At 38.7% G+C, this 144,179-nt stretch overlaps 1 pseudogene; it reads right to left on the reverse strand.

The window, feature by feature from the left end:
• Positions 1-60,120: 60,120 nt before the first annotated feature.
• LOC143554305 (senescence-specific cysteine protease SAG39-like) lies at positions 60,121-61,354 on the reverse strand (annotated as a pseudogene).
• Positions 61,355-144,179: the final 82,825 nt, after the last annotated feature.

Consider the following 144,179-nt stretch of genomic DNA (forward strand, 5'->3'; position numbering starts at 1 on the left):
TATTGATATTTTAATTAAAGTGGTGAAATTAGAGCTCGGTTTAGACACCCCGTTTGGCCGCGGGGCCCGTTTCCGTTTTTAAAATACCGGAAACGACTAAATCGGGTAAAATTACACAAATCATCCGAATTATTTTCGGATGATTTATTTTTACTTGACTAACTTAGTTTCATGAAAATAGTCCATTTTTACGGTTTTATACACCAGTCAGCTAGCTTAGGCGAACTTTGCCGGTTTACACGTTTTAAGCTTTAAAAGTTTGTTTTTAAGTTCCAATTAGCACAAATAAATATCCGTTTAGTCTCGGATCTTGAAATTTTGCACAACTCAGTTTTTGACAGTAAGAAATTTTATAAAAATATTTCCAGAATTAATTTTTATATTTAACATTTATTTATCTATTTTTAAACGTTATTTAAACACCAAATATGCCGAAAATACCAAATGACTTTAGAAAAATCCTAAATTTTTCTGAGATGACTCCTGCCATCCATACGGTTCTCAGTAATTTTTACAGAACAAAAAACTCATTTTTCATGCCATTTTCACCAAAACCGAGCTAGAAAACTCTAGAACTCGTTTTACCGAAAAGCCTACTTAGACTTCTCAAATGGACCTGAAATTTTGTGTGTGACTTTTATATGTTATAAAAAGCTTATCTAAACTTTTCCAGAATTTTTCATGATGTTTAGCTATTTTTCACCATTTTTAGCCAAAACCGAGCATTAAATTCACCAAATATTCATCCTTTATCCAAAAATTACAAAAATTTCACAGATCTCATATTTTCATGTGTAGATCATCTCTGTGAAATTTCATGACTCAACTCTAAGTTTACCACAATCTGTCCAAATCTTACAAATCATACGAAAAACCGAACTACCTTGTGTTTCTAGCTTTAGATCGCAAAGATCTTGATTTCTAGCCTTTGCTAGCAACTAGATACAACACCTACAAGCACAACAACACCACACCAAGCAAGTTATACCCACAATCAAGCCATTTCTTTCATGGTTTCGGTTAAGACATCAAAACAAAGATTTTAACCGTAAAAATTCGTTTTTGACTCTTTTAACTCCTTTCTTGGACCAAGATCCCTTGTATAACTTGTATACATCACTTGATCATGCAAGAATCGGTTTCATCTCGGGTTTTCACCCATTTTTCACTTGAAACCTCATTTTCTTGTAAATGACTCGAGAAAAGACCATGAACGCGACTATAATCCGATCTTTACCTCGGTTTCTCGGTATAAATCAAAGGGGGTTGGATGAATGTGTAAAGGGTTGAGAGGATTTGGAGAGTTGGGATGTAGAAAAAAGAAAAATGAAATGTGTGTGTGTGTGCATTGGACCGATCGGTCCATAGTAAGGTGGGGGGGGGCACATCTCAAACCATGGCCACACATTTGGATTGTGTAATCCGGATAATGTTGTGAATAATCCGGTTCAGTTCGTTTTTCGGTTAAACACTTAATTCGGCTTAAAACGAGGCTAAAACGGTCGTTTTTCGGCTTAAAAATAAAATTTATATAAAACCGATTTAAAATCTTTAAAAACTTAAACTATGACATTTATTGACTCAACACATCATATTGTCGGTCATTGTGCATCTTTTTCGGCTTGATTGATCGTCTCTTGCTTGGTTTGATGTTAAAGGTTTCGTTTAATGTACCGACGTACTAATAAACCGAAATCCTTTTTCTGTGCTATAATTCACTTATCCCGAAGCCTTAATACTTCGTACACATCACTAAACATTATGTATTTCGTCTATAATGTAATCCCCGATTCGTTCGGGTTTCAATAATCATTCATCGATTAATCGTAATTTCAATACGACTAGCTGTATATTCGAGTATAATTCGTACTGTGAATCTTATATACTCGTATAAACACATTATAATTCATATATTCAGTATTAAATAACACGTAAATAGTATATTCCGGCTAGGGTATACCTGAATTTGCCGGAATCGTTACATTCTCCCCCCGTTATAAAAATTTCGTCCTCGAAATTTTACGCGTCAACTACTTCCTATTGAGGAAATAGGTGGGGGTATTTCTTCCGAAATTCGTCCTTTCGTTCCCATGTATATTCTGGGCCTCGTTGCGAGTTCCATCTAACTTTGACCAACGAGATCTTATTGTGTCTAAGTTGTTTGATTTTCCCGTCTACTATTTCTATGGGCTCCTCTACAATGTTGAGCTTATCATTTATTTGGACACCCTCTAGAGGTAACACCGATGTCTCATCCGACAGACACCTTTTCAAGTTCGACACGTGAAACACATTGTGAACTGCACTCAGTTCATCAGGCAGTTCTAATCGGTATGCTACAGGACCGATTTTTGCAGTAATGTCGAATGGTCCAATGTATCTAGGGGCTAACTTCCCCGCCTTTCCAAATCTGACTACTCCTTTCCAAGGTGATACTTTCAAATACACTTTATAACCTTTCTCAAATGATAACGGTTTTCTACGGGTATCGGCATAACTCTTCTGCCGATCCCGTGCGGCCTTCAGATTGTTCTTAATTTCAAGAATTTTGCTAGTCGTTTCCTGGACCAGATCTGATCTAATAACCTGTGTGTCGCCCACCTCAGTCCAGCAGAGTGGTGATCGGCACTTCCGTCCATACAATGCTTCGTAAGGTGCTGCCTTTATACTGCTATGGTAACTGTTATTATAGGAAAATTCAACGAGTGGGAGATGTTGATCCCAATTTCCCTTAAAATCTAGTACGCATGCACGAAGCAAATCCTCCAGGGTTTGGATGGTCCTCTCAGACTGACCATCGGTCTGAGGGTGGTAAGCTGTGCTTAGATTAATACGCGTTCCCAGCGCTTCTTGCACAGCTTGCCAAAGCTTGGAGGTGAAATGGCTATCTCGGTCGGAGATGATTGAGATGGGTATCCCATGACGAGACACAATTTCATTTATATAAATCTGCGCAAGTCTCTCTGTGTTATAATTATTTCTAATCGGAATAAAATGTGCCGATTTGGTTAATCGATCCACGACTACCCAAATTGCATCATGTCCTCGGGACGTCTTGGGGAGATGTGTCACAAAATCCATCGTGATCTGCTCCCACTTCCATTCAGGAATTTCTGGTTGTTGTAACATTCCCGAAGGTTTCTGGTGCTCCGCCTTAACCCTCGCACACGTCGTACACTTGCCGACGTATGTGGCTATATCCTTTTTCATACCCGGCCACCAGTAGAACTCCTTCACATCCTTGTACGTCTTATCCGATCCCGGATGTATGGAATATTTTGATTTATGCGCTTCGTCCATGATTAGTTCACGAAGGTCATGGAGGGTCGGGATCCAAATCCGATTTTTGAATTAGAGAATTTTGTCCACGCGCTGTTCGAAATTCTTCTCGTTACCGTAAAGTCCTTCTTTTTCCATTTGTTCCTCTTTCAACGTCTCGCGTTGAGCGACTCGAATCAAATCCGAAAGGTTCGACTGGACTATCATCCCCAACGCTCGCACTCACAATGGCTTAACCCGATTCTTCCTACTCAAGGCATCGGCTACGACGTTAGCTTTGCCGGGGTGATAACGGATGTCACAGTCATAGTCGCTTAATAATTCGACCCATCTTCGTTGCCTCATATTCAGTTCTTTCTGATCGAATATGTGTTGCAAACTTTTATGATCGGTGAAGATGGTGCACTTTGTACCGTAGAGGTAATGTCTTCAGATTTTAAGTGCAAAGATAACTGCTCCCAGTTCTAAGTCATGAGTAGTGTAATTTTTCTCGTGTATTTTTAACTGTCGAGAAGCATAGGCTATGACCTTATTATTTTGCATCAACACGCATCCTAACCCTCTCCGGGATGCGTCACAATACACGACAAAACCATCGTCTCCGTCGGGGAGACTTAAGATCGGTGCTTGGCACAATCTTTGTTTTAGCGTTTAAAACGCCGTTTCCTGCTCTTCACCCCATTCATACTTTCGATCTTTTTGGGTCAGAAGGGTTAAAGGTTGGGCGATGCTGGAAAAGTTCTCTATAAATCGACGATAATATCTAGCTAAGCCTAAGAATTGGCGGATTTCCTTTGGCGATTTCGGCGCTTGCCAATTCTTAACTGCTTCAACCTTACTTGGATCAACGTGTATTCCTTGATGGTTTATAACGTGACCAAGGAATTGCACTTCTTGTAACCAAAAGTTACAATTGGAGAATTTTGCATACAACTTCTCCTGATTTAGAAGCTCTAAAATTAATCTTAAGTGTTGTTCGTGCTCTTCTTTATTCTTCGAGTATATCAAAATATCGTCAATAAACGCGCTGACGAATTTATCGAGGTAGGGTTTACAGACTCGATTCATGAGATCCGTGAACACTGCTGGCGCATTTTTTAGCCCGAAAGGCATAACTAAGAACTCGTAATGGCCGTAGCGAGTCCGGAATGCGGTTTTTGGGATATCCTCCTCCTGAATTCTAACCTGATGGTATCCCGATCTAAGATCTATTTTTGAGAAATAGCTCGCACCTTGTAGTTGGTCGAACAGATCATCGATTCGGGGGAGAGGATACCTATTTTTGATTGTCAACTTGTTCAATTCCCTGTAATCAATGCACATTCTAAGGCTTCCGTCCTTCTTTTTCACGAATAGTACCGGTGCACCCCACGGGGAATAACTAGGACGTATAAATCCTTTATCCAACAATTCTTGCAATTGGTTGGATAATTCTTGCATCTCTGATGGTGCAAGTCGGTAGGGTGCCTTAGCAACAGGGCCAGCTTGAGGTAATAGATCGATTCTGAATTCGACCTGTCGGGTTGGCGGTAATCCAGGAAGTTCTTCTGGGAAGACTTGTGGAAATTCGCGTACCACTGGAATATCATCCACCCGTTTCTCCTCAGAATTTGTGGCCGTCAAGCTTGCTAGATACGCCACGCATCCTTGGCGTATGTATTTTAACACTTTGAGGTGGGATATAAACGGTATCATATTGCCCGACTTCTCACCCTGCACCAATATCTCTTCGTCATCCGACACCCGGATCTTGACGATTTTCTTTTCACAGTTTATTACTACCTTGTTACGTGCTAACCAATCCATTCCCACTATCACGTCGAAACTACCCAATTCTACTGGTAACAAGTCAATCAGAAAGGGTTGATCGTTCAGAATAAAAGGGCAATTCCGAAATATCTGATTAACTATCATGGTTTTACCGTTAGCTACTTCTACAGTATAAGGTTCTATGGTTTCACTAATCGGAATGTTTGCTATTGATAGAAACTTGACAGAGACAAAACTTCTATCGGCGCCTGTATCAAATAATACAGAAGCGTAATGATCAGAGACGAGGAATGTACCTGTCACTACGCTGGGGTCCTGGCGTGCTTCGTTCGCCCCCAACACAAAAGCTCGGCCTCTCGCCGGATTGGACGACGATGCCTGACCCACTGCTTGTCTCCCATTTCCTCCCTGGTTCAGCCTCGGACAGTTTCTCTTGAAGTGATCTGTGCTGCCACATTCAAAGCAAGCACGGCTAGTGGTCATCATTTGGTTTCCTTGTGGGTTTTGCTGTCGGGTTAGTTGGGTCCTAAATGGCTAAGCACGGATAGGTTGCGGTTGTCGGTTCAGATTGTTCAGGGTTGTCCTAAAACTCGGTGCGTAGTGCCCATTCCTGCCACACCGGTGGCACACTACCTCCTTGCACACGCCACCATGCTGGCAACCGCATTTCCCACATTTAGGGAACGCCCCTTTCTGCGATTCCTGCCTTCCGCCTGAACTAGTCATGGTGTAGTTCTGGGCAGCGGGCCTAGCACGTTTACTTTGCTGCTTCTCCCGGATCCTATTGTCATACGAACCTCGCTTTCCCCCAGCAGACTCTCCTGCCACCTTCAGTAACCCACTCCTCACGAAATCGTATGTGACGATACCAGCTTGCGTCACCACACTCTCAAACGTCTGGTGTTCCCCAGAGTTGACTATACTCCTTACTAGTGGAGTTAGTCCCCATATATAACGCTCAACCCTCTTTGACTCTGGGGTGACCAACCATGGCACTAATCGCGACAATTCATTAAATCGGTTTGTATAACCTAAGTGGTCTGCCCCCTGCATCTCCAGGTTCCACAATTCGTTTTCTAACTTTTGCAGTTCGTTTTTTGGGCAGAAATGTTCCAGTACGAGAGCCTTGAGCTCTGTCCAGGTCATGCGGTTTGTCGCCGCCTGACCGCGAGTCTGCACTATGGTGTTCCACCATGTCAAGGCATGGTCTGTGAACGTGCAGGTAGCATACTTAACAACGTAATCCTCAGGGCAGTTGCTAATGTTCACAACAGCCTCTATTTTCTCAATCCACTTAACCAACCCATTGGGTCCCTCAGATCCGCTAAATTCTAGGGGTTTGCACAACATAAAGTCTTTGATCGAACATCCCCTGGATGCAGGAATCGGTTCAGTACGGTTCGTCTCTACAGTAGGTATAGGGCCATTACTGTCTGTAACGACCACCCTAGGCGGTACGTCATTACTCGGAATTGTGTTATCATTCTGTGGAGGATTAACATTTTGTTCCCCGTCATTATTGGTGGTCGTTTGATTGCTCGGAGGGGTTGGATTGGCCGAATTGTTAATACTGTCGGTGATGCGCGATACTATATCCGGTATCGCCGCCTCTAACTGTTGAGCAATCAAACGACTCACGTCCACTTCCGACAATTGGGCTGAACATTTTGGTGCCATTCTACACGACATCAAAAAAAAGTATATATAATTAATACAAGTTCCAATCATAAAACACAACAAACATTCCATTCATTAACAACATTAGTACATATTTCATCCATGTCAGTTCACATACTTTTCCTGTCATCATTACATAAGTTAAGTTTTTCTACATAGGGCCTATGTCGGCATCATCTCGACATAACCCGCAATGGGTCAGTGTTTGAATGATACCCAAAAGTATCTATAATGATATACCCCAAAAGAGACCCCCTAAGGGCCAGTGGTTGTATTATAACTACCCAAGATTCACTCTATGTTAGCATCACCACTAACTGCTTACACAGAGTACCAAAAAGCGGCCCCTGACTACCACCACCCTAACATGATCTAATCACGGTGGTATACCAACCACACCAACACCGCCGCCATCCCCACAATCACTGCCATTAAACCCCGGATCCGTGTTTCCATCCGGTCAATCAACCCCAGGGAGTAGGCGTCCTCCCTCCTCAGCTGCGCGATCGCATGCTGGCTGTCCAGTATGCAATCCACAAAGTGATTCCTCCTCTGAATACCCACCGTCAAGGCGGTGGTGTGCTCATTCATCCGCTCGGTGAGCACCCGGAGCCACGCCGCCTCGGTGGAGGGACGCTCATCCCTCACTGGCCTGGGGGTACCCCACACAGGTGGCGGCACAGGCCCGGGCTGGGGGCGGGAGGACTCGCCTCTGTGGTAAGTGGATCTGGGTGGGGTAAAGGTAGGTGGAACATACGGGACACTGATCCGCGCCGTGAGGCGGGGACCGGGTCTGGGAGGGGTGAGGGTGACCTGAGGTGCGGGTGGGGTGGGAGACCTGGTAACCCTAGCAGGGGAGGACAAGCTAGCACTCCTAAGGCTAGTCTCAGAAGGCTCGGTGCTGGAAGCTAAGCGTACACTCCTAGAGTCCCCGGAACTGGCCTCCTCCGGGTCCTCCTCTACAGATAAACTTCGTGATCTTGACATGCTTACCTGTACACAAGTTAGCAAACATATAGTCTTTTTCATAATGTAAATCCTAATTAAATTAATATACACACATTTATACCACCTTGTCACATAAAAATATTATTATATACTTACACATATGTTGCCGATTTTACCTATTAAAGTCCCCCGTGACTTCCCCTGAATTCCCTCGTGCGGACAAGTCTGTTATTATGTTCCGGACCATAATAACTCACTTGTCCATCCAAGTTCATCCAGACCTCGTCACCGTAATTTATTAGTTGATATTCAGATCCTATAACACTTGAGCTACTGGTTATATTTTAGGTATCTTTTAAAGACATCCTAATTCTTTATAACCAACGGCTCTGATACCAAGTTCTGTAACACCCCGTAACCGCAGCGGAAACGTACACGGGATGCAACAGACGCATCTGATATCAACAGCATTGTTTATAAAGAAATCCCCACTACATTAATTTAAATGAATTACATTGTTCCGAGTTTCGTTACCATCTAGGTGTCATCACATAAGTTTTACCGATAGTACATTAACATATTTAATGCAAAATATAGATCCTTAATCTTCCACAAAATAGCACACATCATCAAGCACGTATCACTCATTCCAATTTGGGTGTACCTAGAAAGCATGTAAAGAAAACGGGTCAACTACGAATAGTTGGTGAGTTTCACTGATTTAAATAAACATTGACAATTTATTATAATAAATCATATATTAGCGATGTAATTATGCTGAGCCCACAAGTGAAACCTCTGACTATCACACACAATCCCCGTGGCATATCCCCCGCCCACGGACCCGTGACATATCCCCCGTCCACGGAACTGCCCCAAACCGCTATGTCTAACATTACATAGCAAAATATATATAACACCCAAAATAGACATGTGCAACTGGCTGGGAAACATCAGCAAATCCATGCCGGACCAGTTGGGTTTGTCAGACCAATAGTACTATTCACACTCTACCGGCTTTTAGCTAATCACTCGTGTTGCGGGGCCTTACAATGTTAGCAACTCAGACAATTACCAGCTTAGTACATTTCCGTACGATTCCCGTACAATAAACATTATATAAATACATTCATTTCCATGCGATCGGCATATACTCAAACACTTTGATAAAAAAATGCTTTCCGCCCCGGGAAAATATTTAAAACAGTTCAGTAAAAAGGGGCTCGTGAAAACTCACCTTTTTGGTGAGCAGAGATGTAATACTGGCACGGCTACCTGCCCGGATCTGTAATACGATCCCTAAGTCGTTACTACACAATTTTTATTAATATAATTTAAATTCGTGTTAACCGGTACGTCCGGGGACACTGTTAACCCAGTACCGTACACGATCCGGGGACAATGTTAACCCCGATACACTTCTCAGGACTTAGATTGTGATATCACTTAGAGTTCTTTAGTCAAAACTACCATTAGTTCGTTTTCTCGTTGTGCATGCCTATCACGGTTATTCGTCTTTATGTTTTCAAAAATGAGTTTGGCCACATACGGCCCGAAAATAGTTGTTATTGATATTTTAATTAAAGTGGTGAAATTAGAGCTCGGTTTAGACACCCCGTTTGGCCGCGGGGCCCGTTTCCGTCTTTAATATACCGGAAACGACTAAATCGGGTAAAATTACCCAAATCATCCGAATTATTTTCGGATGATTTATTTTTACTTGACTAACTTAGTTTCATGAAAATAGTCCATTTTTACGGTTTTATACACCAGTCAGCTCGCTTAGGCGAACTTTGCCGGTTTACACGTTTTAAGCTTTAAAAGTTTGTTTTTAAGTTCCAATTAGTACAAATAAATATCCGTTTAGTCTCGGATCTTGAAATTTTGCACAACTCAGTTTTTGACAGTAAGGAATTTTATAAAAATATTTCCAGAATTAATTTTTATATTTAACATTTATTTATCTATTTTTAAACTTCATTTAAACACCAAATATGCCGAAAATACCAAATGACTTTAGAAAAATCCCAATTTTTTCTGAGATGACCCCTGCCATCCATATGGTTCCCAGTAATTTTTACAGAACCAAAAACTTATTTTTCATGCCATTTTCCCCAAAACCGAGCTAGAAAACTCAAGAACTCGTTTTACCAAAAAGCCTACTTAGAATTCTCCAATGGACCTGAAATTTTGTGTGTGACTTTTATATGTTATAAAAAGCTTATCTAAATTTTTCCAGAATTTTTCATGATGATTAGCTATTTTTCACCATTTTTATCCAAAACCGAGCATTAAATTCACCAAATATTCATCCTTTATCCAAAAATTACCAAAATTTCACAGATCTCATATTTTCATGTGTAGATCATCTCTGTGAAATTTCATGACTCAACTCTAAGTCTACCATAATCTGTCCAAATCTTACAAATCATACGAAAAACCGAACTACCTTGTGTTTCTAGCTTTAGATCGCAAAGATCTTGATTTCTAGCCTTTGCTAGCAACTAGATACAACACCTACAAGAACAAAAACACCACACCAAGCAAGTTATACCCACAATCAAGCCATTTCTTTCATGGTTTCGTTTAAGACATCAAAACAAAGATTTTAACCGTAAAAATTCGTTTTTAACTCTTTTAACTCCTTTCTTGGACCAAGATCCCTTGTATAACTTGTATACATCACTTGATCATGCAAGAATCGGTTTCATCTCGGGTTTTCACCCATTTTTCACTTGAAACCTCATTTTCTTGTAAATGACTCGAGAAAAGACGATGAACGCGTCTATAATCCGATCTTTACCTCGGTTTCTCGGTATAAATCAAAGGGGGTTGGATGAATGTGTAAAGGGTTGAGAGGATTTGGAGAGTTGGGATGTAGAAAAAAGAAAAATGAAATGTGTGTGTGTGTGCATTAGACCGATCGGTCCATAGTAAGGTGGGGGGGCCCACATCTCAAACCATGGCCACACATTTGGATTGCGTAATCCGGATAATGTTGTGGATAATCTGGTTCAGTTCGTTTTTCGGTTAAACACTTAATTCGGCTTAAAACGAGGCTAAAACGGTCGTTTTTCGGCTTAAAAATAAAATTTATATAAAACCGATTTAAAATCTTTAAAAACTTAAACCATGACATTTATTGACTCAACACATCATATTGTCGGTCATTGTGCATCTTTTTCGGCTTGATCGATCGTCTCTTGCTTGGTTTGATGTTAAAGGTTTCGTTTAACGTACCGACGTACTAATAATCGAAATCCTTTTTCTGTGCTATAATTCACTTATCCCGAAGCCTTAATACTTCGTACACATCACTAAACATTATATATTTCGTCTATAATGTAATCCCCGATTCGTTCGGGTTTCAATAATCATTCATCGATTAATCGTAATTTCAATACGACTAGCTGTATATTCGAGTATAATTCGTACTGTGAATCTTATATACTCGTATAAACACATTATAATTCATATATTCGGTATTAAATAACACGTAAATAGTATATTCCGGCTAGGGTATACCTGAATTTGCCGGAATCGTTACAACAACCGAACAACTGATACTGTCGACGGATCACACGGGAAGAGGTGCAGACTGCACTTAGGAGGATGGGAAGGGCTAAGGCGGTTGGCCTAGACAACATACCCATCGAGGTGTGGAAGTGTCTGTGAGAGGAATGAGTCATGTGGTTAACTATTTTGCTTAATATTATCCTCAAACCTGGTGAGATGCCAGACGAGTGGAGCTGCAGCGTTGTAGTTCCTATATGATAAGAACAAAGGAGACACCCAATGTTGTGGTAACTACTAAGGAATAAAACTACTAAGACATACAATGAAGCCATGGGAAAGAGTGATTGAAGTTAGACTTAGACGGGAAACTCGGGTTACGGTGAACCAATTCGGCTTCATGTCGGGACGTTCCACCATAGAGGCAATACACCTTATAAGAAGATTGATGGAAAAACATAGGGAGAAGAAACGTGACTTGCATATGGTATTTGTTGACCTAGAAAAGGCCTACGACATGTGCCACGACAACTGCTTTGGTAGTGCCGAGGAAATATATAGAGATAACTATGGATATGTATGACATGGGTGCAACAAGTGTCCGTGCGCCAGTGGGGGATACTGATTTTTCCCCTGTGGAGGTAGGCCTTCACCAGGGGTCAGCGTTGAGTCCGTTTATTTTTTCAGTAGTCTTGGATGAGTTGTCAAAGTCGATTCAGGGACGCTACCATGGTGCATGATGTTGCAGACGATATTGTGTTAGTTGTTGAGAGAAAACAAGATCTAAACATGAGGCTAGAGGAGTGGCGAACAACCCTAGAGATAAAAAGGTTTGATTAGTCGCTATAAGACGGAGTACCTACACTGTGATTTCGGTGGGGTAAATGACAATGAAGATGCCTGGATCACCATTGAAGGGAAATTGGCTCTGCAGGTAATGAAGTTCAAGTATTTAGGATCATTTGTTCAGAGCGATGGGGAATTAGACAATGATGTGATCCATCGAGTTCAGGTAGGCTGGTGTAGATGGAAAGCAACCACATGTATATTGTGCGACAAGAGATTCCCAACTAAACTAAAGGGAAACTTTTATAAGGTTGCAATTAGACCTGCAATGCTATATGGAACAGATTGTTGGGCCATCAAGAAGACACAAGTGCGGAAGATGGAGGTGGCAGAGATGAGAATGTTACGCTGGATGTGTGGGCACACACGGTTAGACTGAATAAGAAACGTTGTGTTTCGGGTGAGACAATGGGTAGCTAACATATTAGACAAGATAAGAGAGTGGAGATTGAGATGGTCTGGACATGTGAAGAGAAGAAAGACGACGAATCATGTTAGATACGTAAAAAAACATTACTATAGAGGGGAGGAGGGGTAGAGGACGACCTAAATTGACTTGGGATGAGAGGATTAGGCATGATTTGATTAACCTAAACCTCTCCGAGGACATGGTTGAGGATATGAATTCTTGGAGACGTAGAATTAAAGTTAAGGAATTTTACGGAGAATTGATTACCTTAGGGGCTTCTATATACCTATTTTGGTCACACAACATTATGGTATTTTCTTTTCTTTTCAAATATATATATGTGTGTGTGTGTGTGTGTGTGTTTAAGTTCAAGAGAGAAATGATATTACTGTGATAAATGCGAGACATGAATATAAGCCACTAGTTTTATTTTAGATTTTAAAAGATTAAATATAAATGAAAAATATGTAAATACAACAATAAATGTATTCTCTCTCTTTTTAATTAATACAACTAATATGACAATAATAAATCTCTCTAGTTAATATATCTACCTAATTTAACTATAATAATATTTTTTTTGAACGACCAACTAAGTAACGCAGGGTACTCCGTACGTGGCCCCCCATTGGCTAAAGGTAGCCCGAGCCGGCCACTAGTCCGGACAGACAGAGCCACTGGAGGTCCACCTATTGAGGGATTCACCGGATAAAACCCGACCCTCACGCCCGTCAAAGGCACGACAACGAGGTGCCGGTAAAATCGGGTGAGATCAGGACTCGAACCCTGGCAAGCCATGGTCATCCATCATATCTCTCATATAAATTGGAGATAGTGAGGTTTGAACCCCCTTACCTCTCTCTAATAAAGTGAGTGTAATTTACTTTTATAATTTATTTGCATCCTCTTCATTTTATCCAACAAAAATACAATTTATTCATATAATACTAGTTCTTTATATTAAAAAAAATAATTTCTTTCCACTCAATTTATTAACATATATCAACGCGTAATTTTTAACAATAAATATCAAAACATAATACATTTTTTTAATTGATATATCTAGAAAAAACTATTTTCATAAATAATAAAACAAAATGTCATACAAATGTGTCCATTAAATATAAACTATAAATAACAACCTACACAAAATTATATAACCTACACTTGTTTTGAGCAATAAAAACGTACAACATACCAAAAAGCATACAACTTACATACTTAATTCGACATCGACAATTATATAAACTACACTAAGATACACATATCCTACACATATGTGGGTCATATTTTTTCGTTTGTAGGTTATATGTTTTCTTATTCTTAGAACAAGTGCATGTGGGTTATATATTTTTGTGTATGTTGTATATTATACATTAAATACAAACATGTGTAAGATAGTTTTTTGTATTATTCATCACAATGTAACCACGTGTTGATTGATATTGATAAGTTGGGTTGGAAGAAATTGGTTTTAAATAAAAAGAAATTTTAGTGTATGAATAAATTGTATTTGTGTAAGATAAAATTTTCGTGTGTAGGTTATATATTTTTCGTGTGTAGGTTATATGTTTTCGTGTGCGTGTGCGTGTGAAGTTTATTGATGATAAATTTTGTGTGTAGGTATATGTTTTCTTATTCTTAGAACAAGTGTAGGCTATATGTTTTTGTGTAGGTTGTATCTTTTTTGTTGATATTTAATGCAAACACGTGTAAAATAGTGTTTTGTTATTATTTATCACAATGTAACTACGTGTTGATGGATATTAATATATTGAGTTGGAATAAATTGGTTTTGGGTAGAAAGAAATTTTAACGTATGAATAAATTGCACTTGTGTAGGATAAAATCAAGAGACAAAAAATAAGTTATAAAAATAAATGAATTCTTAATATTTTTCAATTATAGTGATTTGATTAGTTATACTATTTGAATAGAAAACCCAACTAAAGCTATTGTGATTTATTAGTTATATTAATCGAAAAGAGATAATGCATTTATAGTTTCTTAATTTATCTTTAAGCATTTAAAACCTAAAATTAAAATAGTGACTCATATTCATTTCTCGCATTTCTCGCTGTAATGTCATTTTTCTCTTGAACCATCCCATATATATATAGGGTAAGAATCCTAAGGGAACCAATTGGAACTTGAGAACTTTGAGAACAATTTTGAGCCACAAAATAACCTCTAAAAATATTTAAAATAATTATAAAACCAAAAAAAATTTAAAAATTAAAATACCAAAATTCTTATATTTCATTCCGGTTTCATAAAAAAAATTCAAATTATACACATGTTTATAATTTCATTTAATCTTTAGTTACGCAATGTACACATATGTGCATTATCATTTAACTTAAATTGTACATATGTGTATGAAAAAAAACATATATGTACATATTATACATATGTGTATAATTTAGCTAAACCAAGACGTTTTTTATGAAACCGGGATGATAAATAAGAAGTTTGTTTTTTTTTTTTTACTTTTTTTTATTTTGCGTCTTTTTTTGTTTTATGATTTTTTAAAATTTTTAGGTTTTTTGTGGTCTAAAATGGTTCTCAAAGTTCTTAATTTCAAACTAGTCCTCACATGATCTTGATCCTATATAGGGTAATATATATGTATTTACGTGCTATTATTGATTATATTACTTTTGAACTTTGATTTCCTCTTATATTTTCTCATACATATGTTCTTTTAGAGCTGAGGGTCTCTCTGGAAGCCACCTCTATATCCTTTGGGATAGAGGTATGGTGCTTACATCCCACCCTCCTCAGACCCTACTTATAGTTATGCTATTTGTGGACTTCACTAGGTATGATTGATTGATTAATTGATAATTCTTATAAATATGACATTTAAAATTCATCAAAATATATAACATTAACAGGGGCAGATCTATGGTAAGGAGAGGGTGGGCCGGTGCCCACCGTCCGTCTGCCGGAGTACTGTGTTTATAGTTATGCATTAGTGTAATATATGAATCAAAAATAGGTTAGTGCCAACCGTCGATTACCATAAAAGAGAAGAAAAGAGTGTAAAACAAAATCTAAGTGAATATAGAAGATAACGAACCAAGTCTTTTTTTCTTCCGATGGACTGCAAATATTGTTGGTTGAGGAAGGCGACAATTTATTATATTATTTACTAAAGAATGCATGGACATCTTGTACTAGGGGTGTTCACGGTTCGGTTTCAAACCGTGAAACTGCCCGAACCGTTTATTGGTTTGGTTTCACGGTCGGTTTTTTACCGTTACTTTTGGTCGGTCGGTTTCAAAAGTTTTAAACTGTAGCGAATGGTTTGGTTTACGGTTTATACCAAAAACCAGTCGTAAAAACCGGACCGAATCGTGAGATTTAATTACCATTTAAATTTTTAAACATATTATATTATATATGTATATATATATAATATAAATATTTAAATTAGCTTACTTTAAAATTTTAGGTGAACACTAGGCTAATTTATGGAAATTTTAAGTGGAATTGTTTTATTTTGCAAATTGTTTAAAGTGATCTGACCCTTAACTATTATGTTATTCCTGTTCAAACTTTTTTGTTAAAAAATCACATCATGCAATAAATTTTCAGTATTTATTGGAAACCAATAAGTTGGCTTTCACCTTAAAAAAACAAATTATAATTTTCAAATCGTGAAACTAAACCGGAACCAAACCGTTTATAATAGTTCGGTTCGGTTTGGTTCGGTTTTAAATTACAACTGTTTGGTTTCGGTTTTTGATAATCAAAAACCGTTGACAGCGGTTTGGTTACGGTTTGACCCAAAAACCGTCAAAACCGGACTGTGAACACCCTTACTTTGTGCAACATGGAGTCAAAGTCAAAGGCTAAAGTTATACTCCCTCCGTTCCAATTTAAATGTCCTAGTTTGACTTTCCAAGTCTTTCTTTTACAACTTTGACCGTAAATATTTTTGTTCGTGTCATATAATTCTTGATGAAAATTATATGAATGGATTGAGTTTTAAATGTATTTTACATTGATATAATTTTCATCAAGTATTATATGACACGAACAAAAATATTTACGGTCAAAGTTGCAAAAGAAACACTTAAAAAAGTCAAAATAGGACATTTAAATTGGGACGGAGGGAGTATTATTTTTTATTATTATTATTATTATTATTATTATTTATGCTCTTTTACTTTTACTAAGTGTCTTTTACGGTTTATTTGGTTTTGTTTGTTAATTTATATTTAAAATTTGTAGCAAACCTATCTTTATTTGTAAGGTTCTTTTATTGGTTATATTATTATAGAACTAGATGGGTGCCCCCCCCCCCCCACCACACACGATACAACGGGTGTTTGAACACAGACATTGTTAATCACGTAACAAATATGAGTGTTTATGGTTTGGTTAAAACCTTGAAATTGTTTAAACCGGTCATTGGTTTGACTTCTTTTTCTCATTTTACTTTCGGTTAGTCGGTCAGTTTCAAAATTTTCAAATGTAGTGAACGATTGGTTCGCGGTTTATACTGGAAACCGGCCATATGAAACCAGACCAGATTGTAAATGTTGAATGCATTTTAATCCTTTTTATTATTAATTATTAGATATGTTTTATTATATATATTAGATATAGTTAAAATGTAATTGAACATAATATTTTTAATATAAATAACCTGGCTATTACAACTTTAATTAACCTAACCGCAGTATAATTCTTTTGGTAATTCTTGGTGTTATTATTTCGCGTCGTAGGTCTTCCATTAATGTTTACCATTTATGTAGCTAAAACTATCATTCTTTATTATATTCCTCTCAAGTATTATATTATGTTGGTGTTTAGTTAAAATTGATGGTACAGTTAAATTATTAATTATTTTAAAGTAAATTTATTATTAAAGTTTAAACTGTTAAACTAAACTGGAATCAGGCCGTTGGTAACGATTCGGTTTCAACTTTCAATGGTTTTGGACAACAACCATACTTGACATATTAATATAATCAAATTGAAAAAAACTATAACAATACCATATTCAAATTAAAAGAATAAAATGCTCGTTTTATGGTATAACCTTTTTATAAAAATATTAACGTGTGAAAATGTTATAGTCGTTTAAAAATCATTGATGGGAAGTTAGTTACTTAGTTTAAAAGTTAAATTAAAAACATAATATGGTTAAAAATAAGTGACCAAACTTGTAAGTTGAATGGATTGTACGTTTAAAAGACAAGTTTACCCCTACTAACACATGTACATTATGCATTAGCATTTGTAAAACTCTTAAAATCAAGTATCTTAATTTATCCTTGTCTCATGTATTATATATAGTATAGATATAATACGTTATTTATTAGATTTAACTTTCATTAAAGCAGTAAATACTAAATACTAGTAAAACTAATACTCAATAATAATTTTAATAAAAGTTGAATTATCATGTGCGGTAAAATGCAGTTGGTCTTCTAGTCCAATAATATGAGGGTAGTGGGTTGGGATTTTATTATTTCAAATTTGAAACATGACTCAAGAGAGTTTTCTTATAGTGGTGGGTTTTATCTTTGATGGTGTTCTTAGGTGAGTCAGGTATGGAGCGTCAAAATCAGTATGGCCGGTTAATATCCCGTCTAAAACAGACTCGCTCAGGTATTGGGGTAGTTTCAAACGATGCTCAAAACCAAACCAATGTGCATTAAATACCCGAAAGTTCATTTCATTCCGGGCCTTCTGAACGGTTGACCGGCCCTACTCTTTTTGACCCAACCTACTTTTTACCAGAATTATTTTGTGCCCCTCGTAGTGAAAATTCCTGGATCCGTCTTACGTTTTCTTTATTTTTCACTCGTTTGTAACAATGGTAACTAACCTAGTAAATCAATAAATAAACGCATTTTATTTATTTGTTAAGACATCATATTTAACAAAACCTTTCCATCACACCTTTACAATGCCAAGACCGTTCCTTCCTTCGACAAAACATATATTTTAAATGTTAATCAACTTTTATACAAAGTCGTCTTTGTGCAAAGACGTCTTGGTATACTTTCATATAGATGCATTCCAGCTCAAAACATTTAATAAGGGCAAAAGTCTTAGAAACTCGCCTTAACCTTTCCTTAGTACCGACACTCCTAATCAAGTTACTTTCGTTTTGAAACCAAAACATTACATTCATTCACAATTTTTTTTATAAGAATTCAAATTTTCAATAACTTTCGTTTGTCATCATCGGTTTTCAACCATTACCCGCTATAAAGCCCACATGACTAAAATAATATGCTTACTCGAGAATCGAAACGTACCGTCTCGCGTTATATTACTATCTCAATAACATTAAGTATTAACCAAATCCTAAAGTTAAGGTTTAAACCTCTTGTTTTACATAAACCTGGTATCTGGACCCAGTTGATTACTATTACATATCAAGTTCGATCCAAAACGTGCGACGCTCTTTTTTCTCTCGTGCCCTCTCTTTTTCTCTTCTTTATATAAGCACAAATATATTTGGTGTTATTCGGGCTAAATGAATTTCATTTTTTTTTAATTAGTGTCACAAAACAAAATGAATATTTACATTCATACTCTGCATACTAAGTATATTTTTCTAAAAAAATGACAAACAGAATATTCCGGCATTTTGAACGGTTTTATAAGAAGAATCCCATTAGGAAAACAGAAGTTTGAAACTTAACAGCACCTCCGTTACTTTCAATACAGCACACAGGGACTAAACTTAAAACAAGTTATATCTTGGAGGGTTTAAGTGTAAACTATCGTTGGTTAGGTAGTTATAATAACAGATTGATTTCCCCCCATTTTCTGAATACGAACACTTAACACCTAACTCACAATTCACCATTTCCAAATCAATTTCTCTATGAAGAGGATGGATCCTAACCCACCGTTTGACAAATACGCGAAAGCTAAAATCGAAGGACCGAAGAATCTGCGATTGCCTAAAGAAATACTCAAGTTTAATATTGATCGCTCGGCTGGTGAACTATACTACTACAAGATCTTCGGTATGAATTTCACATAAATCATCCGCCATTTTTGGTGTTTGAAGCTTTACTGAAAGTGTAGAGGTAGGGTACCAAAAAGACCCGAATACCCTTAAATACCACCCGCGGGTCATAGAGAGTCCTCTCATAAGCCACCCACGGGACACATGGATCACCCGCATATCACGAGTAAGGAAGAACATCTTTATATCACAAGCGGAAGCATCTTGGCATCCTCAAAAGTCGTCCGCAAGGCAGGACATCTGTCCGCCTAAACATCCGGAAGATATTGCCAGCGGGACAGCTGTCACCACTTAAATACTCTTTAGAAGAAGGTTCATGACTTTTACTTGAAGAAGTACGTGACATATTAACCAATGAACAAAGGACACCTGGCCAGGTTGTTATAACCGTGCACATGGACAGGGTATGATTCGTCCTATCATTGGGAGACACGTGTCCAGGTTGTTATACCCATGCATATGGAACGTATAGCTCAACCTATCACAAGAGGACACGTGTCCAGGCGGTTATCAAAGATCTTCTAGAAGAGGACACCTGCCCCAATCATCTTCCTTCATCCTTTGGCTATAAATACCTTGTCAATCGGTATGAGGTATTCATTCACTCACCTACATTCTGACTACACTTAGTCTATTTACTTCAGTACTTTCTCCACTACAAAGGTTACTGATTCTCACGCCGGAGGGTGGTTACAGGAAGACCCCCCCTTTTGTCCTTCCTGTAATGAGACTCACGGTGTCTGTTTTGCAGGTTCCGGTCACTGGACTTCGGAAGGTCTTACTCACATCGTGGTAATAATTATCGTATTGTACCCTGTAGACTCAATGGATCCAGGACCCATACCCGGGGATCAGATCCGTGTTTCTTCATTGGCGCCATCCTTGTTTTGGTGTTAGAACAGCAGTAATTTTCGTTGGTTTTTTGGTTCTATTGATATGAGTAACCTTCCTGAAGGGCCGACGGGAACCCCTGCACCCGATTCACGTGTAACTAACACAGAAGCACCTCCGGGTCTTAGCGTTTTTTCACGTATCACGACTCCAAGTGGCCGTGCTCTTGAACGTGTCACTGCTCCGGGGTCACGAATCACTGAGTTAACACCTAGGGGTTTTACCCTAGAAAATGTTACAGCACCAACTGGTCTGGCTCCCACAGATCTGGGACGTAATTCGGCACCAGAAGGTTCCAATCTGGATAATCTTAGACGAGTTGTAGAGGAGACTCGCCGAAACCGATCGATATTTGATACGGAAAACGACTCGGGTGATTCCGACAGGGCGAGATCTCAACAACGTAACTCTAGATCCAGAGGAACGTTAACTCCTGAAGAGTGGCTTCATGCACAACAACAAAGTTTGGTGGCTGAATATGAACGCAGAAAACGTAACGAAAGGTTTCACATTCGTACTTTGGATTATGAAGAATATCCTAGGATATCCCCTTCCCCTCCACCAACAGTGGGTAGATATAATGGTATGACTGATCCAAGTGATCATCTCCAGAATTTTATAGCGGTGGGAGGTGTTAGTGGTTGGACGCTCCCCTATTGGTGCCACATGTTCGCATTGACACTAACAGGGGCAGCAAGAGAATGGTTTGAAAAGTTACCTGACGGAGAGGTTTCCAGTTTGGACGATCTAGTGAAAAAATTTTCTCAACAGTTCAGCCAGCAGAAGAAACATACACGAGACCAGTCAGAAATTTTGGATGTTGTTCGCCGTGATAACGAATCCATAGAAGATTTTATTACCAGATTCAATGATGAAAGTCTGAACATTAGTGGGATAAGCAAAGATATGCTTCGCGGTGCCTTCCGCAAGAATGTCAAATGCGATGATCTGGTCCGAACATTCACCGGTAGGGATGGAATGCCCAAGGAATGGGATGATCTTATGACCGCATCGAAGGTGTATGCCAACACCGAGAAAACATTAAGAAATGGTCATCCGAAGCAAAAATTTAAAGTTGAGTTTCAAACTCCAAGACCTAATAGACAGGCGAAAGGCCCTATCTAGTCAAGGCTTCAGCCAAGCGCAGAAGTATCAAAACCATTCGATGCAAGATCTCTCATAGGCAACAAAAACAAAGCGGGGCCTTCAAGCCGGGGTCCCAATAGTTGGACTCCTCTTTCAAAAACTCCCGCTGAAATTCTCACTACAGAAAATATAAGTTTCAAAGCCACAACCACTAACAAGAAGATCATTCTTAGATGCCACGAAACATTGTTCGTATCACGATGACATCGGTCATAATACGAATGAATGTAGAACATTAAAAAGTGAAATTGAGGCAGCTGTGAAATCTGGAAAACTCAAGCATTTAGTGAAAGGTGGGAAGCTTGATAATGGTAAAGCTCCCATCCGGGATAACCAAGGTCCAAGTAAAAAACAAGTCAAAGATTTGAATGTCCATATGATACAAGGCGGATACAACACAGAGAAAAAGAGGAAAGAGTCCGATGATGAGGAGTGGAAAAACGAGCCAGTAATCTTTCCACGAATCAAAGGGGGTCCGAACAACAAAAACCCCCTGATCATCACTGCTCTCTTCGGACATTATCGTTCTCAATATGTCTTCTTCGACACCGGTAGTACATCAGATATTATGTACGAACAATGCTTTGAACAACTTGACGAAGAAGACAAGGAAAGATTGAAACCCATCCACGCTCCAGTATCTGGGTTTGGAGGGGAAATAATGCATCCGCTGGGTGTAATCTCATTCCCAGTCACCTTGAGCGATGGAATTCATTTTAGGACCGAGGAGGTCGAGTTTCTGGTTTTACCAGCAATATCAAAACATGACATCATTTTGGGACGGGAAGCAATTGGTGATTTCAATGTTCATCCGTCCACGGCACACGGTGCAGTAGGAGTTCCAACTTGTACTGGCATCGCAATAATTCATGTTAACCGGCATTGCTTTGAAACCGAGAGCTCAAAACCTATCAAGGTCCCGAAACAGTCCCTGAGGACTGAACCGAAAAATTGGTTTGAACAAAAAGTTTCCTGATCAAACTGTAACAATAGGGCCTGCTATTTCTGAGATAGTAAAGACTTTCTTGAAATAGTTATTGTCAAAAAATGTTGATGTTTTCGCTTGGCAACCCGCGGACATGATTGGTGTCCCGTGGAACATTGCAGAACGCAAATTAAGGGTCAACCCATTGTTTACACCTATTGTTCAAAAACAACGTAAGATGGGTCCGGAACAAACAAAATCAATGAACGAACAAGTCCAGGACCTCTTACAAGCTGGGATCATCCGTCCAATCCGTTATCAAACTTGGGTCGCCAACCCAGTTATCATTCCAAAAAGTAATGGGACGTGGCGTATGTGTATAGATTTCAAGGATATAAACAAAGCATGTCCAAAGGATTTTTATCCCTTGCCGGAAATAGACCTCAAGGTTGATGCCGTGGCACCATTCAAATTCAAATGCTTCCTGGATGCCTACAAGGGTTACCATCAGGTCCGCATGGCAGCAGGAGATGAAGATAAGACAGCATTCCTCACTGACCAAGGCACATTTTGTTACAAAATGATGCCTTTCGGACTGAAAAATGCGGGAGCCATGTATCAACGATTGATGGACATAGCATTTAAAGGTCAAATTGGTCGAAATTTAGAGGTATATATGGATGATCTCGTAATCAAAAGTGTTGAGGAAGACCATATGTTTAGAGATATCGAAGAGACTTTCGAAACTTTGAAGAGCATCAACATGAAGTTGAATCCAGCCAAGTGTTCATTTGGAGTGGAAGAAGGAAAGTTTATGGGGGTGATTGTCACGGACGCAGGCTTTAAAGCTAATCCAGATAAAGTTCAAGCTATAGCCCGCATGCCTTCCCCATCTTCCCTCAAGGAAGTTCAGACACTCAATGGGCGATTGGTTGTGTAGGTTCCCAGCCGGATCTACACGGAATATCTCGTTCTACGTAGGTGCGGAATCCCTACGTAAGACGATACGAGCGTAGAAGATGATACACGTTAAACACAATCAAACGCACGTTACAATAAACAAAGAACACGTTGTATTGCAACTGATAACACGTGATATATCAATCACCGATTACACAAAACTGAACAACTTCATCTAAAACCTAGCTGCAGCTAAACATTTATAACATACGACAACTTCGCTTGTTTCACAAGTTCGCCCATATCAGGCGAACTTGAGACACAACTTCGCTTAATTTCAAATACAAAACATACTAACTCGATTACAGACACTAGATACTGAACTACTGACATCATGTACCAACAGACTCCCCCTTGGCAGTAGCTTCATATCACTATCTTCAAACACGTGTCTCGTAATCCCAAAAATCTTGTATCTTCCATCTTCAAGCATGAACGCCTTCTCGTACACAAACTAAAACTACTCTTTGATATTTCTTTGCTTCTTCTTTCCAAGCAGGAATGTAAAATATCTTTTTCTCGTTCAGCACCTGCAGATCAGCTTGAGACAGATTCACTAAATGCATAGGATCATATACACTCATCAGCTCTTGTTCATCTTCATCCTCCATTACTGCTTCAGCTGTTTCACAATCAACGTACCACCATTTTAGATCTTTGAGCACATCCTTGGGCATTTTTTTCATCGGCACTTCTTTTAGACACCGGATCGGCTTATACTTCATTATCATCCAAGGCTTGCCATCTGCTCTCATTCCTCTGTCTTTGTCTTCAACGAGCTTTCCTTTCTGTGGTTTCAATAGCTCGAACTTTTTCTCCTTTATGCTTTCCTTCCAGACTATCTTCTCAATGATCCTAGCCATGTTATCATCACTTCTGTTTATCAACCCCAACCTGGCTAAGTCCTTCACTTCACATTCAGGCAACGTATTCAACGATCTCAACAGCCTCTTGAAATACTGAACCCCATCATACCGTTTAATCACAAAAAGCCTCAACTGCTCATCATATAACCAGCATATAATCCCCTTTTTCGATTCAGCATAACCCCTGATGTTGTAACTTTTCTTGAACATAGTAGGGACCGCCGGTTTCTTAGTCTTTACGAACCACTGAGCGTAGCCTTCTTTCCATCTTGGCTGCTCCTCCCATTCTGTCTCATCACATCCCGTATCTTGACCCAAATCTGACTTTTCAACCTCTGGAATTTCATGCTCAACATTCTCCTCCACAATCTCTCCCTCTTCGACTTCACTATCAATCACTATCTCAGCCCCTATCTTCTCTATCTCTTCCAACGGTAACACATCCTCATCACCTATAACATCATCTAACACCTCCTCAGCATCCACAACCACCACATCATCACCCCCTGAACCGCCAGCTACACTCGTTGACTCCCCCTGAGATGTGGAAGTCCCAAGAGCTTGTTCAGTTCTTGGCAACTCTCCACCTGCACCTTTCGATGCATTGGGATCATCGTCTCGATCGTTGCTTTTTTTTGTCCTCAGCACGTCACCCTTACAGCTCATCTCCCCCTGAGATGCCAAGAACTGTTTCAAGGCATCAATTATTTTACCATGCTCGATCAGGAGGGACGACTGAATTTGATTCTCCGCAACGAGGCGCTGAATAGCATGAGTCTGGATAAGATTTACTCTTGATTGTTCTACCACGACCCTTTCAAGCGCTGCTATTCTTTCCGAATCGGATAAGGTTGCATCGAAATCAAACCTCATATATGATATGTCTTGATCGTATGGAGGAGGGATTCCCAATGTAACCGGCACCTCAGAAACAGGTGGAAACGTAACCGCAGGTGGTATCGTAACCGACAACTCTGCAGTAGCAACAACTGTCGACTCAACAAACCTTGCTACGACCTCCGTTGGAGTAAGAGTTGGAGGTGGCAAGGACACAATCTCCGGAGCCGAGAGCTGGAATGTAGTGGGTGGGATGCCGAAGGAAGATGAGGTAGTCACCACGGGAACATCCGTGGCGATTGGCCCTGTAACTGGCAATGGTGTAGAGACTATAGTTATACCAGACAGTTCGGGTGGAGTGAAACGAACCACCCTTGAGCTCTCACCAGCTCCCGAACCTGCACCTGCCCTTTCCCTTCTCGATCTACGGACCAACTGATGTAAATCTTCCTCAAAGTCCGAATCACTGTCATCGTTGTCTCTTTTCCTCTTCCCATGAATCCTTTCTTGTGTAACTAATATCCGTCTAGCTTCAGCCACATCATCATCTGAGAATTAGAATCAGCCTCCGTCGTAGCTGCCATAGCAACATCCACACTAGTAACCCGTGCAACCGAGACTTGCACCTCTTCCTCAGGATCAACACATTCCATATCGAAGAAACCTTGACCGCCAAAAGCAGCTTCAAGGTCTACATCTTCCTCCGGTGCCACAACAGGAGCAGCAGGTAAAGCTTGTTGTACCTCAGGTGGTGGTTGAGGTGCTCCAGCCTGTTATGGTGCCGGATCCCGAAACTCGTCCCCACGAGCTGGGACATACTCTGGGTTGATCAAGTACCCAAATAATGGAGTATGTCGAGGACGAAGCTCAGGTTTACTTCTTGCACTTGATGATCTACACTGAGCGAAGATCCTCTTGCTTACACTCTCCACATATCTAATCGGGCGGCGCTGAGGTAACGTGGGAGCAACATGATTCAAGATCATTTGAAGGAATCTTGGATACATCAGAAATCTCTCACGCGCCACCGCTCGTCTTTGACGGTCTATCTCGTAGAACACCATCTGACTAAAGCTATAACGCTTATTGCTTATTGTAAGTCAGTGATGTCATTGCTGACTGCATGGTCGCACCCATTCCATCTGTACCAGCCTTTCTCCCTGACATACACACGATCATTACGTGCATAAGAAATCGCCATTGGTCTAACAAGAATCCCTTTCGTCTTTGAGTATCTCCCAATGGACCAGAATATCCCATTCTCAGAAAAGCACCATCTCTGAATGGAGCCACGAAATCTGTAGGATCGTCTCTCGTTTCATCCCCAAACTGCAAAGCCACCCTGATCTGTTCAGACGAGAACTGCACTATTTGATTGTTAACCTTTGCACGCATAACCGGGGGCTCGACTCGACAATCATACTCCACTGTCTGCCAGAAATCTTCTATGTTTGGCAAAGATATAGGCAGTGTTGTGGTAATAGCGTGGAAGATACGCGAGAGGATAAGAAACGTGATGATTTCGCGGAAATCATCAACACCGCTCGCATCCGGGTCCAAAGTTATGTACATGTTATGCCCCGGGAAAAACTGCCGATTGTTATCACCTCCTTCGTCACCACCTGCACCAGCTACAGCGGCCATTTCTGCAACAAAAACAGTCTAAGTTAGAGAATCGTCGAGTCAAATCACAACTTCGCCTGTTACCCTGAGCGAAGTTATGATTTATTCTGTATAGGCGAAGTTAGGGGTGGGGCGAAGTTGGTAATAACTTCGCCTTAACTTGAACTTCGCCTGATAAATGTTAAATAAAAAGGGCCAGGCGAAGTTAATGATAACTTCGCCTAACCACAACTTCGCCTCATATACTGTTAAATAATTAAATATCAGGCGAAGTTCAACCTTAGGCGAAGTTAAGGATAACTTCGCCTAAACTGTAACTTCGCCTGAATATGAATCGGCAACAGTTTAGACGATCAAACGAAGTGATTTTGGTCAATTTGGAGATTGCGGACTCAACCAAACATGTTTTGACGGAGATCAACACGATCAAGTTGAATATGACTACGTTAAAACAAGTTTGAAAAGCAGGTGTTAGATGTTTGAAAGAACGGGGTCGTGAATCGGGTCGAAACGATCTCTGATTAACGTCATTGTCAGTGATTATACGATATGATGACACTACACACCTTTAAATCGGATTAGAAACTGAGAAAAACAACAAGATGTGATCGAGATATAACTTCGCTTAGGGTTAACTGAGAATAAGTTCGCCGGGTTTTGAAAAATAATACTGAGCTTTGACCAAAAATTTCTTTATATAGGGTCAAGGTTATACAGGCGAAGTTAGGGTTAACTTCGCCTGTCTCATAACTTCGCCCAATATGAAACTTTACCAAACATTACCCTTATAAATTGAACATTATGCCATTAACTTTTAAAACTTCCTTCAAAGAGTTAACTGATCCGATCAAGAAGCAAGTAACCAGGTATAAAATCATAAAACGACATAAGTAGAATAAATTTTTAGAAATAGAGTACACGGGATCAAATTTCAGTCTAGTCGGGGACCAACATGTTTTAGAAAAGATCCGAACAGGAATCATACTAATTAAGTGACTGTCACATAGATCCATGTTCAGCTGTATTATGACATAAAGAAACAGGTTGTAAGCAGGTAAATAACTTAAAATGGTTTTCATCGTTTCTGTGATACGGGTTAGGTTCAATTAAGCTCAAAACTTAAATGGGCAACACATCAGAGATTATGATGTCTCCTATCTATTCTCAAAGCGTATTTGGCTTTCCCCAAGTCACCCCGAGTTGACCTCGACCCGTAGTGTCTGATTAAATTGTAAGTACACGCCGATCTGTAGAGTCTTCTTCCCGTTCTCTTTCTTGCATCTTGATTGAGAAGTATTAACATTATAAGCACTAGAATGTCTTAGTAACACATAATAATAATTTTTAATTAATTTTTTTTTAAATAATAAGATTTACACAGCTTCAAGTAAACTACTGCAAGTCCCGAATCTGGATCACTGCAGTTTCTTGACACACCATCTTCTCGGGAATCAGAACACTCACGAGCTCGTGTATGACTGGATAATCGCTTTTCTGCCTATCATTCGGAAAGATATATATGGAGACATGCACAACTCTTAAGGAGTTTCCACGTAATATCGAGGAGATTTAGTTAGTATCACTTCTACTTTTACGCACCATAAAAAGCTACCATGACATACAATGACTGTTCTAAAGTCTTTTAGGCTTAATAACTTCACTAGTTAAGCACACAGAATCAGTTTGTCCATCACTTTCCAAGGTTGGATCAATTTTCTTTTAAACGTTGTATAGATACTTCTTACGAAGCAGTAGACTTGAAAAATTATTTCATCTCCCTTAAAAAATTTTAACTTCTAACGCCCCGATCAAGTCTAAGTCTTCAGGTAAACGGCTATCCTGAAGATCCAATGGATCAGCTGGACCGACCACATACGAGTATTTGTCCTTCTAACTAAGTATGAACGACTAATTTTCAGCGAAAGAATAAAAACACATCATAAACCGCCCCGGTCACTTTCAGTCATCTGGTTAATGGCTATCCTCATACTCTACAGGTAGAAATGAGGACCTAACATATTCGAAGATATGTCCTTCAAACTGAAGCAAACGACATAATTCTAAGCGATAGTGACGTTTTTTTTTTTTTTTTTTTTTTTTTTTTTTTTTTTTTTTGAAAGTATAAACGAAAAACATGGTTACTCGGGATTGATCATCCCATTTAGCTCAACAAGGTTTTGAAAACGAGTTTTGTCAAACGCTTTAGTAAACAAATCAGCGAAATTATTTAACGAATCAACCTTTTCGAGCACAATCAATTTCTTCTCAGCACAATCCCGTATAAAATGATGACGGATGTCAATGTGTTTAGTTTTGCTATGCTTTACGGGATTGTTAGTTACTGAGATAGCAGCAGTGTTATCTATGCAAATAAAAATATGAGTGAAATTCAGACCGTAATCGCGCAATTGCTGTTGTATCCAAAGAACCTGGAAGCAGCAGTTCGATGCTGCCATGTATTCTGCTTCACATATAGAAATGGCGACTGAGGTCTGCTTCATGCACTGCCATGACACTAATCTGCCTCCAAGAAACTGACATCCACCTGTTGTTGACTTCCGATTCTGATTGCATCCTCCATAATCAGAATCCGTGTAGGCGACTAACTCAAAGTCTCCCCCTTTCGTGTACCACAACCCTAGCTTAGGCTTGCCTTTGAGATATCGCAATATCCTCTTCACACCCTTCATGTGAGATTCCTTTGGGTTTGCCTGAAATCGAGCACAAAGACAAACTGCAAACATAATATCAGGTCTAGATGCAGTTAAGTACATTAAAGAACCTATGATTGCCCAATATTGAGTGGGGTCCACGTCTACATCACTGTCTGAATCAGCACCCAGTTTATGGTTGACGCAAACTGGAGTATCAAATGGAGTGCTGTCCTCCATCCTGAAGCGTTTGAGAACGTCTTGGACATATTTAGTCTGATGAATGAACATCCCATCTTTCTTCTGATCAACCTGCAGTCCTAAAAAGAAAGTTAGTTCACCCATAGCACTCATTTCAAACCTCTTTTTCATGACGGCTTCAAATTCCTGACACATGGCGACTTTTGATGCAGCAAAGATGATGTCGTCCACGTAGACTTGAACCAGAAGAAAGTCGCTTCCTTTTCTCTTAACGAACAGTGTGCTATCGATCTTTCCCCTTTCAAATTCATTCTCAAGCAAGTAATCGGATAGAGTTGCGTACCAGGCACGAGGGGCCTGATGTAGCCCATATAGCGCTTTACTTAGCTTTTACACGTGATCAGGAAAGTCTGGATCAGGAAAACCCGGAGGTTGCTCAACGTACACAATCTCATCGATTTTACCGTTAAGAAACGCACTTTTCACGTCTAACTGGAACACCTTCATCTCCTTGTGTGCAGCAAATGCCAAAAACAATGGAATCGTTTCCAATCTCGCTACAGGAGCAAACACTTCATTGTAGTCGATCCCTTCTTGCTGATTAAAACCTTTTACAACCAGCCTCGCCTTGTTCCTGATAATTATCCCTTTTTCATCTCTCTTGCATTTGAAAACCCATTTGGTGCCAATCGCATGTACATTCTTCGGTTTTGCAACCAAATTCCATACCTCCATCTTCTTGAACTGGGCTAACTCTTCTTGCATGGCTTCGACCCACGAGCTGTCCTTGAGAGCCATTTGATAGTTCTTTGGTTCAATCTGGCTGATGAAGTAGGTGTACAAGCATTCGTTAATGATGCCTGTATCTTTAATGCTTGTGTAAACACAAGTGTGCTCATTCAAACTTCGTATTGTTTGTACACCGTCGGACAGATCACCTATCACGTTCCCCAAAGGGTGATTTTTGTGAACACTCGTAGTCGGAACCGAATTGACTTGCAGATTGTCTTCCAGGTTCGAAGGTAGCTCATCAATGGGTGATTGTTGTTGAGAATGAAACGGATTGAAGAATTCCTCTTCTGTAGAGGCAGCAGCAGTATCGACAGCATTTGACGAGGAAGGTTGACATTCATCGTACTGCGGTCGTTGCACAAAATTTTCTTCCTCATCATAAAGCATCTTCGTAGCAATTCTCTCATCAACTTCTGCACAATCCAAGTAAGGCAAATTAAAAGATTTAAAAAGCCTATCATAGTCGAAAGCCCCAGCGGGTCCCGTGCTTGGTTTTGGTGATTTGTAACTTGTGATGTCAGTGTTACACACCACCTCAACCTTGCTGGTCGATAGATTAAAGACTCGTATGTTGGGGGTTCCAACAACATATCCGACTAAAATACCTTCGTCGGCTATCTCACCAAATTTTGAGTTCGTCTTTAATATCGAACACGGGGACCCGAATGGTTCGAGACCACTCAAGTTAGGCTTTCTACCATGCATAAGTTCATAACATGTTTTATTCAATCTTTTAACAGTTAAAACTCTATTAAGGATATAACAGGCTGTAGCAACAGCTTCAGCCCAGAACACCACAGGAAGTTTAGAATCAGCCAGCATGGTTCTGGCTCCTTCAATTAGCGTTCTGTTCTTCCTCTCATCCACCCCATTTTGTTGCGGAGTATACGGAGCGCTGTACTGGTGGTCTATCCCTTTCTGTAAGCAGAATATCTCCATCTGATAGTTTTTGAACTCTGTCCCATTGTCAGTCCTGATGTATTTAACCTTCTTCCCCATAATATTCTCAACCTTGGTAATCAAATTCATTACCAACTGAAACGTTTCATCCTTTGTCTTCAGGAAATATACCCAAGAATATCGAGAGAAATCATCAGTTATCACCAAGCAGTATGATGTTCCACCTAGGCTTTTTACATTCACGGGACCGAAGAGATCCATGTGAAGTAGGTCTAGGGTACTGACTATTGAATTAACCTTCTTGGTGTGATGAGATTTCTTGTGTTGCTTTCCCTTTTTGCACGATAAGCATTGGTCTTCAAAGTTGAAATTTTTCAAGGGAACACCCAGCACCAGCCCATTCTTGACAATGTAGTTCATTTTTCGAAGATGAATATGCCCCATTCTTTGATGCCATAACTCGGACTCCTATTCAGTTGCTTTTGACAGAAGACATGATTCTTCTGTTGCCATCTCAGTCGACCTCATGTCCATAACATATGTATTCTTTTCCCTTGGAGCCTTCATTACTATCCATTCTTCTGGTATCTTGAAACCAGGATACAGTATGATCGCTTCATTTTTGGTAAAGTGCACAGTGTAATCTTTGTCACAGATCTGAGATACACTCAGCAGATTATGCTTCAGCTCTTCAACGAAATTCACTTTTTCTAACTTCATTTTACCATTAGTCACCGTCCCAATTCCAGTAATTCTTCCACCACTCTCTCCAGCAAAACTTACTCTACCTCCCTGAACAGGTTTCCATTCGTGTAACAAATTCTTGTTACCCGTCATGTGCCGGGAACAGCCGCTATCCACAACCCATAGATTGTTTGCAGCCCTGTTCAACTGTTCCTGCACGATTAAAGCAAAGGATTAAAATCTGGGGACCCAAGACCTATTGGTCTTGGGTTGATTAAATCTATTAAAAGGCATCCCGTACTTTGGCTGTCCAAAGTTAGTATTAGAATGATTTCTGTAAGTCCTAAAAGGATACCTTCTAGTAGATTGACTCTGAGGCCATCCAAACCTTCGTGAATTAAATGAATTATTACTAATGATTTGGTTGTTAACAGGGAAAAACTGAGATCGACTTCTTTGAAAACCTGGATTAGTCCAATATCTGAACTTTGATGAGTTTTCATTTTTACCATTATAGTAATTACTGTTAGTTCTAATCTCAGTTTTCGAAGGCCTCATACCTCTGAATCTCTGATTCAGAGGGCAATCAGCAATCAGGTGTCCTATTTGATTGCATCTGAAACGGCTCCTGTGTTCAACTTTCGTCTCAACAGTTGTTTTAGATGTTGAGGTTGCATTACTGCCCGTTTGTCTAACATATGGTGGGACATACGGGTTTAGTGGAGAATTCTTTTCAGTTGGTTTATGTTCCTCTCCACCTTTTAGTAACACAGCCTCTTCTTTTGTCTCACTAGACTCAGATGTCTTGTCCGAATTTGATGAGACAGGACTAGGAACAGAAATCTTAACATTAGAAACAGGCTTACTTGTTTCGCTTTTACTAACTTCTGGATCTTTAATCGTAACCTTAACAGGAATTGTCTGACCAATTTCAACATCAACAGATTTCTGATTACTAGGATCATAAGTATAGTTATGATTATAAGGAGGTGGAACTTCAGAATATCCAATTCCTCCCCTTTTAACTGGGGAACGTTGATCACTTACGAGGTGATCAAGTATTGCGGAGGAATTTCTAAATTGCTCAAGCTTTCTGTTTAGTTCCACCACTTTCACCTGGTAATCAGCTATCTGTTTATCCCTTTCAGCAATTAGTTTGGTTTTCTCTTCTAACACTTCATAGCTAAGATCAATTACCTGTATTTTTTCAGCTAGACTGGCTTTAAGACTTCTGATATCTTTCTCACTATCTTTTATTTTTACCGTGTAATTTTTTTCTCTAGTTTTGGTGTAATAATGATCTTCTTTTAATGTTCTAAATTGAGCATCCAAACTAACAAACTGATCAGTTATTGTTTTCAGCTGTTCAGACAGATTTTCACATTTTGTACAAGGGAGTTTAGAACTTACCTCAGAGAGCTGATCTGTCACCTCTGCCATATAAGCTTGATCTTCTCTTGTCTCTCTGTTTTTTCCTTCAGTTTCGATGTTAACCAAGTTGGCCTGTTCGAACACTTCCTCAACTTGCAGATTCCAATTGTATTCCCCGTTCTGTCTGGATATCATCGCCCTATTCTCGTTACTTCCCCCATTTGGTTGTGTTAGCCTGTTCTGACTACGTTCCACTCGTTCATTTGTGCATTCTTTAGCAAAGTGTCCATTCTGTTGACAGTTATAACACCGAACCTTTGACTTATCAAACCCTGGTCTTTCACCAACGAATTTTCTACCAGTCTTCTTCATAAACCGTTTAACTCTTCTTACTATCATCGCCATCCGCCACTGCAGATCCATCTCCTCCAGATCATCAGCATCGATCTGATCATAGTCTTCGTCTAAAGTTGCAGGGTCAACAATTTTACCTTTAATGTAATTTTCGTAAGAAGCAATGAAAGATGCATAGAGAGCAAACTGCTGTTCAGCAGATTTAACACTCATGGGCATCTGAGAGTAGTTGTTGTTCGGAACGCTTGAAGAAAAACTACCCTTTGTTGTTTGAGGTTTAGAAGTGTTTGATCCACCAGCTACGAAACACACATCACCATCCATGTTGAGAGTTACATGACCATCATGAGTTGAGTTAGAGCTCGAGTCTCCCTTTGAGTAGTAAGCAGACGATTCTGACTTCGAACTTGAACTTGAATTAACTTTCGCACCATACATTCCCGGATCCTGAACCTGATCAGTTGGTGTCTCTTTTTGAACCATGTTAAGTTCAAAAGTTCGTAGTTTGTTGACTGCTGTTTCCAAGTCAATGTTGGCAAACTCTTTATCTTCTCTCATCAAGACAGTGTACATCTCCCATTTCGGTGGGAGAGCATCAAGGAGTTTTTCTACGATCTCCTCTTCTTTGTAAACAATGGAATAATTGCTGAGTTCGGTCATCAGGTGATAATATCTTGTGATGATATCATCAAGTGATTCATTCTTCAAGTACTTGAACACCGAGAATTGGGTTTTTAGTAGCTTAATCTTGGATGCACGTATCCCCACATTACCTTCAAATCGGTTTTCAAGCGATTCCCATAGCTCTCTAGCGGTTTTATATTTTCTGAAGGTGTGAAGAATCTCTTGTGGAAGAGCCATTGTTATCGCAACATGAGCTTTGCTTTCAGCCTCATACATCTTCTTTTCTTCCTCTTCCATCTTATTGTATTTCTTAATTTGTTCACGACCCTCATACAAAGCCGTTGGTGGAATGTATCCATCTTGAATGCACACCCACATCTTAGCATCTTGATATTTAACATACTGCTCAAACCGATCTTTCCAAGCCACGAAATCGGTACCCTTAAGCATTTTCGGTGCCTTAGTAGCTGAACCTGCTTCCACCTCCATTTTCACCAGTTCCGTAATATTTATAGATGTCATCTTTGGAAGAAATACAAACGAGCACTCAAAGAAACCAAAAATAAAAATTTTATTCTGAACAGTACTGTAGGCGAAGTTAAACTTAACTTCGCTTAAGTCTTAACTTCGCTTGAATTCTTAACTTCGTACCTTTTTAATTTCGCCTGATTAGGCGAAGTTGTAGATAACTTCGCTTAAGTTAAGCGAACTTGTGAGGTAGGCGAAGTTGTTAATAACTTCGCTTAACCTTATATTTTCGCCTAAACCCTACAAACAGTAGCGGCAACTTCGCCTGATGAACAATTGTTTTTGCAGGTTTGATTTTGACGTTTTGCGAGGTATGCGAAGGTGTAATGGGTTGTATTTGATGGTGGGAGGTGAGTAAGACACAAAAACTCGGTATATTAACGTAAACTCGTCCCGCGAATAGTCGAACGGAACGATTTCTACACCCGTGTGATAATCCCGAACCACACAATCACGAGCAAATGCTCTGATACCAATTGTAGGTTCCCAGCCGGATCTACACGGAATATCTCGTTCTACGTAGGTGCGGAATCCCTACATAAGACGATACGAGCGTAGAAGACGATACACGTTAAACACAATCAAACACACGTTACAATAAACAAAGAACACGTTGTATTGCAACTGATAACATGTGATATATCAATCACCGGTTACACAAAACTGAACAACTTCATCTGAAACCTAGCCGCAGCTAAACATTTATAACATACGACAACTTCGCCTAACATGTTTAGGCGAAGTTGTCACTAACTTCGCTTGTTTCACAAGTTCGCCCATATCAGGCGAACTTGAGACACAACTTCGCTTAATTTCAAATACAAAACATACTAACTCGATTACAGACACTAGATACTGAACTACTGACATCATGTACCAACAAGTTGCTTTGAATCGATTCTTGGCAAACCATGCAGCCAAATCTCATCCGTTTATCTTAACACTAAGAAATTGCCTTAAGAAAGCACATTTCAATTGGACTGCGGAAGCAGAACAAGCTTTTGTGGAAGTTAAAAAATGCTTGATGGAGCTGCCCACATTAACAGCACCCTATGCGGGGGAACCTTTAACGATGTATCTATCGGCTTCCGACATTGCCATTGGGGCTGTTCTTCTGACAGATCACAAGAATGATCAAACACCGATCTACTACGTCAGCAGAACATTATCAGACCCAGAAACAAGATATTCCATGCTAGAAAAACTTGTTTTGGCACTAGTCTATGCTGCCCGACGCCTCCGCAGGTATTTTCAAAGGCATCCCATCAATATTTTAACCGGGTACAAGCTTAAAAACGTTCTCAGCAAGCCGGAATTGTCTGGGCGATTGGCTAAATGGGCCATCGAGCTAGGTAAATACGCAATAGAATACAAACCTAGGCCAGCAATCAAAGGGCAGGTATTGGCGGACTTCGTGACAGAGGTTCCGCATCACAAAGAAAAAGAATGTTTTATCGAGCAACAACCCCAAGCACCTCCGGAATCAGGACAGATTTAGTCTTTATTTACGGACGGAGCTTCAAGTAGTGAGGGATGTGGCGCTGGCCTCAGGCTAGTTAATCCCGAAGGCCATGAGTTTACATATGCCATAAAGTTGGATTTCAAAAGTACCAACAACGAGGCAGAATATGAAGCTTTCTTGGCAGGTTTACGGATAGCCAAAAAGCTTGAGGTTAAGCATTTGGAAGCTCGAGTGGATTCCATGTTAATTGCGGGGCAGATCAATGGCACATATGAAGCAAAAAATGACATAATGGCTTCTTATGTGTCGCAGGCAAAAGATTTGATGATCCAGTTCTCTTCTTGCAAAGTCATTCATATAAAGAGAAGTGAGAACAGATCAGCGGATGCCCTCAGTAAATTGGCTTCAACAAACTTTGAACATTTCGCCAAAGAAATCCGCTTCGAAGTATTGGACCGCCTATCTATTCCACAACATCAAGTTTTACTAATCCAAGCGGGAGTGGAATCCTGGATGACACCCATTATAGCATACTTGTCGTCTGATGCTCGGGTATTTTGTATAGATATTAGTGTATTAATTATGTAGTTTTATTGAGTATATTGTTAGAACTTTGGTACTTCATACGTGCTTTTGTATTTCAGGTAATTGATCGTTAAAGATGCTAAATGCGAGACCTGTGCGAGCATGGAATGATATCTCGGGAAGACCGAAGCATGATTTGATGTCTTGGGAAGTGTTACAAGGATTCGGGAAGAGTATGGATGAGAAATCATAAGCCAATGCTAAAACTGAACAAGATGGGTTGACAAAATGCGACCTTGAAGTAAAACGAGCATATCCTGAGCTAGAAAATGATTTACGGGAGTCATAATATATGAATTTTGGGTTTCTTGACGAGAGGAATCCAAATATGAGGTTTTCTTAGGTCTCGGTACGCGATGAGATGGTGATATAGCCATCGCGTACCGCGACGGCTATGCAAACGGGAAAAATAGGTTATATCTCATTCTTCATCAAACAATAACCCGTAACTCCGTTTTTACGAACCAAAGGCGATTCCGGCAGCTCCAAGAGGCGATTTCCACCATCATAGCTTGTGCCAAGACCCTCCGCATGATTCATATCAACCTTATCGAAGATTTGATGATGTCTAGGCTCGGCTATTCTCCTAGAATCGCACCCGGGATGTATAGTTTGTAATCTTTACGGTTTTTCTCATGTGACTATGAATATTATTGTATTATTATTGATGATTGATATATGATTATTGATGTTTGGTATATCTGTGTGTTTGGTCGGTTTAGGTTTACGTTGGTCTGAACGATCTGTTACCAGTTGCAAGATAATTAGTCATATAACTATTTGGTTAGATTGAATACGACAAAACATACAATTTCCCTTAACTGAGTCACACTGGCAAGGACTGTTTGATAACCAGTGCCGTGTGACGTGTGTAAAGTAATTGTTGACGTCTAAGGTTTTGTCTGATTGATCAGTTTTCAGTTAATCATTAATAATTAATCTGTTAGGTTGCATGAGATAACTATTGGTTGCTTACTTGAATTCCCGGGTGTGATTTGTTTTGTTAACTACTTACAACTCGTTTACTTGTTCGTTGCTTAGTTCTCTAAATTCAAACTATTGCTTGTGTGATCAGCACTAAAAACCAGTACTTCATAATCTTAAATCTGTTACACGAATTGCATTGACCACATACTCCTTGTGATACGATACCCTACTTGCTCTAACTATTTAGAATAATTAGGTTTTTGATTGACTCAAACGACGTTGCCGGAGCGTTAGTGCGCTTAGTGTTTTTTCGTGTTTAACTTAATTTTCAGTTTTTAGTTTAAATTTATTTTACTTTATTTTATTTGTATTTTTTTCATTTTACGCGGGTTGTGTTAGTTGTGTAGATTACAGGTTTATGCGCACCCGCCATTCGGGCCAGCAGTCTCCGTTAGTTTACGAGCCCGAAATTGAGAGGTTAGCTCGGCAGAACTGAGTACAAAACAGAAACTCAGAAATGGAAGACCAGAACGAGAACCAAAACCAGAACCAAAACCAGAATCAAACCAGAACAACAACCAAAATCAAGACCCACTTCAACAAAATAACGCTTTTCACCCCGAAAACATACCTGACCCACCAGACTTCAATAACCAGAATAACTAAAACAACTCAGCTCGTGCCTCCAGAACCCAAAATCAAAACCGAAACTTAAACCTCAACTTTGACCAAGCCAAACCATCCGCTCCAAACAATAACCCCAACCGCCGAGTTCGGATAAATATTGATGATGTTCAACCGAGTGTTCCGACTGAAGATGAGGATGAGGGGGAAGATGAGGATGAGGGTTTTCGGGCAGCTGATGATGAGGTGGATCGATGGGTTAGAAAGAATCGGGCGGTTGAGCCCGAGAACGAGGTTGGTGAACCAGAGATTGTGGGTGATAATAGTTATGAAGATGAGGTGGAGGAGCCGGTTAATCGAAGACGGGATGAACCCGTTAACAGAAACGGAAGGGATCGAGAAAGGGTGAATCGGACGGAACGGCTCGAAAGAGTTCGTGGTATTCCGGTTAACCGGGGCGGTATGGGAAACCCCGGGCGGCAGAGGAGAAATTACATAGCCCCGGCTCATGGTGTTAACAGTCGGTTCAGACCGGCTATCTCAGACGGAGCATCCCCGTTCTTTTTTTCTTTTTATTTTTTCTATTTTTTTCCTTTATATCTTTTTTTTATATTTTTTTTGTTTTCTTTTCTTTATCACTCTTCTTTTCTTATTTTCCTATTTTTTTTACTTATTTTCTTGTTTTTACTTTTTTTCCTTCCTCTTTTCTTTTTTATTCTTTTCTTATTTTTTTTTCACTTTCTCATTTTTTTTCTTTTTTTTTTCCTTTTTCTCTTTTTTTTCTCTTTTTCCTCTTTTATTTTTGGATGTGATGGTCGGGTATTTTGTATATATATTAGTATATTAATTATGTAGTTTTATTGAGTATATTGTTAGAACTTTGGTACTTCTTACGTGCTTTTGTATTTCAGGTAATTGATCGTTAAAGATGCTAAATGCGAGACCTGTGCGAGCATGGAATGATATCTCGGGAAGACTGAAGCATGATTTGATGTCTTGGGAAGTGTTACAAGGATTCGGGAAGAGTATGGATGAGAAATCATAAGCCAATGCTAAAATTGAACAAGATGGGTTGACAAAATGCGAGTACCGAAAGCATCTTAAGGCCTCGTGTAATGGTCTGTTGCTGAATCAGCCTGAGGAAGATGATTGGGATTTTTTTAGAATTTATGTGTGAAGATTCAAAGGCAGAAGCAGCAGCTGAAAGACGAAGACGGGGTATTTGCTCTAGGTCAGTTAAGTCAGTCACGAGTGAGTCTGAAAGAATTGCTGAGTTAGAACGTGAACTGGTTGGGTATAGAAAGGGTAAGAAGAAAGAAGTCGGGAAAGTTGGTGTTAAATTCCATTTCTTGTAACTAGAATTTCACAACCTATGTAATTTCATTTCTTGTAATTCGGTTTATGCCTCAGTTATGAAAATTTTCTTTTCAGTCATTTGGGACTTGTGTTATTATGTAATCCGTTATTCGTACACAAAGAAGATCCTCTGAAAACACTTATATTAAAAAGAAAAGGATATAAACAATGTGTGCCGGATGCAATAAAAAGCCTTCTTTATTCATACAAAAAGGGATTACAAAGTATGGAGAAGCCTTGTTACAAAGAAAAAAGGAAAAATCTATCTATGGTGCGACATCTTCATGTTCCGCATCATTGCCCCCCGCAACTTCTTCTTCTTCTTCTTCTTCTTCTTCTTCTTCTTCTTCTTCTTCATCTTCCTCATCAAGCTCAAGAAAAGTCTTTAGCTGCTGAATGCTATCTTCCTTATCAGCAAGCTCGAATATCTGATCCGTCAACGAGAATTTCAACAAATCGAAGTCCTTTGATTTTTGCTTAAGGATAGCAACAGTGTCTTGGCCAGCTAAGACATACTCTTCTGGACGCTTGGAAGTTGAGCCAAACTGATAGCCTTCTTGAAAACCCAGCTGGCGACCAGCTTGCTTCGAAGCTTTCAAAAGGATAGCAACACAATTCCCAAGTTCATTGCTAGCTCGAACATCGGCGATGACCTATCAAGATTATTATGCATAAATAACTCTAAACACTTAGATTAAAGCAAGAATAAAATACATACCTTGGGAATAGCTTCCGCCAATAACCACTTTTGGTGCGCCTTGGCTCGGACAAGCTCCATTTTGTGTTTGGCACATTCCAAAGCTTGATCACGGTTTTTAGCATTAAGGTCAAGCAGACGCTTGTCCTTAGCTGCTGACTCAGGTTGAAGGCTTTCCACCAGTTTGGCTTGGTCATCCATTTCTTTGATTTTTTCATCCAATTGTTTTTGGAGAGCAATCCTGGTTTCCTCGGCAGAAGATCGAACAACCATTTCCGCTTCCATGGCCTGGCGGACCTCGCGAGCCTCGTTGATGGCTTTAAGGCCTTCCTCCTTGGCATCAGATGCGGAGGCTGCCAGCTCATCCCATTTCTCATTCATTGCTAACCAGTCTCTGGTTATTTCCTGGGTAGTGGACAAAAAATTCGCTAAATAGTAAGAATGGGAGTTCAGCAATTCTTGGCGGATACTGAGGCGGCGTCTTTCCTTTTCACCAGGTGGAAGACACTCCCCCAGGAATTCAAAACACGCGTCCACGTCACGAAATGTAGAATCTCGACGTAAGGACCAGTTAGGTTGATGTGGGGTGGGGTCTTCCCCCCAGGAGAAGGAGAAGTTGGGTAAGTATATGGAAAGGTGCTCATACCCCCTTGATCTCTGAAGTAGTGTACATTGCGAGAAGGCGACACCTTAGCGTGAACAGTAGTGTCGACCTCACTCTACTTCAGTGGGGAGTCGTCCGCCACAATGACCGGATCTTTAGCATTGTTTGGAGGCGGTGGTGGCGGACGAACAGGAGAATCCTTCAAACCAGAAATACCCTCAGATAGGTTATCCAGGTTCACTAAAGACCATTAACAATGGTTTAGGAGTATTCCAACTCAAAATAAAAATAAAAAGAAAGTAAAGTAGACTTTACATACCTAGCGACAGGTCTTCCGCGTCAAGTTGTTCCAACCGAGCTTCTAAGGCAGAAGGATTTGTCTTCTTGTAGTTCTTCTTCTTAGAAACATTCTTCACCGGATGAATCTTTCACTTGCCCGCCGCCTTGGAGGCACCCGCATCAACGGCCGGACGTTTACCCTCAGCAGTAATATTATCGGGTCCCGGACCTTCAACTTCCGCAGTGGTTTCAACATCATCATGGCTCGATTCCTGAACAGTCGCGGCCCGTTGACGGGTGAGACCTGCAGTTGAGTCCACAGCTTCATTAGCATCAGTTGAATAAACTTCTTTGCAAAGTGATGACTCCTCGCTAGAAGACAAGAGTACAATCACCCCGCTAGAAGTAACGACAGTTAAAGGCCAGGGCTGTAGAATGCCCTCACCTTTGAGTATGGCTTCTTCAACATACTTCTCACCTTTGGCATACATTGGTTCGGAGACCGAACGAAGAGCAGTAGGGAACAAATAATTGTGGCTCGTCCGATCCAAGAAAGGGCCATAATTAGGATCAACCGGACGTCGCACCATCATACCACCTTCTTGGTCTAGTAAAGTGCTGAAAGCTGAACCTTCACCTACACAAGTTAATAAAGTTAGAAACTGTTCATATCAAGAAAAAGATGGAAGTCATAAATAAAACTCACTCTTGTCAGTTTTCTCATAGTACGGTTCCAGCTTAGAAAACGGCCACAACCGGCTCATCTTTGCACTCACCATTGCACCCTCGTGAATGGGGGGCATGGGAGAAGGAGTAGTCATCAATGTTTTAAACAATGAAGGCCTTCATGGTGTAACATCCTAAAATATTATAATTTTAAATAAAGAAAGTTACGTTTAGTGATTTCGCGTTATTAATTTATTTAATATCGAGTAAAGAACGGATCATGGACTTAGATTAATTAAGGTGGATTAATTGGTAATGGGCTTTAGGTCCACGGCTTCAAGAGGTATAAATATCCTCCTAAACCACCATAAAACCCTAAACCTCATTTCATTCCATCTTAATCTCTACACACTTAAAAACACACATATCCTTGACCTCACACGGCCGCGAGAGAGAGAGAGAACGGGACTCGAGTCCAAAATCAAGCCAACCATTATTAGACCTTCGATATACGAGCTAGATACGAGATAACCAAGCAAACCGCGACCACGCCGAACGCGTAAAGGTATGCCTTTTACCTTAAAGATTACATTTTAGGATCGGTTATCTTTGAAACTTAAACATAAAGTAAATCGGGTCTAAACGAAACGTAAAGTAACAAACTTGATGTTGGAAATGAACTTGAAAAACCTATGGCTATGTACGGCGACTTGTTATTAAACGTTTTAAGCCGAAAGCTCCAAACTTTATGTCTTTCCGGGCTAAGTTTTACCCGAACTAGGCCATGGGAATGATCACGGAGTTAGTTAACGTAATATCCAAGAAATTCTCGATGAAATAAGGGTGATTTTGGTGATTAAGTTTGAACAGAGACGGCAGCTGGGCAACTTCGCCTGCAAGCCATAACTTCGCCATCATTCAAGTTCGCTTGCAAGCAAGTTTGCCTAACTGATAACTTCGCCTGGCATATGTTCGCCTAGGGTTAACTTCGCCGATCACTAACTTCGCCTGAGTTAAGTTCGCTGAATGCTTAACTTCGCTTATTGTTAAGTTCTCTTAACACTAAGTTCGCTTACAGTAAGTTCGCTTAATGTTAAGTTCGCTTAACACTAAGTTCGCTTACAGTAAGTTCGCTTACAGTAAGTTCGCTTAATGTTAAGTTCGCTTAATGATAAGCTCGACCCCAGCCAGGGGCTCTGCCCCTTGGATCCTGCTAGGGGTTGCCGCCCCTAGACCCCGCTGCCAGGGGCGCTGCCCCCGGACCCCCGTTCGTTATGGGTTATATAAAGATAGAAATACAACATGAGTAGTAGTAGTTAATTGATACATGTAAATATTATACAGTTAGCTGTGCACAACTCAAGAAGGGAATAACGATTAACGGAGAGCGTAACAGGATTCAGGTGAGTTTCTAGCCCCATTTATGTGTTATGTTTTCGGGGCTGTGCGCATACTCAATATGTTTGTTAATACGCTTATCCTAAGAGATAAGTGTATGCCTTATGTGAATAATTTGAAATGTATGAATGATTGCTTGATGGTACGTGAACGATCTTCGGATATTGCACGTACTGTCAGGTTGTAACGCTATATATCAGGTAAGTAAGATATGTATGCTTATGTGTATGAACGTGATAATGTTAATAAAAGAAGGAAAGGATGGTTGTATGGTTACGAAAAGGGTACCGAGCCCTAATAATACTCGAGGTATGATGTATGGTTGTATGGTAACGAAGAGGGAATCGAACCCTACTAATATTCGAGAACTAGGGAACCGAACCCTACTAATATTCGAGGAAAGAGGGTACCGAGCCCTAATAATACTCGAGGAAGGAGGGTACCGAGCCCTATTAATACACGAGGAAGGAGGGTACCGAGCCCTAATAATACTCGAGGAAGGAGGGTACCGAGCCCTAATAATACTCGAGGAATGTAGGGCGTAATGCTCTTTATAACGTAAGATATGAAAGCAAGTTAATACAAAAGAAAGTATGAAAGTATGAAAGTATGATTGAAAGAATATAAGTTTATGTGTATTGTATAATGTATGATTAACTAGAACTCACTCAGCGTAGCTGACTTTTAGTATGCACGCAGGTGAGTAGGATGAGGCAGCTCGCTTGAGGAGACACGTGGCACTGAATAAGAGGCTGGCATCGGAAGATTCAAGACGTTTAAGTTTAATGTTTTGTTCATTTTGAAAGACAAGATGTTGTTTTAAGACAAGATGTGTTTTGCTATGAAATGTTTTACGAAAGTTTTTATATTCCGCGAATGTTTTAATTAACTCTGATATTTAGAATTGCGTTTATGAGTAAATCCAACACGAAAGTAGGGCTACCGGTAACGGGGCCTTACAAGTTGGTATCAGAGAAAAGTTCGAGAGATTTAAGCATCTTACATGCTTAGACTCGAACAAAGAATGGGATTTAAGTAAGAAAAAAAAGAAGATGCCAGTTCAAGAATGCCATGTGTCGCTCAAGCAAGATCAGTAAAGGTAAAGTGTATGATTAAATGATATATGTTAATGGGAAAGAAAAGATATGTGAACGACAGGGATAAGAATAATTGATTGTTTGATTTGATTAACTGCTTAAGTTGAACCAGCACAAATAGACTCATAAAGGGAAGTGTATAGGACATGGAAAGTAACGTGATCAGCTAATCACAGCTGGCCACTGTTATTACCTGTTAGTCTTACTATCCTTGTACTAAATAGTTTCTTGAATGATGATGTTTGTGTTTTCCCTTTTAGAATACGATGGCTGGAGCTGGAGACATTGCTGGAGCTGGAGGTCGCACTGGACGACGCGGCAGGCCTCGTCGTGTCCAGCAACCTTCGGTTAAGACAGCTTCCAACACTGGAGATGAGGGGAGTGCAGCTGGAGGAGGTCCGATCAACAACGAAGGGGTTCAACTGGATCCCGCAATTCAAGCAGCTATTGTTCAAGCTGTAGCCACTGCTGTGAAGAATATTACTCCGGGAGGGTCTGCTGGAAGCCGTGAAAGAACTGTTGAAGGGGCAGGTGGTAATGGTAGGAAAGATGATGAGAGGGAAAAGGGTGATTCAAGTGAGGTAAGGTCTGTGAAAGTTGATGATAGGAAGAGGGGCCGAGGCGGTTGCAACTATAAGTCCTTCAAAGGTTGTGACCCGCCTACGCTGACTGGTTTAGGAGACGCAATCGCTACTCTTCAGTGGATAACCGCCATGGATAAAATTATCCGAATCAGCGAGTGTCATCCTGACCAAGCTGTCGGTTATGCCACCCAATCGTTTGAAGATGAGGCTATGTATTGGTGGGAGAGTGTGGAGCAGAGGAAGACCCGTGAAGAGATCAAAGCGATGAAGTGGGAGGATCTGAAGGAATTAGTGAGGAAGAGGTTCTGTGCTGACACCGAGGTTGAGAGGGCGGAGATGAAGTTCCTGAACTTGAAATCTGGGACAATGACACATCGTGAGTACACCACCGAGTTCAATCGAATGTCTAGGTTGGTGCCCGATATGGTCAACACTGAGACTAAGAGAATCAAGTGTTACGTGAGAGGATTACCACAGAGAGTCCGCATGTTAGTCAGGACAAGTAAGCCTGCTACATTCGATTCTACTGTCGAACTCGCAGAGATGGTCTATGCAGACCTGGCTACGGATGATGTAGTGGTGGGAGACGAGAAGAAAGAGAAGAAATGGGTCGCTCCTGCTAAACGACCCGGTACCCAGATATGGAACCCTAAGAAGAAGCAGCCGAGAGTTTGGGAGAACAGGTCGTGCAAGACTTGTTGCAAGGCACACAGTGGTGAGTGTAGGTGGGGAAAGGGTTCGGATACATGTCATAAGTGTGGAAAGATGCATGCTGGAGAGTGTAGAGTTGGGTCGAATGTTTGCTACAAGTGTGGGAAGGTAGGTCATTATGCTCATGAGTGCAGTTCTAAGCCTGCATGCTACAAGTGTGGTAAGACAGGTCACTTTGCTAGGGAGTGTACCGAGGGTGAAGCTGGAGGTAGTGGGAGGAAGGATGCCGATCAAGCTAGGCCAAGAACTAGAGCCTACATGCTGACCCAAGAACAAGCCAAGCAGATTCCGGATGTCGTCACAGGTACGTTTCTAGTGAACGATGTTTCCGCTTCTGTATTATTTGATTCGGGCGCAAAAAAAAGTTTCGTAGCCACACCATTTAGTAAACTAGCTAAAATGAAATGTTGCCGAGTGTCTGAAACTCTTATAGTAGAAACTGCTAGTGACACTTCGGTTAAAATAATGAAAATGGTTATGGACTGTAATATAGAATTAGAGGGACATGAGTTCCCTGTTACCTTGTATGTTATGACCTTAGGAGGGTTCGATGTGGTTTTGGGGATGGATTGGTTGTCTGAGTTTGAGGCTCATATAATATGTAAGAGTAGGATAATAAGGTTAAAGTCCTCGGATGGTAGTGCGGTGACGGTTTATGGTGATAAGGAAAGTTATGGGCTTAATGTCATTTCGATGATAAAAGCCGAGGGTTTGTTAAGGCGAGGGTGCGGTGCCTACCTGGCGTATGTCGTCAACGCTACGGCCGAGACGAAAGAAATGAAAGATGTTCCTATTGTGTGCGATTACCCAGAATTATTCCCTGAGGATCTTCCGGGGTTGCCACCGGAGCGGGAGATAGAATTCCAGATAGATTTAGTACCAGGAGCCCAACCTGTCGCGAAAGCGCCTTACCGTCTAGCACCGTCCGAGATGAAAGAATTGATGTCCCAACTGCAAGAACTCCTCGACAAGGGTTTTATCAGACCGAGTGTTTCTCCGTGGGTCGCACCGGTTTTGTTTGTGAAGAAGAAGGTTGGAAGTATGAGAATGTGCATAGACTATCGTGAGTTGAATAAGCTTACGGTAAAGAATAGAAACCCTTTGCCAAGGATTGATGATCTGTTTGACCAACTGCAAGGTTCAAGTTGGTTCTCACGAATAGATCTCAGATCAGGCTATCATCAGCTGAGGGTGAAGGAGGCAGACATCCCTAAGACAGCGTTCCGAATGTGGTATGGACACTACGAGTTCCTCGTAATGTCATTCGGTCTAACAAATGCTCCTGCAGCATTTATGGACATGATGAATAGGGTGTGTCGGCCGATGTTGGATAAGTCGGTTATTGTCTTCATTGATGATATATTGATTTATTCAAAGAGCGAGACCGATCATGCTGAGCATTTGAGAGAGGTATTGGAAGTTTTGAAGAAAGAGAAGTTGTACGCTAAGTTTTCGAAATGCGCGTTCTGGTTGCGAGAAGTGCAATTTCTAGGTCACGTGATCAATCCTGAAGGGATTACCGTGGACCCAGCTAAGATTGAAGCGATAACGAATTGGAAGACTCCGCAAATCTGACTGATATACGAAGCTTCCTAGGGTTAGCTGGCTACTATAGGAGATTCATCGAAGGTTTCTCCAAGATAGCCGCACCGCTGACCGGTATGACCCGAAAGTCGATAGTATTCAGTTGGGGAAAGTTTCAAGAATAAGCCTTTGAGGAATTAAAGAAGAGACTCACGCAAGCTCCAATCCTTGCTCTAGCCGATGGTGAAGAGGATTTAGTTGTTTGTGCTGATGCCTCGCATCAAGGGCTGGGTTGCGTTTTGATGCAACGAGGGAAGGTCATAGCATATGCGTCCAGACAGTTGAAAGTTCATGAGAGTACTTATCCGACTCATGACTTAGAGTTAGCAGCTGTAGTGCATGCTCTTCAGATATGGAGGCATTATCTGTACGGTGCTAAGTGTACTATCTATACAGATCATAAGAGTTTAAAGTACTTCTTCGAGCAGAAAGAATTGAACATGAGGCAGAGAAGATGGTTGGAGTTGATTAAGGATTATGACTGCGACATTAAGTACTATCCCGGTAAAGCTAATGTAGTCGCTGACGCGTTAAGTCGTAAGAATGAGGAAGTCCTTGCAACAGTAAAGTCATACAAGTTGATCATGAACTCAAGTCTTTTTGAAGAAATCATCAAGGTGCAGTCAGAGGTGTTAGTAGATGAAGGGTTAGCAAAGAAAGAAAGGATTTATGGCCAGCAAGATGAGTTGATGGAAAACACTCATGGAGTTAAGATTAGGTTCGACCGTATGTGGATCCCACGCCATGGTGATCTTAGAAGTCGAATCTTAGATGAGGCTCATAAGTCAAGATATTCGATTCATCCAGGAGCTACAAAGATGTATCAAGATTTAAAAAGAGACTATTGGTGCCCGGGAATGAAGAATGATGTAGTAGATTATGTCATTAAGTGCTTAACTTGCTTACAAGTCAAAGCCGAACATCAGAAGCCTTATGGGAAGATGCAACCGCTAGAGATACCTGAGTGGAAATGGGAACACATCACCATGGATTTCATAACTAAGCTACCTCATACAGCTAAGCATCATGATACTATCTGGGTGATTGTGGACCGTTTGACCAAGAGTGCTCACTTTCTACCCATACGAGAGGCCATCTCGTCAGAAACGTTAGCAAGCTTGTTCATTAAAAAAGTTGTAACCAAGCATGGAGTACCGTTATCAATCGTGTCTGATAGAGATACACGGTTTACTTCGAGGTTCTGGAAGAAATTCCATGAAGCTTTGGGGACGAGGTTGAACATCAGTACGGCGTATCATCCTCAAACAATGGACAGTCTGAAAAGACGATCCAAACCCTTGAGGATATGCTGCGTACTTGTGTTTTAGATTTTGGTGGAAGTTGAGATGATCATTTGCACCTGGCAGAGTTCTCCTATAACAACAGTTACCATTCAATTATTGGTATGCCACCGTTTGAGATGCTTTATGGTAGACGATGTAGAACCCCGGTGTGTTGGGGTGAGATTGGTCAGAAGGAAATGGGAAGCCTTGAAGTGGTTCAAGAAACGTCTTCAAAGTTCGATCAGATCAAAGCAACAATGAAAGCCGCTCAAGACAGAGAAAAATCTTATGCAGATAAGCGGAGACGACCAATTGAGTTTAACGTTGGTGACAATGTGATGCTTAAGGTCTCGCCTTGGAAAAGGATTATCCGTTTTAGGAAAAGAGGGAAGTTGAGTCCAAGGTACATTGGACCGTTTAAGATTGTAGATCGCATGGGTGAAGTAGCTTATAAGCTGGATTTACCCGATGAGTTAGAAGGAATTCATTCAACCTTCCATGTTTCTCATCTGAGGAAGTGTCTAGCTGATGACACGTCTCACGTGCCATTGATGGACATTGAGGTTGATGAACAATTGAACTACATCGAGCAACCGATAGAGATCGTTGATCGCAAGGAGAAGTAGCTTCGTCACAAGGTTATACCTCTAGTAAAAGTAATATGGAAGCACCGCAAGGGATCAGATGCTACCTGGTAAGCTGAGGATGAGATGCGCAAGTTCTACCCTAGTTTGTTTAAGTGATAGTTAGGTTTCGGGGACGAAACCTCTTTAAGGAGGGAAGACTTGTAACATCCTAAAATATTATAATGTTAAATAAAGAAAGTTACGTTTAGTGATTTCGCGTTATTAATTTATTTAATATCGAGTAAAGAACGGATCATGGACTTAGATTAATTAAGGTGGATTAAGTGGTAATGGGCTTTAGGTCCACATGCTTCAAGAGGTATAAATATCCTCCTAAACCACCATAAAACCCTAAACCTAATTTCATTCCATCTTAATCTCTACACATTCAAAAACACACACATCCTTCACCTCACACGGTCGCGAGAGAGAGAGAACGGGACTCGAGTCCAAAATCAAGCCAACCATTATTAGACCTTCGATATACGAGCTAGATACGAGATAACCAAGCAAACCGCGACCACGCCGAACGCGTAAAGGTATGCCTTTTACCTTAAAGTTTACGTTTTTAGGATCGGTTAGCTTTGAAACTTAAACATAAAGTAAATCGGGTCTAAACGAAACGTAAAGTAACAAACTTGATGTTAGAAATGAACTTAACAAACCTATGGCTATGTACGGCGACTTGTTATTAAACGTTTTAAGCCGAAAGCTCCAAACTTTATGTCTTTCCGGGCTAAGTTTTACCCGAACAAGGCCATGGGAATGATCAAAGAGTTAGTTAACGTAATATCCAAGAAACTCTCGATGAAATAAGGGTGATTTTGGTGATTAAGTTTGAACAGAGACGGCAGCTGGGCAACTTCGCCTGCAAGCCATAACTTCGCCTTCATGCAAGTTCGCTTGCAAGCAAGTTCGCCTAACTGAAAACTTCGCCTGGCATATGTTCGCCTAGGGTTAACTTCGCCGATCACTAACTTCGCCTGAGTTAAGTTCGCTGAATGCTTAACTTCACTTAATGTTAAGTTCGCTTAACACTAAGTTCGCTTACAGTAAGTTCACTTAATGTTAAGTTCGCTTAACACTAAGTTCGCTTACAGTAAGTTCGCTTACAGTAAGTTCGCTTAATGTTAAGTTCACTTAATGATAAGCTCGACCCCAGCCAGGGGCTCTGCTCCTTGGACCCTGCTAGGGGCTGCCGCCCCTAGACCCCGCTGCCAGGGGCGCTGCCCCCGGACCCCCGTTCGTTGTGGGTTATATAAATATAGAAATACAACATGAGTAGTAGTAGTTAATTGATACATGTAAATATTATACAGTTAGCCGTGCACAACTCAAGAAGGGAATAACGATTAACGGAGAGCGTAACAGGATTCAGGTGAGTTTCTAGCCCCATTTATGTGTTATGTTTTCGGGGCTGTGTGCATACTCAATATGTTTGTTAATACGCTTATCCTAAGAGATAAGTGTATGCCTTATGTGAATAATGTGAAATGTATGAATGATTGCTTGATGGTACGTGAACGATCTTCGGATATTGCACGTACTGTCAGGTTGTAACGCTATATATAAGGTAATAAGATATGTATGCTTATGTGTATGAACGTGATAAAGTTAATAAAAGAAGGAAAGGATGGTTGTATGGTTGTATGGTTACGAAAAGGGTACCGAGCCCTAATAATACTCGAGGTATGATGTATGGTTGTATGGTAACGAAGAGGGAATCGAACCCTACTAATATTCGAGAACTAGGGAACCGAACCCTACTAATATTCGAGGAAAGAGGGTACCAAGCCCTAATAATACTCGAGGAAGGAGGGTACCGAGCCCTAATAATACTCGAGGAAGGTGGGTACCGAGCCCTAATAATACTCGAGGAAGGAGGGTACCGAGCCCTAATAATACTCGAGGAATGTAGGGCGTAATGCTCTTTATAACGTAAGATATGAAAGCAAGTTAATACAAAAGAAAGTATGAAAGTATGATTGAAAGAATATAAGTTTATGTGTATTGTATAATGTATGATTAACTAGAACTCACTCAGCGTAGCTGACTTTTAGTATGCACGCGGGTGAGTAGGATGAGGCAGCTTGCTTGAGGAGACACGTGGCACTGAATAAGAGGCTGGCATCGGAAGATTCAAGACGTTTAAGTTTAATGTTTTGTTCATTTTGAAAGACAAGATGTTGTTTTAAGACAAGATGTGTTTTGCTATGAAATGTTTTACAAAAGTTTATATATTCCGCGAATGTTTTAATTAACTCTGATATTTAGAACTGCGTTTATGAGTAAATCTAACACGAAAGTAGGGCTACCGGTAACGGGGCCTTACACATGGGCTGTGGCAGGAACAACAGGCGGAGGAGTATCCGCCTTACTTCGTCATCTTGAAGGGAATGACGTCTTCCCGAATCTAGAAAAATTTTGGCTTCCAGCCATGAAGGCTACGAAGCCATTCCGTACCTATTGTCCTTTTCTCGATGGATGCAAAACTGTACCACCCATCACGAAAGGTCATTTTATAGAACACGGCAAACATGCCGGCGGTGGGTTTGAGGTTGTGCGTCTGGCAACAGAATTCGAAGTGTCGAATCCTCAACATCCCGAAGGGATGGATCTGGGACAGATGAATCCCATAAGTCGTTAAAAATGACCCGACAAATTTGGTAATCGGAATCCGGAAGTTCCCCGTGGTAAAATGGTCTACGTAGACAGCCATTTTATTTGGAGGAGGACTAGTGGCAATAAAACCACTAGCAAGACGTTCCGGCTCCCACTCCGTCGTTAATCCTTACACATTAACAACGTCTTTATAATCTTCTTCTTTAAGGCAGATACTTTTCTTCTCTTTAGCCATTTAAACAATAAAGAGACAGAGATGTTCAGAAAGAAGAAGAAATCTCAGAGAATGATGAAAAGTCTTGTATGCTTGAGAAAAATCTGAAAGCGATAAAGGTTATAAATGGGAACCACAAGGGTTATATTTATACCCATCGCAATAAATGCAACCCATAAAGTGCCAGAGGAGAGAGAAAACCGCGGACCGCCAGATGGCTGACACGTCAGGCGGGAAAATCAAGGTAATGGGAACAGGCTGTCAAGGGCGTCACAAACGTCTTATCAGCCGTCCCCAACAAACCTCTCTCCGCCACGTCAGCATAGTCATCCAAGATTTTCAAACATTTCAAAAAGATGAAGATTTCAAAGATATCTCCTAAAAAAGACAAGATTTTTTCTCATTAATTATTCAAAAAATAATTACAAACAGAGAAAGGGAAAATTACAAGTAACAAAAACCTACGAATCTATTCTAAGGGTTTGTGGAAGTTTCGCCTTCCGAAGCCTTTGACGAGGTATCTTCCGAAGAATCGTCCTCAGACTCTTCACCAAGATAGATTTTCAAGAGTTGCAAGCCATCATCTGCGGACACAAACTCCGGAAGCATTTGCTGAAGCGGGAACACTAGATCATCATGTTCTTTCACCTACGTAGCTCGGGATTGCTTGACATCAACTCCATGAAGCGGATGATCTTTGAATCTGCGGTTGTTTTGAGCATACTTCATCCCTTCATGAAAGCTCGCAACACGCCCGAGGGACGAAGAAGCAGTCATTACATTGGCAAAGCTATCATTCAGCTCCTTACTCCCTTTAATGTAACGGACGACCTGTTAAGACAAAAACATAAGTTCCCAATATCAAAGGTAAGAATGAAACAACAAGTGCCAAAGTATAACTTACAGCAACAACTCCCCGAGTAAGGAACCACTGACGGTCTTGTTCTGCACGTTCTACTCGCGCCAGAAGCCCTTTTGATTCCGCAGTAGCTTCCTCATGAGCTTGAAGAAGAGAGTCATAAGCAGCTTGAATTTCAGTAGCACTCTGATCCTTAAGTTTGGCCTGCTCTTTTTGCAACTTCAGCTTTGTTTCAAGATCATGAATTTGGGCACCCAGAAGGGCCACTTGGTTTTCCAATATGGAATTGGCTTCCTGAGCACGGACTAAATCGTCCTTATCTTTCTGATCCTTTGCTCGATTAGCTTCACGAATGGCATTTTTACTTTCACAAGCTTCTTTCCATCAGCGTGCAGCCTCAACATTGCGATCCTGCTCGTTTTTAAGGGCAATCTCCGCATCAGATTGTTTCCATTTGGCAGTTTGGGCAGCAATACGTTGCTCCTCAGCCCTTTCCTTGGCAACCTCAGTCGCCCGACGAGCCTCCCCTAACTTCCCGCTTAAAGTACGCCATTCGCTTAAGACTTCCTAGCTACCAGCCAAAGCATTAGCCAAATGATAAACCACATTCGTGTGAAGATCATGGCGGGAAAGATCACGTTGATATGCCATCTCAGCGGGTGGTCCACAATGCTCAACGAAATTCATACAAGTTCTAGCTTGAGAGAACTGAGATCCGTTAGTAATGCCCCATGGAGGAACAAACAGCTCATGTTTGTCTCCCAAGCCCGTATCCCCGTAATAACGGGAACCCGAAGGTTTAAGGCGAGCCGGAGTGGAAGAAGATTGTTGTGGAGGAGATCGACGGGGAAGCTCTTCAGTCTGGATATGCTCCTCCTCCATAACAGGATTATCCTGCTGATCACCAGTACCGCCCCAGCCTGAAAAAGATAGTCGAAACGAGTATCAGTCTCAGACTGGATATTGGCGTCCCCCGTTGCAGTGTCAGTTGGCGGAGTCGGCACCCTATCTTCCACGTTGGTTTCAGTCGGAGGAAGGGTCGATTGACTTCCTGCATTACGATCATTTGGTGGAGTAGGCTGCTTAATCTCAACATACTCCCTCGGGGGAGGAGATGGCGGTTTGCCAGTATGGGGAGTTGGCGTAGGCAGCCTCTCAGATGTATCCTCACTAAAGATCAACGGGTCTGTATAACAAAGTTATACTTAGTCCAATACTTATGATAGGATACAGTATCTAATGATGGACACATACCGTCAACAGTGTCAATACGATCAGCGAGGCTGTATTGCGGCTTCTTGGGACTGTGCACTTTCCGTTTTTTCTTCGATGGTCTCGCCTCAGTATTTGAAGCCTTCACAGTTGTGTGATCCGCTTGAGAGGCTACAAAAGCTCTCTTTTTCTCCAATTCTGCTAACAAAAATGAGACAGAGGACAATTCAGAAGCACCCTAGTCAGAGTCTTCTTCTTCTTCAGAAGCAGAAAAATCAGAAGTATCACCATCATCATCGCTCGATGATAGAATGGTGATCGTTCCGTCGGAAGTAATGGCAGAAAGAGGAGGAGGGTTTAGAACATACGCACCTATTACAAAGGTGGCATCCGAAGTGATAGGTTCAGCTCTGACTTTCTTCGGAAACAAAAACTGAGACTTGGTCTTTTCAAGAGTAGGCTGGTATCCCGCCTCGCGGATACTTTTTCGGACGCAACCTCTGTCCCCAAAAAGAACATTAAACATAGAGCTCCGACCTGAAAGTAAAAACTTAATTATTACACTTTTCAAGAAAGGGAAGAGTCAACACAAGGGAACTTACGCTCGTGCAAATCTACAAAAATAGGCTCCATGAATTCCATTGGCCACAGATGACTCATGCCTGCCCACACTAACGCTTCTTCTGGTAAGGCTCCATGGTAAGCACAAGATATCACTCCCGATCCTCATGAGCGGCTGTGACAACCTCCGGAAGAGTAGAGTTCACTGGACGGCGAACCATGGCCAGAGGCACCACATCCTCAGATATCCAAAAAAACTTGTTGCGCCAATTTGTAGATAACTTCTCAACTTCATATCCGATGCTCCGGTCAAAAAACCCTTGACAAGTATACCAACCACTGCGGTTGGCAAGGCGATAAAAAACCGGGAATTGATCAATATGGGGCTTCATGTCACGTGTTATACATACGAATTCATAATGACGAATTCGCATCATAGCACGCGGATGTAGTTGAGATAGATGGATTCTATAAGCAGTCAAAAGCCTCTCGAGAAATTTCGTTATAGGAAGAGGAAAGTTCCCATGAACAAAATAATCAGCGTATAAAGCCATTTTCCCAGGCGGTGGTAAACTAGCTATAGAACCAGTAGAAGGGAACTCTGGTTCCCACTCAGGTGGAATACCATACGTTTCCAATAATTTTTCATACTCTGAGTAGTCCCAGGCAACTTCTATCTCATCAACTTCAGTCTGAACGTTCGACGTTGCAAGTACAATTGGGTAAGATAGAAGAAAGGTATATGGAAAATCCAGAGAGAATTAAGAAGATAATCAGAAGGAAAAAGCAATAAAACTTCAAAAGGAAGGAATCTCTCCTTATTTATACCCATCGCAATTAATGCGATGGGATATGAACAGTAGAGAGAGAAAAACATCACCCAACCAGTGACTGCCACGTCACGCGGGAAATTGAAAAAGGAAAAAGTTGTACAGTCGGGTACACTGACAGCCGTAAAAAACGTTCCATCATCTGTTCACGCGCCTGCGAGTGGTCAACTTGTCCTTTTTTCATGATTATCCATTGCCAACAGAAGATATTTTCTACCTAACTTCTGAACAACAAAAATCCCCAACATACACTAAGTCCAGAATTTCACCCGCATAAAAGACTTCACACGGAAGAAACACTGGACTGGGGGGACTTGTAGAGGTAGGGTACCAAAAAGACCCGAATACCCTTAAATACCACTCGCGGGTCATAAAGAGTCCTCTCATAAGCCACCCGTGGGACACATGGATCACCCGCATATCACGAGTAAGGAAGAACATCTTTATATCACAAGCGGAAGCATCCTGGCATCCTCAAAAGTCGTCCGCAGGGCTGGACATCTGTCCGCCTAAACATCCGGAAGATATTGCCAGCGGGACAGCTGTCACCACTTAAATACTCTTTAGAAGAAGGTTCATGACTCTTACTTGAAGAAGTACGTGACATATTAACCAATGAACAAAGGACACCTGGCCAGGTTGTTATAACCGTGCACATGGACAGGGTATGATTCGTCCTATCATTGGGAGACACGTGTCCATGTTATACCCATGCACATGGAACATATAGATCAACCTATCACAAGAGGACATGTGTCCAGGCGGTTATCAAAGATCTTCTAGAAGAGGACAGCTGCCCCAATCATCTTCCTTCATCCTTCGGCTATAAATACCTTGTTAAATGATATGAGGTATTCATTCACTCACCTACATTCTGACTACACTTAGTCTATTTACTTCAGTACTTTCTCCACTACAAACGTTACTGATTCTCACGCCGGAGGGTGGTTACAGGAAGACCCCCCCCTCTTGTCCTTCCTGTAACGAGACTCACGGTGTCTGTTTTGCAGGTTCCAGTCACTGGACTTCGGAAGGTCTTACTCATATCGTGGTAATAATTATAGTATTGTACCCTGTAGACTCATTGGATCCAGGACCCATACCCGGGGATCGGATCCGTGTTTCTTCAGAAAGTTAATATTGATTGATGCTTGTTTATTTCTGTTATTTGTATCTAGTCTACTACAACAGAATTTTCGGTAATAAGTTCAAATTCAACACTGATCCGCCATTTTTGGTGTTTGAAGCTTTACTGGAAGTTAACATAGATCGATGCTTGTTTATTTCTGTTGTGATCTGTTTTTATATCTGAAATTATCCTGCAAATACATCTAATTATTTGTACCTGATTGATTGAATGATTTTGTAACCAGAAAGTTGTATCTGTTACGTTTAGGCTATATGCAGGTATTTCTTGTTATTCTCATTGTTGTGAACTATTTGTTTATGTCACTAAAAAGGCTGTAATCAAGCCCTAGGGACTTTCAGTGTGTTTATGTCTGATTTTCCATGTGTAATAAATCTATGTAATAAGTTATCTTTCTTTGGTAGATTCCATCTGAATGTTACTGCCATTTTTGCATTAATACTCTCATTGTTGTGAACTATTTCTTCTTTTATTTTTTTTTACCAAAAATTAGTAATATAACAATTTCTACATACACTCAAGGGACTTCTAATTTGTATCTTTTGGGTTGGAAGACTGAAGTACAAGTTAGCTTTTGCATCATCTGTTGTTAATTATTAACTTCTAAACAGATGCAGCTCCTTGATTTTGAATGTATAGATGTCAAAGAAATATATTATTAATTCTTGATTGATGCTTCTTCCTGGTGAGATTTCTCAGATATTTCAGCTCCTATTTACAAATAAAATTTTGTTGTATACATTATATCTCAAAGTTATTTTTCTGTGGTAGATTCTGTATGGATGTTGCTGAATTTTTTGCAACAGTAATCTCATTGTTGTCAACTATTTGTTTCTTCTTTTATTCAATCTTGACCATAAAAGTAGCAATATATGCTGGCTCATATAAGATCATTGCAAAATGAAAACATATAAGGTTGTTCAAGAAGGTTCTTCTTTTATAACAGTTTTTTTTTCTCGTGATCAGAAGATGATACTAAGAAAGTTCAGCATGTAGCCGAGGCAATGACCGCAGGAGCGAAACTAGAGAGGAGAGTATACCGTATTCGTAATACAGAAGTATGTTAGATCACAAAATTTCCAGATTTCCTGATAAGATACCCGCTTCGCTTTTCCTTGTTTTAATGATGATATTATCTATTCACAGCTTTCCAAAGCTGCTGGAAAAGATTATGCAGATTTGCATCAAATTCACAAAGCGACAAAATCCACAATTGGGCTAGTAGCTAATTCTGAATCTGACAGTCATTATCAATCGTTTCTTGACTTAATGGGCATCGAGGAACAAGTTAAAATGGCTGAAGAACTCATTCTAGACAAAATCCTAAAGGCCAGTTAACCATTCTATATGTCAAGTTTGCATATTTGTTGACAACTGATTAATGCTCACACGTTGTAAAGTTGTATGCAGACATATCAAGGCCCGATTTTTCCAGTTATTCTGATGCCACCAACTGTCCATAAGCATGAAATTAGACTCAGCATGGACCAGGTGACAAATCTACACTCTATTAGTCAATAAATTAACATGGCCTGTTATTTAATTAAGTTGCTTTTATGTATATAGGTTGCACATCTCGTTGGGGTAAATGGCCAAAAGGCCGTGGCGCTGGAGGTAGTGTCCGGTGCTTGGTTACAGGTCTGTTATGTTATTTGCAGATATTGACTTACAATTAAACAAGTCCAAAAATGGTTATTAAAATTATGTGCATGTTTGAATGTTTAGATGACTGATCAAGTTCCTCCTGGTGGTCCACAAGATGAGAGAATAATGTTGTCAAGACACATGTTCCGCGTCGGGGTCGGGTCAAACAGATTGATGGACACCCTTTGAGTTCAAAAGTTTTTCTTACTATAGTTTTCTGGACTATCTTAGATTCACTACGTTGACTTTTACGTTTTGGTTGCATGGTTGCTGTTATAAATGTTGTTACTCTATCGTTGACTTTTATGTTTGGGCTGCTGTTATAAATCTTGTTGCTATATGGTTGACTTTTCCGAGTTTAAGAATGTGCTGCGAACTTGATGTGTTGGGCGGGTTCGGGTCACGGCTCATAATGGGTTCAGGTCAATACTGAACAATGAATGAATGTGTTGAAATTTATTGAAATTAAGTTAGACAATTGGTGATGTTAAACGGTTAATTTGTTTTACTTATTGTTTGGGAACATAAATCAATTGTTTTACTCATGTTGCTCCAATTCCAAGTATTTAATTTGCATCTGTAAATTGTATTGTGACTAAATATGTTTATCAGAGAGCATTAAAGCATGATGTAATGACTAGTGAGTTTATTACTCAAAGTTTAACATCTTTTCTTGCCATAAACCTATGCCATTTGTTGTTAAACTATAATAAAGCAACCAGCACACGGACAAAAATAATGATCAGGTTCAGTAGTCAAGTCCTAATTTTCAGATTATATTTCTCTTGCCATGAAGCCCTTTAAACTATATTTTGGAGTTTGGAATGTTTAGGTTGAAACTGTATGTCTAATTATGATGCAACAGTCCCACTTATGATAATAAACAAATTGTTATATTACCATTTTACCCTTAGACCTCTCAAATAGAACCATAGGGGAACATGAAGGTATGCTATTAAGAGATAGGGATGGCAACGGGCCGGGTTTGGGCCGGGTATTGGTAATCCCATGCCCGTACCCGTTTGTAAAACCATGTCCCATACCCGGCCCATTACCCATCGGGTATTTGTCGGGTAATTACCCGTCGGGTATCGTGTATACCCGTTGGGACTTTCAAGTACATTTTTTTAATCATTATACTCATTTTATACCATATATTCATACAATTCTTACAAATTTAAATATAATGCACTCCATATATAAAATAATGACGATAAATAAATAATATCATTATGATTTTTATATAATTTTCTATATATATGTTTCACAACCTATGAAATACAAAAAAAAATTCGGGTATATGGTTCGGGTAAATGGGTATGTGTATTCGGGTAATCGGGCCGGGTATCATCTAATCCCATACCCGGCCCGTACCCGCGAAAATTTTTAAATCCTAATCCCATACCCAGCCCATACCCATCGGGTTTCGGGTATACCCGTCCCATTTATTTCGGGTTTCGGGTATACCCGTCGGGCTCGGGCTTTTTTGCCATCCCTATTAAGAGATGTGAAAATAAGTCAATGTTTTCATAATAAAGCTACATATGTGCTCCAGGTTTGTTATAGATATAATTAGCTCTTATATGAAGTGTTATTTGTGTGACTTTGTGAAATCGTCTTGTGTCTGTTATGCAACATTTTTAATATTGTTATTGATGTCACTTATTGAAATTTAGACAATTTCAGTTATACAATGTGTCATTAGTACTTGCAACTAATGATGTTGTAGAAACTATTCCATATTAGCTATCCTAGGTACCTAAAAACATCAAATACACACAATTTGATCCCTTTTTACAAACATACCCAATATTTCACAACTGAAAACATATGTACATGATGACGGAAGGTGACAAGTTACATATATTCAATATCTTGCTTTGGACACATATATAGTTATATTTACAAGCATCAAGCAGTAGGATAAGAAGCCACCATCGCAATACCACACAACCCTTCCTTAGCTTCAACATCTCTCTGCATCCTAATGTAACCTTCTTCACCCCATACCGTACCCCATGAGTTCTTCACGAGCCAGTATTTGATGCCCTCATTAGTGGTTCCATACCCAACAGCTGTGACCCCATGGTCCAATTAAGTACTACAACTTCCGTTAAAAACACCACTTGAGTAAAACTGGAAATCAGACTCGCCAGCATCAATGGCAACTGAAACAGGCTGCATAGCCACAGCCTTCAGGAGCGCCGACTCACTGTTGACGGGCACATCCTCGTGTCCGGTGATCTTGGCTGCAGCAACTCCTTCTTTCTTTGTATTGCAAGTGGCATCTACTGCTTTGTAAGGATACGCAGCCTCCGTGTTGATCCCTTTATTTTTAACAATAAAATCAAACCTGTCATCCATGTATCCGCCTTCACACCCTTGGTCTTCACCACTCCTGTCACAATCCATAAGTTCTTGCTCAGATAGTGAAATCAGTTTACCATTGGTTATTCCTTTAATTCCTTCGGTAGCAGCGATTGTCGAAAATGCCCAACAACTTCCTGTTGATTTTAAAACAAATAATACTCAAAAAGACAATGTGTAACAAAAAAAGTGTTTTAAATTTGGAATTTATTATGGACTTACCGCATTGACTTTGATCCTTGACTGGGGTAACGGCTCCTTTCTTCCTCCAGTCAATGCTAGATGGAACTGCAGTCACGTTTTCGTACCTGAATGGGGTGGTTCGACCCGATCTTGGTGTAGATGGAAACTTGAAACCGTTACAGGTAGCCTCAAACTCTTGATTTTTTTGTCTGCAAATTCATTGACACTCAACTTGTAAGCACGATTGCCAACGTTGTTGAACATTTCTATGTACGCCACATTGTTCTTAAATATCTTGAAACGTGCTTCTTTCTCCAAATCATCTTTATACACACGGCCATAGCGAGCCATCCATTGCTCATGCCTTTGTATCGTGTTCTCTTCGTTTAGTGTTCGAGATGTGACCTGCCCTCCCCACATACAAAAAACAGACAATGCTGCTATTATGATTAATGGATTGTGTGTTGTGATCATAAGTAAATTTGAGTAAAGGCGAATATCATAGTATCCTCCGACCTGAGATACATATTGGGTCTTGATATTCATCGACTATTATGCTTTGACTTAGTTCTTCGCTTCTCTAAAATAAGTCAGTACATAAGGCTAAGGTCAAGTATAGTACAAGATGATAGTGAGAGACGTATGTAGTCAATAGGGGATTTGTCCCTCTTATTCGTTGAGACATAAATGTCTAAGGCCTGATAAATTAAATCAACAGAGGATGATCACTCTGTGTCTCTGGATTTAACATGACATATGTGGCAAAAGGATAAATGATAGTTTCACCTAAATCATTTTCAAGTATGGGACTTGAAAGGGATGATGTTATTGAATGCCACTTCGTCATGCGTATTAGGGTTAGTAAATAGTTGTTAGGCGGTATTTGCTATTTGCATCAATCTTATATGAATCTTGTGCAAGTGGGAGATTATTGGAATCGATCTGCCCAAGACACATATTAGAGTTGATGTGGCAAGTACGTATTGATCCAAGTCGGGTCATACCCAATAACAAGCTAGACAAACGCCACGATATTTATTATTAGATATGATCTAAGTAATAATTATCAACACTTATATATTTGGAAATGGGTTTTCTAAATATTTGCATTTGTGTGTAAAATAAATTATATGGATAATTTACGAGAGAGACGTTATTTATTCGATAAGTAACAAAACGTGGTTAAAAGAAAATAAACAAAATTGAGTTTAAGTTTTAGGGGGAAAACCCCTTAGTGGGCCGGCTACCTTCTCCACCCACTCTCTCTCTTGTTTATATTTCCAAGACATGCAAAAGTTTGTGTGTAGACAACATTATTGTTCTAACACTCTCTCTCACACACACAAGTGACTCTCTCTTCCTCTCTCACTCGGACGAAATCCAAGAAGAACAAGAAGAAAGAAAAGAGCAAAGGGTTTGTTCTTGTAAATGTAAGATCCCTAGCAACTTGGTGGTTGTTGATTAGCTTGTCGGGTATACAATCTTGAGGAGTCCTTTCCTTGGATTCTAGCCATTCAACTCATTCATCCCTCTCATTCTCATTCTTGAAAGGTATGTTTGTTTAACACCCTATGGTTGTGTTTTGATAGCATGCATCTCGTATATGGATCCTGGATTGGGTTTAACGTAAACGGGTTTATGTATTTGGTAATAACAAGATTTAAAACTAATATCTTCCGATGCGTTTTCCTTAATTAATGGTAATTTTGGAATTTGATAATCTTGCTAAATCCCAACAGTTTTGTGAATAGGTCAGCCAAATTTTCACTTGTATCAACTCTTTTCACTTCAATCAAACCTTTTTCACTACAATCTCTTATGAAGTGATATCTGACTTCAATGTGCTTTGTTTTGGAATGTTGCACTGGATTTTTAAATATAAAAGATGTAGCAATATTGTCAATGTAAATAGGGGTGTTTAGAAAATTCAAACCATAGTCCAGCATCTTTTGAATCCAGAGTACTTGAGCACACCAAGCAGATGCATCAATGTATTCAGGTTCTGCAGTTGAAATTGACACAGTTGTTTGCTTCTTGCATTACCATGACACCAATCTGTCACCCAAAAATTGGCAATCTCCAGATGTAGACTTTCTACTCATATGGCATCCATCATAATCACTATCTGTGAAGGCAATCAGATCAAATGACTGGTTCTTTGGATACCAAATACCCAAGTCAGGTCTTCCTTTCAAATATATAAAGATTCTCTTGAGTGCATCCATGTGAGAAACTTTAGGGCTTGACTGGAACCTTGCACAGACACATACAGCAAACATGATATCTGGTCTTGAAGTAGTCAGATACATCAAAGATCCAATCTTGGCTCTGTATTAATGCTCATCCACTAGCTCCCCCTTTTCATCATCTGTCATCTTTTCTTTTGAATCCATTGGAGTTGAAGCTGTCTTAAGATCCTTGCACTTGAATTTATCCAGAATATCTTGCACATAGTTAGACTGGTAACTGAAAATCCCATCAGTCTTCCGCTGAACTTGTAATCCAAGGAAAAAGTTCATTTCACCCATTGTGCTCATACTGTATTTAGATTTCATTACCCCTTCAAACTCCATGCAAAACTGTTCATTGGTTGACCCAAATATGATGTCGTCCATATAGACTTGCAACAAGAGTAAATCTCTCCCTTTCTTCTTGTAAAAGTGGGTCTTGTCAATAGCTCCCCTTTGGAAACCATTGTCAAGCAGATGATTTGATAGCTCATCATACCAGGCTCTAGAAGCCTGATGAAGTCCATACAAGGCTTTGTTTAGTTTGTACACCTTGTTGGGAAAAATAGGATCTTCAAAACCTGGTGGCTGAGCAACATACACCTCTTCTTCTATCTTTCCATTTAGGAAGGCAGATTTGACATCAAGTTGGAATACCCTTATGTTCATTGAGGCTGCATAAGCTAAGAAAATTCTTATTTCTTCAAGTCTTGCAACTGGTGCAAAGACTTCCTCAAAGTCAATCCCTTCTTCCTGTAGGCATCCCAAAGCCACAAGTCTAGCTTTATTCTTAATCACAATACCCCTTTCATCCCTTTTATTTCTTAAAACCCATTTGGTTCCAATTGCATCTCTGTTTCTTGGCCTGTTTACTAGTTCCCAAACTTGTAGATCTCTAATCTGAGCCAACTTCTCTTGCATTGCTTCTACCCAACTTTTGTCCTTTAGAGCTTGAACAATGTTCTTTGGTTCTATTTGGGATAGAAAGCAGGAGTGCAAACAGATGTTTGCAGATTCAGAATGGCTTCTTGTAACTCTCTCATTAATATCTCCAATGATATTTTCAGAAGGATGATTCTTTTTAACATATGGGGTTTGAACTATCATATCTGTAGACGCAGTAGTGTCAAGATTTGATTCATTGAGATCTGGTTCTTCAATGATCAGATCAGTGGTAGCATCATCGAACACTTGTGATTCATCATTGTTTATTTGTGAAGTAGATGGACCACTATTTCTCATCTGCATTCTCTCAAACAGTTCTTCATATCTAGCTTTCTAGCTGTATCTTCTTCATTTGATTGGTTACTTGGATCTTCCTCATTTTGAACAAGATCATCTTGCACATCTTGATAGTCTTGTACTTCATTTGCTTGATCTTCTTCTTGATTATTGTATGGAACATATTCTTCAATTCCACTTGAGGTATCCCTATGAATGGATACTCCTTTTCTTTGCTTGCAACCGTTTTCAATAACTTTTCCAAATCCAATACTTTCTGACTTGACTCTTCAGTAGCACTGGTTTTGTAAAAGGATTCATCATAGTTTTCAGGATAAATCTTGAAAGACTTTATCAGTTTCTCCATGTCAAATAGCCATGTGGCACCATCAACTATGTTAAATTGATTTTTATTGAATACAACATCAGATGATTCAATCACACTCAGATGATCTTTCATATACACTCTGTAGGCCTTTGAGTGTGTAGAATAACCAACAAAGAAACAGTCTAAGGATTTAGCTTGAAACTTGTTCAAGTAATCCTTAGTGTTCAATAGAGAACATTTGCATCCAAAAGGTTTAAGAAACTTGATATAGGGCTTTCTATTGAGGAATATCTCATAAGGAGTCTTGTTGTGATTTTTGTTGATCAGTACTCTATTATGAACATAGCATGCTGTGTTTACAGCTTCTGCCCAAAAGGTAACAGGTAGATTAGCATCAGCTAGCATAGTTCTTGCTGCTTCAATAAGTAGTATGTTTCTTCTTTCAGCAACACCATTCCGTTCAGGAGTTCTAGCAGCTGAGAATTGTTGAAGCATTCCTTTGTTGTTGCAAAATCCTTCAGTCACTCCATTTTTGAACTCAGTACCACTGTCACTTCTCATCACTTTAACCCTTTTATCTAGTTTATTCTCAACCCTATTAACGCAATTCATTATGTACTCAGCAGCCTCTTCCTTTGTACATAGGAAATAAACCCAAGTGTATCTTGAGAAGTCATCAATGATCACAAGACGGTATATTATCTTCCCAATGCTTGGGACACTCGTATGACCAAAGAGATCCATGTGAAGCATTTCAAGCATTTGATCAATCGAGTTGACAAGTTTAGTCTTGTGAGAAGACTTGTGCTGCTTTCCCTTATGACAAGAGACACAATTCTTATCCAATTTGAACTCCTTAGTAGGAAACCCAATTACATGATCAACCTTCACTAGTTTTTTCATATTTTTGAGATTGACATGACACATCTTTCTATGCCACAGTTTTGACTCATTTTCAGTGGCTTTAGAGACAAAACATGTGCCACCCCTCGAAACAACATCCTTCATGTTAAGTTCATACAAATTGCCATTTCTTGGAGCCATCATCATGATCATATCAGGTGGGATAACATATTCAGGTTTTAAGATGAAACAGTGTGAGTTATCAAAACCAACTTTATAACCCTTATCACACATTTGTGATATGCTCAAAAGGTTATACTGTAGACCTTCCACATAAAAGACATTGTCAAAAGTGACTTTTCCATTTGTTAGGATACCCTTTCCAACTATCTTTCCTCCATTCTCATCACTTTCAAATGCCACTGGACCCTCAAACTTCTCTTCATAGTTGACAAGTGACCTCTTGTCACAAGCCATATGCCTAGAACAACCACTATCCATATACCATACTTCATTCAAAGTAGTGGACTGTTCCTGCACAAATAAAGAGAAAGTTGTTAGTTAGAGGATGAAGTGCAAGCTATTTTTACTTGCAAATCATCAAATTCAATTACAGTAGTAGCATTGGGTGTGAGTGGTTTGGGTTCAGGATCTTCATGGGTAACTTCAATGTTATCTGAGTTGTCAGTTTCATATCCACACTCTTTTGGGGTTTTCACATAGGAAATTGTGCTTTGACCATCATCTAATGCACTATCACATTCTTGGATAGGATATTCTTTCTTACTTGAATAGTCTCTCACATCCATATTCATCTCCTCCTTAACTTCAACCTTAGGTTTCCACAGGAATCCTTGAGGTTCATAACCATGTTTCAACAAAAACTTTTCATCACCAGTTAATTCAGTAGGTTTCTTTCTAGGAAAGACACCTTTGTTTCTCTTCTTTTCACTAGTTGGTGATCCTTGAGAATCATCAGACTTAACTGATTTTGTGTCATGATTGGGAATGATTCTCAAGGGATGAAAGCTCTTTGTCCCTTTAGCTTCAGCCTCTTTGGGAGATCTGCTTCTTCTCCTTTGTTCAGCAACAAGTTTCTTAGATTTCAAATCAGGTTTCTTTTTCTTGTTAGTTTTATTTGTTGTTTGCTGATCAGTTTCATTCTGTTGGAATCGGTCTGCCCAAGACACATATTAGAGTTGATGTGGCTAGTACGTTATGATCCAAGTCGGGTCATACCCAATAACAAGCTAGACAAACACCACGATATTTATTTAATATATGATCTAACAAATAAATATCAACACTTAAATAATTTGAAAATTAGATTTCTAAATATTTGCACTTATGTAATAAATAAATTATATGGATAATTTATGTTATAAGAGATTTTGCATTTTGCATATACGAAGTTATTTAAATGGGTTAAATAATAATATGCAAAACCAATTGTTTTTGCATTTTGCATATACGATGTTATTTAAATGGGTTAAATAACAATATGTAAAACTTACTGCAATTTGCATTTTGCATATACGATGTTATTTAAATGGGTTAAATAACAATATGCAAAACCTACCAGTTTTGCATTTTGCATATACGAAGTTATTTAAGTTGGTTAAATAACAATATAAAATGCATACTGGATGTTGCATGTTTTGTTACAACATAAATAAATAAAATAGATAACTTGAGTTTGAATTTGGTGGGAATCTTTGGCTGCACACTTTTCCCCCTTCTCTCTCGTCACTTAATGTTTTATTTATTCCATGACATGCAATAGTGGTGGTTGGTTGAATTAAATAGTGCATTGGTAACTCACATCATAAAAACTCTCTTACACACATACACAAGTTGCAAATAAACTTTTCTTCTTTTCTCTCTCTGGATTTCGGCCAAGGAAAGAAATATCAAGGAAGACTTTCCCAAGTGTAAATCCTAGCAAAATCAAGGTGTTTGTTAGAAGCTTGAAGGGTATACAAGCTTGAGGTTCTTCTATCTTGGAGACTCGCCCTTCATATCATCATCTCCTTCATTTTTTTGGACTCTTGAAGGTAGTATGCTATGAACACCCTATGGTTGTTTATATTGGTAAGCATGCAAATTCGTATATGGATCCGAGGCTTGGGTTTTTCATAAAAAATCGGTTTTATATTCATCAAATTAACAAGATTTAAAACTTATTTTTCCGCTGAGTTTTTCATATTAATGGGTTTATATGACTTTGGTAATCTTGTTAAAACCGAACAATGGCATCAAGAGCCGCTTATACGGATACATGCTTCAATAGATCTAAAACTATTCGGGTTTTATGGTGTGGTTCACCATATGGCCGAAAGTTTTGGGGCTTGTGGTTACCCCTTGGTTTTTCAAGATTATACTTTACATACATGTGGTAATCTTGAAGAATTAAGTCATTTGGATTATTGATTATTTTGTTTGGACAAAAACCCAAAGTTTTCGGTTTGCTTAACCTTGGCCGAAAACTTTAAGGGCTAAAAGGGGAACCATTTTGGATTTACACAGTTTGCATATTCGGATATGCATTTGCATGTTCATAACCTAGCCATGACCTTGTGTTTTGATGTGTGTTTGTGTTGTGATTTATTCAATTATTCAATATGGTTGTAATATTCATGTATTTGGGTTTGTAATATATTTATTCATTTCATATTGGCTTGTAATAATAAGTAGATTAGTTGTATTTCTTTTACTAGAAGAAAATATATTAGGATATATTTTTTGTAAAATAAGATGCAACAAAGTTACGATTTTGGTTTGGGCCTTAATGGATCTCATAGTCCAAGATGGGATTTTAGCCCAATGGCCAAAACCCAAACATGGAGGCCCAAGAAAGCTAGGAGCTGAAGTTGGAGCCCAAAAGGAAGCCCAAATAAAGTGGAAGAGTCACAACACAAGGTGGACACTTGAAACATTTGGATGCGGGATCAAGTGGGAGTTCACCGACACATGACTTGTGTCATTCTCGTCCTTTAGGAGAGACCTTTTGGCACACTTGTTTCGGTCAACAAGTATAGCCAAGTTTAGGTGGCTATGGTTATGAACTTATGGTTGTTTTATTTATGCATGTTTGGTTGTTTTATGTTTTGCATATGGCTTGTTAACTTAAATCAACAACTTGCAAGGTTCCTTAGAAATCATTAGGTAATAAAATTGGTTTTATTAAAGGTTAATGATTTCACAATAAAATGGGTTTTATTGAAGGAACTTTGAAAATTGGTTTTTCAAACAAAGTACCATGCATTTGAATGCATGCAAATGCAGGTATGCAAATTGTTTTCCAATCCAGAATTTAGGAAACTAAAATCCCTTTTAAAACAAGGTGAACACCATCCTTTTGTACGACACTTAAGTCACTTGTAGACTTGATGTGGGGTAAGGGTCACCTAACCACATTTAAGAAAACTTGTGATCTTGAGATGGTTTTACAATACTTGTGGGAGGAGGGTCACCTAACCACTTGTATGTGTAAACTCACACGTGTGTGTAAGTAGGATGACTTCATTTGAAACCATGTGAATAGGGTCACCGGCACATGGCGTTCAAAGGTGTTGATGGGATTAGACGTGCCAACTAAACATATGATTGTTAACCGATCCCATAAAACTAGAAGTTGCAAAGGGTTGCAATTGTCAAACGTTGACTACCTTAATTTGAATAGTGGGATAAAGGTCACCTAACTACTATTTGAATGAAACGTTGGATTCTAGATTTTAATCAATAGTTGTCTTTAAGACATTAAAGGATATTAACGATTAAAATATTTTGATATCGAAAATACAAAATTGAGCTTTGTTAAATTATGTAGATGGCCGCAATCTACAATCCACCTAACGCAATTATCCCACCCGCGCATAACCTATCACTAAGAGCTATACTTGATAAGGATCGACTTAACCATAATAATTTTATGGATTGGTATCGAAATTTGAGAATTGTTCTCAAACAAGAAATGAAATCCTACATATTGGATGATCCTATTTCCGATGAACCAAACATTGACGATGTAGATGCCTATAACGATTGGTTAAAATACACTGAGGATTCGGTGCAAGTTTCTTGTCTCATGTTGGGAACTATGATTCCCGAATTTCAAAGAGGCTTTAAAAATCATGGGGCATATGATATGATCTCCCAACTAAAGGAATTGTTCATTACTCAAGCTATGGTGGAACGTTTTGAAAGGGTTCAAGCGCTTCATACATGTCATATGGAAGAAACACAATCAATGAAGAGGAATCACCCGGAACCTAAGGCAAAGGTTGCCAAAGGTAAAGGACATGTCAAGGGTAACTTCAAAAGGAAGGATAAAGCGGAACCACCCAAACCAAAAGAAAAGAAGCTATAGGTTAACTTAGACGACCCGTGCTTTGGTTGTGGTGAGATAGGACATTGGAAAAGGGATTGTCCAACCTATCTCAAAGAGTTGAAAGACAAGAGGGATGCGGGGCAAACCTCGGGTACAACTTTCATGATCCATATTGATCTTAATGTTATTTCTTCTAACACATGGGTATTGGATACCAGATGTGGAACTCATATTACAATTCGTTGCAAGAGTTCAAAAGAAATAAACATTTCAAGAAAGGAGATACAAGTCTCTTCATGGGCAACAGAGCAAAGGTTTTTGTCGAAGCCCAAGGAGACTATGTTTTGAAGCTCCAAAATGGTTTGGAAGTTGTTTTGAAAAACATTTTGTATGCTCCTAGTTTGACAAGGAACATTATCTCCGTTTCTCTTTTAAGACAATATGGTTATGATTTAAAGTTTGTGGACAATGGTATTTGTGCATTCATGAATAATGTCTTTTATTTTAAAGCAATGCCGTCTAATGGCATTTATGAATTAGTTCATGATAATACATCCATTCATAAACTCGTTGTACCAATCTAGCACCAAAAGACTCAAATTGAATTTGAGTAAGACTTTTCTTTGGCATTGTCGCCTTGGTCACATAAACAAGGATCGCATTCATACACTTCAAAAGAATGACCTTTTGAAATCAAGTGATAATTCATTTGATGAATGTGAATCTTGTTTATTGGGTAAGGTGACCAAGGAGCCCTTTAATGGAACTAATGAAAGGGCAAAAGACTTATTAGGTATCATACATTCGGATGTATGTGGACCTTTTAGGACAATGACAAGAAATGGTGAAAGATACTTCATTACCTTTACCGACGATTATAGTCGCTATGGGTATGTGTTTTTGTTAAGACACAAAAATGAAGCCTTTGAAATGTTCAAAGTCTTCCAAAATGAAGTACAAAATCAACTCAACAAAACAATCAAAGTACTACGTTCCGATAGAGGAGGTGAATACCTCAATGATGCGTATCTAGAACATCTTAGGAGTTGTGGATTGTCTCACAACTTACTTGTAACGATTCCGACAAATTCAGGTATACCCTTGCCGGTATATACTATTTACGTGTTATTTAATACTGAATATATGAATTATAATGTGTATATACGAGTATGTATGATTCACGGTACGAATTATACTCGATTATACCGTTAATCGTATTGGAAGTACGGTTAACCGATTGACTGTTATTGAAACCCGAATGAATCGGAGATTACGTTATAGACGAACTATATGATGTTTAGTAATGTTTACGAAGCATTAAAGCTTCGGGATAAGTGAATTATAGCACGGAAAAAGAATTTCAATTTAATGGTACGTCGGTACGTTAAACGAAACCTTTAATACCAAACCAAGCAAGAGATGATCAATCAAGCCGAAAAAGATGTGCAGTTATTAATAATATGATGTTTTAAGTCAATAAATGTCATGGTTTAAGTTTTTAAAGTTTTTAAATCGGTTTTATATAAATTTTATTTTTAAGCCGAAAAACGACCGTTTAGGCCTCGTTTTAAGCGGAATTAAACGTTTAACCGAAAAACGAACTAAACCAGATTATCCACAACATTATCCGAATTACACAATCCGAATGTGTGGCCAAGAATGAAGGTGTGGGCCCCACCCACACCCTTTAATGTACTGATCGGACCAAGGGGTTTCCCCCTTGGCTTCCATTTTCTTTTTCCTATCATCAAACTCTCAAAATTCTCTCAACATTCTTCAATCTTCATCCAACCTCTTGAGTTTTATCAAGGAAAATCACAAGGTAGTTACATAAATCTTGGTTTTTAATTCCATAATCTTGAGTGATATGCAAGAAAATGAGGTTTCAAGTGAAAAATGGGTGAAAACCCGAGATGAAACCGATTCTTGCGTGATCAAGTGATGTATACAAGTTATACAAGGGATCTTGGTCCAAGAAATGAGTTAAAAGGGTCAAAAACGAATTTTTACGGTTAAAAATCTTTGTTTTGATGTCTTAACCGAAACTATGAAAGAAATGGCTTGATTGTGGGTGTAACTTGCTTGGTGTGGTGTTGTTGTGCTTGTAGGTGTTGTATCTAGTTGCTAGCAAAGGCTAGAAAGCGAGATCCTCGCGGTTTAAAGCTAGAAACACAAGGTAGTTCGGTTTTTCGTATGATTTATATGATTTGGACAGATTGTGATAGACTTAGAGTTGGGTCATGAAATTTCACAGAGATGATCTACACATGAAAATATGAGATCTATAAAAATTTGGTAATTTTGGGACAAAGGATGAATATTTGGTGAATTTAATGCTCGGTTTTGGCTAAAAATGATGAAAAATAGTTAAACATCATGAAAATTCTGGAAAATTCCAGATACCCTTTTTATAACATATAGAAGTCACACACAAAATTTCAGATCCGTTGGAGAAGTCTAAGTAGGCTTTTCGGTAAAACAAGTTCAAGGGTTTTCTAGCTCGGTTTTGGTGAAAATGGCATAAAAAATGAGATTTTGGTTCTGGAAAAATTACAGGGAACTATGTGGATGATAGGGGTCATCCCAGAAAAATTTGGGATTTTTCTAAGGTCGTTTGGTATTTTCGATATATTTGGTGTTTAAATGACGTTTAAAAATAGATAAATAAATGTTAAATATAAAAATTAATTCTGGAAATATTTTTATAAAAATCCTTACTGTCAAAAAGTGATTTGTGCAAAATTTCAAGATCCGAGACTAAACGGATAATTATTTGTGCTAAAAAGAACATAAAAACAAACTTTTAACGCTTAAAACGCGTAAACCGGCAAAGTTCGCCTAAGCGAGCTGACTGGTGTATTAAAACCTTAAAAATGAACTATTTTCATGAAACTAAGTTAATCAAGTAAAAATAAATCATTCGAAAATAATTCGGATGATTTGGGTATTTTTATCCGAAATAACAGTTTCCGGCACCCTAAAGACGGAAACGGGTCCCGCGGCCAAACGGGGCGTCTAAACCGAGCTCTAAATTTACGGCTTTAACTAAAATATCAGTCAAACACTATTTTCGGGTCGTGTGTGACCAAACTCATTTGTGAAACATAAAAACGGATAACCGTGCTAGGCACGCAAAACGGTGAAAACATAATAATAATAATTTTGACGGATAAACTCTAAGAGATATCACAATCTAAGTCCTGAGAAGTGTTTCGGGGTTAACATTGTCCCCGGATCGTGTACGGTACTGGGTTAACAGTGTCCCCAGACGTACCGGTTAACACGAATTTAAGTTATATTAATAGAAATTGTATAGTAACGACTTAGGGATCGTATTACAGATCCGGACCGGTAGCCGTGCACAGTGTTACATATTTGCTCACGAAAAGGTGAGTTTCACGAGCCCCTTTTTACTGAACTGTTTTAAATATATTCCCGGGGCGGAAAGCATGTTTCTATCAAAATGTTTAAGTACATGCTGATCGCATGGAAATGAATGTATTTATATAATGTTTATTGTACGGGAATCGTACGGTAATGTATTAAGATGGTAATTGTCTGAGTTGTTAACATTGTAAGGCCCGTAACAGTGTTCTGGGTTAACAGTGTCCCCAGAGGTTATTAAATGGGTTTCTGGGTTAACAGTGTCCCCAGAGGGTATTAAATGTGTTTCTGGGTTAACAGTGTCCCCAGAGGTTATTAGATGTGTTACTGGGTTAACAGTGTCCCCAGAGGTTATTAAATGTGTTTCTGGGTTAACAGTGTCCCCAGAGGTTATTGGATGTGTCTCTGGGTTAACAGAGGTTTCACTTGTGGGCTCAGCATAATTTCATCGCTAATATATGATTACTATAATGATTTGTCATGGTTTATTTAAATTAGTGAAACTCACCAACTATTCGTAGTTGACCCGTTTTCTTTACATGCTTTCTAGGTACTCCCAAACTGGAATAATTGATACGTGCTTGATGATGCGTGCTTTTGTGGAGGCTTAGTGATCTTTATTTTGTGTTGAATATGTTAACGTATTATCGGTAAAACTTATGTGTTAACGCCTAGATGATAACGAAACTTGGAACAATGTATTGAGATGTAAATTAATGTAGTGGTGTTTTCTTTATAAGCAATGCTGTTGATATCAGATGCGTCTGTTACATCCCGTTTACGTTTCCGCTGCGGTTACGGGGTGTTACAGAACTTGGTATCAGAGCCATTGGTTATAAAGAATTAGGATGTCTTTAAAAAGATACTTAAAATATAACCAGTAGCTCAAGTATTATAGGATCTGAATATCAACTAATAATTTATAGTGACGAGATCTGGATGAACTTGGATGGACAAGTGAGTTATTATGGTCCGGAACATAATAACAGACTTGTCTGCACGAGGGAATTCAGGGGAAGTCACGGGGGACTTTAATAGGTAAAATTGGCAACATATGTGTAAATATATGATAATATTGTTATGTGGTAAAGTTGTATAAGTAAGTGTATATTAATTTGATTATGGTTTACACTATGGAAAGAACTATATGTTTGATTAAATTGTGTGCAGGTAAGAATGTCGAGAACTCATAGTTTATCGGTGGAGGAGGACCCGGAGGAAGTCAGCTCCGGGAACTCTGGGAGTCTACGCATATCATCCAGCTCTGAGCCTAGCGAGGCTAGTCGTAGGAGCTCTAGCCAGTCCTCCCCAGTCATGATTGTCAGATCCCCCACCCCACCCGCACCACAGGCCACCCCTATCCCTCCCGGATTCGGACCCCGACTCACGGCGCGGATCAGTGTCCCGCATGTCCCACCTACCTCTCCCCCACCCAGACCTGCTACCCGCAGGGGCGAGCCCTCCCGCTCCCAGCCCGAACCTGTGACTCCACCTGTGTGGGGTCTCCCTAGGCAGGAAAGGGACGCGGCGGCATGGCTACGAGTGCTCACCGAGCAGGTGAATGAGCACTCCGCCGCCTTGAGAGTGGGAGTGCAGAAGCGGATGTATCTGGGGGACTGCATACTGGACCACCAGTATGCGATTGCGCAGCTAAGGAGGGAGTGCTCATATTCCCAATTGATGATTGATCGGTTAGAGGCGCGGGTCCGGGGTGTGTTGGCAGTGATGGTGGTGTTGGTGGCAGTGATGGCGTGGTGGGTATACCACCGTGTTTAGTGATGTTAGGATGGTAGAAGTCATGGACCGCTTTTTGATACTCTGTGTAAGCAGTTAGTGGTGATGCTAACATAGAGTGAATCTTGGGTAGTTATAATACAACCACTGGCCCTTAGGGGGTCTCTTTTGGGGTATATCATTATAGATACTTTTGGGTATCAATCAAGCACTGACCCATTGTGGGTTATGTCGAGATGATGCCGACATAGGCCCTATGTATGAAAACTTAACCTATGTAACGATGACAGGAAAGTATGTGAACTGACGTTGATGTAATATGTACTGATGTTTATTAATGAATGGAATGTGGGTTGTGTGTTATGATTGGAACTTGTATTAATTATATGTATTTTCTTAATGTTGTGTAGAATGGCACCAAAACGATCAGCTCAAATGTCAGAAGTAGATGTGAGCCGTTTGATTGCTCAACAGCTAGAGGCGGCGATACCGGATATAGTATCGCGCATCGCCGCCAGTATTAACAATTCGACCAATCCAACCCCTCAGAGCAATCAAACGACCACCAATAATGACGGGGAACAAAATGTTAATCCTCCACAGAACGATAACACGATTCCGAGTAATGACGCACCGCCTAGGGTGGTCGTTACGGACAGTAATGGCCCTATACCAACTGGAGAAACGAACCGCACTGGACCGATTCCTGCATCCAGGGGTTGTTCAATCAAAGACTTTATGTTGTGCAAGCCCCTAGAGTTTAGCGGGTCTGAAGGACCAAATGGGTTGGTTAAGTGGATCGAGAAAATAGAATCAGTTGTGAACATCAGCGACTGCCCCGAGGATTGTGTTGTTAAGTACGCCACCTGCACATTCACGGACCATGCCTTGACGTGGTGGAACACCATAGTGCAGACTCGCGGTCAGGCGGCGACAAACCGCATGACCTGGACAGAGCTCAAGGCTCTTGTACTGGAACATTTCTGCCCGAAAAACGAATTGCAGAAATTAGAAAATGAATTATGGAACCTGGAGATGCAGGGGGCAGACCACTTGGGTTACACGAACCGGTTTAATGAGTTATCGCGATTGGTTCCATGGCTGGTCACCCCAGAGTCGAAGAGGGTTGAGCGTTATATTTGGGGACTAACTCCAGTTGTAAGGAGTATAGTCAATTCTGGGGGACACCAGACGTATGAGGGGGCGGTGACGCAAGCTGGTATCGTCACGTATGATTTCGTAAGGAGCGGGTCACTGAAGGTGGCAGGAGAATCCGCTGGGGGAAAGCGGGGTACACATGACCATAGGATCCAGGAAAAGCAGCAATAAAACGTTCTAGGCCCACTTCCCAGAACTACGCCATGACTAGTTCAGGCGGAAGGCAGGAACCGCAGACAAGGACGTTTCCCATGTGTGGGAAATGCGGTTACCAACATGGTGGCGAGTGCAGGGTGGTAGTGTGCCATCGGTGTGGCAGGGAAGGGCACTCCGCACCGAGATGTAGGACAAACCTGAACAACCTGAACCGACAACCGCAACCTATCCGTGCGCAGCCATTTAGGACCCAACCAGCCCGACAACAAAACCAACAAGGAAACCAAACGGCGACCACCAGCCGTGCTTGCTATGAATGCGGCAGCACGGATCACTTCAAGAGGCACTGTCCGAAGCTGAACCAGGGAGGAAACGGGAGGCAAACCGCGGGTCAAGCGTCGTCGTCCAATCCGGCAAGAGGCCGAGCTTTCGTGATGGGGGCGAGCGAGGCACGCCAAGATCCCAGCGTAGTGACAGGTACCTTCCTCGTCTCTGATCATTACGCTTCTGTATTATTTGATACGGGCGCCGGTAGAAGTTTTGTCTCCGCTAAGTTCCTATCGATAGCAAACCTTCCAATTGGTGAAACCATAGAACCTTATACCGTAGAAGTCGCTAACGGTAAAACTATGATAGTTAATCGAATAGTTCGGAATTGCCCTTTTATTCTGAACAATCAATCCCTTCCGATTGACTTGTTACCGGTAGAATTGGGTAGTTTTGACGTGATAGTGGGAATGGATTGGTTAGCACGTAACAAAGTAGAAATAAACTGTGAAAAGAAAATCGTCAAGATCCGGGTGTCAGATGACGAAGAGGTATTAGTGCAAGGAGAAAAGTCAGGCACCATGATACCATTTATATCCCACCTCAAGGTGTTAAAATATATACGCCAGGGATGCCTGGCGTATCTAGCAAGCTTGACGGCCACTGATTCTGAGGAGAAACGGGTGGATGATATCCCAGTGGTACGCGAATTTCCACAAGTTTTCCCAGAGGAACTTCCTGGATTACCGCCAACCTGACAGGTCGAATTCAGAATCGATCTATTACCTCAAGCTGGCCCTGTTGCTAAGGCACCCTACCGACTTGCACCATCAGAGATGCAAGAATTATCCAACCAGTTGCAAGAATTGTTGGATAAAGGATTTATACGTCCTAGTTATTCCCCGTGGGGTGCACCTGTACTATTCGTGAAAAAGAAGGACGGGAGCCTTAGAATGTGAATTGATTACAGGGAATTGAACAAGTTAACAATCAAAAATAGGTACCCTCTTCCCCGAATTGATGACCTGTTCGACCAATTACAAGGTGCGAGCTACTTCTCAAAAATTGATCTTAGATCGGGATACCATCAGGTTAGAATTCAAGAGGAGGATATCCCAAAAACCGCATTCCGGACTCGCTACGGCCATTACGAATTCTTAGTTATGCCTTTTGGGCTAACAAATGCGCCAGCAGTGTTCATGGATCTCATGAATCGAGTCTGTAAACCCTACCTCGACAAATTCGTCATCGTGTTTATTGACGATATTTTGATATACTCGAAGAGTAAAGAAGAGCACGAGCAACACTTAAGATTAATTTTAGAACTTCTTAATCAGGAGAAGTTATATGCAAAATTCTCCAAGTGTAACTTCTGGTTACAAGAGGTGCAATTCCTCGGTCACGTTATAAACCATCAAGGAATACACGTTGATCCGAGTAAGGTTGAAGCAATTAAGAATTGGCAAGCGCCTAAATCTCCAAAGGAAATCCACCAATTCTTAGGTTTAGCTGGGTATTATCGTCGATTTATAGAGAACTTTTCCAGCATCGCCCAACCTTTAACCCTCCTGACTCAAAAGGATCGAAAGTATGAATGGGGAGAAGAACAGGAGAAGGTGTTTCAAACGCTAAAACAAAGATTGTGCCGAGCGCCAATCTTAAGTCTCCCCGACGGAGACGATGGTTTTGTCGTGTATTGTGACGCATCCCGTAGAGGGTTAGGATGCGTGTTGATGCAGAATAATAAGGTCATAGCCTATGCTTCCCGACAGTTAAAAGTACACGAGAAAAATTACACTACTCATGACTTAGAACTGGGAGCGGTTATCTTTGCACTTTTTAAATCTGGAGACATTATCTCTACGGTATAAAGTGCACCATCTTCACCGATCATAAAAGTTTGCAACACATATTCGATCAGAAAGAACTGAATATGAGGCAACGAAGATGGGTCGAGTTGTTAAGCGACTATGACTGTGACATCCGTTATCACCCCGGCAAGGCTAACGTCGTAGCCGATGCCTTGAGTAGGAAAGATCGAGTTAAACCATTGCGTGTGCGAGCGCTGGGGATGATAGTCCAGTCGAACCTTTCGGATTTGATTCGAGTCGCTCAACGTGAGGCGTTGAAAGAGGAACAAATGGAAAACGAGGGACTTTACGGCAATGAGAAGAATTTCGAACAGCGCGAGGACGAAATTCTCTATTTCAAAAATCGGGTTTGGATCCCGACCCTCCATGACCTTCGTGAATTGATCATGGACGAAGCGCATAAATCGAAATATTCCATACATCCGGGATCGGATAAGATGTACAAGGATGTGAAGGAGTTCTACTGGTGGCCGGGTATGAAAAAGGATATAGCCATATACGTCGGCAAGTGTACGACGTGTGCGAGGGTTAAGGCGGAGCACCAGAAACCCTCGGGGATGTTACAACAACCGGAAATTCCCGAATGGAAATGGGAGCAAATCACGATGGATTTTGTGACACATCTCCCTAAGACGTCCCGTGGACACGATGCAATTTGGGTAATCGTGGATCGATTAACCAAGTCGGCACATTTTATTCCGATTAGAAATAATTATAACACCGAGAGACTTGCGCAGATTTATATAAATGAAATTGTGTCTCGTCATGGGATACCCATCTCAATCATCTCCGATCGAGATAGCCATTTCACCTCCAATCTTTGGCAAGCTGTACAAGAAGCGCTGGGAACGCGTATTGATCTAAGCACAGCTTACCACCCTCAGACCGACGGTCAGTCTGAGAGGACCATCCAAACACTGGAGGATTTGCTTCGTGCATGCGTACTGGATTTTAAGGGAAATTAGGATCAACATCTCCCACTCGTTGAATTTTCCTATAATAACAGTTACCATAGCAGTATAAAGGCAGCACCTTACGAAGCATTGTATGGACGGAAGTGCCGATCACCACTCTGTTGGACTGAAGTGGGCGACACACAGGTTATTAGATCGGACCTGGTCCAATAAACGACCAGCAAAATCCTTGAAATTCGGAACAATCTGAAGGCCGCGCGGGATCGGCAGAAGAGTTATGCCGATACCCGTCGAAAACCGTTATCATTTGAGAAAGGTGATAAAGTGTATTTGAAAGTATCACCTTGGAAAGGAGTAGTCAGATTTGGAAAGGCGGGGAAGTTAGCCCCTAGATACATTGGACCATTCGACATTACTGCAAAAATCGGTCCTGTAGCATACCGATTAGAACTGCCTGATGAACTGAGTGCAGTTCACAATGTGTTTCACGTGTCGAACTTAAAAAGGTGTCTGTCGGATGAGACATCGGTGTTACCCTTAGAGGGTGTCCAAATAAGTGATAAGCTTAATTTCGTAGAGGAACCCATAGAAATAGTGGACGGGAAAATCAAGCAACTTAGACACAATAAGATCTCGTTGGTCAAAGTTAGATGGAACTCGCAACGAGGCCCAGAATATACATGGGAACGAAAGGACGAATTTCGGAAGAAATACCCCCACCTATTTCCTAAAAAGGAAGTTGTTGACGCGTAAAATTTCGAGGACGAAATTTTTGTAACGGGGGGAGAATGTAACGATTCCGGCAAATTCAGGTATACCCTAGCTGGTATATACTATTTACGTGTTATTTAATACTGAATATATGAATTATAATGTGTATATACGAGTATGTATGATTCACGGTACGAATTATACTCGATTATACCGTTAATCGTATTGGAAGTACGGTTAACCGATTGACGGTTATTGAAACCCGAATGAATCGGAGATTACGTTATAGACGAAATATATGATGTTTAGTAATGTTTACGAAGCATTAAAGCTTCGGGATAAGTGAATTATAGCACGGAAAAAGAATTTCGATTTAATGGTACGTCGGTACGTTAAACGAAACCTTTAATACCAAACCAAGCAAGAGATGATCAATCAAGCCGAAAAAGATGTGCAGTTATTAATAATATGATGTTTTAAGTCAATAAATGTCATGGTTTAAGTTTTTAAAGTTTTTAAATCGGTTTTATATAAATTTTATTTTTAAGCCGAAAAACGACCGTTTTGGCCTCGTTTTGAGCGGAATTAAACGTTTAACCGAAAAACGAACTGAACCAGATTATCCACAACTTTATCCGGATTACGCAATCCGAATGTGTGGCCAAGAATGAAGGTGTGGGCCCCACCTCACACCCTTTAATGTACCGATCGGACCAAGGGGTTTCCCCCTTGGCTTCCATTTTCTTTTTCCTATCATCAAACTCTCAACATTCTTCAATCTTCATCCAACCTCTTGAGTTTTATCAAGGAAAATCACAAGGTAGTTACATAAATCTTGGTTTTTAATTCCATAATCTTGAGTGATATGCAAGAAAATGAGGTTTCAAGTGAAAAATGGGTGAAAACCCGAGATGAAACCAATTCTTGCGTGATCAAGTGATGTATACAAGTTATACAAGGGATCTTGGTCCAAGAAATGAGTTAAAAGAGTCAAAAACGAATTTTTACGGTTAAAAATCTTTGTTTTGATGTCTTAACCGAAACCATGAAAGAAATGGCTTGATTGTGGGTGTAACTTGCTTGGTGTGGTGTTTTTGTGCTTGTAGGTGTTGTATCTAGTTGCTAGCAAAGGCTAGAAAGTGAGATCCTCGCGGTTTAAAGCTAGAAACACAAGGTAGTTCGGTTTTTCGTATGATTTATATGATTTAGACAGATTGGGATATACATAGAGTTGGGTCATGAAATTTAATAAAGATGATCTACACATGAATATATGAGATCTATGAAAATTTGGTAATTTTTGGACAAAGGATGAATATTTGGTGAATTTAATGCTCGGTTTTGGCTAAAAATGATGAAAAATAGTTAAAAATCATGAAAAATTCTGGACAATTCCAGATAAGCTTTTTATAACATATAAAAGTCACACACAAAATTTCAGATCCGTTGGAGAAGTCTAAGTAGGCTTTTCTGTAAAACGAGTTCTATGGTTTTCTAGCTCGGTTTTGGTGAAAATGGCATGAAAAATGAGATTTTGGTTCTGGAAAAATTACAGGGAACTATGTGGATGACAGGGGTCATTCCAGAAAAAATTTGGGATTTTTCTAAGGTCGTTTGGTATTTTCGATATATTTGGTGTTTAAATGACGTTTAAAAATAGATAAATAAATGTTAAATATACAAATTAATTTTGGAAATATTTTTATTAAATTCCTTACTGTCAAAAAGTGATTTGTGCAAAATTTCAAGATCCGAGACTAAACGGATAATTATTTGTGCTAAAAAGAACATAAAAACAAACTTTTAAAGCTTAAAACGCGTAAACCGGCAAAGTTCGCCTAAGCGAGCTGACTGGTGTATAAAAACCTTAAAAATGAACTATTTTCATGAAACTAAGTTAATCAAGTAAAAATAAATCATCCGAAAATAATTCGGATGATTTGGGTATTTTTATCCGAAATAACAGTTTCCGGCACCCTAAAGACGGAAACGGGTTCCGCGGCCAAACGGGGCGTCTAAACCGTGCTCTAAATTCACGTCTTTAACTAAAATATCAGTCAAACACTATTTTCGGGTCGTGTGTGACCAAACTCATTTTTGAAACATAAAAACGGATAACCGTGCTAGGCACGCAAAACGGGGAAAACATAATAATAATAATTTTGACGGATAAACTCTAAGAGATATCACAATCTAAGTCCTGTGAAGTGTTTCGGGGATAACATTGTCCCCGGATCGTGTATGGTACTGGGTTAACAGTGTCCCCAGACTTACCGGTTAACACGAATTTAAGTTATATTAATAGAAATTGTATAGTAACGACTTAGGGATCGTATTACAGATCTGGACCGGTAGCCGTGCACAGTGTTACATTTTTGCTCACGAAAAGGTGAGTTTCACGAGCCCCTTTTTACTGAACTGTTTTAAATATTTTCCCGGGGCGGAAAGCATGTTTCTATCAAAATGTTTAAGTATATGCTGATCGCATGGAAATGAATGTATTTATATAATGTTTATTGTACGGGAATCGTATGGTAATGTATTAAGATGGTAATTGTCTGAGTTGTTAACATTGTAAGGCCCGAAACAGTGTTCTGGGTTAACAGTGTCCCCAGAGGTTATTAAATGGGTTTCTGGGTTAACAGTGTCCCCAGAGGGTATTAAATGTGTTTCTGGGTTAACAGTGTCCCCAGAGGTTATTAGATGTGTTTCTGGGTTAACAGTGTCCCCAGAGGTTATTAAATGTGTTTCTGGGTTAACAGTGTCCCCAGAGGTTATTGGATGTGTCTCTGGTTAACAGAGGTTTCACTTGTGGGCTCAGCATAATTTCATCGCTAATATATGATTACTATAATGATTTGTCATGGTTTATTTAAATTAGTGAAACTCACCAACTATTCGTAGTTGACCCGTTTTCTTTACATGCTTTCTAGGTACTCCCAAACTGGAATAATTGATACGTGCTTGATGATGCGTGCTTTTGTGGAGGCTTAGTGATCTTTATTTTGTGTTGAATATGTTAACGTATTATCGGTAAAACTTATGTGTTAACGCCTAGATGATAACGAAACTCGGAACAATGTATTGAGATGTAAATTAATGTAGTGGTGTTTTTTTTAGAAGCAATGCTGTTGATATCAGATGCGTCTGTTACATCCCGTTTACGTTTCCGCTGCGGTTACGGGGTGTTACATTACTCCACCTGGAACACCACAACATAATGGTGTGTCTGAAAGGAGAAATCAAACTCTATTGGATATGGTTCGATCCATGATGGCTATAAGCACATTACCTCTATCATTTTGGGGTTTCGCATTGATCTCCGTAGCCCGTATTTTAAATATGGCACCAACCAAGAAAGTGGAAATGTCACACCCGGTCCATAGGCGGAAACAACCGGTGTGCGACTCATGAAAGGTTTTTCGAGAGCGCGGTTAAGCAAACAACTATATGATAAAAATACATGAGGATTTCATTCATGATATAAGTTTTACAAAATACTAATAATAAAGTTTACATGTAACATATTGAGATTTCACAGTTATGTCCCGCCGAAGGGGGAATAAAACCATGAAAACTCCAAAATATAAAATCCTCATACATGAAATTTTCTTAGTTAAACATAAAATCGTAGTGAGACACCGTGACCTCTCCACGTGGCTAAATACCTGAAAGACACGTAAAATAATTTAATCAGTATAAACTGAGTGAGTTCACAAGTTTTGTGACTCGATAAAATGCTTTCTAATATAATTCTCATAACGTCATGAATGCAATATCCATGACTTGCAGTGTAACGTGAATACATGAGTTCGTAACCATTCCTTGACTATATATATACACCATAAAGCCCCACATAACATCCCACGAGTCCACGAGGGAATAAATAAATCGGAAAACTAAGCACCCGTCTTATAAAGTGGCGCGACCACTTACGAGTGGGTTGGTCAGACCAGTAGTACTACCCGTAGAGTTCCTCGGCTATAGTTGCCTATAGTTTATGGTTACAATATATACCGGGGACTTTATGTACCATGAGCGCGCCAAATATCTCATGTACACGCACATTGTAAATCAAGATATACACCATGATAAAACATATTTAAACACGTGTCCCTCGCCCCGAAAACAGTTTAAAACATAGTAAAAATAGTGAAAATAGGGGCTGTGAGACTCACCTTAAATCGAGGAATAATGTTCCGTTATACTTGGTGAGTTTCCTGTATTATATCGTATACGTACATTCTTCAGTACATAATACTTATACTACTATTAATACTTAGCCCGATACATACTTATGAGGTGGCGGTATATATGTATTTTTATACCTTAGCGATATGGACGTTAGACAACGTCTTATACTCGTTATATATATGCCCGTTATATTCTCTTTATATATATATCCTTTGAGCATTAGGGAATGCTCGATACAAATTATTAGTCGGTAATCATGACGTTCGTGACATGCTTTGGCCTAATAGGTTTTGGAGCTCTCATCGTTAGTCCCCAGGTAGGTAACGGGCCCATCTATGATATATTCAGTTACCAGCCTAGACAGGACGTCCCGACTACCGGCACCTCCACCCTTCCAGTTACTCGCAATGTCCATCACAAAAACCCGTATTTTATATTTATTGCACATATATAGGAATATATGTGTATGACTTGTATACTTATTTTGTTATGTATATATCATAAGTATTATTAATATCCTTTTTAAATCTTATAAGCATATATTATATATATCTTACTAGTACTCATATTTTATCATTATTATTATTATTATTACTATTATTATTACTATTATTATTTTTACTTTTATGACGAACCCGATACGGTTTTTAATACGTTAGTTATATCCTTTGTAAAGTTTAACATAACCAAAATTCCATTTTTACATTTAGATCATCTTGTTTATTTATAAATGGGTTTTACTACTGAAGATCATTTTTACCTTAACCTTCCTTAAACACCCCTTTAAATCCTTTATATCTTTTACTTAACATGATTTATCCTTACTTATATGTCACACTTCAAGTTTATATTCATGATTTATCACCTCATTAAATGTATGTATCTTAGGCTTAATCCATGTTTTTCTATTAAACATAATATGATTTTATTACCTTGGAAATGTCGGTTTTTCGAGACGTTCTTGAGCGTGTTTAGGCTCTTGGATGATGGTCTTGTAGTGTAGGCTCTAGAATATGTTTATTAAACATGAACACAAGTGTTAAAATCAAAGGAAACGAGTGTGTGTTGGCTGGACAGAAAAGAACCATTTTCCAGCAAGTATTTTATGAAGAACAATTAGACTTTTAGGCTTACCAAGTGCTGAAATTAAGCCAGAAATGGATATTCGAAAGATGGTTCGTGATCCTTACGAGTTTCCTTGGATTTCTAAACAAGAATCACCGAAAAATACCAAGTAGTTTGTGAGATATGAACAAAAGAAGAGAGGTGGGTACTGCTGGAAAATGCAGTTTCCCAGCAGTGACCTTCGAAGGTTCAAAGCTTCTTACCGAGTTTTCCGGGTAGAGATCCGTTCAAGGCTTTCCACTACGGTTTAAGGATTTCTTCTAGCTTTCCAACGATATATAGGGTTCAGAGGGTTCAGGGCAGAATTATAGAGAAATTGGGTTGCAAAGAGGCGGTTGCTTGGTGTTGCGCTGCTGCTGTTCTTCAGCCATGAAAAGAGAGAAATTTGGAGTGTGTTTAAGGGTTTGTATGAGTTTGTGTGTGGTGTTTTTCATCAAAATAATTGGTCTTATTTATAGGCAAACCCAAGAGAACACATCCCTTGATTTGGGGGATCCAAAAGATTACAATCCCTTGATTTAAGGGTGTCAAATCTTACACCATAAAGTGAAATAGTTAGTCAAAGCATGGTTTTTATTGTTGTTTATTTGATGGAATGGGGGTAGGCGGCCATAGGGAATGGTTAGGAAGATTTTGCTTGATCTTGTAGTACTTTCAATATTGTGCCCATACCTTGGTAGGTAAAAGATAAGATCTTCCAGAAGCATAGACTGGCTCATTTTGGGCGGAAGTATTCCCTTCCCGCAGGTCTTCCCGCAGGTCTTCCCGCAGGGTCTTCCCGCAGGTCTTCCCGCAGGTCTTCCCGCAGGTCTTCCCGCAGGGTCTTCCGCAGGGTCTTCCCGCAGGGTCTTCCCGCAGGTCTTCCCGCAGGGTCTGAGCACAGGGTCTTTGAGCACTTTGAGCACAGGGTCTTTGAAAAGGATTTTTGGTTTTTAGGGTTTTTCGCAAGGATTCTTCCCACGGGTTTCCCAATGTCACGCAGAGTTTTTCCACTCTTCTGTTTGAACTTTGGGTATATTATAGATGATATGGAACCCGTATTTATTTTGGTTCCCGGTATGATGTATATTTAAATTTAGCCCGGAGTTATATTTGGTTAAATAGTGCTCCATATTGTAATCCTTTATGGATTTTTTAAATTATTAACTTCATATTATTTTTGACTAGTATACCTTTAATTCCTTCATAGTTTCATATCTTGGTCGTCTCACTGTATAATGTATCATTGATTTGGCCGGTTCGGCGACTATATTCCATTATTTAAACGTTTATGGCGTTTTGGTCCTAATTAGAGTATTAGAACATTACTGGGCATGGTCTTACCATTACCCCTTATAGTGGATCATAGGTATATATTTAGCTTGATATGTTTGTCACCTCTGACTATTACTGGGCTGTCTTTATCATATAGTCGTTCTCATCGGCACTTTATACAATCCTATAGGCATTACGACTGTTCTCGTTCACATTTCAAGTATACTATGGTTTATACGTCATATAACTTATATAATCAACACATAATTTAAATCAAGTATATAGATTAGAGTGTGAAATAATTACCGGGTGTCACATTCTCCCCCTGTTGGAAGAATTTCGTCCCGAAATTTGTTGTTAGTTATCCGTTATAGTTGGGTCCGGGAAAAGGTGTGGGTACATCTTTAGAATTTGATCTTCTCTTTCCCATGTAAACTCGGGTCCTCTTTTAGATTTCCACTGTACCTTCACTAACTTAATCCGACTTCTTCGTAATTTTTGTTCTTTCCAGTCGGTAACGGCTATCGGTTCTTCAACAAAATGTAACCGATCGTCAATATGTACTTCATCTAAAGGTATAATTAAAGATTCATCGGATAGACACTTTTTAAGGTTCGACACATGGAATGTGTCATGTACCCCGTTAAGTTCTTCCGGTAGCTTCAACTTATAGGCCACTGGACCTATCCTTTCCAGGATCTCGAACGGTCCGGTATATCTTGGGCTGAGCTTGCCCCGCTTTCCAAACCTTGGAACTCCTTTCCATGGCGAGACTTTTAAAAGAACTTTATCTCCCACTTGGAATTCCAATGGCTTGCGTCTCACATCCGCATAACTTTTCTGTCGATCGCGGGCCGTTTTCAGTCGTTCTTTTATTTGAAATATCTTGTCAGTTGTTTCTTGAATTAGTTCGGGACCCGTCATTTGTCTGTCGCCAATTTCCGCCCAGCACAAGGGCGACCTACACTTACGACCATCCAAAGCTTCGAACGGTGCAGCTTTATGCTCGTGTGGTAGCTATTATTATATGAAAATTCCACCAAAGGAAGGTGAACATCCCAGCTACCACCAAAATCAATTGCACACGCTCTTAGCATATCCTCCAATGTTTGTATAGTTCGTTCGCTTTGGCCGTCAGTCTGGGGATGGTAGGCGGTACTCATATCTAATCGCGTGCCCAAAGCTTTTTGTAACGACTTCCAAAAATGAGACGTAAATCGACTGTCGCGGTCAGAAATAATCGAGACTGGGACTCCATGTCTTGACACGATCTCTTTTATATATAGTCTAGCTAACCGCTCCATCTTATCCGTTTCTTTGATAGCTAAGAAATGCGCGGATTTGGTTAGCCGGTCGACTATCACCCATATGGTGTCATAACCTCTTGGAGTCCTAGGTAACTTCGTAATGAAATCCATCGAGATTTGTTCCCATTTCCACATGGGAATCTCAGGCTGTTGTAATAATCCGGATGGTTTCTGATATTCCGCCTTGACTTTTGCGCAAGTTAAACATTTTCCCACATAATTTGCTATATCACCCTTAAGATTAGGCCACCAATAGTATCCCTTTACATCTTTATACATTTTATCTGCACCGGGGTGCACGGAATACTTCGTCTTATGGGCTTCATCAAGTATTCTTTCACGTAATCCTCCCTTGAGAGGAACCCATATTCGGTTGACAAAGTACAGGGTACCGTCTTCTTTGGATTCTAAGTTGTCAACCATACCACGGAGACCCTCGTCTTTGATATTATCAGGTTTCAAAGCTTCTCGTTGGGCTTCGTGGATAAGGGTGGTGAGGTTCGTACTTATAGTTAGCCCTAAGACTTTAACACGTGATGTCTTCACCCTTTCTTTCCTGCTTAAAGCGTCTGCTACAACGTTCGCCTTTCCAGGGTGGTACTTGATCACACAATCATAATCATTCAATAATTCAACCCACCGTCGTTGCCTCATGTTTAATTCTTTTTGATCAAATATATGTTGTAGGCTTTTATGATCGGTGTAGATTGTGCAATGGGTGCCGTATAAGTAATGACGCCATATCTTAAGTGCAAACACCACTGCGCCCAATTCTAAATCGTGAGTGGTGTAATTTTTCTCGTGCACTTTGAGTTGTCGTGACGCGTACGCGATGACTTGATTTCTTTGCATAAGGACACAACCAAGTCCTTGATGCAAAGCATCGCAATAAACTACGAAGTCATCCGTCCCTTCAGGTAGAGCTAGGATAGGCGCACTACAAAGCTTCTGTTTTAGCAACTGGAACGCCTTTTCTTGTTTATCTCCCCAATTAAAAGGTTTATCCTTCTGTGTGAGCGCAGTAAGGGGTTGTGCTATCTTCGAGAAATTTTCAATAAATCGCCGATAGTAGCCTGCTAGCCCTAGAAATTGTCGTATTTCCGTCGGTGTCTTCGGCACTTCCCAGTTTTTAATGGCCTCTACTTTTGAAGGGTCAACATGAATTCCCTTTTCGTTGACGACATGGCCTAAAAAGTGTACTTCTCTTAACCAAAAATCACACTTTGAAAACTTTGCATACAACTTCTCCTTTCTCAACAATTCTAAAATCAATCGAAGGTGTTGCTCGTGCTCCTCTTCCGTTCGGGAATAAATTAATATGTCATCTATAAACACTATCACGAACTTGTCTAGGTAAGGTTTGCACACTCGGTTCATTAAGTCCATGAACACGGCAGGTGCGTTCGTTAGCCCAAAAGGCATGACTAGAAATTCATAATGACCATACCTCGTTCGAAACGCAGTCTTTGGTACATCATCCTCGTGTATCTTCAGCTGATGGTACCCGGATCGTAGATCTATCTTGGAATAGAAACTAGATCCCTGTAATTGATCAAACAAATCATCAATCCTCGGTAAAGGGTACTGATTTTTGATGGTCAGTTTGTTAAGTTCCCTGTAATCAATACACATACGGAACGAACCGTCTTTCTTCTTGACAAATAGTACCGGGGCTCCCCAAGGTGAGTAGCTCGGGCGTATGAAACCCTTGTCTAGTAGCTCCTGTAATTGATTCGATAGTTCTCGCATTTCCGAGGGAGCTAATCGATAAGGTGCTCGCGCTACTGGTGCAGCTCCTGGTACTAGATCGATTCGAAACTCCACTTGTCTTTGAGGTGGTAACCCTGGTAGATCTTCTGGAAAGACTTCGGGGAAATCTCTCACTATAGGTATACTTCCTATCTTCCTTTCTTCATCCTTCTTCTCCACCACGTGGGCTAAGAAAGCTTGACACTTCTTTCGCAAGCACTTTCGTGCTTTCATACACGAAATTAACTTCATCACAGTGCCACGTCTTTCCCCTTGAATAGTCAGCGTTTCACCACTTGCCAAGGGTACGCGGATTTGCTTGTCATAACAAATAATTTCAGCATGGTTCTTTGCTAACCAATCCATGCCTATAACGACATCAAAACTTCCTAAATCTATCGGCAACAGATCTACGTTAAATTCATGTTCTCCCATCACTAGTACGCAACTTTCCACTATATCGTCTGATCGTAACTGTTTGCCATTAGCTAATACTATAGCATAGGGCGTTGCTAATTTACTAGGTGCTAAACCAAGTAGGTCCTTAAATTTAGTGGATATAAAACTTAAATCCGCACCAGTATCAAATAACACAGACGCATAGTGGTTGTTAAGTAGGAACGTACCAGTGACGATATTTGGGTCTTCCTTAGCTTCACCCGCCCCGATAACAAAAGCCCTAGCTTGAGCTGTATTCTTCATCTGCGGACAGTCCTTGATAAAATGACCCGTATTTCCGCACCCTTAACAAGCTCGTGGTGTCGTTTTCCCCGGTTCTTGCTTCACAACTACTGCACCATTCTTAATTCTACACTTAGCTTCCACATGCCCTCTCTTGTGACAATGCTTACACACAATACTTGAGCAGTCACCAACATGATAATACTTGCATTTGTCACACCACGGGTTTGACCCGCTATACGTCTTCCGTGGTTGATCCGTGGTCTGGGCGGCATACACTTTCACAGTTTCTTGTTTCTTGACAGGGGGTTCCCTGGAACTTGACCCTTGATTACGAGAGGCCCAGCTCCTCTTGTGATTGTTATGGCGGCTGTTGCTGCGTTGGGAGAATGGTTGGCTTGCTTCCTTCTGAGTTGGCTTTCCTAGGGTGCCAGCTCGTACTGCATCTTCTGTCAGACTCAGACCTAGTTCAACAGCCTCGGCCATGGTCGCAGGCCTAGTGGCCGTGATTGGTCCCCTGATAACTGTTGCTAATCCCCAGATGTACCTTTCAACTCTCTTTTCTTCAGTGGTGGCCATATGAGGAACTATTCGGCATAGCTCGTGAAATCGCGTGTTATATGCTGTGATGTCGGCTCCCTTCATGGTGAGCGTCCAGAACTCATTTTCCAACTTCTGCATCTCAGTCCTTGGGCAATATTTCTTTTCCATCATCTCCTTTAACTCTTTCCAGGTCTTACCATAGGCCACGTCTCGGCCTAGGGTTTGTACTTGTAAATTCCACCACGATAGGGCTTCATCTTGAAACATACATGTCACGTACAACACTTTCTGTTTTTCTGTGCATCCACTGATTGCTATCACAGATTCTGTCTTCTCGATCCAACGGATAACTCCTATGGCTCCTTCCGTTCCCTTAAAGGACCACGGTTTGCATGTCATGAAAGTTTTGTAGGAACATCCTCGTTCCTCACCGCCAGTCTCTGGAACTACATTTTCAGTGTTTGCGGAATTCCTTCGTTCTTGACTTGAGTCGCCCCTACTGGCTTCGTAGGCGGCTATCGCTTGCGCTATGACTTCTTGTAATTGCGCAGGTGTATTAGGTAAACTGTCGTTCCTTCTCCTTGGCATTTTCCTTCAAGTTGAGAATAAGAAGGATCGGTTAGTATTGGCATCACGCTTGTATGTAAGTAGTTGTAGGGTTCGATACTTATTACATTCACACCCATATATTTGCTTATAGTCATACTTATCAATCATATACTCGCATACATAGATTTTATTATTACATCTCATTATACCACATCGTATACTCATACTCATATATCATAAACATAACTTCATTACATCAAAAGATTTGATTACATAAGTTTATGTTTAAGTCTACTACAAACTCCTACAACATACAAGCGTTTTGCCAAAAGATCGGGTCGTAGCCCGTAATATATTACTTCCCATACATATGATTACTACCCGCTAATACTAGTCTATAGTCGCTTCATGGCATCGGTGGTGGCGGTGGTGGAAACACGTCTCCCGAAAAGGCTTGAATCGTCTTAACCTCATTTTCCAATCTCATCACTCTTTGTTCGGCGGCAGCGGCCCGCCTCGCTCCCACATCAGCTAAGTGCAATGCATCCCCTACCATATGCTCCAACTTCAGTATCCTCATCCTTGCATCGGAGATCAAGTCATAGTGATTATCAAGGCGGAGACTGGTCTCACAGGCCTTGCCTTTCACGCTCTCCATAAACACCTCGACCCTCTGCTCCCAATCCATGAGCCATTCCTCAAGGGCCTTTCTCTCAGCCTCGGCGGCTGCTACGGTCGGTGGTACGGGGACCTCTGTATCATCGGAGTTAGCGCGCCCTTGGGGGCGTGAGGACTCGCCTACCTCATGTATAGTCCGGGGCACCTCATCGTCGGAGTCCGTGGCATACCTTTTCAGCCCGGCGGCTCGTATCTCCTCGGAGGGCACTGCAGCCAGCTTCTCCATCTCCTCAAGGTCGTCGTTGTCATAGGTTACCTTGTCGTCCTCATCGAGCCTGATTACCTCGGTAGGCTCGTCATCGGAGATCTCTATAGGATCATCAGGAATTGGAACAACGTCGCTCATATGGACACTGCTGCTATCAGTGTTAGAGTCAGAGCCGGAGTCGGAGTCAGTGATGGCTAGGCCATGATATGGATCATTGTTCGGGAAGGCCATCGCTGAAAGGATTAAGGTTTAATTAGTGATAATATCGCTTTATGTTTTTCCTATCCCTTATTTTGGTCATTCCCATACTAGACCATTAATTGCGATAAAGGTGTCGTGAAGACACGTGCACTCTCGTGTAATGCAAGTTTTGAAAACATGTCATGCATGAAAAACGTTTTCACGAGGGAATCTAAGGGGTTATAGTCTAGACTCATGGTTGAATCCTAGTTCGCTATAACCTTGGCTCTGATACCAGTCTGTCACACCCGGTCCATAGGCGGAAACAACCGGTGTGCGACTCATGAAAGGTTTTTCGAGAGCGCGGTTAAGCAAACAACTATATGATAAAAATACATGAGGATTTCATTCATGATATAAGTTTTACAAAATACCAATAATAAAGTTTACATGTAACATATTGAGATTTCACAGTTATGTCCCGCCGAAGGGGGAATAAAACCATGAAAACTCCAAAATATAAAATCCTCATACATGAAATTTTCTTAGTTAAACATAAAATCGTAGTGAGACACCGTGACCTCTCCACGTGGCTAAATACCTGAAAGACACGTAAAATAATTTAATCAGTATAAACTGAGTGAGTTCACAAGTTTTGTGACTCGATAAAATGCTTTCTAATATAATTCTCATAACGTCATGAATGCAATATCCATGACTTGCAGTGTAACGTGAATACATGAGTTCGTAGCCATTCCTTGACTATATATATACACCATAAAGCCCCACATAACATCCCACGAGTCCACGAGGGAATAAATAAATCGGAAAACTAAGCACCCGTCTTATAAAGTGGCGCGACCACTTACGAGTGGGTTGGTCAGACCAGTAGTACTACCCGTAGAGTTCCTCGGCTATAGTTGCCTATAGTTTATGGTTACAATATATACCGGGGACTTTATGTACCATGTGCGCGCCAAATATCTCATGTACACGCACATTGTAAATCAAGATATACACCATGATAAAACATATTTAAACACGTGTCCCTCGCCCCGAAAACAGTTTAAAACATAGTAAAAATAGTGAAAATAGGGGCTGTGAGACTCACCTTAAATCGAGGAATAATGTTCCGTTATACTTGGTGAGTTTCCTGTATTATATCGTATACGTACATTCTTCAGTACATAATACTTATACTACTATTAATACTTAGCCCGATACATACTTATGAGGTGGCGGTATATATGTATTTTTATACCTTAGCGATATGGACGTTAGACAACGTCTTATACTTGTTATATATATGCCCGTTATATTCTCTTTATATATATATATCCTTCGAGCATTAGGGAATGCTCGATACAAATTATTAGTCGGTAATCATGACGTTCGTGACATGCTTTGGCCTAATAGGTTTTGGAGCTCTCATCGTTAGTCCCCAGGTAGGTAACGGGCCCATCTATGATATATTCAGTTACCAGCCTAGACAGGACGTCCCGACTACCGGCACCTCCACCCTTCCAGTTACTCGCAATGTCCATCACAAAAACCCGTATTTTATATTTATTGCACATATATAGGAATATATGTGTATGACTTGTATACTTATTTTGTTATGTATATATTATAAGTATTATTAATATCCTTTTTAAATCTTATAAGCATATATTATATATATCTTACTAGTACTCATATTTTATCATTATTATTATTATTATTACTATTATTATTACTATTATTATTTTTACTTTTATGACGAACCCGATACGGTTTTTAATACGTTAGTTATATCCTTTGTAAAGTTTAACATAACCAAAATTCCATTTTTACATTTAGATCATCTTGTTTATTTATAAATGGGTTTTACTACTGAAGATCATTTTTACCTTAACCTTCCTTAAACACCCCTTTAAATCCTTTATATCTTTTACTTAACATGATTTATCCTTACTTATATGTCACACTTCAAGTTTATATTCATGATTTATCACCTCATTAAATGTATGTATCTTAGGCTTAATCCATGTTTTTCTATTAAACATAATATGATTTTATTACCTTGGAAATGTCGGTTTTTCGAGACGTTCTTGAGCGTGTTTAGGCTCTTGGATGATGGTCTTGTAGTGTAGGCTCTAGAATATGTTTATTAAACATGAACACAAGTGTTAAAATCAAAGGAAACGAGTGTGTGTTGGCTGGACAGAAAAGAACCATTTTCCAGCAAGTATTTTATGAAGAACAATTAGACTTTTAGGCTTACCAAGTGCTGAAATTAAGCCGGAAATGGATATTCGAAAGATGGTTCGTGATCCTTACGAGTTTCCTTGTATTTCTATACAAGAATCACCGAAAAATACCAAGTAGTTTGTGAGATATGAACAAAAGAAGAGAGGTGGGTACTGCTGGAAAATGCAGTTTCCCAGCAGTGACCTTCGAAGGTTCAAAGCTTCTTACCGAGTTTTCCGGGCAGAGATCCGTTCAAGGCTTTCCACTACGGTTTAAGGATTTCTTCTAGATTTCCAACGATATATAGGGTTCAGAGGGTTCAGGGCAGAATTATAGAGAAATTGGGTTGCAAAGAGGCGGTTGCTTGGTGTTGCGCTGCTGCTGTTCTTCAGCCATGAAAAGAGAGAAATTTGGAGTGTGTTTAAGGGTTTGTATGAGTTTGTGTGTGGTGTTTTTCATCAAAATAATTGGTCTTATTTATAGGCAAACCCAAGGGAACACATCCCTTGATTTGGGGGATCCAAAAGATTACAATCCCTTGATTTAAGGGTGTCAAATCTTACACCATAAAGTGAAATAGTTAGTCAAAGCATGGTTTTTATTGTTGTTTATTTGATGGAATGGGGGTAGGCGGCCATAGGGAATGGTTAGGAAGATTTTGCTTGATCTTGTAGTACTTTCAATATTGTGCCCATACCTTGGTAGGTAAAAGATAAGATCTTCCAGAAGCATAGACTGGCTCATTTTGGGCGGAAGTATTCCCTTCCCGCAGGTCTTCCCGCAGGTCTTCCCGCAGGGTCTTCCCGCAGGTCTTCCCGCAGGTCTTCCCGCAGGGTCTTCCCGCAGGGTCTTCCGCAGGGTCTTCCCGCAGGTCTTCCCGCAGGGTCTTCCCGCAGGTCTTCCCGCAGGGTCTGAGCACAGGGTCTTTGAGCACTTTGAGCACAGGGTCTTTGAAAAGGATTTTTGGTTTTTAGGGTTTTTCGCAAGGATTCTTCCCACGAGTTTCACAATGTCACGCAGAGTTTTTCCACTCTTCTGTTTGAACTTTGGGTATATTATAGATGATATGGAACCCGTATTTATTTTGGTTCCCGGTATGATGTATATTTAAATTTAGCCCGGAGTTATATTTGGTTAAATAGTGCTCCATATTGTAATCCTTTATGGATTGTTTAAATTATTAACTTCATATTATTTTTGACTAGTATACCTTTAATTCCTTCATAGTTTCATATCTTGGTCGTCTCACTGTATAATGTATCATTGATTTGGCCGGTTCGGCGACTATATTCCATTATTTAAACGTTTATGGCGTTTTGGTCCTAATTATAGTATTAGAACATTACTGGGCATGGTCTTACCATTACCCCTTATAGTGGATCATAGGTATATATTTAGCTTGATATGTTTGTCACCTCTGACTATTACTGGGCTGTCTTTATCATATAGTCGTTCTCATCGGCACTTTATACAATCCTATAGGCATTACGACTGTTCTCGTTCACATTTCAAGTATACTATGGTTTATACGTCATATAACTTATATAATCAACACATAATTTAAATCAAGTATATAGATTAGAGTGTGAAATAATTACCGGGTGTCACAGGAAAGGACACCTTTTGAAATATGGCATGGAAAGGTTCCATCATTATCATATTTAAAGGTATGGGATTGTGAGGCTTATGTTAAGATCTACACCCTGGACAAAATCGAAATCCGTTCCACTAAGTGTATCTTTGTAGGATATCCCGAAGATTTGATGGGATATTACTTCTACGATCCAAATGAGCATAAAGTGCTTATAGCTCGCAAGGCTAAGTTCTTGGAAAGAAGGTTCCTTATGGAACGAACTGATAGAACTATGGAACTCGAGGAGGGTCGAGAACCACAAGCCGATACACGTTTGGTTGACACTAGCAATCAACAAGAGGTTGTTGATGATGATCAAATGGTTGATCAAAACACACAAAGCGTTCGCAAGTCTGGTAGAATTAGCACCCCACCTGAAAGATATGGATTTTTCATGGATGGATGCTATGTGGTAGATTCTGATGAACCAACCACATACCGAGATGCAATGTCACAATCTGATTCTGATAAATGGCTGGAAGCCATGAACGTTGAGATGCAAGCCATGCATGACAACCAAGTATTGGACTTGGTTGCTCCAACTCTTAATTCCAAACTTGTTGGAAGTAAGTGGGTTTTCAAGAAGAAAACTGATATGCATGGAAACTTGGATACTTATAAAGCTAGACTTGTAGCAAAGGGTTTCACTCAAACTCAAGGGGTTGATTATGATGAAACTTTCTCGCCCGTGGCGATGTTAAAGTCTATAAGGATATTGTTTGCCATAGCCGCATATTATGACTATGAGATATGGCAAATGGATGTCAAAACCGCTTTTCTAAATGGACACCTTGAGGAAGATGTCTATATGGTTCAGCCCAAAGGTTTTGTCGATCCACAACCTCCTAATAAAGTATGCAAGTTAAAGAAGTCAATCTATGGATTGAAACAAGCATCTAGAAGTTGGAATCACCGTTTTGATGATGAAGTTAAGAAATTTCGATTTATCAAAAAACGCTGATAAAGCTTGTGTATATAAGAAAGCTAGTAGGAGCATCATTACCTTTCTAGTGTTATATGTCGATAACATATTACTGTTTGGAAATGACATTCCAACCTTGGAAGGTGTAAAAACCTGGCTTGGAAGCTGTTTTTCCGTTAAGGATCTTGGTGAGGCCGCCTATATTCTGGGAATATGGATCTATAGGGATAGATCAAGGCGGTTGATAGGTTTGAATCAAAGTGCATACATTGACAAAATCTTGAAAAGGTTCAAGATGGACAACTCTAAGAAAGGTTTCATACCTATTCAAAGAGGAAAAATATTGAGTGCTTCTCAATGTCTAAGCTCAAAGGATGAGCAAGAGAAAATGAATGGAATCCCATATTAGGATCCATCATGTATGCCATGATATGCACTAGACCGGATGTGTCATGCGCTTTGAGCATGACAAGTAGATTCCAACAAAATCCGTGAAATAGCCACTGGATGGCTGTTAAGAGCATATTGAAATACCTTAGAAGGACTAAGGATATGTTTCTAATATATGGCTCTGGTGAGGAGAAACTCGTTGTAAAGGGTTACACGGATGCGAGTTTCCAAACTGATCGAGATGATTCTCGATCACAATCGGGATATGTCTTCGTTCTAAATGATGGTGCTGTCTCTTGGAAGAGCGCAAAACAAGATGTGGTAGCATTGTCCACCAGTGAATCTGAATACATCGCCGCCTCATTGGCAGCTCAAGAAGCTTCATGGATTAGAAAGTTCGTGGATGATTTAGGGGTAGTTCGTACCATTCAGTACCCTCTAGAAATCAGACAATGAGGGTGCGATTGTTCAAATCAAGGAACCCCGTGCACATCAAAAGACTAGGCACATTGAGCGGAGATTCAATTACATAAGGGATGAAGTTGAAAAGGGAAAGATATGAATTCGCAAAGTTCACACTGATCAAAACATTGCGGATCTACTCACGAAGCTCCTTGAAAGGCCGAAGCATGAGGGTTATACTTGTGCCTTAGGACTTCGATATGGTGATTGGATTTGATCAAAATTTTTTATTTGGATATTGGAACAATTGTTATTCTAACTCATTCATATGTTTATGGTTTATGATTATGCTTTTGAGTTATGTTCCATTTTAGCATGTTTAAATCCGTGAATAAGTTAATTATTCTAAATGTCCGTAGTCGATCACATTTGTGGGAACAAATGTGAAGGTAAGACTATTATGAACTTGGATTGGTAGATATTCATAAGGTATTAATATAGCAAGGGTTTGCTGCCAAGGTTCATAGATATTTATGTGATAAATATTGGACTGATCCGCCCTCAATTTTACTACATGGAATCTTTGGGATTTGTGATCATAAGTAAATTTGAGTAAAGGCGAACATCATAGTATCCTCCGACCTAAGATACATATTGGGTCTTGATATTCATCGACTATTATACTTTGAATTAGTTCTTCGCTGCTCTGAAACATGTCAGTACATAAGGCTGAGCTCAAGTGTAGTACAAGGTGAGTATGAGAGACGTATGTAGTCAATAGGGGATTTTTCCCTCTTATTCGTTGAGAGTGAGATGTCTAAGGCCTGCTAAGTTAAATCAACAAAGAATGATCATTCTGTGTCTTTGGATTTGACATGACATCTGTGGCAAAAGGATAAATGATAGATTCACCTAAATCATTTCAAGTCGGGGACTTGAAGGGGATGATTTTATTGAATGGCACTTCGTCATGCGTTTTAGGGATAGTAAACCGTTGTTAGGCGGTATTTTCTATTTGCATCAATCTTTTATGTATCTTGTGCAAGTGGGAGATTGTTGGAATCGGTCTGCCCAAGACACATATTAAAGTTGATGTGGCTAGTACGTTATGATCCAAGTCGGGTCATACCCAATAACAAGCTAGATAAACACCACGATATTTATTTAAGATATGATCTAACAAATAAATATTAACACTTAGAATATTTGGAAATTGGATTTCTAAATATTTGCACTTGTGTAATAAATAAATTATATGGATAATTTATGTTATGGGAGATTTTGCATTTTGCATATACGAAGTTATTTAAATGGGTTAAATAACAATATGCAAAACCAACTGTTTTTGCATTTTGCATATACGATGTTATTTAAATGGGTTAAATAACAATATGCAAAACTTACTGCAATTTGCATTTTGCATATACGATGTTATTTAAATGGGTTAAATAACAATATGCAAAATCTACCACTTTTGCATTTTGCATATACGAAGTTATTTAAGTTGGTTAAATAACAATATGCAATGCATACCGGATGTTGCATGTTATGTTATAACATAAATAAATAAAATAGATAACTTGAGTTTGAATTTGGTGGGAATCTTTGGCTGCACACTTTTCCCCTTTCTCTCTCCTCACTTAATGTTTTATTTATTCCAAGACATGCTATAGTGGTGGTTGGTTGAATTAAATAGTGCATTGGTAACTCACATCATAAAAACTCTCTTACACACATACACAAGTTGCAAGTAAACTTTTCTTCTTTTCTCTCTCTAGATTTCGGCCAAGGAAAGAAATATCAAGGAAGAGTTTCCCAAGTGTCAATCCTAGCAAAATCAAGGTGTTTGTTGGAAGCTTGAAGGGTATACAAGCTTGAGGTTCTTCTATCTTGGAGACTCGCCCTTCATATCATCATCTCCTTCATTTTTTGGACTCTTGAAGGTAGTATGCTATGAACACCCTATGGTTGTTTATATTGGTAAGCAAGCAAATTCGTATATGGATCCGAGGCTTGGGTTTTTCATATAAAATCGGTTTTATATTCATCAAATTAACAAGATTTAAAACTTATTTTTCCGTTGCGTTTTTCATATTAATGGGTTTATATAACTTTGGTAATCTTGTTAAAACCCAACACATTCAACATCTCCTTTTCACACACCTTTCCATTTCCCAAGTATTCATCATATTTTTGTTTATAATGCACAAAGTCTTGGCCAAACATTGTCTCATTAGGAACATGGAAAGGTTTGAAGTTTAGCCTTTCATTGCAGGAATCAGTGTGGTGACCATATTCATCAAATTTCTTGCACCACACCTTTTCCTTAAATCTTTCATGATCAGCTCCTTTCTTGAATCTCTCACTTGGTCTAGGTGGTTTCACACCAAGTGATTTCTGAGTCTTTAGACCATCAAAGTCAACTGAAAAAGGAACAAATTCTTCAATCTTGATATCTTGTCTTTCAACTTTTCCTATAACAAAGATGATTTTCTTCATATTCAAAGACTCCTCATCTAAGCTTCCCTTATGCCTTGATTTCCTCCTTTCATACTTTTCCAAGTTTTCAACTTCCTTAATATCAAATAGTTCATGGTTTGAAAATACTGGGTAAACCGCAATGAAGTTGTCACCTTCAACTATTTCAGTTACCTTTTTCTTGTGATTGTCTTTAATTCTTTGCAAGATTGCTTTGCTTGGTGGTCTTACTGCATTATAACTCAGTTTTGGTCTTTCACAGATATCAAACTTCACATGCTCTTTCCTCATCTTTTCACTATATTTCTTTCAATTTGGTGTTGTAGGTGGCAGCAATGAAATTTTGTCCACTGTTTCTTGTTTCTTAAACCTTCTAGTATTTTCAGCAGCTTGTGTCTCTTCATGATGAAGCTGATCACTTATGTCACTCAAGTCATCTTCATTCAAATCTTCTGAATCAAAGTCATCTTCAGACACTTGTACTCCAATGGACTTTTCTTCTTTCAGATCTTCTTTTACTACAAACTCTCTCTCTACATTCACTTCAACATTCTTGTAAAGATTAACAAATTCTTCTTTGTCTTGGAATACATCTCTAAATTGTTGAAGATATCCTTGTCTCTTTTCTTTGTCTACTTTTGGCAAAAAGTTGTTGTTGAATGGTGGCGGGACATCCTTCTATTCATCTTCCTCTTTCACTTGGTTCAAAATCCCACATATGTTTCCAGTAGAGACCAAGTTCTTTAAAAACTCATTCTCTAAATTCAACTTTGTACCTTTTACTTTTTCTTCAATAATCATCTTCTTCAAACCATCAAACTCAGTCAAATACGTTGATTGAGGTCTATAGCTAATCATGCAGTCATCTTCAAGACTTTTAATCTTTTCTACATACACTATATCACTTGTCTGTTAACTATTAATTATGCTTCGTTTTCTGAAGCATTCATTCTGTAAAGTGCCTACCTTCACACCCAAAGCATCAATTTTTTCAAGTAAATCAGTTGTGGATAGTAAAGGTACCTGTAAAGAAGATGCTTCAGCCTTATATTCAACTTTGGCAATCAAAGCAACATTAGCATTCTTGATGTCTTCAGCATGGTCACTCCAATCAAAATCTCCCTCTTGTTGTGCTGCAAGAACCACATTCCCTTGATTTCTTGGTTGATTTTGAATCCCTCTGTTGGTATTATTGGGATTATTTGGAGCAGTTTGAGGGTATTGGTTTCTTTAGTTGTTTTGATTCTGAGGCACAACTTGTTGATTATTCATTTGAGGCTATTGAAAGTTTTTGAAGTTGTTTCGGTTCTGATTCTGCTGGTAACTCTGTTGGTATTGTAGCTGGTTTCTTGACTGTGGATTTTGGAACTGATTAGCTTGAAAGTTTCTAGGCTGGTTGCATTCTCTTGCAAAGTGTCCAGGCTGTTGGCAATTGTAACATATTTCCTTGGACTTATCAAATCCTATTCTTTCATTTGGACTAGAAACAAGTGATCTTCCGGTCCTATTGAACAGTCTTTTGCTCCTGAGTGCTAACATTGCAGCTTGCCACTTCAAATCCATATCCTCAAGGTCATCTCCATAAATTTGTTCCAGATCAGAAACAATCGAGTTTGTTATGTCATAAACAAAACTTTTGCTCCTGAGTGCTAACATATTTCCTTGGATTGCTATTCTAAGAAAGATTCTTGATTGTTAAAGGCGGAATCAGAAACAATCGAGTTTGTTGCTAAACAAGTTAATAAAAGTAACAGACACGAACAATCACTCAAAAGATTTCCATTTATATAAAATGATTCATACAAACGTTAATCGATTAGGGTTTTGTCGGGAATGTATTTTAAGTAAAAACCTAGGACGGCAGTCTCACTCAATCAGGAATATTCGTTCTTTTCGGTCCCGAATTATCAATCAATAATCAATAACAATGTCATAACCCACACATAATGTGTCGACAAGAAGGTTAATGACGGATTGATAAATAAGGATAGATTCTTGTTTGTAAAAGGTGTCAGGCCTCTCGATTTCAGCTGGATCTTACTTAATCATGTCATAACTCACACAGATTAATGTGCCGACAAGAGAGTTAATGACGGGTTGCTATATTTAGAAAGATAGGTAGAAAGCACACATAGGATTCACTCAAAAGATTTCCATCTATATAATTTTCATCATACAAAGTGGATAATCGATTTAGGGTTTTAGGAATCCTAGGACAGCCGTCACACGATATTCTATCTCAATAAATGTGTCTGTCTATCCTTATTGTGCCTCTCTTGGTGGCGTGCTCTAAACATTCTATTTATAGGCCTGCCAACCTAGGACATCTGTAATTCCTTCTAGAAACCCTAAATACAATCATACATATTCAAATTACATATTCAAAATACAACTAAGTGTAAAACAAGTCTTCCGGGTAGGCTTTTCATAAATCTTTATTTTCCGAGTACGTTGTGTACTCTGCCATCCTTCAGGACTTGGTAACATAGAAGTGTACTCGGAATCAGTTTCCGGGTAGACTTTACTTGAAGAGTATTTTACCAAGTAAAATACTCACCGGGTAGACTTCAGTCTTCTTGACTTTTCCAGACTTTGCCCGACAAACTCTTACGAGCAACCTTGTTCTTCAATGATCCATTTCAGCTCTTTGCTATAAAATAAATTATTAGCAAAGTGTACTCGGAAGTACTGTTCCTTGCTTGAGCTGAACCTTGCCCGATATTACTTAGAGATATTCCTTTAGATCATCAAGCATACTTGGACCATACTTATTAATGAATACCTTGCCCGGTCTTCCAATCACTTGGCTTCTTGGACTTGGTTAACCAAACCGTACTCGGAAGAGTAATATACTTGGCTCTGAAAAACAGACTTGCTTGATAAAGTGAACCTTGCCCGGATTTACATAAACTAGTGAACCTTGCTCGGCAATACACTAATTTGCAAACCTTGCTCGGATAACCACTAAAGAAGACTACTTGAAGTAAACCTTGCCCGGTAGACAAAATATCATACCCGGCTAAGTAAAACCTTGCTCGGATGTCTAAGGTGTGCCCGTATCCATAATTAGCGAATTCTGAGGAGGTTGAGAAGATTCCAATCTTCCATATACTTCATTCTGGTCAAATCTGTGACTCAACAATCTCCCCCTTAGGTCAATTGTTTGACTCAACAATCTCCCCCTAGATTGGAACACCTCAGCTGACCCAAAACATTTCTATGATTACTTACACTTAGCAAAAATACACATCAAATCAAAAATCAAAATTACATATTCAAATAACATAAGCAAATTACATAGTCAGAAAGTTGTCCGAAGACATTACAAAACAAAGCCTATTCTATTGATCTTGTCTCTTTCTTGCATTATGAATGGCTTGTCTTCGATTGATTATCTCTGAAGCAGCTTTCATCTTGAAAATATTAAGGGCTTGGTAGTGAGTGTGACTTTCTGGTATAGCCATGTCCCTTATATCCATCAAGTCTTCATTGTGCAGGCATGTCAAGTCTTCATCTTTCTTAATGATCCCCAAAATTTTTCCATCCGAATTCCTCAGTACAAAATGATTATCATTCTCTTTGAATTCAATGTCATCTATAATCCCATTTTTCTGTACTGTGTAATTGGGGCGTCTCATTCTTCTTCCCAGACTTATACATGTATTCAAGTTGGACAATGGATTCTCATCTCTGAAGGTCTTCTGAAAGTCTCTTTCAGCTATGTCCACTCTTTTCTGCTTTGCAGTCCTTTTTGACTTGTGAGACTGAATCAACCTCCAGCTCCTCTTTTCTTTTAAGAATTTGAATCATTTTCCAGCCTCTTCATACAAGTATTTTGACAGATCATTCATCTCTCTACCTGCCAATCTGCTTCTGTCTCTGTAATCATACAATCTGAGAGTGGCCATTCTGTCTAACTGTTCTTCATTGTAGTCACGAAAGTCACTCCTAACCACAATCTCTCTCAGCAATCTGCTTTCCATAATCACTTTTAAAGATTCAGTAACTGAGTCAAAGTACAGTTCCCTAGGAAGATCCACATCAGACTGTGGTCTTGTTGTTCTTTGTTGTGCAGAACTGCTCGACTCACCTCTTCCTCCTTGACCTCTTCCTCCTTGTGGAACTCTTATTGAAATAGGAGGTCTGAAGGGAATGGACTTCTTTGGTTTTGCAGGCCTCAAGTTAAAGACATTAATTTATAAAGCCTCAATCATCTCTGTTGCTAGATTGGCAAGTTCAACAACATTGTGTCCTGCTGCTTTAAGTTCTTTTAACATTTTATCCATACCAGGAGTTCTTGCCAATCCAGCAGGTACTAACCTAACATCAGCATAATATCTTGGGTTCTCTCTTTCCCTTAAGGCTTTCTCCCATTCATTCTTTTTAATATAAAAGAGGTATTTCAAATCCTTCTTTTCCTAGACATTGAAGTCTGCTTCAGTCATTCCTCTTTGATTTATCATTATGTTTCTTAGAATGTTTATCATTTCTTCATTTTCCCAAGGGAGAAATGGTTTTTTTTCTCAGGTTCAGGCTTAGGTTCCTTTGGGATGGGTGTTTCAACAGTAGGAACTTCATCTGGTTTTTCCTTTTCAGCCTGTTTCTTTTGTTTCTCCCTCAAAGTTTGGATTCTTCTCTTCTTTGCTTGAGGTTCATCAGTTGGTTCAGCCTGTTTGGTAGAGCTATCAGTTTGGACCCTTTTCAATTTTTTTTTCTTTTTAGTTTGTTGTACTGGTCCAACACTGATTCTCTGAATAAATGTTCAAAAATCTCAGGCTTCATACATCTTTCCAGCAGGTATGCACACATTCCTCCAAACTTTTTCTTCAAATTTCCATCTTTTCAAGTTTCTCATTTTCTTTTACACACTTCTCAATTACCTTCTCTCTCTCTCTGTTATACAGATCTTGTAGTTTGTCAAAGTTTAGGTTAGACATATCTTTTTCTGAATGATTGTGCCTTCTGAGATATTCCGTGAATTTCTGACTTTCCCTATTTTTCTCTTTCATCTTTTCCTTCAGGGCATCTCTCTCTTTGTTAAGTCTCATCTGCAACTGATCATCATCAAGATCAGCCAGTGAATCAAAACTTATGCCATATCTTTTTAGTTTTTCAATCAAATGATTTTTCCTTTTAGCCTCCCTCATACTCAACTCAATGTTTGTCCTCTGTTCCTCAGTCATTGTGACCTGAGGGGACACAACATTAGTAGATTTCACATTCATTTCCTGATCATTCTCTGGGTCATTATCATTATTATCAGAATCTTCAGATTCATCCTCTCCTTCAGATAGATCATTCATAGCATCAATATTTGGTTCATCAGAGGATGGATTCCCAGGGATAGATACATCTTGCACTCATTTCACGTGTTCATCTGGCCTTAAAGTCTGCAAAGGAATTGCCCTTATGGGACTTGCTTCATCATCAGGGGTTTCTACAAAGTAGTTGTTCTTTTCATCTTATCTCCCTTTCTTTACAGACTCAGTACCTTCATCTGACATGAATGTTTCTGGTCGATCCCTTTTCCTTGAATACTTTTTTCCTTACTTGGGATCATCCACATACTCCCATTCATCAGGATTTTGTTTAATGTCATCTTTGATCTGTTGAACCCATTTCTGTGCAGCCATTGAGGTCATGGACTCACCAATTTCTTCTTTAGCCATCATATCAGTATTCAGACTTACTGGTTCAGCAGTCTCATTTGACTTTGTTTCTTGTTGACTTTCAGTTAGAAACATGTTGACCACCATAGCTAGGGAGTTATCAACTTCCTCATCTCTTTTCAACTCAATCAAGGCCTCTATCACTTCTTGATCAGCCACTTTTTCAATGAATTCCTTTGCAAATTTGGCTTGACTGATCAAGTTTTCCTGCTCTGCCAACTCTACAGGGTCCATAGTTTGGGCCAGTATTTCTCTGTCCCTTGTTTCTCTCAAAATGTTTCCTTGTTCCCTTAGAGCAGCAGCAGCAGCTTCATCATCTTCTCTAAATAAAACATCCTTTTTAGGATATGCCTTAACAGGCTCTTCTTCTGTAACCTTTGCCTTACCCTTCTCAATCCTCTCCTCACATCCTCCTCATCTTCAGACTGTACTTCCAGTTCTGGGTCATTCTCTATTCTCTTGGAACTTGCTTCTTGATCAGCTTCTGGTTCAGTGTTTATAAGTTCCTCAGTAGCAGCATTTTCATCAATGATGTCTTCAATTTGAGCATCAGTAAATCAGTAGCTATGTCAGTTAAGACATCAGTAGCAATTTCAGCAGCTACATTCTCCTCAACATTTGTCTTTTCAATCTCATTCACTATCTCAACATTCTCTACATTCCTTTCCAAATTTCTCATTTCATCAATATAGTCATAATCTTGTTCTGCACCCTCAGACATATCACCTTCATACTCTTCTTCATCCAAAATTCTCCTATCCTCACTACTTTCCTCTCCATCATCATACATATTCATAATCAGCTTTAAACTGTCTGCAGTCTCAACAACTGCTACAGTCTCTTCAACATTCACATTTGAGACAGTTGGCCTAGATTCATTCTCCCCCTGTTTTGGGGCCGCTGAGGTCTTCTCAACCTCCTGCACTAGGGCTTGAATTCTCATGTTAGCTTGAACCAACTTCTCTAACAGCATCACATTTTCATTGGTCACCTCCTCATTTCTTCTTTTCAATTCAGCATTCTCTAACATCAAATCTAGATTTCTCTGGAGCAGGTCTGTGTTAGTGAGTGGTGATGTGGGTGGTGTTGTGAAGAATGTTTCATGTTCAGCTTGTTCTGTGGTGTGATTTTGGTAAGTGAATGGTGGTGGTGATTGTGTATGAACTGGGCTTGGAATGAGTGAATCTGTGTGGGTTGGGTATATGTTGGTGGTGTTTGTGGTGGTGGTGATGTATGTGATGAGGTTTCAGGTTAGCTAATGGTTAGGGTTTGAGGTGGGGATTGAGTGGCTTGATGTGTTGGAGTTTGTGGTGGTGAAGGTACAATGGGTTGGTCAATGTGTGGTGGTGATTGTGGTGGTGTTGGAATAGGTTGTTCAAGTTGCTCAAGATGCTCCCCCTGAACAGGTGCATCAATATCCATAGCTACTCCAACTCCTCCTCCATCTCCATCAATATCATCATTTTCATCATCAGAACCATCAACATCACTCTCAACATCATTTCCTCCTTCCTCCTCTGAGCTTAACTCAGGCACAGGCATCACAACCAAGTCATGGTTCAACAACCATGGCAATATCTCAAATGGGACATTTGATTTGTACAGATTTGAAACACCTGGATTTGAAACCATGGCAACAGTGGGTAGATCTTGGAGTTCACTGTTGAAGATTATCTGTAGGAACCTTGGATATTGTAAAAATCTCTTCTTTTCTGCCTTCTTCAGGTTTCCTACTAATCCTTCAAATTGTTGGGTTTTAACAAGATTATCAAAGTGATAAAATCCCTATTTTACCAAAAACGCAGCGGATATAAAAGTTTTAAATCTTGTTAATATGATATGTATAAAACCAATTTTAAACATGCAAAACCCAAACCCGGATCTAAATACGAATTACACACTATCAAATACATGCATGTCACTATAAGTCCATGCATGTTACTACTACCTTTCAATATGACAAAATCGGGTGAAAGAGATGATGATTGAAAGGTAAGAACTTGAATATGGAAGCTCCTCAAGCTAGCATACCCCAAGCTTCAACAACACACTACTTCTAGCTAGGATTTGCAATTGAAATTTTCTTCTTCTTTTCTTATGTTGGATGAAAATACCCAAGAGAGGAAGAGAGAAAAGTTTACTTGGAAATTATGTGTGTTATGAAAGAATGAAAGAGAAAGACTTGGTTTTATTTAAAGGCATGTTTCTCTCCACCAATAATAACCATTGCATGTCTCCACTCAAACATATAATAATATTACATTTGAAAGAGTTATTATCTTTTTTCTTTTATAAAACTTTAAACATATATATATATATATATATATATATATATCCATACATATATACTTTTATAAGTTTTTAACTTATAACTTATAAAACATATTATATGTTAAGAGACATGCTTGGTTATTATTATTCACATATTGTTATTTAACCAACTTAAATAACACTATGTAATGTTCTTTCATAAAACATAAATCATCCATATGATTTGTTTATTACACAAGTACATTGTATTTAGAAACCCCTTTCCAAATAACTCAAGTGTTAATATTCATTTGTTATGATCACATCATATATGAACGAATATTATCGGTGTTTGTCTAGCTTGTTATTGGGTATGACCCGACTTGGATCATAACGTACTAGCCACATCAATTTAATATGTCTCTTGGGCAGACCGAGTCCAACAATCTCCCACTTGCACAAGATACATAGAAGATTGATGCAAGTAGCAAATACCGCCTAACTACGTTTTACTACCCCTAATACTTATGACGAAGTGCCATTCAATAACATCATCCCTTTCAAGTCCCATACTTGAAGATGATTTAGGTGAAACTATCATTTATCATTTTGCCACAAATGTCATGTTAAATCCAGAGACACAGAGTGATCATTCTCTGTTGATTTAACTTGTCAGGCCTTAGACATTTAACTCTCAACGAATAAGAGGGACAAATCCCATATTGACTACATACGTCTCTCACTATCACCTTGTACTATACTTGAGCTTAACCTTATGTACTGACATAAGCGAAGAACTAAGTTAAAGCATAATAGTCGATGAATATCAAGACCCAATATGTATCTCAGGTCGGAGGATACTATGAAGTTCGCCTTTACTCATATTTACTTACGATCACAAATCCCAAGGATTCCATGCAGTAAAATTGAGAGCGGGTCAGTCCAATATTTATCCCATAAATATCTTTGAACCTTGGCAGCAACCCTTTGCTATATTCATACCTCATGAATAACTACCAATCCAAGTTCATAATAGTCTTACTTTCACATTTGTTCTCATAAATATGAACGACTACGGACGTTTAGAATAATTCAAATTATTCACGGATTTAAACATACTAAAATAAAACATAACCTAAGAACATGACCATAACCAAAACCATATGATTGAGTTAAAATAAAATTGTTCCAACATCCAAATACAAATTTTGATCAAATCCAATCACTAGAATATCGAAGTCCTAAGGCGCAAGTATGACTCTCATGCTTCGGCCTTTCAAGGAGTTTCGTGAGTGGGTCCGCAATGTTTTGATCAGTGTGAACTTTGCGAATACATATCTTTCCCTTTTCAACTTCATCCCTTATGTAGTTGAATCTCCGCTCAATGTGCCTAGTTTTTTGATGTGCGCGGGGTTCCTTGATTTGAGCAATCGCACCCTCGTTGTCACAAAAGATCTCTAGAGAGTCCTGAATGGTACGAACCACTCCTAGATCGGCAATGAACTTTCTAATCCATGCAGCTTCTTGAGCTGCCAGGGAGGCGGCGATGTATTCAGATTCAGTGGTGGATAAAGCTACCACGTCTTGTTTTGCACTGTTCCATGAGACAGCACCACCATTGAGAACGAAAACGTATCCCGATTGTGATCGAGAATCATCTCGATCAGTTTGGAAACTCGCATCAGTGTAACCCTTTACAACGAGTTCCTCCTCACCAGAGCCATATATTAGAAACATATCCTTAGTCCTTCTAAGGTATTTCAATATGCTCTTAATAGCCATCCAATGGCTAGTTCCCGGATTTTGTTGGTATCGACTTGTCATGCTCAAGGCGCATGACACATCCGGTCTAGTGCAAATCATGGCATACATGATGGATCCTATAGCAGATGCTTATGGGATACCACTCATTTTGTCTTTCTCATCCTTTGAGCTTGGACATTGAGAAGCACTCAACATCGTTCCTCTTTGAATAGGTACCAAACCTTTCTTAGAGTATTCCATCTTAAACCTTTTCAAGATCTTGTCAATGTATGCACTTTGATTCAAACCTATCAACCGCCTTGATCTATCCCTATAGATTCTTATTCCCAGAATATAGGCGGCTTCACCAAGATCCTTTATAGAAAAACAGCTTCCAAGCCAGGCTTTCATACCTTCCAAGGTTGGAATGTCATTTCCAAACAGTAACATGTCATCGACATATAATACAAGAAAGGTTATGATGCTCCCACTAGCTTTCTTATGCACACAAGCTTCATCAGCGTTTAAGATGAATCCAAATTTCTTAACTTCATCATCAAAACGGTGATTCCAACTTCTGGATGCTTGTTTCAATCCATAGATTGATTTCTTCAACTTGCATACTTTGTTAGGATGTTGTGGATAGACAAAACCTTCAGGCTGAACCATATAAACATCTTCATTAAGATGCCCATTTAGAAAAGCAGTTTTGACATCCATTTGCCATATCTCATAGTCATAATATGCGGCTATGGCAAACAATATCCTTATAGACTTTAGCATCGCCACGGGCGAGAAAGTTTCATCATAATCAACCCCTTGAGTTTGAGTGAAACCCTTTGCTACAAGTCTAGCTTTATAAGTATCCAAGTTTCCATTCATATCAGTTTTCTTCTTGAAAACCCACTTACTTCCAACCAGCTTGGAATTTAGAGGTGGAGCAACCAAGTCCCATACTTGATTGTCATGCATGGATTGCATCTCAACATTCATGGCTTCTAGCCATTTTTCACATTCAGATTGCGACATTGCATCTCGGTATGTGGTGGGTTCATCCGAATCAACCACGTAGCATCCATCCATGAAAAATCCATATCTCTCAGGTGGGGTGCTAACTCTACCAGATTTGCGAATGTTTTGTGTGTTTTGATCAACCATTTGGTCATCCTCAACAACCTCTTGTTGATTGCTAGTGTCAACCAAACGTGTATCGGCTTGTAGTTCTCGATCCTCTTCGAGTTCTACAGTTCTATCAGTTCCTTCCATAAGGAACCTTCTTTCCAAGAACTTAGCCTTTCGAGCTATAAACACTTTATGCTCGCTTGGATTATAGAAATAATATCCCATCGAATCCGTGGGATATCCTACAAATATACACTTAGTGGATCGACATTCAAGTTTGTCAGGGGTGTAGATCTTAACATAAGCCTCACAACCCCATACCTTTAGATATGAAAATTTTGGAGCCTTTCCATGCCATATTTCAAAAGGTGTCCTATCCACTTTCTTGGTTGGTGCCATATTTAAAATACGGGCAGCAGAGATCACAGCGAAACCCCAAAATGATAGGGGTAATGAGCATCTAGCCATCATGGATCGAACCATGTCCAATAAAGTTCGATTCCTCCTTTCGGACACACCATTATGTTGTGGTGTTCTAGGTGGAGTAAGTTGTGAGACAATCCCATAACTCCTAAGATGTTTTAGAAATGCATCATTGAGGTATTCACCTCCTCTATCGGAACGTAGTACTTTGATTGTTTTGTTAAGTTGATTTTGTACTTCATTTTGGAAGACTTTGAACATTTCAAAGGCCTCATTTTTGTGTCTTAACAAGAACACATACCCATAGCGACTATAATCGTCGGTAAAGGTAATGAAGTATCTTTCACCATTTCTTGTCATTGTCCTAAAAGATCCACATACATCCAAATGTATGATACCTAATAAGTCTTTCGCCCTTTCATTTGTTCCATTAAAGGGTTCTTTGGTCATCTTTCCCAATAAACAAGATTCACATTCATCAAATGAATCAACATTTGATTTCAAAAGACCATTCTTTCGAAGTGTATGAATATGATTCTTGTTTATGTGACCAAGACGACAATGCCAAAGAAAAGTATTACTCAAATCCATTTTGAGTCTTTTGGTGTTAGCTTGGTACAACGAGTTATCAATGTATGAGTCATCATGAATTAATTCATAAATGCCATAAAACGACATCGCTTTAAAATAAAAGACATTATCCATGAAAACATAAATACCATTATCAACAAACTTAAAGTCATAACCAGATTGTCTTAATACAGAAACAGAGATAATATTCCTAGTCAAACTAGGAGAATATAAAATGTTTTTCAAAACAATTTCCAAATCATTTGGAAGCTTTAAAACATAATCTCCTCGGGCTTGGACGTCAACCTTTGCTCCATTGCCCATGAAGAAACTTATATCTTCTTTCTTCACCTCATTTCTTCTTTTGAACTCCTGCAATGAATTGCATATGTGAGTTCCACATCCGGTATCCAATACCCATGTGTTAGAAGAAATAATATTAAGATCAATGTGAATAATGAAAGTTGTACCTGAGGTTTGCCCCGCATCCCTCTTAGCTTTCAACTCCTTGAGATAGGTCGGACAGTTTCTCATCCAATGACCTATCTCACCACAACCAAAGCACGAATCCTCAGCGCTAACCTTTAGCTTCTTTGGCTTTGGCTCCACCTTTGCCTTTCCCTTGAACCCCTTCTTGACTGGCCCCTTACCAACGGCAACCTTTGCTTTTGGTTCCGGGTGATGCCTTTTCTTTGAGCCACCCTCATTGATCGCAAGAACGGGTAAAACCTTTTTACCCATGCCGGCCTCGGCTATCTTAAGCATTGCGTGAAGCTCACCAATGCTTTTGTCCCATCCATTCATGTTGTAGTTCATGACGAATGTCTCAAACCTTTTAGTTAAGCCATTTAGGATTAAATCTGTGGCTAACTCTTTTGAGACGGGACAGTTAAGCCGTTCAAGCCGATCAATGTGGCTTTTCATCTTAAGTACATAAGATGAAATAGATTGGGTTTCTTCCATATGACATGCATGAAGCGCTCGAACCGTTTCGAATCGCTCAACCCGAGCTTGAGTAAGGAACATTTCCTTAAGTTGGGTTATCATGTCATACGCCCCATGATTCTCGAAATCCTTTTGGATCTCGGGAATCATTGTTCCCAACATGAGGCAAGAAACTTGCACCGAATCCTCGGTGTATTTTAACCAATCCGCATAGGCATCCAAGTTATTAACATCGGGTTCATCGGGAATAGGATCGTCTAAAATATAAGACTTCTTTTCTTTCTTGAGAACAATTCTCAAGTTTCGATACCAATCCATGAAGTTGTTAAAGTTTAGACGATCCTTATCCAGAATGGATCTTAGTGATAGATTATGCACGTGTGGGATAATTGCGTTCGGTGCGTTGTTTGCGGCCATCTAAAAGAATTTTAACAAAGTTCAAATTAGTATTTTTGATATTAATAAAATTTTAATCTTTAATACCCTTTAAATATCTCCAAGACAATTATTGATTAAAATCTAGAACCCACCATAAACCCGAAAAATTTTGGGTCTAATGAAGCATGCATTCGTATAAGCGGCTCTTGATGCCATTGTCGGGTTTTAACAAGATTATCAAAGTGATAAATCCCTATTTTACCAAAAACGCAGTGGATATAAAAGTTTTAAATCTTGTTAATATGATATGTATAAAACCAATTTTAAACATGCAAAACCCAAACCCGGATCCAAATACGAATTACACACTATCAAATACATACATGTCACTATAAGTCCATGCATGTTACTACTACCTTTCAATATGACAAAACCGGGTTAAAGAGATGATGATTGAAAGGTAAGAACTTGAATATGGAAGCTCCTCAAGCTAGCATACCCCAAGCTTCAACAACACACCACTTCTAGCTAGGATTTGCACTTGAAATTTTCTTCTTCTTTTCTTATGTTGGATGAAAATACCCAAGAGAGGAAGAAAGAAAAGTTTACTTGGAAATTATGTGTGTTATGAAAGAATGAAAGACAAAGACTTGGTTTTATTTAAAGGCATGTTTCTCTCCACCAATAATAACCATTGCATGTCTCCACTCAAACATATAATAATATTACATTTGAAAGAGTTATTATCTTTTTCTTTTATAAAACTTTAAACATATATATATATATATATATATCCATACATATATACTTTTATAAGTTTATAACTTATAACTTATAAAACCTATTATATGTTAAGAGACATGCTTGGTTATTATTATTCACATATTGTTATTTAACCAACTTAAATAACACTATGTAATGTTCTTTCATAAAACATAAATCATCCATATGATTTGTTTATTACACAAGTACATTTTATTAAAAACCCCTTTCCAAATAACTCAAGTGTTAATATTCATTTGTTATGATCACATCATATATGAACGAATATTATCGGTGTTTGTCTAGCTTGTTATTGGGTATGACCCGGTATGACCCGACTTGAATCATAACGTACTAGCCACATCAATTTAATATGTCTCTTGGGCAGACCGAGTCCAACACAAATATCATCTTTGAAAAATTGAAGGGCAGATCATATATAATCCCAACTGTGGCATTTGCCAAGTCGTGACTCATCAAGGTCCATGATCCCTTCCTTGGAGCAAATCCATGGATCACTTGGTGAATAAGAAATCTATACAGCATTGGAAACATGCCCTTCTGAAACTGTCCATCATGAACATTTCCTTGATAACCCATTGTTTCTTCAAATATCTTCATTAAGTGAGGTGTGCTGAAGTTTATTGAGTTGTGATCACCATCATTCAACCGGAGACATCTTCTTATCATTCTCTCTGTAATATGTATCTCTTGTCTAGCCACGGTTGCCTCGATTCTTTTACCATTTATGTACTCAACCAGTTCTGCAGATCTCAAGAAATCCAAGGAGTGATTTCTATAAATTACAGGGCTTTCAGTGAATGAGAAACTGACATTGGACCGAGCCATCCAAGTTATCATCCTAGCCATCGGCTCATTGTCAGGTGTGACTTGTAAAAGTGCACACATATTATGTTTTGGTTCGAAGAAATACTTGGGTTCATCGTCTGACATATCTGAATCACATAAACAAACATATTCAAAGTGAAATTAGTCATAAATTTCAGTACTTTTAGATAATTTCAAGGTATAAAAATGAAGAAGAAAGAAAAGAGAGAAAATCATCAAGAACCTGTTCTTCGACAAATTTATAACCTAAACACATAAACAGAGTATTACTAATCAGATACATAATTAAAGCCCATTATAGTCTAATCGTGGTCGAAAAACACATTAATGTTACTTACCGAGTCGGAATTAGAGGGCTAATTCAAGTTAGGGTTAGGAATAATAGAATGTGATAAGTCAGTTTGGGTTTCTTTGAGAGTAAGCAGTTTGCAGTGGAAGGAGAGAGAGGGAAAAATAATGTTGAAAATTTTTCCTAACTCCCTCTAATATACCTTTTGAAAGTGGGTTTTAAATGCTATTCGTCATTTTGTGAATTATTAGCTGTCAAACAGTAACATTATCCACTTGATATTAAAAACAATATTTATCTTTTAAGTTAATAAAACCTTACTCAGAATTATTCTTTTCAAAGTCTACTCCGTATACATCCACTTACAAAGCTTACTCGGTCAAACTTTGCTTGAAAAATTTTCATTTTTGAATATACAAAGTTTGCCCGAATCCTTCTATTTAGAAACCTTGCTCGATCAAGCTAATTAATTTAGAGTTAAGACATAATGAAGAAAGCTTACCCGAAATACTAGATTTCTTGAGAAATCTAGTATTTATTACTAGGAATCAATCAAGATCCCCATATACATTTATTCAATTCAAAAACCCTAATGAAATAAGAATCATAATCAAACAATCATACTCAAAACATATACATTCAAGCATACTTGAAAACATAGTGTCCCCGAGCAACCATTCAAGAGAATAGTGTACCCGAACACCTTTTTAATGCAAAGTATACCCGAATAACCTTCATATAGTACAAAGTGTGCCCGGAAAAGGATTTCTAGCAGACAGTGTACTCGGAAAGTTAAGTTTTGAAATTACCAAGTATATTGAGGGAACAAAAGTGTACCCGAAATATAAAGTGTGCCCGGAAAACAAAGTTTGCCCGAAAACACTTGTAATTTCAAAGAAATCATAAACACACATATCATAGAGCATGCTCGGAATGAAATTAAAACACATAAACATTTAAGTGTGCTATAGTCTAAAATATCAAAGAGCTTGCCCGAAAATCCTATGTTAGCACTAACCTTGCTAGGATAAACACATTCAATCATCAGGTATGCCCTTACCCGAGGGATTTCAACAAGTCAAACCAAACCCGAAAAATGACAAACTTAAATAGTAATATCTAAGCATGCCTGGAAAGATTAACAAACCTTTCCTAACAACATATTCACACAAATCACAAAGCTTACTTGATGTACTTGACTAAGTTCATAAAGTTTGCTTGGAATCACAATCAGCATATAACATGCATAGCTTGCCTGAAATAAGAATTTCTTATTAAAAGCTAGCTATAACAACACATAATCATCTCAAGACTTCAAGCTTGCTCGGGAAATGAGTACAACAGTGTACCCTAGCCGGAAAGTGTAAACACTTCAAAGCATGCCCGAAAACCATAAAGTTAGTCAAAAATGACTAAGCTTACCCGGAAAGGTCATAAATCATCAAACCTTACCCTAAATATCATATTCAAACATATTCAACTGTTTTGTGCCCGGAAAGGTCATAAATCATCAAACCTTACCCGAAATATCATATTCAAACATATTCAACTGTTTTGTGCCCGGAAAGGTTATAAAACATTAAACCTTACCCGAACTTAAATATTCAGCCAATTAAAGGCAAAATGCAACACTTTTTGACTTAAACCACTTTGTCAAAATATATTTTTCATTTCAGATCATAGTTCAAGAGAAAATGGTGCATTTAGAGATCAAATTTTAGTTATATTTCTCTTCAAAACAGTTTCTTCCATTTTCTGAAAAGATCTCAAGAATGGGATCATATTGATTAAGTAGCTATTTCAATACTTCACTCTCAGCATTATTATGACAACATAGATAGGTTAACAGCAGGTATAAACTTAGCATAAATTTCATTTCTTTGGTGATATGATTAAGGTTCAATTTAAGCATAATGCATTAATGGTCAACAGTGTGCTATGATGCCTCATATCTCTTCTCAAAGCTTATTTGGCTTTCCCCAGATCACCTCAATTTGACTCCAACCTCCTGTATTTGGTCAAAAATAGTTTTTGTATGACAGAACTTATTGTATTTTTGTATTTTTGAGATTCAAACATATATAGAGGTTGAACGTTGGGCTTACGGATAGTAACATGTCTTTCATTCAAGATGAGATAGATTTTGTCAACATATATGTAGTTCTTGTTGTAACCCTCTTGTTTGATAAAATATTTAAAACACTTATCAACTTTTGGTTGATTTATTCATTCTTCCCCTTGTTTTTAATATTTTCTCAAATTTTCTTAAAGCATGTTCTTTGTCATATTTAAAGATGTTTAATTTTTGGTTGACCAAATAACAACATGCTCGTGTATGACTGGGTAATCACTTTTCTGCCTATCATTTGGAGAGATTTATCTTGAGACATGCAAAGACAACTATGTATCTCCACATAAAGATTATCATATTCATTATGTTTATATCACCTTAGATTTTACACCATCATGGGAAAGCAACCATACATGTTAATGACTATACTAAGGTCTTTTTAGCCTATTAATTCCATATGATCAGCTAAGTTGTAAAATGTACTATCATTTCCTATTAAACACAGTTTAATATTCAATCACCCCAATATCTCTTCATTGTCAGGTTAATGGCTATCATGTTTGACCAAAAGTGGTCAACAGGACCAAACATACATGTGAATATATGTCCTTTCAAAGTTAGAGCTATTGACATAGTTTTAAGTGAAGGAATAAGAAACAAGTTATTATTGCCCCAAATGCATTCAGTTTTCAGGTCAATGGCTATCCTTTGAATCTGTAGAGATTTAAGGACCAAACATACACGGGTGCATGTCCTTCCAACTAGGTAAATGACATAGTTTTCAGCAAAAACAACTACTTGAGACTTTTCTAAAAAAAATCCTTCTTTTAAGCTTCTTTTAAAGCTTGAACTGAATAATCTTATCATATCTCTGCACCATTAACAACATGCTCATGTTTTGATCAAAATAAAGTATTTATGCAAAATTCATTAGAAATTTCATTAAATCACTTAATTTTGACATAAAACACATTTTGACATAAGTTGCAGTACATAATTAAATCTGAATGACACTCAATATTATCAGGACAAGCAAACATTTAACAACATTCATGTGTAAGCCTATCCTAACAACATCAGATGATCAGATAAAACACATAGTCAAGCATTAAAGCAATGATATCAGATAAGCTTACATCAACAAGTAATTCAAAACAAGAACACTTATCCTGACATCACAAATGCACATTAACTGATAATCATGCAAACCTATCAATCAGATCAAACATGTTAAATTTTGCATACATACACAGTTAAAGCACATAACAATTAACATATTCACTAGCATATTCAAATATCATACTTAAGTAACATAATCAAGCATATTCACTAAACATTCAATATGTGTAATCTCTAACAAAATAATCAGTTATCACAGCGAGACACACAACCAGGCACACATCCTTAATCAGATTTCATCAGAGTTGATCATTCTTAGGGCTTTCAGAAGAAAGTTGAACCTGGTTCTTTCAAGTGGTTTGGTGAAAAGGTTAGCCAAATTGTCACTTGTATCAACTCTTTTCATTTCAATCAAACCTTTTTCACTGCAGTCTCTGATGAAATGATGTCTGATTTCAATGTGCTTAGTTTTGCAATGTTGAAATGGATTCTTAACAGTAAAATATGCAGCTGTATTGTCAATAAGAATAGGGGTGTTCAAGAAATTCAAACCATAGTCAAGCATCTGATTTTGAATCCATAGAACTTGTGCACAGCAGGCAGATGCAGCAACATATTCAGCTTCTGCAGTAGAGATTGAGACTGTAGTCTGCTTTTTGCATTGCCATGAAACTAGCCTTCCACCCAAATATTGATATCCTCCTGAGGTTGACTTTCTGCTCATGTTGCAGCCATCGTAATCACTGTCTGTATATGCAATCAGATCAAAAGATTGATTTTTTGGATACCAAATCCCTAGGTCTGGTCTTCCCTTCAAATATCTAAATATTCTTTTAACAGCATTAATGTGGGAGACTTTTGGACTTGATTGGAATCTTGCATACACACATACAACAAACATGATATCTGGTCTTGTTGCAGTCAGATACATCAGAGATCCAATTTTGGCTCTATATTAATGTTCATCTATAGGCTCCCCCTTTTCATCTGCAATCATCTTTTCTTTAGTGTCCATTGGAGTTGAAGCATTCTTGTACTCTTGACAGTTGAACTTGTTCAAGATGTCCTGCACATATTTGTTTTGATGAATGAAATCCCCTCAGCCTTCTGTTGAACTTGCAATCCTAGAAAGAAGTTCATTTCTCCCATAGAACTCATGTTGTATTTGGATTTCATTACCCCTTCAAACTCCATACACATTTGTTCATTTGTAGAACCAAAGATGATTTCATCCACATACACTTGTAACAGAAGCAAGTATGATCCCCTTCTTTCGTAGAAGAGTGTCTTGTCAATGGCTCCTCTTTTGAATCCATTTTCAAGAACATGATTTGACAGCTCATCATACCATGCTCTAGGAGCCTGATGCAATCTATAAAGGGCTTTGTTTAACTTATATACCCTGTTTGGATACATTGGATCCTCAAAAGCTGGAGGTTGAGCAACGTACACCTCTTCATCAATCTTTCCATTTAGAAATGCAGACTTAACATCAAGCTGGAACACTCTAATGTTCTTTGAGGCAGCATATGCAAGAAAAATCCTGATAGCTTTAAGTCTTGCAACAGGTGCAAAGACTTCCTCAAACTCTATTCCTTCTTCTTGAAGACATCCCAGTGCTACAAGTCTAGCTTTATTCTTAATCACCAAACCCCTTTCATCCCTTTTGTTTCTAAAAACCCATTTGGTTTGCATATCTATTAAATGGCTTATCAACAAGATCCCACACATGCAGGTCTCTAAATTGTGCTAATTCTTCTTGCATTGCTTCCACCCAACTATTGTCTTTCAGTGCTTGAGCAATGTTCTTTGGCTCTATTTGGGATAGAAAGCAGGAGTAAAGACAGATATTTGCAATTTCAGAATGACTTCTTGTAACTCTTTCATGCAAATCACCAATGATGTTTTCAGAATGATGATTCTTTTCCACATAAGGAGTTTGTACAATCATATCTGTAGACAAATTTGTGTCAAGATTTGTTTCATTGAGCTCTGGTTCTTCAATGATCAAATCAACTTCTGCATCATGAAATTCTGGTGCTTCATCATTATGTTGTCCTGAAGTAGATGCACCATTGTTTTCTAAGTTCAATATTTGAAATAGATCTTGAAATCTTGCTGTAGATGCAGCTTCTTCTCCACTTGCTTGGTTGCTTGTGTCACCATCATTCTGAACTTGATCATTTTGTGCATCTTGATTGTCTTGATTGTTCTTAGTATGAACAAGTTCAACATTGTGATTGTTTTCTTGATCAGGTTAACCAATATCACATGAGGAATTCTTCACAAAAGTATACTCCTTCTCTTTTCTAGCAACCTTCTTCCATAATTCTTCCAAGTCCAATGTTTTCTTTTTCTTTTCTTCAATTACACTGGTCTTGTAGAATGAGTCATCAAAGTCTTCAGGATAAATCTTGAAAGACCTTATTAACTTCTCATGATCAAACAGCCATGCTGCACCATCAACTGTATTGAATTGATTCTCATTAAAGATAATATCAGATGATTCTATAACACTAAAGTGATCTTTCACATAAACTCTGTAGGCTTTTGAGTGTGTAGAATATCCAACAAAGAAGCAATCCAGGGATTTTGTTTGAAACTTGTTCAAATAGTCCCTTGTATTCAAAAGAAAACATTTGCATCCAAAGGGCTTGAAAAACTTGATGTAAGGCTTTCTGTTGTGAAATATTTCTTAAGGAGTTTTGTTATGCATTTTGTTCACAAGTACCCTGTTCTGAACATAGCAGACTGTATTTATGGCTTCAACCCAAAAAATGATAGGCAGATTAGCATATGCTAACATGGTTCTTGCAGCTTCAATAAGTGTTCTGTTTCTTCTTTCTGCTACACCATTTTGCTCATGAGTTCTAGGAGCTGAAAATTGTTGTTGTATTCCTTTTGCTTCACAGAATTCTTGCATAACTCCATTCTTGAACTCAGTGCTATTGTCACTTCTCATCATCTTGACTGTCTTATTCAACTTGTTCTCAATCATTGTTACACAACCTTTAATCAACTCTGCAGTCTCATCCTTGGTACTTAGGAAATAAACCCAAGTATATCTTGAATAGTCATCAATGATCACCAGACAATATCTTTTCTTCCCAATACTTGGTACACTCACAGGACCAAAAAGATCCATGTGAAGTAATTCAAGTACTTGAATCAATTGAGTTGATGAGCTTTGGCTTATGAGTAGATTTGTGTTGTTTTCCCTTTTGACATGAATCACAATGATCTTCCAACTTGAATTCTCTTGTAGGTAAGCCTATGACATGCTCACCTTTGACAAGTCTATTCATGTTCTTCAAGTTCACATGACATAGTTTCCTATGCCACAATTTTGACTCATTTTCAGTGGCTTTGGAAACAAAACATGCACCTCCTCTTGAAATAGCTTCTTTCATATTCAATTCATACAAGTTACCATTTCTTGGTGCCATCATCATAATCATTTCAGGTGGAATTACAAACTCAGGTTTTAAAATGAAACATTGTGAATCATCAAAACTGACTTTGTAACCCTTATCACACATTTGTGATATACTTAGCAGATTGTACTGAAGACCTTCAACATGAAATAAATTATCAAATGAGACTTTCCCATTTGTTAAGGTTCCTTTTCCAATAATCTTTCCACTATTTTCATCACTCACAAAAGCTACTAGACCTTCATACTTTTCTTCATAATTGACAAGAGATCTCTTGTCACAAGTCATGTGCCTAGAACAACCACAATCCATATACCATATGTCATTTAGAGGAGTGGATTGTTCCTGCACACACAAAGAAAGTTTGATTAGTTGAGTGATGAAGTGCAAGCCTTATCAACTTGCAGCTCATCAGATTCAGTTTCAGACATAGCTTGGGAAGTGAGTGTTGTTGGTTTAGGATCTTCATGAGTCAATTCTAAGTTGTCTGAATTATCAGTTTCATAACCACACTCTCTTGGAGTTTTAACAAGTGAGGTTGGACACTGGTATTCAGCTGAGTCAGTGGCATACTCCTTTATCACATAGTCCTTCTTCTCAGAGTAGTCTCTCACATCAGCAACTTGCTCAACCTTACTCTCAGTCATAGGTTTCCAAAGGAAACCATGTGGTTTATATCCATGCTTTAGTAGAACCTTCTCATCACCAGTGAGTTTTGTTGGTTTCTTTCTAGAATATGCACCTTTTTTTCTTGTCTTCTCACTGCTTGATGATCCTTGAGAACTATCAGATTTTACTGATTGAGTATCTTGTTTGATTCTCAAAGGCTGATAGTTCTTTTTTGGTCAATTTCTCATGCTTCTTAGGAGATTTACTTCTTCTTGCTAATTCAGCTACTTGCTTCTTTGTTGTTACTTCAGCTTTCTTCTCAATCCTTGTCTCCTTTGCAGATTTCTTTTCTTCTCTGTTCATGGTTTCATTTCCACACACCTTTCCTTTTCCCAGATATACATCATACTTCTGTTTGTACAGGACAAAGTCTTGACCACAGTTTCTTCCATCTGGGACATGAAATGGTTGAAATTTCAACCTCTCATTGCATGAGTCTGTGTGGTGACCATATTCATCACACCTTTTGCATCAACAGATTCCGGTTTCTTATATTTTCTTCCTCTTTCAGCAGATTTGATTTCCTCTTCAGTAATTTGAACACTCAAATTACTCAAGTCATCTTGATCCATTTCAACTGAATCAAAGTCATCCTCAGAGACTTGAACTCCAATTGAATTATCCTCTTTTACTTCTTCCTTAATCACAAACTCTCATTCTTCATTCACTTCTACCTTTTTGTACAAATCAACAAATTCTTCCTTGTCTTGAAAGACATCTCTAAATTGTTGCAAGTATGCATCTCTTTTCTCTTTGTCAACTTTTGGCATGAAGTTGTTGTTGAATGGAGGTGGAACTGCTTTGTATTTGTCTGGTCCTTCACCTGGTTCAGTATACCACATATGTTTTCTGTTGAGACCAAATTCTTCAGAAATTCAGTTTCAACCTTCAGTCTTGTATTTTACACCTTTTCTTCAACCAACATCTTCTTTAATCCATCAATCTCAGTGATGTATCTGGTTTGAGTTCTGTAATTGATCATGAAATCATCTTTAAGGCTTGTAATCTTTTCTTCACTGATCATCTCACTTGCCTCATACCTATTGATGATACTTTGTTTTCTAAAACACTCACTTTCCAGCTTGCCTACTTTTGTTTTCAATATAATGATAAGTTCATTCAAATCAACAGTAGGAGCAGAGTGTACCTGAGATGATGATCCTTTTTCATTCTCAATTATGGCCATGAATGCCACATTTGCTTTCTTGATATCATCTGCAATGTCCTCTTCATGATTGCTCTAATCAAAATTTCCTTCATGCTGTGTAGTAACTGCCACATTTCCTTGATTTCTGATCTGATTTTGATTTGCTGGAACGTTGTTTGGAACATTTTGAGCTGCTTGAAGGTTTTGATTGTTATTCATTTGAAAACCTTGAGTTTGTTGCATACTTTGTTGTTGATTATTCATTTGAGGCTGAAAGTTGTTAAAGTTGGGGTTGAAATTGTTGTTGGGATTGAAGTTGTTGTTGTTGAAGTTTTTCATTTGATTGTTGTTGTTGTTGAATCTTAGCTGACTTTGTTGGTAATGCTGCTGACCTCTTGGTTGATTTTGTTGATATTGTTGCTGACCTCCTGGTTGTTGATTCTGGTATTGATTCATTTGAAAGTTTCTTGGTTGATTGCATTCTCTTGCAAAATGATCAGGTTGCTAACAATTGTAGCAGATTGCTTTTGACTTGTCAAATCCAATCCTGTCATTAGGACCAGAAACCAGAGACCTACCAGTTCTGTTATACAGCCTTTTACTTCTCAAACCCAACATGGCAGCTTGCCACTTCAAATCCATGTCTTCCAAGTCATCTGCATCAATTTTCTCTAAATCATCTTGTACCACACTTGTGTGAATTAGGTTCATTGCAGCAAATGCATTATATGACTCAGTAAATATAGACAGCAATGCATTTGTTTCATTGTTTTGACCATTTACACCACTAGAGTGATGCACATTCCCACTTGCCATTGAGGCAGTTTCAGAATCATCAATCAGTTGCACATTGAAGCTCTGTTGATTTCCTTGATTACTTTTGCTACCTCCAATGAAAGATTTTGGAGTAACAACATTATGTTCAGCTGGTTCTTCAATAATGGGAATTTGCTGTTGATTCTTGGTAGACAGATTTCCCATGGGTGCAATCAATGCATTTGAAACATTGAAGTAGGGTCTATCTTCCTTAATCATCTCATTCTCTATCATTTCAAGTTCTGCAGCCTGAAGAAAGCATACTACATCATCCAATTTCTATTCATTGAAATTATGCTTCTGAACGATGAACTTGCAAGCAGTATACCATTCTTTTGGCATTGAGTTGAGTAACTTTGTATTTAAATCAAAGTCAGTCATTACATAATCAGTTGTCCTCAACTCATTCACAATACTTTCCAACTGTTTCTTCAATCTTTGCTTCTTTATGTTCTTTAGTTCAGTATTCCCTTCATACATCTAAAGGATGGCATCATACATTTGCTTGGCAGTTGTGTGATGTGCCACCTTGGTCAAAATCTCCCAAGACAAACCTAGCTTAATCATAGCTAAGGCTTTGTCATCCACCTTTCTCATTCTTTCTCTTACTGCAGCAGTTGCAGCTGCATTTGCACCTTCTTCAACAGCAGCTTGTGGACCATTCTTGATGGAGTTCCACATATCAATATCATTGTAGCATACGGCTGCTTCAAAGAGTACTTGCCACTTGGTAAAGTTTTCCTGTCCATACAATCTTGGTATCTTGTTAGTGGACACCTCTTGTTCCTCATATCCAGACATTTTGAGAAATAAAAAATCAGTTTCTTTGTAAAAACAGAGTTTCAAAATAATCAGATCTGAAAACAGAATGCTCAGATCTGATGTGTCTGATGTGATTAGAACAAGATTTAGATATAAAGATTACAACTTTAATTGAAATAAGGAAGAGAAAACACCGGTAGATTGTAGATTTGGAAGAAAAATGAAAAACAGGGCTGCTGACGTCACAAATCAATCGAACAGTGGTCTGCTTACGTTATTCTTCTTCAAATCATCAATCAGCAACAATCTTTCCAAAATAGCAGTAACAAGCTCTGATACCACTTGTCAGGCCCCTCGATTTCAGCTAGATCTTACTTAATCATGTCATAACTCACACGGATTAATGTGCCGACAAGAGAGTTAATGACGGGTTGCTATATTTAGAAAGATATCCGTTTGTTAAAGGCGGAATCAATAACAAACATACGGTTGTGATGGACTCGGTATGCCCAAGAGACATATTATAATTGATGTGGCTAGTACGTTATGATCCAAGTCGGGTCATACCCAATAACAAGCTAGACAAACACCGATAATATTCGTTTACATATGATGTGATCATAACAAATGAATATTAACACTTGAGTTATTTGGAAAGAGGTTTCTAAATAAAATGTACTTTTGTAATAAACAAATCATATGGATGATTTATGTTTTATGAGAGAACATTATATAGTGTTATTTATGTTGGTTGAATAACAATATGTGAATAATAATAACCAAGCATGTATCTTAACATATAATAAGTTTTATAAGTTATAAGTTATAAACTTAAAAATACATATATATATATATATATATATATATATATATATTATATATATAACTTTATAAAAAATTGAAAAGGAATAATACTCTTTCAAATGTAATATTATTATACGTTTGAGTGGAGACATGAAAGGTGAGTGGAGACATGCAATGGTTATTATTGGTGGAGAGAAAGATGCCTTTGAATAAAACCAAGTCTTTCTCTTTCATTCTTTCATAACACACATAATTTCCAAGTAAACTTTTCTCTCTTCCTCTCTTGGGTATTTTCATCCAACATAAGAAAAGAAGAAGAAAATTTCAAGTGCAAATCCTAGCTAGAAGTGGTGTGTTGTTGAAGCTTGGGGTATGCTAGCTTGAGGAGCTTCCATATTCAAGTTCTTACCTTTCAATCATCATCTCTTTCACCCGGTTTTGTCATATTGAAAGGTAGTAGTAACATGCATGGACTTATAGTGACATGCATGTATTTGATAGTGTGTAATTCGTATTTGGATCCGGGTTTGGGTTTTGCATGTTTAAAATTGGTTTTATACATATCATATTAACAAGATCTAAAACTTTTATATCCGCTGCGTTTTTGGTAAAATAGGGATTTATCACTTTGATAATCTTGTTAAAACCCAACAATGGCATCAAGAGCCGCTTATACGAATGCATGCTTCATTAGACCCAAAATATTTCGGGTTTATGGTGGGTCTCACCATTTGGCCAAAACTTTTGGGGGTTTTGGTTACCCCATGGTTTTTCAAGGTTATACTTTACATGCATGTGGTAATCTTGAAAAACCAAGTCATTTGGATGATTGTTTAGTTTGTTTGGACAAAACCCGAAACTTTCGGTTTGCTTAAGCTTTGGCCGAAAGTTTTGAGGCAAAAAGGGGAACCATTTTGGTCTTGTATTATTGCATATTTGGATGTGTAATAGATGTTCATAACCTAGCCATGGCCTTGTGTTTGGTTTAATAGATGTTCATAACCTAGTCATGGCCTTCCGGGTAGACTTTACTTGAAGAGTATTTTACCAAGTAAAATACTCACCGGGTAGACTTCAGTCTTCTTGACTTTGCCAGACTTTGCCCGACAAACCCTTGCGAGCAACCTTGTTCTTCAATGATCCATTTCAGCTTTTTGCTATAAAATAACTTATTAGCAAAGTGTGCTCGAGGGTATTGTTCCTTGCTTGAGCTGAACCTTGCCTGATATTACTTAGAGATATTCCTTTAGATCATCAAGCATACTTGGACCATACTTATTAATGAATACCTTGCCCGGTCTTCCAATCACTTGGATTCTTGGACTTGGTTAACCAAACCTTACTCGGAAGAGTAATATACTTGGCTCTGAAGAACAGACTTGCTTGATAAAGTGAACCTTGCCCGGATTTACATACTAGTGAACCTTGCTCGGCAATACACTAATTTGAAAACCTTGCTTGGATAACCACTAAAGAAGACTACTTGAAGTAAACCTTGCCTGATAGACAAAATATCATACCCGGCTAAGTAAAACCTTGCTCGGATGTCTAAGGTGTGCCCAGATCCATACTTAGCGAATTCTGAGGAGGTTGAGAAGATTCCAATATTCCATATACTTCATTCTGGTCAAATCTTTGACTCAACAATCTCCCCCTTAGGTCAATTGTTTGACTCAACAAAAGGCGGAATCAGAAACAAACAAGTTTTGTTGCAAATAGGTTAATAATGGTAACATAAACAAACAATAACTCAAAAGATTTCTATTTATATAAACAAGTTCATACAAATGATAATCAATTAGGGTTTCTTGTCGGAATGTATATTCAATGATAACCTAGGATAGCCATCACACTCAATCGGAATATTCGTTCTTTCCCGAAAAGTGTAAAGGCTAATCCGTATTTTCCGTCTCTTCCGTCCCTTGCGGCGTGCCGTAAAACATTCTATTTATAGGCCTACCACCTTTTTACAGCTGTCATTCCTTCTAGAAACCCTAATCATTAGTGCATATTCAAATTACATATTCAAAACTATTCTAAGTGTAAAACAGGTCTTACGAGTAGGCATTGTTTACCTAAAGTGTGCTCGGGAACAGTTTACCGGGTAGACTTTACTTAAGAAGAGTAAACCTACTCACCGGGTAGACTTCAATCTTCTTGATCTTATCATACTTTTCCCGAAAAGATCCTACTACCATAATGTTTTTCAAGAATCCCTTCAACTCATTTGTTTGATAACTTATTAAGCAAACATAGTGTGCTCGGTACACTGTAGCATGCTTTGAGTTGAACCTTGCCCGGGAAAGTAAGAATACTTAACTTTCACCAAGCTTGCTCGGATTCTACTTTATTAGGCAAACCTTGCCCGACAAGAACAACTCTGCTGATGTAGCGAACCCTACTCGGATTATCACTAAAGAAAACTTCAAGAAGTTAACCCTGCCCAATAGGCAAAATATCATGTCCGGCTAAGTAAAAGTCTGCTCAGATGTCTCAGGTGTGCCCGGTTCCATACTTAGCGATTTCCAAGGAGATTGAGAAGATTCCAATCTTCCTTATAGGATTTGGTAATGAGGATTGATAGGATTTGGAAATGAGGATGACTATCAGGAATGTCCAAATCCTTTATATCTCTTAGATCTTCATAGTGCAAATAGGTCAGGTCTTCATCTCTTCGGATTATGCCCAAAATAATTCCATCTGAATTTCGAAGAATATAGTGACCTGTGTTTAACTTGTACTCAACCTCTGCAATAATACCATTTTTCTGAACAGTGTAATTTGGTCTTGTCATTCTCCTTTCAATGCTTATACACGTGTTCATGTTTGATAATGGATTCTTATCTTTAACCTTCATCTTATAGCTCAATTCAGCACTGGATATCTTTTCAACTTTGCTGCTCTTCTTGTTTTATCAAGCTTTTTTATTTTTCTGCTTTTCTTCTACTTTAAGAATGGGAATCCTTTATTATCTTCATCTTTCGGGAACTTTGAAAGTTCATTCTGCTATCTCCCAGCCAACTTGCTTGTGTCATGATAATCATACAGATCAAGTGTGGCCATCTTCTCCAATTGTTCCTAAGTGAATTCACCAAAGTCATCTTTCATTATAATGTCTCTCAGTTTTTTGCTTTCCATGATTATTTTTAAAGACTGAGAGACAGAGTCAAAGTATAGAGTTCTTGGAAGATCCACAAGTGATTTTGGTCTTGTTGTTCTTTGTGTTTAAACGCTACTTGACTCACCCCTGTGTGCAGATTGATGTTGTCTTGAAGCAGAGGGCCTAGTAGTGATAGACTTCATTGGTTTGCTTGGACCCTCTACTTTAAACCTTTTCTTGTACATTGTCACAATCATTTCAGCAGGTAGATTTATCAATTCAGTCAAATTCTCTTTCCCTTCACTGAACAATCTGGCAATCATTTATTTGATTCCATCATCATTGAGTAGACCAGCAGGTACAAATCTTCCTCCAATGAAGCTTCTTGCATTTACACCCTACAGCAACACCTTTTCCCATTCTGCCTTTTGTAGATAGAACATTCTTTCAATTGGTGTTTATCAAGTGCATTGAAAGCATCTACATCCATTCCCTTTTGATTCACCATGACACCCCTCAAAATATCAATCATTTCTTCATTTTCCCATGGAGCAATAGGTTCATCTATTGGCTCAGATTTGACTTCCACTGGGATTTGGGTATCATCTGTTTTCTGTTCAGACCTTTCCTTCATTTTCTCTCTCAGAGTTTTAACTCTTCTCTTCTTAGCTGGGGGTTCATTTTGATTTGTCTTTTCAGGTACATTTGATGGCTCAGGTTGCATCCTCTTTGATTTTTCTTTTCTTTCCATGTTGTTGAAGATTGATTCAACTGTATCAGCCTTCACCCCTTTCTCCAACAGATATCCACACATACCTCCAAATTTTTCTTTTAAAGCTTCAAGCTTTTCAGCCTCCTCATTTTCTTTCACAAATTTTTCTTTTATTTCTTCTCTTGTATTGTTATAGGCTTCTCTTAGACTTTCAATTTTGATATGACTCAGTTCTGTCTCAGAATACCCATGCTTTCTCAAATAGTCTTTGTATTTCTGGGCTTCTTTGTTCTTTTGTTGCATTTTCTTTTTGAAAGTGTCAATTTCTTTCTCCAATCTTTGGTGCAGTTCATCATCATTCAATGAAGCGATGCTCTCTAAGCTAACTCCAAGTGCTTTCAACTTTATAACCAATGGATTTTTCATCTTAGCTTCAAGCAGACTTTGCTCAATGTTTTTCTCTTTGATCATCAGTCATTATGACTTGTGGGGACACAACATTTGCACTCCCAGCAGTATTCTGATCATTATCACCATCATTATCAGATTCATCAGAATCATCCTCCTCCTCTGTTGATTCATTTACTGCATCACTCTTTGGTTCATCATGAGTTGGATTTTCTGGTGTTGATCATTAACAATTGGAATATCTATAACACCAGGGATCACTTCTCCTGGCTTTAAGTTTTGTAATGGGACTACTCTGATTGGACTTTTCTGCTCATCCCTATTCTTTTTATTTCTCAAATCATCTCCTTCAGCTTGATCATCACCCTTTCTTTTTCTTGTGTATATATTTTCAAACCTTTTGAATCTTTCATATCTGATTTTTGAAATATTTACCATCATTGCTTCAACTGTTTCTTTAGATTGCCTCTCAGGTTCCTTTTGTGGTTCTTTCTCAGGTTCAGGTTCTTTATGTGCAAGCATACTCACTACCATTGCTAGTGAGTTATCTACCTCCTCAGCCCTATTTAAGTTTATTAAAGTTTCAATAACAATCTGATCATCAGCCTCTTCTTCATTTATCACTTTAGCAACATTGGCTTGATCAATTAGTGCTTCCTACTATGCCAATTCTTCAGGAGTTAAGTTTTGGGAAATTACTTCCCTTTACCTTGTCTCTCTAACAACCCTTTCAAATTCTTTCTATGCAGCACCAGAAGCTTCATCTTCTTCTTCATCATCCTTTTCTTTTTCAAGATTTGCCTCAACAGGCTCTTCCTCATGCAATTTTGATTTCCCCATTTTCCATCCTTCTTTTCAATTCTTCCTCTGCTTCAGGTGGGAAATCATCAATATCTTTGTCTAGATCATCCATCTCCTCAACATGCTCTACACTCTTGGAGCCTGTTTGATCAATTTCTGTTTCAGCAATTATTGGCTCCTCTATAGCAGCATTATCATTAATAATCTCATCAATTGGTATATCAGTGGAAGTTAAAGCATTTGTCAACACATTAGTGGCAACATTAGTATTGACCACTTTTTCTTCAACATTAATTGATTTTTCAATTTCAGTCTCATTCTCCTTTTCTCCTCTAACCTCATCATCCTCATCTCTCCATACCACATTCATTACCTCATCATAATCCTGCTCTCCTATTTCAGATAAGTCTGCTTCATAATCATCATCATTTATTTCTCTTTCTTCACTCTCCTCATCATCATCATAAGCATTTAAAATGCTAGTCAACCCATCAACAATTCTATCCCCTGCATCCTCCATCACTACTTCATCAGTTGGCTCAATATTTTTCTCCCCCTGTTTTGGGGCAGTTGAGGTCTTCTCAACCTCCTGCTCTAGGGTTTGAATTTTCAATAGTGTCCGGGCCAACTTGTCAAGTAATAATACATTCTCCATTGTTACCTCCTCATTTTTCTTCTTTAATTCAGTATTTTCCTTCATTAAATCCAAATTTCTTTCATAGAGATTGGTTCCAGCAGAAGGAGTTAGAGGTGGTGAGGTAGAGAAAGGTTCAGGTTCAGTTTGGTTTTGTGGATTGGTTGGAGTAATGATAGGTGTGGTTTGGGTTTCATGTTAGGTTTGTGAGTGAGTAAGATCAGTGATTAGATTTGGTGAAGTAGGTGTTATTGGAAATGTATGTAAGTGTGAGGGTAAAGGTTCTGTTATATATGGTTCATGATCATGAATAGGTTGAGTTTGAATGAATGGTTCAGTTATGGGTTGGGCTTTGGTTGTGGTTGTGGTTGTGGTTTCTGGTAGGGTTGTGGTTGTGGGTGTGGTTTCTGGTAGGGTTGTGGTTGTGGTTTCTGGTAGGGTTTGGTGTAATGGTTCATCTTGGTTTAAGGCTAGAGTTTCGGGTTGGGCTTGGGTTTGGATGGGTGTTTGGGTAGGTGGTGATTGACTGGTTTGGTCTTGTTGTAGTGAAGAGACAAGTGGTGTTTGTGGTGGAGAGGAAATTGGTGTGGTAATGGGTGTGGTTGGTGGTGTTCGTGTAATAAGTGACTCCCCTGAGGTTGTACACTGTCATTAATATTTTCATCACCCCTTTCTGCATTTTCAACACCATTATCATCATCATTTCTATCATCTGAATCATCACTCCCATCATCTGAATCATCACTCCCATTATCTGAAATATCACTCCCATCATCTCCTTCATTACCTCCATCCTCATCCTCATCTTCAGATAACAACACATTCAATTGAGTTATTAAAATGTCATCAAACATTAACCACGGCAGCTCTACAAATACCTCCTCTGGATTAAATCTGCTTGTGCTAGCCAGATTCTCTATTCTTTTGAATGTATCCGGATTTTGCAGAAGATGTGTGATTCCTGTAGTAGGTAAGTTCTCCAACTCTTGATCAAAAATGATTTGCAGGAACCTCGGATAAGCCAAGAAATTTTGCTTGGTTGGCTTATTCAAATTTTGAACTAATCCTTCAAATATCAGTCTTGAAAAGTTGAAAGGATAGTCAAATAGCACAGCAACAGTGGCGTTTGCCAAATCCCTGCTCATGAGGGTCCATGACCCTTTCCTTGGTGCAAAACCCAATATAATGTGGTGGATCAGAAATCTGTAAATTGTAGGGAACATTTCCTTTTGTAATTGCCCATCATGTGTGTCTCCTTGATATCCCATACTCTTAACAAAAATCTTGTATAGTTGAGCTGTTGTAAGATGGATTGGGTTAGGGTGATCATCATTTAATTGTAGACACCTCCGAATCACAGCCTCGTCCACCTGTATATCTTGATTCATCACAGTTGCTTCAATTCGTCGGCCATTTACATCATCAATCAAGGTTGCTGAGTTCCAAAATTCCCAAGAATAGTTCTGGTAAATTACAGGTTTTTATGATAGTGCAAATTGAATGTTGGATCTTTGCAACCAACGTATAACAGGAGCAACTTCTTCATTATTTGGCGTGACTTGTAAAAGAGCGCACATGTTGTGCTTTTGCTCAAAGAAGTATCTCGGTTGATTCTCGTCTGCCATATCTGAAAAATATAATCAAACATATTCAAAGTGAAATTAGTTCTAAAGTTCATAACTTTAAACAATTTCAAGTTGTAAAATTGTAGAAGAAAAAGAAAATGTCATTAAGAACCTGTTCTTCGACAAATTTATAACCTACACATAAGAACAGAGTGTTAGCAAAAAAACATAATCACAGCCCATTATCATCTAATCGTAGTCGGAAAACATATAATTATTGCTTACCGAGTCGGAATTAGAGGGCTGATAAAGTTAGGGTTTGGATTTAGGTGAATTTGATTAGTCGGTTTGGGTTTCTTTGAACAACCAGTGGAAGGAGAGAGAAAGAGAGGGATAATAATATTGAAAAAATATCTCTCACTCCCTCTTATATACCTTTTGAAAGTGGGTTTTAAATGCTTTTTGTCGTTTAGTGAGTTATTAACTGTCAAATAATAACCTTATCCATTAAAAATTTTTACACATTTGAAAACACCCAACAAAAATAATACAAGTTAGCAAACCTTTCTCGGTAATTGTCAAGGTAAATCTTGCAAAGTATGCTCAGTATATTTCACTTGTTCAAAGCTTACTCGATTATAATTTTGGTATAAGAAGTTAAAGGTGAAGGAAGCCCCTGAAATACATGATTGCTTGAGAACCAAATCACAAGTTGAAATAATCAAGTATAAAACATCAAACAGGCAACATTTCTAGGAATCAATTAAGACACCCAAGTAACATACTTCTAATTATATACTCTGTTCGTATCACCAACCTTACCCGAAAAAAATGTTAACTAATCAGTCAAGTATACTTTGATGCAAAGTATGCCCGACAAACTTTCAAGAATGCATTGTGCTAGAAAAGGATTCATATCACAAAGTGTACTCAGAAAGTTTGATTGAAATTATCAAGTATATTAGGGGAACATTTGAGAATCCAAAGTGTGCCCAAAATCCAAAGTGTGTTCGGTACTCCAAGTTTGCTCAAAAATACTTGTAATTTCGACGATACATATTCACATCAATCATTAAGTGTGCTAGAATATGAAATGTATCATTTTCAAGCAAACACTTAAAAATAAAGAGCTTTCTCGAAATTAAGCAATCAAATCACAAGTGTGCTAGATAGTTCAAAACATCAAGGCTTGCTCTGTTATTCACACAGCTTGCTCGGTAGACTAAAGGTAATAAAACTAAGGTCACAAAGCTTGCTAGTGAATAGTAACACATTGAATAGCTTGCTTGTAAATAGTTAAGTAAACAAATATCAAGTATGCTCGGAAAACTTAACTAAAGAAAAGCTTGCTTGAATTTGCACATACAACATATAGGATGCAAAGCTTGCTCAGAACAAGAAATGTCAGTCACAGTTTAGTGTGCCCGAAAATTTTATACTTGTCAAAGCTTTCTTGGAAACACATTCACATCATGTCAAGTCTGTTCGGTAAGTTGAGTTGAGTACGCTCTACCCGGAAGGTGTAAACACTTCAAAGCATGCCCGAAAATCATATGCTTAGACTTAGCCTTCTCGGAAAGGTTATAATACATCCAACCTTGTCCGAAAATACATATTCAACTGTTTTGTGCTCGGGAAGGTTAGAAAACATCAAAACTTGCCCGAAAATACATATTCAACCTTTTGAAGGCAAAATGCAACTCTTTTTGACTTAAACCAATTATCAACTGAATTTTTCATTAAGGGTCATTGTTTAAGAGCAAATGGTGCATTTAGAGATCAAATTTCAGTTATATTTCCTTTCAAGACAATTTCTTTCTTTTTACTGAAAAGATCTCAGGAATGGGATCATATTGACTAAATTTCTTCTCAATACTTCATTCTCAGCTTTATTCTAACATAATAGACAGGTTAACAGAAGGTACTAACTTTGCATGAATTTCATTGTTTTGGTGATATGCTTAAGGTTCAATTTGTAGCTTAATACATAAATGGATAAAACTTATTGTACTATGATGCTTCATATCTCTTCTCAAGGCTTATTTGGCTTTCTCCAGATCACCCCAATTCGACTCCAACCCCCTGATATTTGGTCAAAAGTTTTGTTTATGACATAACTTATTTATAATTTTTGGCTTTTCTTTTCAAAACATCTAAAGGTTGAACGTTGGACTTACATGTCATCTGGACTTACAAGCCTTTCATTCGGGGCATGACAGGATTTATTTCAATCCCCTAGTCCCTGTAGTTCTGTTTAAACCCTTTTTGTTTGACAATCTTTAAACTTTATATACTTATCAACTTTTGGTTGATTTATTATCCTTTTTCATTTTTTTCTTGTCAATTTTTTTATATCATTTATCATATTTGTTATGTGTCATAGATAAAAGATGTTTCATTTTGGTGACCAAATACCAACGGGCTTGTGTATGACTGGATATTCAGTTTTCTGCCTATCATGTGGAGAGATGTATATTGAAACATGCATATTCAACAATGTATCTCCACATTAAGTTTAGCATTTTCATTATGTTTATATCACCTTAACTTTTACATCATCATGAAAAACAACCATACATGCTAATGACTGTACTAAAAGTCCTTTTAGCCTATTAAATCCATGTTATCAGCATAAGTAGTCAATGTACTATCATTTCCCATTTTTTCTTCAATCACCCCACTTACTCTTAGCTTCTAGGTTAATAGCTATCCTATTTTGTCTGACAATTGTCAGCAGGACCAAACACACATATGTATATGTCCTTTTGGCTTAGAGTCAATGGCATAGTTTCACGTGAAAGAGTCAATTAAAATTGCCCCAAATGCTTTCAGACTTTAGGTTAATGGCTATTCTTTGCACTAATAAATAGATGTAAGGACCAAACATATACAAGTATATGTCCCTCTGTCTTGAGCAAATGACTTAATATTTAGCAAAAGTAATTCTTTTGAGATCTTTCCTTTTAAAATCCTTTTTAGCTTCTATAAAGCTTGAACTGAATAATCTTATAATGTCTTTGAACCATAATCAACTTGCTCATGTTTTGTCAAAATAGTGTGATTATGCAAAATTCATTAGAAAAATTTGGTTGATCATTTAATTTTGACATAAAAACTCACTTTGACACAAACAGTTGCCACATAATCAAATCTTAATCATACATAACATCATCAAGACAAGCAGACAGTACTAACATTCAGAGTCAACATATCCTAATAACATCATATGATCAGATAATACACATAATCAAACACACAAGTATTATATCAGATAAGCAGATAATCAAGTAATTCAACATACTCATCATGGCATCCTACTAGTCAACTAATAAGTAAACTTGAACATAAAAAACACTCAAATTTGTACAGATTATCACAAAAGCACATATCAGTCAACACAAAAAGTATCATATTCAAACACATTCAGAAGCAACATTCATTATGACTTTGAGAAGATTTTCAGTTTGCACAGTCAAGCACACATCATGAATCAGATTTCATCAGAGTTGATCATTCCCAGGGCTTTCAGAAGAAAGTTGAACCTGGTTCTATCAAGTGGTTTTGTTAATATGTCAGCCAAATTCTCACTTGTATCAACTCTGGTGACTTCAATAAAACCTTTTTCACTACAATCTCTTATGAAGTGATGCCTGATTTCAATGTGCTTGGTTTTGGAATGTTACACATGATTCTTAACAATAAAAGATGCAGCAGTATTATCAATGTAAATAGGGGTGTTTAGAAAGTTCAAACCGTAATCCAGCATCTGATTTTGAATCCACAACATTTGAGCACAGCAAACAGATGCAGCAATGTATTCAGCTTCTGCAATTGAAATTGACACAGTGGTTTGCTTCTTGCATTGCCATGACACCAATCTGTCACCCAAGAATTGACAACCTCCAGATGTAGACATCCTGCTTAAATTGCATCCATCATAATCACTATATGTGTAAGCAATCAAATCAAATGACTGGTTCTTTGGATACAAAATCCCCAAGTCAGGTCTTCTCTTCAAATATCTAAAAATTATCTTGACAGCATTCATATGAGAAACTTTAAGGCAGGACTGCAATCTTGCACAGAAACACACAGCAAACATGATGTCAGGTCTTGAAGCAGTCAGATACATCAAAGATCTAATCTTGGCTTTGTATTCATGTTCATCCACTGGCTCTCCCTTTTCATCAGCTACCATCTTTTCTTTTGAATCTATTGGAGTTGAAGCTGTCTTCAGATCATTGCACTTGAACTTGTCAAGAATGTCTTGTACATACATGGACTAATAAATGAATATTCTATCAGCCTTTTGCTGAACTTGCAAGCCAAGGAAGAAGTTCATTTCTCCCATTTAATTCATGCTATACTTGGACTTCATTACCTCTTCAAACTCCTTATACATTCTTTCATTGGTTGACCCAAAGATGACGTCATCCACATAGACTTGCAACAAGAGTAAATATCTTCCTTCTCTTTTGTAGAAGAGTGTCTTGTCAATGGTTTCCCTTTGGAAATCATTTTCAAGAAGATGATTTGATAGCTCATCATACCAGGCTCTTGGAGCCCGCTGAAGTCCATACAAGGCTTTGTTTAGCTTATAAACCTTTTTAAAAAAATAGGGTCTTCAAAGCCTGGTGGGTGAGCAACATAAACCTACTCTTCTATTTTAACATTGAGGAAGGCAGACTTTACATCTAGTTGGAATACCCTAATGTTCTTTCAGGCAGCATAAGCTAGAAAAATTCTTATTGCTTCAAGTCTAGAAACAGGTGAAAAGACTTCCTCAAAGTCAATCCCTTCTTCTTGTAGGAATCCCAAAGCAACAGGTCTAGCTTTATTCTTAATCACAATACACCTTTCATCCTTTTTATTTCTGAAAAAACATTTGGTTCCAATTGCATGTTTGTTTCTTGGCCTATCTACTAATTCCCAAATATGTAGATCTCTAAACTGAGCCAACTCCTCTTGCATTGCTTCTACCCAACTGTTGTCTTTTAGAGCTTGAACAATGTTCTTTGGTTCTATTTGGGATAGAAAGAAGGAGTACAAATAGATATTTGCAGATTCAGAATGACTTCTAGTTAATCTTTCATTAATATCTCCAATGATATTTTCAGAGGGATGATTCTTTTCAACAAATGGGGTTTGAATAATCATATATGTAGACACCATAGTGTCAAGATTTGATTCATTGAGATCTGGTCCTTCAATGATCAAATCAGTGGTCGCATCATGAAACACTTGGGTTTCAGCATTGTTTACTTGTGAAGTAGATGCACCACTATTTCTCATTTGTACTCTTTGAAACAGATCTTCAAATCTAGCTCTTCTTGCTGGATCATCATCATTTGATGGGTTGCTTAGATCTTCCTCATTTTGAGGTTGATCAGGTTATGCATCCTGATTGTCTTGTACATCATTCACCTGATCTTGTTCTTGATTGTTGTCTTAAACTTGCTCTTCATTACTACTTGAGGGATTCTTTATGAATGAATATTCCTTTTCTTTGCTAGCAACCTTTTTCCACAACTTTTCCAAATCCAATGCCTTCTTACTTGATTCTTCAATTGCACTGGTTTTGTAAAAGGATTCATCATAGTCCTAAGAATAAATCTTGAAAGACTTGATCAGCTTTTCTAAATCAAATAGCCATGAAGCACCATCAACTGTGTTGAATTGGTTTTCATTGAAAACCACATCTGAGGATACAATTACAACTAGATAATCTTTCACATACACTCTGTAGGCCTTTGAGTGTGTAGAGTAGCCTACAAAGAAACAATCTAAGGATTTAGCTTGAAACTTGTTCAAGTAATCCTTTGTGTTTAAGAGTGAAAATTTGCATCCAAAAGCTTTGAAAAACTTGATATAGGGTTTTCTTTTGTAGAAAATTTCATATGGAGTCTTGTTGTGACTTTTGTTTATAAGGACTCTGTTCTGAACATAGCATGCTGTGTTAATAGCTTCTGCCCAAAATGTGACAGGTAGATTAGCATCAGCGAGCATGGTTCTTGCCGCTTCAATGAGTGTTCTATTTCTTCTTTCAACAACACCAATTTGTTCAGGAGTTCTTGGAGCTGAAAATTGTTGAAGTATTCCTTTTTTTTTTGCAAAACTCTTCAATCACTCCATTCTTGAACTCGGTTCCATAGTCATTTCTAATCACTTTAACCCTTTTGTCTAGTTGATTTTCAGTTCTGTTGACACAGTTCATAATGTATTCATAAGCCTCATCTTTTGTACTTAGGAAATAAACACAAGTCTATCTTGAGTAGTTATCAATGATCACAAGACAGTATCTTTTGTTTCCAATGCTTGGTACACTCACATGACCAAAGAGATCCATGTGAAGCATTTCAAGCACTTGATCAATTGAGTTGATGAGTTTAGTCTTATGAGAAGACTTATGCTGCTTTCCTTTCTGACATGAGACACAGTTGTCATCCAGTTTAAATTCTCTTGTTGGTAAGCCAATGACATGCTCACCTTTGACCAACTTGTTCATGTTCTTGAGATTGACATGGCACAGTTTCCTATGCCACAACTTTGATTCATTTTCAGTAGCTTTAGAAACAAATCATGTGCCACCCCTTGAAATAGCATCCTTCATGTTAAGCTCATATAGATTGCCATTTCTAGAAGCCATCATCATGATCATGTCAGGTGGTATAACATATTCAGGTTTCAATATGAAACAATGTGAATCATTAACGCCAACTTTATAACCCTTAGCATACATTTGTGATATACTTAAGAGATTAAATTGAAGACCTTCCACATAAAAGACATTGTCAAAAGTGACTTTTCCATTTGTCAAGATTCCTTTTCCAACTATTTTCCTCCATTCTCATCACTACCAAATGCCACTGGTCCCTCAAACTTCTCTTCATAGTTGACAAGTGACCTCTTGCCACAACTCATGTGCCTAGAACATCCACTGTCTAAGTACCATACTTCATTCACATAAGTGGACTGTTCCTGCACAATCAAAGAGAAAGTTGTTAGTTAGAGGATGAAGTGCAAGATATCACTTCTTGCAAATCATCAGCTTCATTTTCAACAGCATCATTGAGAGTGAGTGTTGTAGGTTCAGGTTCTTCATAAGTGACTTCAATGTGATCTGAATCATCAGTTTCATATCCACATTCTCTTGGAGTCTTTACAAAAGAAATTGTACTTTCACACTCATAAACTTAATAGTCTTTCTTGTTTGAAAATTCTCTTACATCCATACTTATTTCCTTTTTGATTTCAACTTTAGGTTTCCATAGAAAACCTTGAGGTTCATAACCATATTTCAACAATAGTTCTCATCTCCAGTTAATTCAGTAGGTTTCTTTCTATGAAGTGTTGAGTTTTAGCAAGATTATAAAAGTCCAAAATAACATTTATTAAGGAAAACGCAGCGGAAGATATTAGTTTTAAATCTTGTTTTTACCATACACATAAACCTGTTTATGTTAAACCCAATCCAGGATCCATATACGATTATGCATGCTATCAAAACCACAACCATACATACCTTCAAATCAAGAAATCTTGAAGGAGATGATGATTGTGAGCGGCTAGAATCCAAGGAAAGGAATCCTCAAGCTTGTATACCCGACAAGCTCCAACAAACACTTTGGTTGCTAGGGTCCTACAACACTTGATACAAGAACAACCCTTGTTCTTGTTCTTCTTCTTTTTCTCGGCTCTTAGGAGAGAAAAGAGAGATAGCAAAGTGTGTGTGTCAGAGAGATGTTTGCAAGAAGTGAAGATCCAATAGATCCTCTTGCATGTTATTGAAACCAACAAAAGGAATATGTAGAGAGAGAGGAGGAGGGTCGACCCCCTTAAGGGATTTTCCCCCAAAAACTCAAACCCAATTTTTGTTAACTTTCATTTTAACATATTATTATTATTATTTATCCAAATAAATAATAAATCTCTAATATAAATTATCCATATAATTTACTTAACACACATATGCAAATATTTAGAAAACCCATTTTCAAAATATACAAGTGTTGATAATCATTACATAGATCATATCTAATAATAATTATCGTGGTGTTTGTCTAGCTTGTTATTGGGTATGACCCGACTTGCATCAATACGTACTAGCCACAACAACTCTAATATGTGTCTTGGGCAGATCAATTGCAACAATCTCCCACTTGCGCAAGATACATAGAAGATTGATACAGATAGCAAATACCGCCTAACAACGGTTTACTATCCCTAATATGCATGACGAAGTGCCATTCAATAACATCATCCCCTTCAAGTCCCATACTTGAATGATTTAGGTGAAACTATCATTTATCCTTTTGTCTCAAATGTCATGTTAAATCCAGAGACACAGAGTGATCATTCTCTGTTGATTTAACTTTTCAGGCCTTAGACATTTAACTCTCAACGAATAAGAGGGAAAAATCCCCTATTGACTACATACGTCTTTCACTATCACCTTGTATTACTCTTGAGCTTAGCCTTATGTACTGACATATTTCAGATCCACGAAGAACTAAGTCAAAGAATAATAGTCAGTGAATATCAAGACCCTATATGTATCTCAGGTCGGAGGATACTATGATGTTCACCTTTTCTCAATGTTTACTTATGATCACAAATCGCAAGGATTCCCTGCAGTAAAATTGAGGGCGGGTCAGTCCCATATTTATCACATAAATATCTATGAACCTTGGCAGCAACCCATTGTATATTCATACCTCATGAATATCTACCAATCCAAGTTCATAATAGTCTTACTTTCATATTTGTTCCCACAACTATGATCGACTACGGATGATTAGAATAATTTAAAATATTCACGGATTTAAACATACTAAAATGGAGCATAACTCAAGAACATGACCATAACCAAAACCATATGATTGATTTAAAATAAAAATGTTCCAATATCCAAATACAAAATTCTAATCAAATCCAATCACTAGAATATCGAAGTCCTAAGGCGCAAGTATAACCCTCATGCTTCGGCCTTTTAAGGAGTTTCGTGAATGGGTCCGCATTGTTTTGATCAGTGTGAAATTTGCGAATACATATCTTTCTTTTTTCAACTTCATCCCTTATGTAGTTGAATCTCCGCTCAATGTGCCTTGTCTTTTGATGTGCACGAGGTTCCTTGATTTGAGCAATCGCACCCTCGTTGTCACAAAAGATTTCTAGAGGGTCCTGAATGGTACAGACCACTCCTAGATCGGCAATGAACTTTCTAATCCATGCAGCTTCTTGAGCTGCCAAGGAGGCGGCGAAGTATTCAGATTCAGTGGTGGAAAAGGCGACCAAATCTTCCAGGAGACAACACCACCATTGAGAACAAAAACATATCCCGATTGTGATCAATAATCATCTCCATCAGTTTGGAAGCTCGCATTAGTGTAACCCTTTACAACAAGTTCCTCATCACCAGAGCCATATATGAGAAACATGTCCTTAGTCCTCCTAAGGTATTTCGGTATGCTTTTAACAGCCATCCAATGGCTAGTTCCTGGATTTTGTTGGTATGTACTTATCATGCTCAAGGCGCATGACACATGCGGTCTAGAAAAAATCATGGCATACATGATGGACCCTATAGCAGATGCATATGGGATCCCACTCATTTTGGCTTGCTCATCCTTTGAGCTTAGACATTGAGAAGCACTCAACATTGTTCCTTTTTGAATAGGTACCAAACCTTTCTTAGAATTTTTCATCTTGAACCTTTTCAAGATTTTGTCAATGTATGCACTTTGATTCAAACCTATCAACCACCTTGATCTATCCCTATAGATCCTTATTCCTAGAATATAGGAGGCTTCACCAAGATCCTTAATGGAAAAGCAACTTCCAAGCCAGGCTTTTACACCTTCCAAGGTTGGAATGTCATTTCCAAATAACAATATGTCATCGACATACAATACCAGAAAGGTAATGATGCTCCTAGTAGCTTTCTTATACACACAAGCTTCATCAGCGTTTTTGATGAATCCAAATTTCTTGACTTCATCATCAAAATGGCGATTCCAACTCCTAGATGCTTGTTTCAATCCATAGATTGATTTCTTTAACTTTCATACTTTATTAGGATGTTGTGGATCGACAAAACGTTCAGGCTGAACCATATAGAAATCTTCCTCAAGGTGTCCATTTAGAAAAGCAGTTTTGACATCCATTTGCCATATCTCATAGTAATAATATGCAGCTATGGCAAACAATATCCTTATAGACTTTAGCATCGCCACAGGCGAGAAAGTTTCATCATAATCAACTCTTGAGTTTGAGTGAAACCCTTTGCTACAAGTCTAGCCTTATAAGTATCCAAGTTTCCATGCATATCAGTTTTCTTCTTGAAAACCCACTTACTTCCAACCAGTTTGGGATTTAGAGGTGGAGCAACCAAGTCCCAAACTTGGTTATCATGCATGGATTGCATCTCAACATTCATGGCTTCCAGCTATGTGTCCCAATCAGATTGTGACATTGCATATCGGTATGTGGTTGGTTCATCCGAATCTACCACATAGCATCCATCCATGAAAAATCCATATCTCTCAGGTGGG

The sequence above is a fragment of the Bidens hawaiensis genome, unplaced genomic scaffold (genome assembly GCF_021521415.1).
Source record: "Bidens hawaiensis isolate Kalapana, Puna unplaced genomic scaffold, B.hawaiensis_p1.1 tig00017580_1, whole genome shotgun sequence".
Lineage (NCBI taxonomy): Eukaryota > Viridiplantae > Streptophyta > Magnoliopsida > Asterales > Asteraceae > Bidens > Bidens hawaiensis.